Source organism: Mchenga conophoros, linkage group LG18 (genome assembly GCF_057382185.1).
Source record: "Mchenga conophoros isolate Kocher_MC1m ecotype Shallow Benthic linkage group LG18, M_conophoros_male_GT1.1, whole genome shotgun sequence".
NCBI lineage: Eukaryota > Metazoa > Chordata > Actinopteri > Cichliformes > Cichlidae > Mchenga > Mchenga conophoros.
The window spans coordinates 1,398,118-1,542,296 of NC_140543.1; the positions used below are offsets into that span (position 1 = coordinate 1,398,118).

At 41.6% G+C, this 144,179-nt stretch overlaps 4 protein-coding genes and 1 pseudogene across 6 annotated transcripts; 1 reads left to right on the forward strand and 4 right to left on the reverse strand.

The window, feature by feature from the left end:
* Positions 1-24,723: 24,723 nt before the first annotated feature.
* Positions 24,724-28,161, reverse strand: LOC146552813 (uncharacterized). The gene is made up of 2 exons (XM_085254367.1): positions 27,937-28,161; positions 24,724-27,176 (listed from the first exon to the last, which is right to left on the reverse strand). The coding sequence occupies exons 1-2, from the start codon at positions 28,106-28,108 to the stop codon at positions 26,275-26,277; spliced, it is 1,074 nt and encodes a 357-aa protein (XP_085110493.1). The 5' UTR covers positions 28,109-28,161; the 3' UTR covers positions 24,724-26,274.
* Positions 28,162-30,398: 2,237 nt separating this feature from the next.
* Positions 30,399-39,423, reverse strand: LOC146552814 (uncharacterized). 2 transcript variants are annotated; one of them, XM_085254340.1, is made up of 3 exons: positions 39,178-39,423; positions 38,661-39,004; positions 30,399-36,110 (listed from the first exon to the last, which is right to left on the reverse strand). In XM_085254340.1, the coding sequence occupies exons 2-3, from the start codon at positions 38,830-38,832 to the stop codon at positions 35,110-35,112; spliced, it is 1,173 nt and encodes a 390-aa protein (XP_085110466.1). In that variant the 5' UTR covers positions 38,833-39,004; positions 39,178-39,423; the 3' UTR covers positions 30,399-35,109. The 2 variants fall into 2 exon arrangements, with proteins under 2 accessions (XP_085110466.1, XP_085110465.1); XM_085254339.1 differs by having other exon boundaries at positions 39,108-39,198.
* Positions 39,424-52,546: 13,123 nt separating this feature from the next.
* trdc (T-cell receptor delta constant) lies at positions 52,547-105,625 on the forward strand. Its single transcript, XM_085254443.1, has 6 exons — positions 52,547-52,683; positions 62,275-62,572; positions 101,591-101,631; positions 103,568-103,849; positions 104,126-104,152; positions 104,768-105,625. Exons 1-6 carry the CDS (start codon positions 52,641-52,643, stop codon positions 104,875-104,877), a joined length of 801 nt encoding a protein of 266 aa, XP_085110569.1. The 5' UTR covers positions 52,547-52,640; the 3' UTR covers positions 104,878-105,625.
* Positions 55,071-61,338, reverse strand: LOC146552816 (uncharacterized). The gene is made up of 2 exons (XM_085254288.1): positions 61,150-61,338; positions 55,071-57,315 (listed from the first exon to the last, which is right to left on the reverse strand). Exons 1-2 carry the CDS (start codon positions 61,319-61,321, stop codon positions 55,985-55,987), a joined length of 1,503 nt encoding a protein of 500 aa, XP_085110414.1. The 5' UTR covers positions 61,322-61,338; the 3' UTR covers positions 55,071-55,984.
* On the reverse strand, positions 70,756-81,962 carry LOC146552817 (uncharacterized; annotated as a pseudogene). The gene is made up of 5 exons (XR_014889404.1): positions 81,867-81,962; positions 81,441-81,619; positions 76,626-77,050; positions 74,430-74,615; positions 70,756-72,594 (listed from the first exon to the last, which is right to left on the reverse strand). The product of XR_014889404.1 is annotated as an uncharacterized LOC146552817 (transcript).
* Positions 105,626-144,179: the final 38,554 nt, after the last annotated feature.

Below are 144,179 nucleotides of genomic sequence, written 5' to 3' on the forward strand. Positions count from 1 at the left end.
AACTGTGTCTGTGGGAGATTTCACTTTGAACTGTTTTCATTGTGACTGTCTGAAATATCAAAGAGGGCAGTTTCAGTTTGTAACACATCGTGCGACTTTATTTGGATTAAATTCTGCCTTCCGAATAGGAAGATGTAGGTAACACCAGACTGCGGATGAGTGGCATACAGGGCTGGACTGGGACAAAAACTGGGCCCGGGTGTTTTGACTAGAGGCCGGCCGCCATTATAGGAAAAACCATAAAGCCTTTGAATGAAAATAAACACTGTTGTGACAGTGATGTACATTGTTTTGATGGTATAGATGTATCAATCTATCAATCGTTTGTTGTAAGCTTCAGATAATTGTTTTTTAAAAGCTAGATATTTTAATAAGAAAGAAAAGTATTTCTTTGTGCCCCCCTCTCCCTGTTAATGCCCTACCTGGCCCCCCGGCAACACTTTGCTAGACCCGCCCCTGCACATTTACCAGCTGTCAGCTACATAAAAAAGGATCCTGGGGTTATTTGTCTCTCAGAAACAGTTCAAAACTTCCCTTCAACTCATTCATGTCACCTAAAAGGTAAACCTGTTTCTCCATCACCTGTTCAGCTCTGATGATTCAGTAAGGACATCTCCTGGTTTCATCTTCATGTTTCCCTCTCACCACATATCCAAACCGACATCATGACCAGCAGCTTTACAGCTGTGTGACATGTCAATGGCTGTGAACAAAGAGAAACTTGTAAATAACTCATGAACGAATAAAGTTATGTTGAAACCAAGCACACCGTTGTTTTTCTTGTGACATTACCAATAAGTTTGATGTGTCACATGGCCCTTTTGCTATTGAAAAAACAAAAGTTGTATCCAAGATGGCCGACTTCTAAATGGCCACCATGGTCACCACCCATCTTGAGGAGTTTGCCCCCTCACATATACTAATGTGCCACAAACAGGACTTTAATATCACCAACCATTCCCATGTTATTACGGTGTATACATATAACTGGCCCACCCTGTAGAAGGTAAAATTAAATAAATTCTAACAACAGCTGATCAAGCTTAAACGTGCTGCTGTTGTTTAATGCGACCTCCGCAGGTGGGCGATAAACAAACAAGAGAGACAGGACTTGCGACAGAAAAGCCGATCAGCTGATCATTGATCAATTTCATGATTGAAGAAGAAACAGGAGAGACAGGGGGAGAGAATGAGAGAAGAAGAGGCAGCTGTGCAGCATAACGACAGAATAACTCCAGCTTTGTGTCTTTTTCATCCCAGCTGAAGTCCGGGACAAACTGTTCCTTTTCACCTCAATACGAAATGCGTCATATTTTCTCTGAATACGAGAAAATTCCATTTTTAGGGGACGGTTAGCAACTCTACTAATTAATTTTATGAACAAAATAAAGTTCACTATTAGTAACTTCATAGCACCACCCAGCTGTATAGAAACTCTGTCATGCTAGCTAGTACCCAGTACGAAAAAGTCAGGATAACGAAAATAAACTCCACCTAAACTTGGTTTATATCTGACCCAGATAGACTGCAGGTCATAACTTCTTACCTTAAGTTCAGTTCACCTGACACTCGGACCGGCGGCCGCCTCGGGTCTCTGCTCCTCCTGCCTCCCCTTTCCTTCATCCACCTGCTGGCCTCCACCACTTGCTAATGTTACTGAATCTGTGGAAGCTCCGCGATAGCCACCACACGAAGTAACGAATAACGAGCCTATCTAAATCCCAGTAACAATTAGTGTGTTCCTGATTTTGGAATAATAACTAGTTACTGTAACGTGTTACTTAACAACGAGTTAGTCCCTACACTGCTGCTGAGTGACCCAACATCTGGGGCTCTCCTCAGCTCTTTTCGGGATAGTGGCATGGTTGCCCCTCCGTTGGTCTTCCTTGGTCTCTTGTGCTTTGAAGGCCTCTGGATGTGTGGAGCCTTGATCTCCTCCATACCTGCCTCATGCCCTGGAGGACGGGGCATGAGGCAGATCTTCGGGGGCTTTATTCCTGGGCTGCTAAGATCCGCCTGAGACTTGTCGGAGCTGAATTAATCCCCACAACCCACTGTGTTTACCACCCAGGCTTCCACCTAAAAGCATGGAAAGTAATGCCTCATCGCGGCAGGAACCCTGTTTTTCTGCGCAGCTTACCGCATAGTACTAACTCTGTTCCTGGAAACTCTACCCCTGTCCCGGTGGGTCACAGCGTTAAATGGATGTTAATTAATACCCGCTCAATTGCCAACAAGTCTTACATCTTAAATGACTTGTTCTGTACGGAGAAGCTTGATTTTATGTTTATCTCTGAGACGTGGCAGCGTGAGAGTGAAGTCTCACATCTTTTAGAGCTGTGTCCCGTTGACTGTTCATTTCTCTGTGCACCTCGGATATCTGGATGAGGAGGTGGAATAGCGGTAATTTTCATGCCAGATGATCTCCTCAAGCTGTTACAACTCTTTTGAGATCCATCCATCCATCCATCCATCTTCATCCGCTTTGTCCGGGGCCGGGTCGCGGGGGCAGCAGCCTAAGCAAAGAGGCCCAGACCTCCCTCTCCCCAGCCACCTCCTCCAGCTTATCTGGGGGAATACCAAGGCGTTCCCAGGCCAGCCGAGAGATATAATCTCTCCAGCGTGTCCTGGGTCTGCCCCGGGGCCTCCTCCCGGTGGGACATGCCTGGAACACCTCACCCAGGAGGCGCCCAGGGGGCATCCTTGTCAGATGCCCGAACCACCTCAGCTGGCTCCTTTCGATGTGGAGCAGCAGCTGCTCTACTCTGAGCCCCTCCCGGATGGCCGAACTTCTCACCCTATCTCTAAGGGAGAGGCCAGCCACTCTTCGGAGGAAGCTCATTTCTGCCGCTTGTATCCGCGATCTCGTTCTTTCGGTCACTACCCACAGCTCGTGGCCATAGGTGAGGGTAGGGACGTAGATCGACCGGTAAATTGAGAGCTTCGCTTTTACACTCAGCTCCCTCTTCACCACGACGGACCGGTGCAGCGTCCGCATTACTGCAGCTGCAGCCCCAATCCGTCTGTCGATCTCCGGCTCCCTTCTCCCATCACTCGCGAACAAGACCCCGAGATACTTGAACTCCTCCACTTGGGGCAGGAACTCAGCCCCGACCCGGAGTGGGCACTCCACCCTTTTCCGGCTGAGAACCATGGTCTCAGATTTGGAGGTGCTGATCCTCATTCCCGCTGCTTCACACTCAGCTGCGAACCGTTCCAGTGTGAGCTGGAGGCCCTCACCCGATGAAGCCAACAGAACCACATCATCCGCAAAAATCAGAGATGAGATTCTGAGGCTACCAAAGCGAAAGCCCTCCGCCACTTGGCTGCGCCTAGAAATCCTGTCCATAAAAATTATGAACAGAACCGGAGACAAAGGGCAGCCCTGGCGGAGCCCATCACCCACCGGGAACGAGTCCGACTTATTGCTGGCAATGCGAACCAAGCTCTTGCAACGGTTGTATAGGGATCGAATGGCCCGTAGCAATGGGCCAGACACCCCATATTCCCGCAACACCTCCCACAGGACACCCCGAGGGACACGGTCGAATGCCTTCTCCAAGTCCACAAAACACATGTAGACTGGTTGGGCAAACTCCCATGCACCCTCAAGTATCCTGGAGAGGATAAAGAGCTGGTCCAGTGTTCCGCGACCAGGACGAAAACCGCATTGTTCCTCCTGTATCCGAGGTTCGACTAGCGGACGAACTTTCCTTTCCAGCACCCTGGCATAGACTTTCCCAGGGAGGCTGAGGAGTGTGATCCCCCTGTAGTTGGAACACACCCTCCGGTCCCCTTTCTTAAAGATGGGGACCACCACCCCGGTCTGCCAGTCCACAGGTACTGCCCCTGATCTCCACGCAACATTGCAGAGGCGTGTCAACCAGGACAGCCCTACAACGTCCAGAGCCTTCAGGAACTCGGGGCGGACCTCATCAACACCAGGGGCTCTGCCACCAAGGAGTTGTTTAACTGCCTCAGTGACCTTGCCCCCGGAAATTGGCGGGTCATTCCCCTCATCCCCAGACTCTGCTTCCTCCTCGGAAGACGTGTCAGTGGGATTAAGGAGGTCCTCGAAGTATTCCTTCCACCGCCTGACAATTTTCTCAGTCGACGTCAGCAGCGCTCCGCCAGCACTATACACAGTGCAGGTAGAGCACCGCTTTCTCCTCCTGAGACGCCTGACGGTTTGCCAGAATCTCTTCAAGGCAGTCCGAAAGTCTTTTTCCATGGCCTCTCCGAACTCCTCCCACACCCGAGTTTTTGCTTCAGCCACTGCCCGAGCCGCATTCTGCTTGGCCTGTCGATACCTGTCGGCTGCCTCCGGAGTCCCACAGGCTAACCAAGCCCGATAGGACTCTTCAGCCTGGTGGCTCCCTTCACCTCTGGTGTCCACCATTTGGTTCGGGGATTACCACCACGGCAGGCACCAACCACCTTGCGGCCGCAGCTCAATGCAGCAGCTTCGGCAATGGAGACTCTGAACATGGTCCATTCGGACTCAATGTCCCCAGTCTCCCTCGGAATGCTGTTGAAGCTCTGCTGGAGGTGTGCGTTGAAGATCTCGCGGACTGGGGCCTCTGCTAGACGTTCCCAGCACACCCTCACTACGCGTTTAGGTGCACCGGGTCTGTCCAGCGTCCTCCCCCGCCACCTGATCCAACTCACCACCAGGTGGTGATCAGTTGACAGCTCAGCCCCTCTCTTTACCCGAGTGTCCAGAACATATGGTCGCAGGTCTGCTGATACGATTACAAAATCGATCATCGACCTACGGCCTAGAGCGTCCTGGTGCCACGTGCACTTATGGACACTCTTATGTTCTAACAGGGTGCTCTTTTGAGATGATTATGATAAAAATTGGACGAGAACAGCCCATATACGGAATTTTAATTTATCGTCCACCTGGGTCTGCTGCATCTTTTCTTTTCCTGAGCATTATGGACTCTTTCAATTTTGTTCAACATGTATCAGGTCCTACTCACACAGCTGGGCATACTCTGGACTTGGTCTTCACCTGTGGTGTTTCCCTTGACCACATGAACTTAAATGATGTTTCTTTTAGCGACCATAACTCAGTCTTTTTTAATGTATTGTTCAATTCAGAGTCTCTTCCCCAAAGTTTTATTAGGCGCAGGCGCTTTATTGATGACGCTATCATTTTAAAGTTTTCTTCTCTTTTTAATTTTAAACCTTCTTCTGATGATGTTGACATCCTTATTAATTCTTTTAATGAACACTGTCTCGCCATTCTTAATCAGGTTGCTCCTTTCAAAACTAGTCATTGCACTGTTAGTTCCTGCACACCATGGTTAAATAATCAAACCCATGGTCTTCGACGCGCCTGTCGAAAAGCAGAGCGTCTCTGGAAGTCCACTGGGCTGGTTGTCCATCGAGAACACTTCAAAGAACTTCTTCACTTATATAATGAGTCAGTCAAAGAGGCCAGATCGTCTTCAAAGTCAAAGTCAAAGTCAAAGTCAACTTTATTTGTCAATTCTGCCACATGTACAGGACATACAGAGAATAGAAATTTCGTTACTCTCAAACCCTAGATGAAATAGCAAATGAACATTTAAATATAAGAGAGTGATTAAAAAATGCAAATAAAATAATTAAAAAGTAAAAATTTAAATAAATAAATACAATACAAATTAACAAGAAAGCTATGCAATATACAATATACAATATTCAGGTAAGGGTAAATGACATTGAGTGTAAACCAGGCAGAGTAGTGCAAATAGGCAAATAGTGCAAATGGAGATTTAGTGATATACGGTAAGAGATAGTATAACAACAAAGTCTTATGAGGTAATGGCAGTCCAATGCTCCACAAAGTGACTGGTAACTGGTGCAGGCCAGTGAGTGAGTCAGAGAGAGAGAGAGAGAGAGAGAGAGAGTGTGTGTGTGTGTGTGTGTGTGTGTGTGTGTGTGTGTGTGTGTGTGTGTGTGTGTGTGTGTGTGTGTGTGTGTGTGAGTGTGTGTGTGTGACAGAGTTCAGTGAGACCATGGAGGAGAAGAGGGGAGAGGGGGCAGAACCGGGAGGGAGTTAAGCTTCCTGACAGCCTGATGGATGAAGCTGTCCTTCAGTCTGCTGGTCCTGGCCTGGAGACTCCGCAGTCTCCTCCCCGACGGCAGCAGCTTGAAGAAGCTTTGCATTGGGTGTGTGGGATCAGCCGCTATGCAAAGGGCTTTTTTAGTGAGACGGGTGCTGTAAATGTCCTGGAGGGAGGGGAGAGAGACACCAATGATCCTCTCTGCAGCTCTCACTATGCGTTGGAGGGTTCTATGACAGGACGCATTGCAGACTCCAAACCACACAGTGATGCAGCACGACAGCTCGTCTTACTTCAATAATCTCATAAATCGTCATAAAAATAACCCAAGAATTCCATTTGATACCATCAATAGTATTGTTTCTCCTCCAACTCAGCATGCTGTGTTACTTTCTGACGAAGACTGCAGCACTTTCCTCAATTACTTTGTAAATAAGGTGATGGACCTGAGATCCAAAATCTGCTCAAGTGCCTCCCCCTATGAAGATGCCCCTTGTTGTCCCGGGTCATTTACTTCTTTTTCTCCAATCACACTCAATGACTTAATTGCAGTAATAGGTAAAATGAAATCCTCATCATGCTCCTTAGATATATTACCTCCCTCTGTCCTGTCTGGGACTCTCACCAGCATTGGTCCCACACTACTATCCATCATCAACAATTCACTGAGGCAAGGCTGTGTCCCGTCCTATTTTAAACGTGCTGAGGTAACCCCTCTGTTAAAAAAACAGAATCTAGATCCTACCTCCCCTAATACTTCTCGTCCTATTTCAAGATTGCCATTTATAAGTAAATTACTAGATAAGATTGTAGAAAATCAGTTCAGGTCCTTACTATGCCGATTGCAGATTTTTGACCCATTTCAGTCTGGCTTTCAAAAGCAGCACTCTATGGAGACCACTCTCTTAAGGGTCTATAATGACCTACTAATGGCATCTGATGCAGGAAATTGTTCCGTGATCATTTTGCTAGATCTTAGGGCAGCCTTCGATACCATCGACCACAAAATCCTACTCAACAGGCTGAAGGTTCTGGCTGGTGTATCTGGCACTGCCTTAGACTGGTTTTCTTCCTACTTATCAGACAGGACCTTTTCTGTTAGGACTGACAGGTTCTCCTCTAACTCTGCTGCCCTAACCTGCGGGGTTCCACAGGGTTCAGTTTTGGGTCCATTATTATTTTCTTTTTATATGCTTCCTTTAGCTGCATTATTCAGTCTTTTAGTGACCTGTCTTATCATTTCTATGCCGATGACATTCAGCTGTATGTGTCCTTTAAGCCTCATCAGCTGGATAGGCTGTCCACCCTAGTCCAGGCTTTAACTCAAATCTCTGATTGGCTTCCTAACAATTACCTTGTTTTAAACATGAACAAGACAGAGACCATGATCATAGCTCCTCCTGATCTATATTCTAAAATCAGTCAGGTTCTTGCCCCTTTCTGTTCTTCTGCTAAGCCAAATATTCGAAATCTTGGAATAATATTTGACTCTTCTTTGGGCCTTGACTCACACGTAAAGTCTCTGTCTCGTTCCTGTTTCTTTCATTTAAGGAATATTTCTAAATTGCGACATATGGTCTCCTTAGCTGAACTGGAAAAAATTGTCCATGCATTTGTGTCATCGCGTTTAGATTATTGTAATTCCCTGTTTACCAGCTTGGATAAATCATCTCTTTCTCGCCTCCAAGCTATACAAAACACAGCAGCCAGACTACTAACTCGCTCTAGCAAGCGAGCTCACATCACTCCTATTTTATGTTCTTTACATTGGCTCCCAATAGATTTTAGAATTCATTTTAAAATCATTGTTTTAACGTACAGAGCACTAAATGGCCCCAGATTATTTATCCAAGCTTCGTCTCCGCTCACAGACTCAGAGTTTGTTGGTTGCTCCCAGAACACGTCTGAAGATGAAAGGGGGCGGAGCCTTTCAGTCTGTGGCACCAAGGCTGTGGAACAGTCTTCATCTACAACTACGTTTGGTTGACTCTGTGGAATCCTTTAAAAAACAGTTAAAAACTTCGCTGTTTAAACAAGCTTTCTGTTGACCAATGCTTTTTACATTTTTATATTTTTAATTTACATTTAAACTCTATATTGTGTATACTGTGCATTTTGCTATTTATCGTACTGTTTATTTTAATCTCTGTGTGCAGCGCTTTGTGACTACCTGTCTATGAAAAGCGCTTAATAAATAAACTTTACTTACTTACTTACTTACTTACAAACTGCACCCCTTTTGGCTGCTACCTCGAAGCACACTGTGCGCGGTCAATCCTACGCGCTGCACAATAATATTCAATATTTAGTATTTACTGTTATATTCACATAGATCATCGCGATGTTGTTGATTATATTGCTCTCTTTTTTTGATTGCTCTTTCTTTTTTTCTCTCTCTCTCAACAGGTGATCCAGGTGATTTATATATATATACCCCCCCCCCCCCCCCCCCCCCACTCGCCCCTGTGGGCGGTCAATCCTTCAAGCTCGGGTCCTCTACCAGAGGCCTGGGAGCTTGAGCGTCCTGCAGTATCTTAGCTGTTCCCAGGACTGCGCTCTTCTGGACAGAGATCTCTGATGTTGTTCCCGGGATCTGCTGGAGCCACTCGCCTATCTTGGGAGTCACCGAACCTAGTGCTCCGATTACCACGGGGACCACCGTTACCTTCACCCTCCACATCCTCTCGAGCTCTTCTCTGAGCCCTTGGTATTTCTCCAGCTTCTCGTGTTCCTTCTTCCTGATTATGCTGTCATTCGGAACCGCTACATCGATCACTACGGCCGTCTTCTTCTGTTTGTCTACCACCACTATGTCCGGTTGGTTAGCCACCACCATTTTGTCCGTCTGTATCTGGAAGTCCCACAGGATCTTAGCTCGGTCATTCTCCACCACCCTTGGGGGCATCTCCCATTTTGACCTCGGGACTTCCAGGTTATACTCGGCACAGATGTTCCTGTACACTATGCCGGCCACTTGGTTATGGCGTTCCATGTATGCCTTGCCTGCTAGCATCTTGCACCCTGCTGTTATGTGCTGGATTGTCTCTGGGGCATCTTTACACAGCCTGCACCTGGGGTCTTGCCTGGTGTGATAGACCCCAGCCTCTATGGATCTTGTACTCAGAGCTTGTTCTTGTGCTGCCATGATTAGTGCCTCTGTGCTGTCTTTCAGTCCAGCTTTGTCCAGCCACTGGTAGGATTTCTGGATATCAGCCACCTCCTCTATCTGCCGGTGGTACATACCGTGCAGGGGCCTGTCCTTCCATGATGGTTCCTCGTCTCCCTCCTCTTTCTTGGGTTTCTGCTGCCTGAGGTATTCACTGAGCACTCGGTCAGTTGGGGCCATCTTCCCAATGTATTCTTGGATGTTCGTTGTCTCATCCTGGACTGTGGTGCTGACACTCACCAGTCCCCGGCCCCCTTCCTTCCGCTTAGCGTACAGCCTCAGGGTGCTGGACTTGGGGTGAAACCCTCCATGCATGGTAAGGAGCTTTCTTGTCTTTATGTCAGTGGCTTCTATCTCCTCCTTTGGCCAGCCTATTACCCCAGCAGGGTACCTGATCACGGGCAGGGCATACGTGTTGATGGCCCGGATCTTGTTCTTACCATTCAGCTGACTCCTCAGGACTTGCCTGACCCTCTGCAGGTACTTGGTGGTTGCAGCTTTTCTAGCGGCCTCTTCATGGTTCCCATTCGCCTGCAGGATCCCCAGGTACTTGTAACTGTCCTCTATGTCTGCAATGTTGCCTTCTGGTAGTTCAATCCCCTCAGTTCTGACTACCTTCCCTCTCTTTGTTACCATCCGACTACACTTCTCCAGTCCGAACGACATTCCAATGTCATTGCTGTATAGCCTGGTAGTGTGGATCAGTGAATCGATGTCTCGTTCACTCTTGGCATACAGCTTGATGTCATCCATGTACAGGAGGTGGCTGACAACTGCTCCGTTCCGTAGTCGGTATCCGTAGCCAGTCTTGTTAATGATCTCACTGAGGGGGTTCAGGCCTATGCAGAACAGCAGTGGGGACAGAGCATCTCCTTGGTAGATCCCGCACTTGATGGTGACTTGTGCTATGGGCTTGGAGTTGGCCTCTAGTGTTGTACGCCACATCCCCATTGAGTTCCTGATGAAGGCTCTTAGGGTCCCATTGATCTTGTACAATTCTAGGCATTCCAGTATCCAGCTGTGGGGAATTGAGTCATAGGCCTTCTTGTAATCAATCCAGGCAGTGCACAGTTTGGTCAGTCTGGTCTTGCAGTCTCGGCTGACTGCTCGGTCTACCAGTAGCTGGTGTTTTGCGCCTCTGGTATTCTTGCCCATACCTTTCTGTGCACCGCTCATGTATTGACCCATGTGCCTGTTCATCTTAGCCACTATGATGCCTGACAGGAGCTTCCACGTGGTGTTGAGGCAGGTTATTGGTCGGTAGTTGGAGGGGACCGGTCCCTTCTGGGGGTCCTTGGGGATCAGGACCGTCCGGCCTTCGGTTAGCCATTCTGGGTGTCTCCCATTAACTAGCAGCTGGTTCATTTGTGCTGCCAGACGCTCGTGGAGTGCAGTCAGCTTCTTCAGCCAGTAGGCGTGAACCATGTCGGGCCCTGGTGCTGTCCAACTCTTCATACTGGAGACCCTTTCTTGGATATCTGCCACTGTGATGATTACTGGACCCTGTTCAGGTCACTGTGGTCTGCCCTCAGATCCACTAGCCACTGAGCATTGCCGTTATGGGTTGCGTCCTTCTCCCATATGCTCTTCCAGTATTGTTTTGTCTCCAGCCTTGGTGGTGCTGTTCTCTTATTGTTCCCCTGCCACTGAGAGTACACCTTGGAGAACAGCTGGTTTATTCTCCTGCCTTCTATCTCTTTGGTGTACCTCTGCAAGCGGCTGGCCAAGGCTGTGAGTTGTTGCTTGGCAGTTTCCAAGGCCTCAGATATGGGCAGCTTCCTGTACTTCTTAGGCACCTTCTTCATTGTGCCTTTCTGCAACTCCGATAGTTGGCTGACCTCCCTCTGTGCTACTTTGATCTTGCCCTCTAGCCTCCTTCTCCATGGAGGGTACTGCCCCTTGTGGCTGTTCAACTTGTAGCCAAGCATCTCACTGATCACTGCTGCCGTATTGTAGATCAGCTTGTTAGTGTCGGTAATCATGGTTGTAGGTATCGTCCGTAGTGCTCCATTAACATCATCTAGCAGACCTTCTGGGGGTACTTCACGTAACCTTGGTAACCGGCTACGGGGGGTCCAGGTTTCAAGCTTGGCCATGATCCTATCTTCCAGGTCAGTTCATATTTATCTGTCTCGCTCATATCTGTGGTAGGCATAGGGTGTCTAGCCTTAGAACCCTTACTGGATACAGCCCCAGGCGGGGATAGAACTTGCGCTGCGTAGTGGTTAGACTACACGCCTTTGGAGCAGAGGATTGCTTCATATATACATATATCTATCTATCTACCGACAGCTGAGGAAGTCAAGGACATTAAAAAGTCCCTTGACTTCATAATGGAGGAAATTTCTACTATCAGGTTGCAGCAGAAAAATATCATTGAAATTGTGGAGGAGGTAAAGCTCCTCCACATCCAAAATGCCGAAAAAGATAAAAAGATTGCATACCTGGAAAGTAAGGTTGCTGACCTGGAACAATACTCCAGGATAAACGACGTCATCATCACTGGGCTCCATATTAAACCCCGGTCATACGCTCAGGCGGTGACCGCTGACAGCAACGAGGAACCTGGAGAGCTTGACATTAGCTCCACGGAACAACAGGTGGCTGCTTTCCTGCGGTCCAAAGGGATTGCCCTGGACTGTAACTCTGTCGAAGCATGCCACCCTCTTCCCAGGAGGAACGGCAACATACCGGCTATTATATTAAGGTTTGTAAATCGAAAGCACAAGATTACGCTGCTGAAACAAGGAAGAAAATTAAAAGGATCTAATGTCTTTATCAATGAACATCTAACCAAACACAACGCTGAAATAGCCAAAAAAGCGCGACACCTTAAGAAGCTGGGAAAAATCCAAGGCACTTGGACGACGAACTGCAAAATATTCATTAAACTAAACGGATCACCAGAGGAAGCCAAAGTTCTGACCATTAAAAATATGGCAGATCTCGAAAAATATCAGTGAGCAACACGATCTGGACGGCAAACAAGGTAACAGACAACCAGACACTCACTTATGACACACACTGGAAGGAAGAACTCAGATACATCTGGAAGAATCAGCTGCATCAGTCAGACAGTTGCAGAATATGATCAATTGGAACTGAAAACATTTAACTATATGGATCACAATACACACGACTTGGAATATGAAATAGATCCAGACAACAACTTTTTCTCATCTAACAATAACAATTGCTGCTACTATACAAATAAAAACTACAATCAGAGGATTAAAACTGAGAATAAATGATCAATTATCCACTTTAACTGTAGAAGTCTCTATGCTAATTTTAGTCATATCAAAGAATATCTTAACCAGTTTTCACATCCATTTAGTGTCATTGCCTTATCAGAAACTTGGATCAATATGGAAAAAGGAACAGACTTTGAACTGGAGGGTTATGAATTCACATTTATGACTAGGCGAAACAAAGGAGGAGGAGGAGTGGCCTTGTATGTGGACAAATCCTTGAAATTTAATGTGGTGGAAAAGATGACGATGGTGATTGATAATGTACTAGAATGTATTACAGTTGAAATTTGTAAAGAAAAAAGTAAAAATGTAATCATTAGCTGTATATACAGAGCTCCAGGTAGTAGTATTGAGACATTTAAAGACTGGATAGAAGAAACATTTATTGAAATAGCTCGCAAAAAAGTTTTCATTTGTGGAGACTTCAATATTGATTTGCTAAACCCAAATAAACATAAAACCACTGAGGAATTTATAAACACAATGCACTGTATGAATCTATTCCCTAAAATTACTAGACCTACCAGGATTACATCACATTGTGCAACTCTCATAGACAACATTTTTGCAAATGACATTGAAAATAAGACTGTAAGTGGACTCCTGATTAACGACATAAGTGACCATCTTCCAATTTTTACAATCTATGAAAGGAATTACAAGATCAATAAAATGGACAGTAAAAAAGAGTACAGACGAGTAAGAACAGAAGAAAGAATGAATGCATTTAAAAAAGATTTATTGAAGGAAAACTGGGGTGAAGTATATCAGGAACAGGACGTTAATAGTGCTTATAATAAATTCCTTAGAATATTTACATTACTGTACAATACCAACTGTCCAATAAAGCAATATAGTAGGAAACAGAAATATATGGACTGTCCATGGATAACAAAAGGTCTGCAAAATGCATGTGTAAAGAAAAATGCTCTATACAGAGAGTTCTTAAGAACGAGAACTAAAGATGCTGAAATCAGATACAAAAGATATAAAAATAGGTTAACTAATATACTTAGATTTAGTAAAAAGGAATACTATAAGAAGCAATTAGATATAAATAGAAATAATAATAAAAGATTATGGGAAATCCTGAACAGTGTTATAAAATGTGGGACTGGACAAAAGAACTATCCCAAGTATTTCATTTGTAATGACCATGAAGAATACAATATGGATGTTGTGGCAAATAGTCTCAATGAATTCTTTGTAACTGCTGGACCAAATTTAGCAAGAACAATCACTCATCCTGGGAAAGCACAGGAAAAACCCGATACACTGATTGACAGAAATCCATATTCTATGTTTCTCACAGCCGTTGATGAAAATGAAGTTCTTGAAATTGTCAAAAAATGTAAAAATCACAAATCTTTGGATTGTAATGATATTGATATGATAGTGGTTAAAAGAGTCATTGAGGCTGTTATAAAACCATTTACATACATCTGTAATTTATCATTTCAAACTGGTCGATTTCCACACAGATTGAAAATAGCAAAAGTTATACCTCTATACAAATCTGGAAACAAACACCATTTCACAAACTACAGGCCTGTCTCTTTACTACCTCAATTCTCAAAAGTTCTTGAAAAACTGTTTAAAAACAGACTGGAAAAATTTATAGATAAACATAAACTACTCACTGAGAGTCAGTACGGATTCCAATCAAGCAGATCAACATCATCGGCACTATTAGATTCAATAGAATACATCACAAATTCCATAGACAAAAAGCAATATGTGGCTGGGTTATTCATAGACTTGACAAAGGCATTTGACACTATAGATCATGATATATTAATAAGAAAACTGGAACGTTATGGTGTCAGAGGGGTAGTTTTAGATTGGGTCCGGAGTTATTTAAGTGACAGAAAGCAGTTTGTGAAAATAAATGGTGGTTGCTCCTTATGTATGGACATTGCTTGTGGTGTACCCCAAGGGTCAGTTTTGGGTCCAAAATTCTTCAACTTGTACATTAACGACATCTGTAAAGTGTCCAAAGTATTAAAAATGGTTCTCTTTGCTGACGATACAAACATTTTTTGCTCTGGTGATGATCTGCAGAATTTATTGGAGGATATGACTAATGAAATAAGTAAAGTGAAGTTCTGGCTTGATAAAAACAAATTATCATTAAATTTGAATAAATCTAAACTTATGTTATTTGGAAATAGTAGTTTAAATACAAATGCAAAGATTCAAATAAATGGTGTTGATATTGAAAGAGTCAGTGAAAATAAATTTCTGGGGGTAATAATAGATGAAAAACTTAACTGGAGAGCTCACGTAAGATATATTCATTCCAAAGTATCACGAAGCATTGCAGTACTAAACAAGGCAAAACAGGTATTCGACAGAACATCACTTCATATTCTCTACTGTTCACTGGTTTCACCATACTTAAGCTATTGTGCAGAGGTCTGGGGCAATAACTATAAAACCACATTACATTCACTTTTTACTCTTCAAAAGAAAGCAATTCGAATCATCCACAATGCAGGTTATAGGGAACATACAAACTCACTATTTTTGCAGTCTGAAATATTGAAAATTGACGATATAGTGAAATTCCAAACAGCACAAATTCTATTCAAAGCAAAAAATAAAGAACTGCCAGGTAATATTCAGAGTATGTTTTTTTTGAAAGAAGGAAGTTATAATTTAAGGGGTTTTTGTAACTTCAAAACAATGAAGGTACGTACTACAAGAAAAGGCTTTTGTGTTTCTGTTCAAGGAGTGAAACTATGGAACAAACTGAATATGGAATTAAAGCAATGTCCAAACATAAAACTGTTCAAAAAGAGTTATAAAAATATGATCTTCTCGATCTATAAAGAAAAGGAAAATATTTAAATTAAGTGAATGTCTCTATTTAAAAACAAACAAACAAAAAATTCATGATGTGATATTATAGTATATAGTATATCAGAAATCTGTTCACTATTTTTATTACAAATTATATCAGTAAGGAAGCTGACTAAATATTCACTGATAATTTATGGGACAGGGGTGGGATTAAATAAGTGTATACTTCTTCCCACTCCCTTTCAACATGTAAATTAATCAGAATGTTTTTTTGTATGTAATTTGTATAGTATATTTTTTTTCTCTCATTTCTTTTCTAAATGTACTTGTATATTGTTCACATGTTGAAATAAATTACCAATCAATCTATCTATCTATCTATCTATCTATCTATCTATCTATCTATCTATCTATCTATCTATCTATCTATCTATCTATCTATCTATCTATCTACCTACCTACCTACCTACCTACCTACCTACCTATCTATCTATCTATCTATCTATCTATCTATCTATCTATCTATCTATCTATCTATCTATCTATCTATCTATCTATATATATATATATATATCTTCATGTTCTTTAAAACTATACACCCTACTTGAACACTTGATGCACTTTCTTCTCTTAATTTATGTCGAGGCTTAGCTGTCATTTAATTCAGGAAATCAGTTTCTGCTTTATTTAGTTTTTTAGAGGAAAAAAAAAGGCCTTAAGTTGTGAAAATAAGTAGTTGAACTGACTGCCCACGTGAAACTCTTCAAACCAAACTGTTTTCTGAAGTGACTGTGTGAAAGGAAAGGTGTTAGTTTTGAGTTTTAATTATTGGTAGGTAGACTGATAGTGAACGGTTTCTTTTTTTCTTTTCAATAAGACATGTTTTGTTGTTTTCTTCATGTATAGCAGCTGGATAGCGTAGTGGTTAGACTACACGCCTTTGGAACAGAGGATCGCAAGTTCGATTCCTGCCTGGGGCGTCTGTATCCAGTAAGGGTCCTAAGGCTAGACCCCCTATGCTAAGCAAGCCTACCGCAGACATGAGCGAGACAGATAAATATGAAGGCATGCCGGCTCGGACGTCGCCCGGATCAACAAGGTCCGCGTCAGGTGTTGAGGAACCAGGGCACCCTGACGAAAAGTGGGCTACTGGAACAAGAAGGCATCGGTGGGCAAGGGACGAAAACAGGGCGTTGTTGGAATGCTACTACGCAAGTAACCCCGGCGGAAGGGGCTACATGAATAGGATGAGGGACCTATGGATTCTTCAATACCCAACATCCACAATGACGGCGAAACAACTAGTAGCTCAGTGTTCCAACATTCGAAAGAAGGGACTGCTCTCACAGCTAGAGATTGACGAGGTACAACACAAATGCTACGGCAAGGAGGAGTCAGGACGCCAGGTCAGGGGGGAGATATCATCACCCCCACCCGAGATTGGGTACATAGCCCCAAGTGTGATAGGAGAAGGATCGTTGAGTGCGAGAGGAACTGACCTGAAAAATAGGATCATGGCCAAGCTTGAAACCTGGATCCCCCGTAGCCGGTTGAAGTAATGTGGCGTACAACACTAGAGGCCAACTCCAAGCCCATAGCACAAGTCACCATCAAGTGCGGGATCTACCAAGGAGATGCTCTGTCCCCACTGCTGTTCTGCATAGGCCTGAACCCCCTCAGTGAGATCATTAACAAGACTGGCTACGGATACCGACTACGGAACGGAGCAGTTGTCAGCCACCTCCTGTACATGGATGACATCAAGCTGTATGCCAAGAGTGAACGAGACATCGATTCACTGATCCACACTACCAGGCTATACAGCAATGACATTGGAATGTCGTTCGGACTGGAGAAGTGTAGTCGGATGGTAACAAAGAGAGGGAAGGTAGTCAGAACTGAGGGGATTGAACTACCAGAAGGCAACATTGCAGACATAGAGGACAGTTACAAGTACTTGGGGATCCCGCAGGCGAATGGGAACCATGAAGAGGCCGCTAGAAAATGGAACCACCAAGTACCTGCAGAGGGTCAGGCAAGTCCTGAGGAGTCAGCTGAATGGTAAGAACAAGATCCGGGCCATCAACACATACGCCCTGCCCGTGATCAGGTACCCTGCTGGGGTAATAGGCTGGCCAAAGGAGGAGATAGAAGCCACTGACATAAAGACAAGAAAGCTCCTTACCATGCATGGAGGGTTTCACCCCAAGTCCAGCACCCTGAGGCTGTACGCTAAGCGGAAGGAAGGGGGCCGGGGACTGGTGAGTGTCAGCACCACAGTCCAGGATGAGACAACGAACATCCAAGAATACATTGGGAAGATGGCCCCAACTGACCGAGTGCTCAGTGAATACCTCAGGCAGCAGAAACCCAAGAAAGAGGAGGGAGACGAGGAACCATCATGGAAGGACAGGCCCCTGCACGGTATGTACCACCGGCAGATAGAGGAGGTGGCTGATATCCAGAAATCCTACCAGTGGCTGGACAAAGCTGGACTGAAAGACAGCACAGAGGCACTAATCATGGCAGCACAAGAACAAGCTCTGAGCACAAGATCCATAGAGGCTGGGGTCTATCACACCAGGCAAGACCCCAGGTGCAGGCTGTGTAAAGATGCCCCAGAGACAATCCAGCACATAACAGCAGGGTGCAAGATGCTAGCAGGCAAGGCATACATGGAACGCCATAACCAAGTGGCCGGCATAGTGTACAGGAACATCTGTGCGGAGTATAACCTGGAAGTCCCGAGGTCAAAATGGGAGATGCCCCCAAGGGTGGTGGAGAATGACCGAGCTAAGATCCTGTGGGACTTCCAGATACAGACGGACAAAATGGTGGTGGCTAACCAACCGGACATAGTGGTGGTAGACAAACAGAAGAAGACGGCCGTAGTGATCGATGTAGCGGTTCCGAATGACAGCAATATCAGGAAGAAGGAACACGAGAAGCTGGAGAAATACCAAGGGCTCAGAGAAGAGCTCGAGAGGATGTGGAGGGTGAAGGTAACGGTGGTCCCCGTGGTAATCGGAGCACTAGGTGCGGTGACTCCCAAGATAGGCGAGTGGCTCCAGCAGATCCCGGGAACAACATCGGAGATCTCTGTCCAGAAGAGCGCAGTCCTGGGAACAGCTAAGATACTGCGCAGGACCCTCAAGCTCCCAGGCCTCTGGTAGAGGACCCGAGCTTGAAGGATAAACCGCCCGCAGGGGCGTGCTGGGTGTTTTTTTTATATATATATATATATATATATATATATATGACTCCCAAGCTAGGCGAGTGGCTCCAGCAGATCCCGGGAACAACATCGGAAATCTCTGTCCAGAAGAGCGCAGTCCTGGGAACAGCTAAGATACTGCGCAGGACCCTCAAGCTCCCAGGCCTCTGGTAGAGGACCCGAGCTTGAAGGATAAACCGCCCGCAGGGGCGTGCTGGGTGTTTTTTTTTATATATATATATATATATATATATAGGACCCTAAGAGCCTTCATCAGGAACTCAATGGGGATGTGGCGTACAACACTGGAGGCCAACCTCAAGCCCATAGCACAAGTCACCATCAAGTGCGGGATCTACCAAGGAGATGCTCTGTCCCCACTGCTGTTCTGCATAGGCCTGAACCCCCTCAGTGAGATCATCAACAAGACTGGCTACGGATACCGACTACGGAACGGAGCAGTTGTCAGCCACCTCCTGTACATGGATGACATCAAGCTGTATGCCAAGAGTGAACGAGACATCGATTCACTGATCCACACTACCAGGCTATACAGCAATGACATTGGAATGTCGTTCGGACTGGAGAAGTGTAGTCGGATGGTAACAAAGAGAGGGAAGGTAGTCAGAACTGAGGGGATTGAACTACCAGAAGGCAACATTGCAGACATAGAGGACAGTTACAAGTACCTGGGGATCCCGCAGGCGAATGGGAACCATGAAGAGGCCGCTAGAAAAGCTGCAACCACCAAGTACCTGCAGAGGGTCAGGCAAGTCCTGAGGAGTCAGCTGAATGGTAAGAACAAGATCCAGGCTATCAACACCTACGCCCTGCCCGTGATCAGGTACCCTGCTGGGGTAATAGGCTGGCCAAAGGAGGAGATAGAAGCCACTGACATAAAGACAAGAAAGCTCCTGACCATGCATGGAGGGTTTCACCCCAAGTCCAGCACCCTGAGGCTGTACGCTAAGCGGAAGGAAGGGGGCCGGGGACTGGTGAGTGTCAGCACCACAGTCCAGGATGAGACAACGAACATCCATGAAAGAACTTTCTGCAGCCATTAACAAACACCAGAATAAACACCCCGAGGCTGCTTTTATTGTTGCTGGCGACTTCAACCACACCAACTTAAAGCCAGTCCTCCCCAGATTCCACCAACAGGTCTCCTACCACACCAGAGGAGACAAGACTTTAGACCATGTGTATTCCAACCTGGCTGGAGCCTACAAAGCCACACCCCTCCCCCACATTGGACAATCGGACCATCTCTCCCTGTTCCTCACACCTCGGTATTCACCACTCATCCAACGTGTGAAACCTGCTGTGAGGACAATTAAAGTGTGGCCAGAGGGGACAGACGCAGTGCTCCAGGACAGATTTAAAAACACAGACTGGAATATGTTCACCCACACAGACCTGGACCAGTACGCCTCATCTGTACTGGATTAAATATCCGAAACCACAGACAGTGTCACCACCCAGAAACGGATCACCATGTACCCCAACCAGAAGCCTTGGATGAACCGGGATGTTCGTCTCCTCCTGAAGGCCCGCAACACCGCCTTTAGGTCAGGAGATGCACACGCCTACAGCACAGCCAGGGCTAATCTAAAGAAGGGCATCAAAAAAGCCAAACACCATTACAAAAAGAAGGTAGAAGAACACTTCTCCAACTCCAACCCCCGACGCATGTGGCAAGGACTCCAGACCATTACAGACTACAGGACCACCAAACCCTCCCCCACATCCTCTGATGTCTCCTTCCTCAACGAGCTCAACAACTTTTATGCTCGTTTTGAGCGAGGGAACCCCACAACCACAACCAAAGCAGACATGACGCCAGACCACCAACCTCTGACTCTCTCCCCCACCGATGTAGGAGCGGTGCTGAGCAGGATCAATGTCCACAAGGCTGCAGGCCCTGATGGCATCCCCGGGCGTGTTCTCAGAGCGTGTTCTGGGGAGCTTGCAGGAGTGCTCACAGACATATTCAATCTGTCCTTGGCCCACGCTGTGGTACCGGCCTGCTTCAAATCCACCTCCATCGTCCCGATACCCAAAAACTCCAACCCATCTTGCCTCAATGATTACCGCCCATGTTTGTCTGTTTTATGCTTTTCATTGTTCTTTGTGTTGTCATTGTTCTATTATGTGATTCACTCTATTGTTAAATGTCCTTGGGTGTCTGTGGGTGCTTTGAAACAGGATGTACACTGAACAAAAATATAAACGCAACACTTTTGTTTTTGCTCCCATTCCCCATGGGATGGACGTAGAGACCTAAAATTCATTCCAGATACACAATATAACCATCCCTCCCAAACAGTGGTCACAAATCAGTCCAAATGTGTGGTAGTGGGCACATCTGCCATATTGAGATAATCCATCCCACCTCACAGGTGTGCCACATCAGGATGCTGATCTGACATCATGAGTAGTGCACAGGTGTACCTCAGACTGCCCACAACAAAAGGCCACCCTGGAATGTGCAGTTTTTTGCGCTATTGGGGGTCTGGGGACCCAGAACCGGTCAGCATCTGGTGTGACCACCATTTGCCTCATGCAGTGCAACACATCGTCGCATGGAGTCTATCAGATTGTCAATTGTGGCCTGTGGAATGTTGGTCCACTCCACTTCAATGGCTGTGCGAGGTTGTTGGATATTCGTGGGAACTGGTACACGCTGTCGTATACGCCGGTCAAGCACATCCCGAACATGCTCAATGGGTGACATGTCCGGTGAGTATGCTGGCCATGCAAGAACTGGGACATTCTCAGCTGCCATCTGCCCTGAACAATGTGAACCATGATTCATCCGTGAAGCGCACACTTCTCCAACGTGCCAGACGCCATCAAATGTGAGCATTTGCCCACACAAGTCTGTTACGGCGACGAGCTGGAGTCAGGTCAAGACCCCGATGAGGACGACGGGCATGCAGTTGAGCGTCCCTGAGACGGTTTCTGACAGTTTGTGCAGAAATTGTTTGGTTGTGCAAACCAATTGTTCCAGCAGCTGTCTGGGTGGCTGGTCTCAGACGATCTTGGAGGTGAACCTGCTGGATGTGGAGGTCCTGGGCTGGTGTGGTTACACGAGGTCTGCGGTTGTGAGGCCGGTTGGATGTGCTGCCATATTCTCTGAAACGACTGTGGAGACGGCTTATGGTTGAGAAATGAACATTCAATGCACGGGCGACAGATCTGGTTGACATTCCTGCTGTCAGCATGCCAATTGCACGCTCCCTCATTGCTTGTGGCATCTGTGGCATTTTGCTGTGAGACAAAACTGCACATTCCAGGGTGGCCTTTTGTTGTGGGCAGTCTGAGGTACACCTGTGCACTACTCATGATGTCAGATCAGCATCCTGATGTGGCACACCTGTGAGGTGGGATGGATTATCTCAATATAGCAGATGTGCCCACTACCACACATTTGGACTGATTTGTGACCACTGTTTGGGAGGGATGGTTATATTGTGTATCTGGAATGAATTTTAGGTCTCTACGTCCATCCCATGGGGAATGAGAGCAAAAACAAAAGTGTTGCGTTTATATTTTTGTTCAGTGTATTATTATTATTATTATTATTATTATTATTATTATTTTTATTATCATTATTATTATTATTATTATTATTATTATTATTGTTATTATTATTATTATTATTATTATTATCCCTTTCATACTGTTTATACCAGCTTCTTAAAGCACGAGTCCAATATGTCACAAAGTAAAAACATCATCTGAGATGTTTCTTGAATTCAGGACTTCTTACACATTTTTCTCCAAATGTCTCAAGTTTCAGACTTTTTAACTGTGTGAGTATCAGCGACTCTCTGACTCTGTCTACATGGTTAATGTGACTTCTGCTTGTGTGACGTGTCACACGGCTCCCTTAAATCATTTTGGTTATAAAGTGTGTGAAGCACAGGAGGAGGAGTGACTGAGAGCAGAGAGGAGGAGCAGAGATTCAGGGAGGAGCTGAGCTGTTACTGAACTATAGAAGAGAGAAAAACCTCCACATTCAACAGAGTTCAACACAAAACAAACTTTATGTTCCTCAACATGCTGTCATTACATCACTGTGTGTTTCCTTACTGGCTTCTCTTCCTGTTAACAGGTGAGTTCATATTTAATAACTCTCTCTGTTGTGTGTGAGACAGTAAGACTTTTCCATGTTCTGACTGAGTTTTTTCTGTCTGCAGGTGTGATCTGTGAGGAGCTCACAGCACTCGACACTCAGAAATCCAGTTTAGAAGGAAGCACTGTGACTCTGTCCTATAAATACTCCAGACAAGCAGCTCCTGGTGATTATTTCTTCTGGTATCGACAATATCCTGGAAAAACTCCAGAGTTCCTGATCTCTCACTCAGACAAAGGACAGCTGACATCAGATCCAGTCATTAGACTGTCTGTGAAAGTGAACAATGATCAAACACTGATGACTCTTCAGATCTCCTCTGCTGCAGTGTCTGACTCTGCTGTGTACTACTGTGCTGTGAGGCCCACAGTGACAGGAAACAGCAAAACTCTGTACAAAAACCTTTGGAGCAAAGACAACAGAATACTCCACAACATCCACTAGAGGGAGCCACACACTGTTAAACCTCTGATTCTTGTGTCATTGGACTGATGACAAAGACAACAGAGAAATGAAGCAGTAAAGATCAGAGACAGAGACAGAGCTGCTGTGGAAGCACAGAACTGTTTGATTGGCTGAGCTATTAAACTGGCCCCACCCACTGAAGTAGAGCTCATCCAATGACATTATTTGTTGGTCATTGTGCTGCAGTGGAAGAACATTGTTCATGTGCTGTCTGTCTGGCTTTAATAACTCCAAAGACATGTTGCTGCACCTCTTTTTGCTTCTATCTCACATTATAGGTGAGTTTAAGAACAGGGATTAAAGTTTAGTTGAAGCTGCTGCATTAAGCAGATATACAGACTGCATTTCACTACTTTTCTTCTTTCTTTTTCCAGGACTAACAGCTGGAGACTCAATCACTCCTCAACAACCTGAAGTCACTAAAACAGAAGGAGAATCTGTCACACTCACATGTAGCTATGAGACAACATGAGATTATGTATGCCTTCACTGGTACAGACATGATTCTGACCTTCAGGCTCCTCAGTTTATACTCTGGAAAGGAGCAAAGGACAGCAGTGGTGATGAATATATTCTTATTAAACGTTATGACTCAGAAACATCTTCTACATCAACTACTCTGACCATAGCAGCCCTAACCCTGGCAGACACAGCTCTCTACTACTGTGCTCTACAAACACAGTGATACAAAGTGTAGAAGAGGCTGTACAAAAACCTGAACACAGATATCTGACTACTCTTCAAAGAGGAGGGAAGTGGTATTCAAAGCACAGCTTCATATCAGATGGATTCTGCTAATTCCTGTTTTATCAGAGTCACTGTGGTTACAGCTGCTAATGAAACACTGTGGGAGGATTCACATGAGCAGCAAATCCACACCAACCACAAACCAAACATAAAAGCACATAAAAACACACTAACAAACATTAGCATTTATACAACACATGACTCTGAATCAAACTTCTCATTCTGGTCTTTATTAGTCTGAAGCTGCTTTTAGACTGAAACATGTTTCCAGGCAGTTCTTGAATCTGTATTTTGTCTGAAACGTTTCCCTCGTGTTACAGGACGACACAGCGTCTCACCTGTGTGGATTCCTCCGTGGTGATGGTATTCTGAGACGATGATGAGCTTGCTGCATGTGTGGATCCTGACACAGAGTCTGTGGGAGCCTTTAAAGGTGAAGGACGGACCGTGAGCAGCTAAAGGTCAAAGGGCACTGCTGCAGCCTGGGCAGTAAAACGTGTGTGTGCAGTTTATTTGTTCATTTCATCTTGGTGAGAGCTGCCATGGCAACCCAGTACAGAAGCCCAGGTTGGCCGTCACATTATACTGGTGTGACTACACACAACGGTACAAGAGTCACCACCAGCACCCCCTACAGGCCGAGCCCCAAATACACCACTGTGGCTGACAGCAGCTCTGATCTCACTGGCACACAGCTTTGGTCCTGCACAGGTTTCAGGCTGTGTCAACTTTTACTGCCAAGTCAATGTTCATGTGTGTTCAGAGAAAACTGCTTAGAAGCTTCCAATAAGGAGCTGACACAGATCTGCATTTGTCCATGACTGAGGACGAGCTACTGGCAGTTTAAAGAAGTCAAACAGAGGACGGTTTTACAGATTAAATACTTTATTTGATGCATGCATGAGATAAACAACAGTCAATAAAATCAATGACTGTATTCAACAGCTATAAATGCAGTAAGTCACAGTCACTGCTTTCATCCACACCTGTGAGCTTGTGAATTAAAGCTGGAGGAAAGATGAACCAAACTCTGCTTTCCTCGGCTCTGACAGGTTCCCACGGAGCAGGCTGGGCCTCGCGTGGGCCCCTCAGAGAGGCCTCCAGCCACCCCTGCAAACACCACCAGCCAGGTCCCGCCGTGGGAGGAGCCGGGTCCTGGCTGGGAGTCTGAAGCACACAGTCACCACCTCCAGACTTTACACTTTATTACTGTCACAATGATCATGAGTTGTTTTAATATGAATGTTTTGCCTTTAGCTTTTGCCACCACCTCTAACACTGCTTCTTCTGTTGTTGGGTGGATTCTGAAAATCTAACAATAAACTTGTGTAAACGAACAAAAATGAGCTCAAAGAGATTAAATATCCGTCCCTCTAACAATCAAACAGCCCAAACAAACATATATTTAAAACTTTTTCTATCTATTAAAAAACAAAAAGCTCCTACAGTTTGTTTCTCCACATATTCAGCTGTACTGAGGAAAATCAGGTTATAATTCATTTACACTTAAAATCACACCAAACCGCCCCTGAAGGCTTCGATGCCTGATCATGTGACCTCTCACTGTGGGAAACATTGTGTGAGCTGAGCTCTGTGGTTTAGAACAAAGGTTTGTTCTGGCTACATAAATGTTACCTTTTATATTTAATCTGACGACTTTGTTACTTATTGAGACATTGATGATGCGTTTTTGCTGCTCCCCATCCTGGAGAGCTTTCTGTGGGTTGGAAACTGCCTGGGATTAATCTCAAAAACCCAGCAGGGACGTGGATGTCCCCACAGTAACTCGTGAAAAGCGCCTGATGATTTCATTCAGTTTTATTTATACAACACCAAATCACAACAGTCGCCTCAGAGCGCTTTATACTGTAGAGCCTACAATAACACACACAGAGAAAAACCCAACAATCATATGACCCCCTGTGAGCAGCACTTTGGCGACAGTGGGAAGGAAAAACTCCCTTTTAACAGGAAGAAACCTCCAGCAGAACCAGGCTCAGGGAGGGGCGGGGCCATCTGCTGTGATTGGTTAAGTCACTGGGACTCGAGCGGACCCTGACGGACTCGCAGACTTGGGAAGTGTTATTCCTGTTTCACACATACAAACACAGACTTTGGTCTTTGTGAGGATGTCGTAGAGAATAATATGAGAGCAGCCTGCAGCACACACAATGATCCAAATGATGGATATCCCATAAAAAACTATTGACTAGTTGGGTTTGTGCATCCCGAATTCCCACTTTCAGGTTCCCACCTGTCACTCGGAGGCTGCAGTCACTCCTGAATATGTTCGAACTGGACGTTTTCATTCTTACACACTGTAGGAATAATACTTGGAGCATCCTGGTGTGACAGGATTACATTTGTCTCTTTCCTTTTTGTGTATAAGGACAGCTTTAAAGTACCTGTGACCAGCACCACTAACAGTACCACTACTGGGACTCCTCCCCCGTGTGAATTTTCATGTGGCGCAACAAATGATTACTGCGTGTGAACATTTTCCCGCACGTTTGACAAGAATAAGGCCTCTCGTCTGTGTGAGTTCTCATGTGGCGCAGCAGATTGCTGCCTCGGTTAAAAGCCTTTCCACACGTTTCGCAGGAATACGGCGTCTCTCCCGTGTGGACGGTCGTGTGTCTTTTGTATGTCGACAAGTCTGAAAACCTGTCCCCGCAGGTATTACACAGGTAAGGCATCTCACCTGTGTGCGTTCTCATGTGGACCATCAGATTACTCCTCACCGTGCAACCTTTCCCACATATTTTGCAGGAATACGGCTTCTCGCCTGTGTGAGTCCTCATGTGGACGGTCAGCGTTCCCCTCTGAGTGAAACTCCTCCCACACGTTTCACAAGAATACGGCTTCTCACCCGTGTGGACTCTGTGGTGATCAATCATCTTGTACTTGTTCTTGAAGGCTTTCCCACAAAAGCCGCACGTTAAAGACTTTTCCCCTGCGGTGGCGTTACACGGACTCTCTGACACCGGAGAGTCTCCTGCGTTGCTGCTGTGACTTCTAGACGCTCCTGGATCTGCGCTGCGGACTCCTTCCTGGTCTCGGATCTCGGTTCTCTCGGCAGAGCTGTGAGAGAGGAGCTGATCGCTGTCCGGCTCTGAGTCGCTGTGCTCGCTTTCCTCATAAGTTTCAGTCACCATAAAAGTATCGATCTCCTCCTTCAGCACCAGCGGCTCTCCCTCCTGACTGCTGCACAGTTCCTCGGGTTCCTCTTTAATCTGCGGAGGTTCTGGTTCCTCCTGGTCCAGACTGGAGCTCCTCTCCTGCTGCTCAGGGAGAACCTCCTCCTCCTCCTTACAGACAGGCTGCTGTGGGACGTCTGGAGGGACAGAAAGAGACAAGAAATCTGAGAATTCCACAAAAACAGTTCAGAGCAAATATATTGTTTTTACCACTAATGAGGCTCCACAGAGTGAACATGTTGCCCTCCCACTCTGTGGAGTATTTTAGTGCATCTTCAGGATGAGTCTGAACATGCAAAGGGTCAAAGGTCACGCCTCACATCTGTGCTGAAAACACAGACAGCTGACGAGCTGCGTGAGAATCATGTTGAACTCTTGCAGTCCCTTCAGCACCACCGGGCTGGCTTTACTGGGTGGTGAGCTGACAGCGGTGCGGGTGGATGCCTCGCCGCTCACATGAACAGTTGGCCATCTGTGTGACAGCGTGTGGCCTGCAGTTCAGTGCTCAGGTGAGTGTGTGGTGGTCGGTGCAGCACACACCAACAGACTCAGCACACCGATCTGCGAGGCTGGTGTGGGTGTGGAGCCCGGCTGTCTGCACCTCCTCTCCACGACGTGCTGCACAGCAGGAGCCTCATTCCACAGGAAATACCTGAGTGGGCTTCACGCCTGCTCGCTGTGACACCTTTTCACTTCTAATATCTCGTTTTTATCGTAAACAGTGTTGTTTAACATTTCATATGCTGCACCTTGAACAGAGGACCTCATTTCAGTGTTTACATCATAGCTGAGCATCTATAAGAAATCAGGCTGGGTTAATAAAGTGTTCTGGCTCTGATTCATTGATTGGCTCAGGTGGGAACAAAAGCTCCTCCCCTGCGTCAGGCTGAGGCTCACCTGTCTTGTGCAGCTGTGTTTCGGGTTTCCAGGTGATGCTCAGCAGCCTCTGCTGCCGGTCGATCACTTCCTCGTACTGGACGATGGTTTTTTCAAACTCCAGGAAGATTTCCTCGGCGGCAGCAGTTAGTCGCTCGTTGATAAACTCTCTCAGGTACCGAACTGACGACATCGCGGCTCCGACAGCTCACAGATCCGGCGGAGAGACCACCACAGCTCCGACTTCCTGCTGAAGCTCCCGGAGGAAACGAACAATACTGGCAGCGTTTCCTCTTCACTTCCGCCTCGTGTCACAGGGAAGCTGTCCCGGTGGCTGGAAAACATGGAAATGGTGCATTAGCGCCATCTGCTGGCGTGGAGTGTGGACCGGCGTCACTGAGAAAAAGAAGCTGTTTCCTCACAGCTGTCACAGTTTCCTGCTGTTTAAACCAGAGCGTCCAAAGTGCTGATGACTCATCTCTCCTGCTTTCCTCTGTCCTGTAACACCGTCATCCTTCCTTTTCCTCCACCCACTGCTTTTGCATCGTTTCTGCTTCATCATCCTTTGTGTTTCTGTGTGTCTGAAGCTGATTAGAGGGGCAGCTTTGTGGAGCTTGCTTTGCAGGCTGATCTACTGCTTCATTCCTTATTTACAGAATGATTGTTGTGTTTGTTGGCTCTCTGTCAGGACGTCTGCTGACTTGTATCTGCAGTATATTGAACAGGTAACAGTCTTGTGAGTTTCTCTGGTGTATAATGATCATCCACCCTTGATCCTTCCCTGTATGTTAACATGAACCTCAGGAACAATGAACACAACCCCAGTTTGACTGATCTGCATGCCTTTATGTACAGTTTAAAGTAAAAGCTCTCCTTCTTTTCCAACACTGTGGCATCAGGACGTATTCCTGGTAAAGCTGCTGTTCACTGATGTTTAACCCTTGTGTGGTGTTCATATTTTTGTTACTCAGCCAGTGTTCATGGGTCTGGTGGACCCGCTAGAGTTTTGGCTTTCCAAATTAACACTATCAAACAATTTTATGTTAAATTACTCAACAGATGTTTACTTCATCCCAATTACAAACCATATGAACAGTAAACATGGTTAATTTTTTCCCTTTACCTTTGTTAGATCACATTTATGAATTAATGTGCTTCTCGGGTTTTTTTTGTTTTGGTTTTTTTTTTAAATAAAATGTTATAAAAAAATAAATCAGTTGTAATCAAGTGGAGTGAGCGGAAAGACACAACACATTTACACGTGAAGCAATATGTTTCACAACTAAATGGGATCAGCTGCTCATCAATGGTGACATTAGGCCCAGGGTTGTAAAACAGGGGGAGGTGGTGCACCCACTTATCCCACACTGTCCTGATGGCAGCTAGCTTGTCTCTCTGCCGTCGAGCTGGTCTGTCATCTCGGTTATCAAAACGAATAATCCTGGAAATTTTGTGGAAGTTTTCCAGAGACACTGATGCACGGAAAGGTTCTTGCCAGTTTCTGCATCCCACAGGATTCTGTGGATTCCCCTTTGGACCTGAAAACTCCTGCAAGGATAAGAACCCCAAAGTAGGCCTTTGGGGTTCTTAGATAAATTTGGTCCATCTCCTTCCACCTCTCTCCAAAAACACACCGTCCTTCTAGATTACTGCAATCCAGAATAATTTTCTGGATGGAATCTGGGATGAAAAGCTCAAATGAAGACTTGATGTCCTGCACATGAGTAACTGTCAGCCGTGTTGGCCCTGGCTTATCACAGTAACAGCTCTGCAGGGTGGCTCATTTCTTGGGCAAGAAGACCATTCAATGTCACCAGTTATTGACATCCATATTTCTTCACTTGCTGTCTGGTGGGCTTGTTCTGGTCCTGGAGCTGGCTGCAGATGGGGTACTCGTCTTCGTTTTGTTACTAAATGGTGCTCAACCTCATCCTCTTCTTCAAAGTCACTGTCAGACTCTGAATTTTCAGAAATGTGAAATATTCTGAAACCTCTTTGTCAACATCATCATCAGAAGCCCCTCTCTCTTCCAAAATCAATCAGATGGCCCTCGCAGCAGATAATCTTTTGCCATCTTGATCAGTTGTGATAAAGAACCACACTGGCAAAGTCTTATTTATAGTATTATGCCCCTAATTTGCAGGTGGGACAGGGTATGAGAAAATAAAATTTGGATCCCTCAAGAAAGAGGGTAAAATGTGCGGGAATGTCAGAGCAGACGGTGTTGATAGTTGAATTTTCAACAATGTTGCAACTTTGTGCGGAGCAGGAGGGGAAGAAAACACTATCAGCAGCACCAGAGAGGAGGAAGACAGAGTGTGGGAACACAGGACCTGCACTTTCAACACTTTTATTAGACCTGGGTCCAGTGGACCCGAACACCTTGTATGTAATGTAAATGCGTGGGGGGAGGTACAGTATGAGGTCATTGAAAATTAGTTTGGATTTATGTTCTTCACAGAAAATAAGCCAAAGCCAATGAATTTCAGGTTGAAAAAACAATTAATTCTTTAATTTTTCTTTTGAAAAAAACTGAAAACGGGTCTCACAGACCCGAACACCATACAAGGGTTAAGCTGCTCTGACACCGTCTGAGTCACAGTCCACACAAAGCTTTATATCCATCCTGTTTCCCCAGAGTGGTTCAAAGTGTCCATGACCCTGGAGACCACCTGCTCTCCTCTGATCTGTGGAGGCATTCCTGCACGTTCGTTCAGTGACGTTTGCTTCCACATCTTTTAAATGTCTCCAGATATTACAAAACAATTTCCAGTAGGAAGGAATATTTATTCTACACATCAAACACTAACTTGACCATCATGAATTCATTTTCAACCTAAACTTCAGAATACTCTTTAAGTTTGAGCTCACATGAAAGATCAACTACTTTGAATCTGTTGTGATGTTTTTGGTGCTCCTGGTCTTAAAAATGATATTTCTCAATGTTTATGTTGCTTTGAATTCGTGCTGTAAAAACGTGCAAAACTACATTTTCTTTGCTTTGACAAAAACAACTGTAAAACATGACAAGTCACATGTTCTGGAGCCTTCTGAGGATGTCACGCTTAAACCTCAAATGATCTAAAAAAAATATCTGACCCTGAGTCTCACTTTAAGCATGAGAAGCATCAGTGATGGAGAACATTTGTGCTTTCACGTTGTGTTTGCACACAGTGCAAAGTGCTCCATCCTCCCTCCTCAGAGTGATTCAAATGCTGCTAACAGTCTGTGAACCAGGAGGAAGAGGAAGTGAGAGAAGTCAGACTCAAAGAGGAGACAGAGGGCGACATCATCCAGTAGGCGGGGCTCTCCTTCTGCACTGTGTTCAACCATTGTGTCAATAATAAGTGCTGCTGTGAAGAGAACAATTCTCAGACTGAATGTTGAACATCAGCTAGTTTCTCCTGTTGATTTAAACCTTGTTGTACAGATGGAACATTGGCTGTGGATTATTCTTGCTGCTCTTTTCTTTGGTGAGATACAAACATCAACATGTTTCCTCTGCTTAAATAAATGTGTGAGTCTGATTAATGGTGAGTTTTTAATCATGTTTATTGATCCATCTCTTCCTCTGCATGTTCTGTTCTTCCTCAGAGTGTAAAGGAGAAGACAAAGTGATCCAGGATCAAGGAGATGTCATTGCTGCTGAAGGAGACACAGTTACACTTGGATGTAGATATGAAACATCTGATCCATTTCCATATTTGTTCTGGTACAAACAAGAAATAAACAACTTTCCAAAGTATGTTTTACTGCGTGGCACTTCAGGAACAGAAGATAATGATCAGGAGTTTCCAAAAGACAGATTTGATGCTGAGGCCAAGAAAACAGAAAAGTCAGTTCCTCTGAAGATCCAGAAGCTTCAGCTGTCTGACTCTGCTGTGTACTACTGTACTGTGAGGCCCACAGTGACAGGAAACAGCAAAACTCTGTACAAAAACCTTTGGAGCAAAGACAACAGAATACTCCACAACATCCACTAGAGGGAGCCACACACTGTTAAACCTCTCTGGTCTGTCAGGTAGAGTCTAGTTTCTCTTCACTCGTCTGGCACAGCTGTGACGAGTCCACCTGAGACAGCAGCAGCCAGAAGAGCAGAGCTGCTTCAAATCATCGCACAAAAACATTTTTCATGCCTGTACTTTGAGTTTACCTCTGAGGATGCAGATCACAAGTCTACAAACATTTAATGCAGCAGGACAAAGCCTGCGAAGCCTGTAGGAGCCTTAACAGGCAGCACACAAACCTGCTGCACTGTGAGGTCTGTTGTGTCTTCAGCTCCACATCCTGATGGTTACTCGAGTTATCAACACTTTAGGCCAAAACAATGTTTATTTCTGAAGAGCTTTTTACAACAGCGTGTTGAACACGGTCTTCATCTCGTTAGTGTCACCTCTGAAGATGTAGTGTGAACACAAGACGTCCTTCAAACAGAAGCCAGGGAGCTCGAGAGGGCTCCTCAGCTTTGGCGCTCAATCCACAAATAACCGAGACAATAACACAGACTTCAGTCAAACATGAGAACGTGACACGGACTGATGGAAGACCTCACGTCTGTGTGCCTGCGGTCAGCAAGGAAACCAGCTGACGCGCTGCTTCTCCACCTGTCCGGTTTTTAGATTTGCACGATTAGACATTAATGTAGCAGTGAGGACACCACAGAAACACACAAGCAGGAAACACTTACAGCTTTATCGTACGGATATTATATAAATTACATCTGTGCAGAAAGCAGGCAGGGTCAGGGACAGCCTTTATAGCAAACTAATGAATAAATACAGTCGTGTCCACTGACGCACAGCGACTCACAACAAACGCAAACATGAAGAGTGTAGCACACGTGTGTGAGACACAGCTACTGCTGAGCAGACAAAACGAAACGTGGAGACTTCGTCTGTGGTTTGAAATATTTACAGTACGTAGTGTCTGTGCAGGCGCGCTGACAGCACCGCGGCTGTTTCTCTAATAAATACAATCTGAACTATCAGTATATGAAACAAGTGATGCTAACAGTCATGTTACATTTGGCTGGGGTCTGCTGTAATCTGTGATCTAACCCATGCAGCGTGCTTGTTTCAGAGAGAGCAGCTGGGCAATAACGAGCCCTTCGTGGCTGCGCAGGCAGCACGACTTGCCCCGAAATGTAAAGTATCAAAAACAGATCTTCAGCTGTGAGTCTGGGTTTTGTAGATTAAAGTGGGGAACACACGCCAACTTCAATCTTACGCTGTCCTGACATCATTCACCTGCTGTTACTCCATTTAACCATGTGCAAAAACAAGATGGCACAGCCTGCATCATAGTTAGGGCTGTGCAATATGACGAAATATATCGGACGTTGAAATGTTATTTTATACGCTATCGTTTGTTTGTATATTCATAATACTGCAGTAAAATCCACTGTTTATGGTGATACGTTTTCATGGTTTGGCCACCACGTGGATGCACAGAGAATCCCAGCATGACCAGAGAAGACGAGGCAGAACCAGGTAGCTCAAACTGACGGACCAGTCCAATCAAATCCAGAACCTTAGTCCTAAACCTTGGGCCGCCTCTGTAACACGGACATGGTTTGGTTATGAAACATCTGACTACGCAAATTATGGTGCAGAGCTCAGACTCAAACACAGCAAACCTCTTCAAGCAGCCACACAAGAATCAGGTGACAGAGTGTGGACAGAGTTTACGGACGAGAAGCAAAAACGAGCCGTCGGTGTTCACAATGAACCTTAGGCTACGTCCACACGTACACGGGTATTTTTGAAAACGGAGAGTTTCCGTTTTCATCCATCCATCCATTCGCTTCCGCTTGTCCTTTTCAGGGTCGCGGGCGGCGCTGGAGCCTATCCCAGCTGTCATAGGGCGAGAGGCGGGGTACACCCTGGACAGGTCGCCAGTCTGTCGCAGGGCCAACACACAGGGACAGACAACCATTCACACTCACATTCATTCGCACATTCACACCTAGTGGCAATTTGGATTAACCAATTAACCTATCCCCACAAGCTGCATGTCTTTGGACGGTGGGAGGAAGCCGGAGTACCCGGAGAGAACCCACGCAAACACGGGGAGAACATGCAAACTCCACACAGAAAGACCCCGGCCTGATGGTGGAATTGAACTCAGGACCTTCTTGCTGTGCGGCAACAGTGCTAACCACCGTGCCACCGTGCTGCCTTAAAAAATAATCCCGTCCACACGTAAAGGCAGAAATGAAGGAAAACGCTGCTATGAACATGCCAAAGCAGCAGGTGGCGCTAGATTCCTAACCGTGTAGAAATGTTGGCCAATCAGAAGTCTAGAAGCCTCGGTGGGAAAAAGTAAACAAAGCTGGGGCATAGAAGCAGAACCGAGTCGTATGTGTGGAGGGACAGTAACTGTGTGTATGTGAGCATTTAAACACTGCAGAGAGTAGAATTAACAGTATTGTTGAAATTCATTCCACCGAAACAATAACGTGGCGCACAGTGTGACGTCAAAAAAGACGCACACCTTTGACGCTGCGTTTTCTCCGTTTTTCTCGTCCACACGTAAATGCAACAACTGAGTTTTAGAAAATATCCACCCTGGCCGGAGTTTTTAAAAATCTCCGTTTTCAGTGACCAAAAACGCCGTTTACGTGTGGACGAAAGGTGCAAACGCATAGAAAAATCTGCATTTTCAAAAATACCCGGGTACGTGTGGACGTAGCCTTAGACTCAGAGATCAGAACAGGCTCCTCCCCGCAGCACGCCGTTTAATAAATACGCAAAGAAACAACTTCTATCTAACACGGTTAAAACACTCGACGTCCAGCTGGAAACGCTTCCCACAGGTCGAGTTGCCCGAGATTCACAGAGTTTACAGAAAAAGCTCTATTTTGTGATATTTATGGTTATCAGGATGAGAAACGTCTTCTATCAGGAGATTCTGGTCATACCGCACAGCCCTCATCACAGCTACATCTGATTCAGTGCTGGTAACGAGTACACATCTTTCTCTTCATGCTGACAAAAAGAAACAAACTCCTGCTGCCTCTCTCGATTTCATATCTTCTCATTTCTGAAACAAACACAGGTCAGCGTCTAGAGTCTGTGTTAAAGCTGGAAAGTGCGCCTCCTAGCTGGTTGCCCACGTATCTTTAAATAGATACATTAGCGTGGTCACCGGTACGAACAGAGAAAACAACGGCGAGAAGGTGACAGGAAGCCGACCTCACAGAGAGTCTTTGCCCACAGAAATGTCCGACTTCAGCGTCTCAGCTGTGTGAGTTTTCATGTGCACCAACAAACCACCATTTTTACTGAAACTCATCCCGCAGATTTTACACGAGTACGGCTTCTCGCCGGTGTGAATTCTCATGTGCACCAACAGAGTACATTTTTTAGTGAAACTTTTCCCGCAGGTTTTACAAGTATACGGTCTCTCGCCCGAGTGGATTCTCATGTGGACCAACAAACTGCCGCGCTCCGTAAAACCTTTCCCACACGTTTCGCAGGAATACGGCTTCTCGCCCGTGTGCACCGCCTTGTGCTTTTTAAGCGCCGACAAGTAACAAAAGCGCTCGCCGCAGGCGTTACAAACGTACGGCTTCTCGCCCGAGTGGATTCTCATGTGCACCAGCAGACTACCTTTTCGAGTAAAACTGTTCCCACACGTTTCACAAGAATACAGCTTCTCCCCTGTGTGAACTCTCATGTGGCCCAGTAAAGTACTATTTTTAGTGAAACTTTTCCCACACGTTTTGCAGGAGTACGGCTTTTCGCCCGAGTGGACTGCCATGTGTCTCTTAAATGCTAACGGGTCACTAAAAGGCTTAAAGACCTTTCCACAAACATTGCATTTTAGAGATTTGGGGACTATGTCGGTGTTACACTGACTCTCTGATGTGGGAAAGATTTCTGCGTTGCTACTCTGACTTATGTTTCTAGTGGCAGTTGAAGTAGAATCGAAACTCTCGCTTCCTTCCTGATCTCGGCTTTCGTAGAGAAGAGAGCTGCGAGAGCCGAGCTGGTCGCTGTCCAGGTCAGGTTCACTGAGATCGCTGTCGTCATAGGTTACAGTCACCATAAAGGTATCAGTCTCCTCCTTCAGTGCACGCTGCTCCCCGTCCTGACTGATGCACAGCTCCTCCTGTTCCTCTTTAATCTGTAGAGACTGTGTTCGGCTCCTCTGCTGAACCTCCTCCTCCTCACAGACATGTTGCTGTTGGAGGTCTGAAGGCACAAATGGAGACACACAAACAAAAAGTTGTCAGAGAAATTCAGCTGAGCCAGCAGTGTGAACATGACAGACACCTCAGGCGGCACCGATTACCACTGCAGAAGCACCGACTGCATTCTACTTTGATGAGTTCATATACAAACAAACTTTTCAAGGCAAACAAATATTTATTCAACAATTTCCCCCAAACTGCACTAAGTTAGAGGATCTGACGGAGGCGCAAAAATCTAGCTGAAAATGAGCTGCTGACATATTTTCCTTCAACAAACAAAAGCATCTTGAACAACACAAATGTCGCGTGTTTCCATCATGTTGCTGCATGTTTGCAACACCAGACAACAGGAAATCGACTCTGAGCCACTTTGGCTTCCTTAGCGTCTGTAAAATGTTCAGCCGGGTCGGACGATTTGGTGTCCGATTACGTTTGTTGTTAAGAATGCTTTCTTGGTGCTCCCCGTCCCCCCGAGGTTCCCTTTAGAATGAGGTGCTTCCGTGCAAACAACGTGCTTGTGTGTGACTGTTTGACCTGCCACCGGGCGGACCAGCTCGTTATCAGACACAGGAGCGACTGACCGGCTGTTCTTTGCTGTTCTGCTTTCACACTCAGCACCACAGGCAGACAGTACAACATCTGCATCGCTGCAGATCTGTCACTCTCCTGCTCCGTTCCCTAACTCGTGCACAAGGCGTTAAGATAAACACTGACAGACCTCAGCTTGGCAGGAACTTGAACTCCCTGACCTGGAGGGGTCGCTCCTCCCCTTGTCGACTGAGCTCAGATCTTTTTCCTGCTGCTTCACACTCAGCTGTGAACAACCCCAGCGCAAGCTAAAAGTCACCGTCTAATGCAGCCTTCTGGCTGCAGCTGAAGTTGTGTCCATAAAAGTTCTGAGCAGAGTCAGCGGGTCTGCTTTCTGACTACAGTGTGAACCAAGCTCTACCTGCATTCACACAAGGACCAAACTGTCCATCCCAGACTCCCAAAACACTCCCCACAGGACACCCGAGGGCTTGCTGCCTTCTCCCAGTCCAAAACAAAGAACTGAGACGTGTAATCCCCCTGAGGGGCGACTCTCATCCATCCTACCCGGCCGTGTATTCAGGTTCGGGGATATGTGAAAATATTTCCAGGACAGTTGTCAGTCCAATGACCAATCATAGGTGATATACTCGCACAGGTGACTTTTTGATGGGCGGAGCGATCATGCACAGACTGATTCACCCATTTAGAATTTATACATTTTGTTTGGAGGTTATATTTGACCGTCTGTTGTTTCAGTTTTAATACAGATGCTCTTTCAATTATTCAATCATTTAGTTATTTATTTGAAATGCGCCAAATCACACAAAAGACTTTACATCAGAGATTTTTTAATGTTCGCTGGAAGAGACGTTTTAATTTTTAACATACTTTTTTTGATTTTGCACTTGTTGTTTGGTTGAGTGTGTGAGACAGATAAACATGGTTAGAGGCAGCTTCTTTCTGCTACCTGGGCTCATCACCTACGATCTTCTGTTTTTTCATACTTTTTCCATCTCTGTTTCAGCCAGCTTGTCAACCAATCAGGATTCAGCGTGACCACAGTCAGGCATTAACTGTTGGGTTTTAAAGGGTACAGTAAAGGACTGAAACATGCTGGGTGCTCTGTATGCAGTGCACAAATCCAAGCAACAGTCGGGACCTGTTCCCCGACCCAGAGGCACAGGAAAGTAGTCCTGTGTGGAAACACCCACAGAGGGGATACGAGTGCCACAGAAGGCAAATCCAGGCCAGAGTGCAGCCGTCTCCAGCAGCTTCGTTTTATAACACGAGCTGTGCGTTTTGGCAAGCCCGACTACATCCTGCTGGTATCGCTCGTCCACCAGAGAAGTGGCTTTCCTCACCTCTGTGGCCAGACTGGTCAGAGATGAAACTGCTCGAGGCACAAAGAACTGAACCCCTAAAGCCCCTCGCGCAGCTTTTTATGGGCTGTGGCCCCCAGACACTCACTCCAGGCCCGGCTCCAGGATAGGGCCTGGTACAGCTACACAAACCCCTCCAGCACCACAAACAGCTGCTGATTCACACACAGACAGAACAGGTGTGTTTAGATGAAGATAAAGTGGAACTGGTTTCAAACAGTCCTCAGCACAGCAGCAGATCACAGCGCTGAGGACGAGCAACAGCCTGCAGATCAGTCACATTAGATATTTTATTATTGCACAGCGACTTCATGTTTCCAACATTTGTTTGCAACTTTCACAAGTGCAACAGGAAACATACATTTATATAAACGTTATATTTATATGTATAAACTCCATCTGGAATAAATAATGTGCTCTGAAGCTCGACTTTTGATGTTTTCCAACTTTGACAGCAAACATAAAGGAACTGATTGAGTGATCCAGGTCAGAGAAAAGCTCAAATCCACCAGCTGCTGTTTGAATGCAGCGCAGTCCTGTCCTCTGTTTGCTCTTTGTTAGCTCACATCTCCAAAAAGTCCTCACAATCAGAAACGTCCCGCAGAGCTGTGATCAGGATCCTCCCTCAGAGGGACACTCACCTGTCCTGTGCAGCTTGATTTGGGGTTTCCAGGTGATATCCAGCAGTCTGCGCTGACGGTCGATCTCTTCCTCGTACTGGACGATCGTTTTTTCAAACTCCAAGAATATTTGTTCAGCAGCAGCAGTTAGTCGCTCGTTGATGAACTCTCTCAGATACTGAACTGAAGGCATCGTTGCTGCCGCAGCTCACACACTCAGCTCACACAACAACAACACACTTCCTGCTCAGTCAATAAAGCTAACGGCACTTCCGCTTTTCCTGGTTTACTTCCGCCTGGTGCCGCACGGTGCCGCTCCGCCAGAGGAGCACAGTTACTTTTCTTTCCTCCTTCTACGTCTCCGTCTGAAAAACAAGTTATTTCGATCACGTCATGTTCTGAATATCACTCACATTAACAAGAGTCCCACCAATTATACATTTTAAACGTTATTTCTCAGGTTCAAACCTTTAGCTCCCAATCACAATGTCACGAATGCGAAACGCTGTTTGTCATCAGCTCTTTTCATATTTACAACCTGAAGTCAGCCGGATAAACATCACGGCTCAGGCTCAGTCACTAAAGTGACACAGCAGATAAGATGAGAAGCATCATTCCACCAAATCACCAGGACTTAAAGTATGGACCCTGCAAAGTCCCGCTGCACTCCGTCCCCCGTCATTATGCAGATTCAGCGCAGAGCATGTGCACCCCAGAATGAGCGCTGTGGCCATGTTGACAGGAAATCCTGCAAAGTGATATCATTCATATCAATTTGCTCTGTTTATTATGTCCTCTGACATGTTTTAAGTGTGCTACTGGAAATACATGAAAAATCACTTTGTGAAAAATCACTGTTGAGTTTCCTTTTTATTCAGAAAAATAAGTTTTTGCATTCAGTCTATTGTGTTTTTTTTTTACACCGTTTCCCCAGCTTTGGAAAACACGCTCACAGGCACAGATGAAGCTGCAGGTACACAAACTGTAAAGCCAGGTGGGAAAGCTTCTGATAAGATGTTCTTCTGTTCCCCAGTACGTTAAAGGATCCTCTGATCGTGGAGTGTTTCTCTCCTCCGAGTAGCGCTGGACCTCAGTGATGGAGTCCGCTGTTGTTTGTCTGCCAACTTCTTCATCGAGCCGCTGCCACAGGTTTTCTGAAATAATAAAAAAATGCATTATTAGTAGTATCAAAATAATACTGAACTTGCCTGGAACAGGTGACTGCTCTGATGATGGTCCAGGCTGTGGCTCAGATGTTGTGCAGGCAATTCCTGCAGCACACTCCACTTTCAGGCGATTGACTGTCTCACTACACTTGGAGGAACTACGAAATCCAAGTGTTATAAATCTGGGGTCTGAAAGGTCAACACACTGAAGGACTCCAGATTAGAAGCGGTGTCTGTGACACGACGCCTCAGTTGGTCATGGAGATGGGTGGCTGCTTGTGTGTAGATGTAAAGAGTTCAGCTCAAGTGCCAAATATAGCATTCTCATCATCATCACCTTTGATCCTGAACCTCTCCTCAGACAACTCCACTGTGGCCTGATGGAAAGGGACCAACACAAGAAGTGCTTCCCTTACGATGTCACACTCATCAGCCGTAAGTGGAGTTAAATCTGTTGGAAGAGAAGCAACAGATACCCAGCCTGCTTCTTTCTCATCATGTAGCCGTGACAGCATCTGATATGTGCTGTTCCAATGTGTTGGTACGTCGTTGATAAGTTTCAAGACGGGCTGTCCCACCTGCTGCTGCACTTGAGCAAGCTTTCCTTTGGCTGCAGTGCTGGATCTGAAGAATGATACGATTTGTCTAGATTAGTCTCTTATGGATGAAAGTTCAGGGATTTGATCACATGATTTCTTGACTAATACATTGAGTTTGTGTGCAAAGCAAACTGAATGTTGAATTTGGAGAGTTCTTGTTGTTGCATCGGTCACGAGACACCTTATTAATGATGGCCCAGTCATCCATCATGTCCTTTTTGAATTGGGCCAAACTGTCTGCAGTGTCATGGTCCTGGGCCATGTGGTCCCAGTATTCTTAGTTTCCTGTATTTTTGTATTTCGTTCCTTATTTAGGCCATGTTTCCTGAGTTGCCCTGTTGTGTTGTTCCCAAGTGTTTTCCCTTCATGACTCTTACCCCCTGTGTGCCCCTCTGTGTATTTATGAGCCCTCGTCCCTCTTTGTGTTTATTCCCTGTTTCCCCTGCCCGTTATGGCTATGTTCTCCCTGTGCTCTCTCTCTCCTCCGGTCTGAACCCCCGTGCACTTCCTGTGTTACTTTGTGCCTCTCGCGCCTGTATACGCCATGTTCACCCCGCCCTGTCTCGTTATGATTATCAGTGTCACCTGTGTTCCCCGTGTGCTCCCACTTCCCTCGTTAACCCTCTGTGTATTTATGTCTGCGTCTCCCTCAGTTCTGTGTTGCGTTCTCCCTCATGCTGCGTGGATTTCCCTGTGTCTCTCTGCGAGTGTTAGTTTATGGTTCCCAGTTTAAGTTTTGTATTTCCTGTGATCTGCCTTCCAGCATTAAAGCTGTGATTTTGAGTTTATCCCCTGAGTCCGTGAGTTTGCATTTTGGGTCCTCATCCTGCCTGCCACACAGCGAGCCATGACATGCAGTGTGACTTTGTGGAAAGTGTTTCACACCCAACACAGATGTGCACAACTGCCACAATACTAGGGGTCGGCAGTCCTTGATAATAAAATTCAGGACTGCCGGGTCCAGAACAGTCTTCCTAGATGATTGATTTCAAAATAATAAAACACATATTAATTCAAAAAATGATAAAGCTGCTCAATGTAGGCCGACCTGTGTTCATTCTCGGTGTGTTTGTCTCATTTTCACGTTTGGCTCTGTAATGCCTAAACAGTGAGAGGTGCTTTTGTTTGTGAAAGAAAGCTGCGACATTTAGCCTGCATAAAATGAAATGAATAATTCCCACTGCAGGTCACATTGCTGTTTTTCCTGTCCTGATAGATTACACTGAAACAAAGACACACAGTTACCATATTTGCAGTTAAAAGATCAAAATGATCCCACTGCAGAAACAGAAATTTCGTGCTCCATTTCGTTATGGAGAGATGTGCATTTTTATTTTTTGTAGAGAGATGTTTTTTTTCTTTGCGAGAGTAATTTTGTTTTTTTGGGATGCGGTACCTCTTAAACACCGTTTGGCGCGTTGGCAGTGCGCTGTATTGATCACGTGACTTTTTATTAAAGCGACGCACGCACCGATACAGGCTTCGCTCTGTGAGCTGGATACTAGTGATGTGCGATACCAATGATTTCCTTTACGATCCGATACCAAGTAAAATTCAGGATGGTATCAACGATACTGATCCGATACCGATACTTTGTACAACAACTTATTTTATTTATTGTATCTCAAATTACAGCTTCATAATGATTAAAAGGCATCAGATTACTTGTTCTTATTGCTTAATAATGCACAATTATCACACAGAAATAAAAAACTGAAGTTGTGCTATTTGAACACCTTGCCTGCCTGCAGCACTAAAGGACTCCCTGTGAGACGTCTGTCTCGCCCCAGCAGCACCTGTCCCTGTCCTCCTCTTCAGTTCGCCTCAACATACGCGTCTCATATTCTGTGATATGATTTACTCTGAGGTGTTTGATGATGTTAGTGGTGTTGCCACAACACCTCACTGTCTTGCCACATGTATTGCAAACCATGTCTCAGCCGTTTGTGGAAGTAAAATACGTCCACACATGACTCCAACTACGCTCAGCCATTGTTGTGAGCGCGCACGCCACAGGCTGCCACACATTTATTCAGCCGTATTTCGCACATGACTATGACAGGCAGAAGAGGAAGTAGTTCCTTCCAATGCAGACAATCCGAATGTTATAGTTTCGTTCCACTGTGTTCCTGTTAATGATAAACTACAAATATACCATAAATTACTAAAATATCGATATTTTAATGTGAGAATCTAGAACATGAATGGCTGGTATCGGAGGAATCGATATTTCAGGATCGATCCGCACATCACTACTGATACATGCGCCGGTGCGTCAGTGTTGCTGGACCCGTCGCTGCCTTTCAGAGACAGCAGTCCATGTGTGTCTTTCCTTTGTTCATTATTCAATGATTGCTGACTGTTCATTCTCATCCTGACCGCAATGAGCCATGATAGTAATAATCCCCAACCTCCTCTGAACCTTCCTCCAAACCCCGTGGACATCATGTTTCCTCCTTAACATCATCTGCAGCCCTTTGTTGCAGCTGCTGCGGGTCTCTTTCTCAGTTTTCTATTAATGAGTGAAAAGCAGTTCTGCTGGTTTGAGATCAGCTGACTGACTTTGGTCACTGAAGAATTTTTCTTATCAAAACCACTTTATGCACTTTACTTGTCTTTTTAGTCTTACGGGCCTTTTTATTGTTGCTGAGCTGATCAGTGCATTCCTTCTTTTTAAGGACGGACAGATTGTTGATCTTCTAAAGTTAGTGCTCCGTCCCTGATAAGCTTATTTGGCTGCAACTCATCAGCACAACAATGGAAAACTGAGTCTTAGATTTATGATCCAACATGGCACAAATGAGCAGAGAAAATGTCAAAAATATCAAAACAAATTAAAAGTCCACCGTTGAGCAGTGGCTGAGTTCTCTGGTCTCTCTGAAATTTGAACTTCTTACAGCCAATCGTCTGACTTCAGCCCCACCTTTAAAAGTCCAAAAGTGCACTGAGAGCAAAACAAAGGTTAAAACCACTGGAGGTTTCTGAGTTTGTGCTGAAAGCTGTAACATGTATTGAGGTTTGGTTTTGGTGTTTGTAACATGCAGAGATATGAGAGGAGGAAGAGGCTGAAGGAGGAGCAACACTGTCACAGAGCAGAAAAGGACTCCCACTGTCAGATACATTCAATATGTGAAGCATACAGAACAGATAGTGTGTGGAAGATGCTGTCACTGCATTACTGGCTCATGTTTCCTTTGTTTGTGATCACACTAACAGGTCGGTTAAAGCAGGAAGAAGAAATGTCTTTAAAGGATCTGTTTGCTAGAAATCACTGGAACAGGCGCTCACAGTTTAACATCGTCTTTAACAACATTTATCTCTTCCTTTAGGTGTCAGCTGTGATCAACTCACTGCAGTCAAGGATGAAGAGTCCACTGTAGAAGGAAACACTCTCACTCTGTCCTGCACCTATCCCCAAATTTCTCCTGGTAATGACTTTTTTTGGTATCAGCAATATGCAGGAAAACCACCAGAGTTCCTCTTCTACATATCAGGGATGAATATTTCAAGAAAGTCAGAGTTTCTGAAATCAGCTGCAAGATTCTCCACAAAACTGTCTGGAAAAAACCGTCTGAACCTTCAGATCTCCTCTGCTGCAGTGTCTGACTCTGCTGTGTACTACTGTGCTGTGAGGCCCACAGTGACAGGAAACAGCAAAACTCTGCACAAAAACCTTTGGAGCAAAGACAACAGAATACTCCACAACATCCACTAGAGGGAGCCACACACTGTTAAACCACTTTTTACTTTTTCAGTTCTGTATATTTTTCTCTTCCACTGACTTCACTATTTTGTGGGCCCTGCCCACAAAAGTCAAGTTCAACTAATGAGATGATTTCTGTCTGCAGAGCAAAAAGTTTCAAGATATAAAAGCACAACCTGGTGAATCTTCTGCAGTGGAAGAACATTGTTCATGTGCTGTCTGTCTGTCTTCAGCAGCTCCAAAGACATGTTGCTGCACCTCTTTTTGTTTTCATCTCACTTCATAGGTGAACTTTTGTCTCTTTCTCAGAACGCAACATTTCTTTCTCTGCTCTGAACTCTGCTAGAAATGAATCATTGGTCTGGAGGATTTTAGATTTTTACTTCTGTCCTACTTTTCCTCATTTCCACTGTCTTCTCCTCTCAGCCTCATGGACAATGTTAGTCTGATGTCTTAATTTCTTCTACTTTTTCCAGGACTAACAGCTGGAGACTCAATCACTCCTCAACGAGATAAAGTCACTGAAACAGAAGGAGAATCTGTCACACTCACATGTAAATATCAGACAAGTTATAGTAATGCTTGGCTTCACTGGTACAAACATGATTCTGACCTTCAGGCTCCTCAGTTTATACTCCTGAAACAAGGAAAAGGAGGCAGTGGTCAATATATTCCTGATAAACGATATGGATCAGAAGCATCACCAACATCAACTACTCTGACCATAGCAGCCCTAACCCTGGCAGACACAGCTCTCTACTACTGTGCTCTAGAAACACAGTGATACAAAGTGTAGAAGAGGCTGTACAAAAACCTGAACACAGATATCTGACTACTCTTCAAAGAGGAGGGAAGTGGTATTCAAAGCACAGCTTCATATCAGATGGATTCTGCTAATTCCTGTTTTATCAGAGTCACTGTGGTTACAGCTGCTAATGAAACACTGTGGGAGGATTCACATGAGCAGCAAATCCACATCAACCACAAACCAACTGCAGGAACGTTCAGACAGGAAACACGAAAGCAAATCAAAACAGTGAAACGTGGTCGACGGCTAAGTAATCTGAGAGTCTGTAACCTGGAAATGATCCAAGTATGTAGGTAAGGTTTTGGATGATTTCATAATAGACAAAGTTTTTCCAAAAAAAAAAAAAAATCCATAAATCTGCTGTGTCTGAGAATGTGTGGTGGATGTTTAATGGACTGATTTCCATATAACACAAAGCAGCAGTGTTTTCATCTCCAAACCTTCAGCATGTCTGCTTTTGAAAAATATGAAAAAGATAAGATAACTCTTTATTGTCATTGCACAGTCATACATAGTACAGTAGTACAATGAAACTGGAAAACTGTCCTACGTCGGCACTACATATAACACAACACGACACGATACGACACATCACAACGTAACAAACAACACAACACACTATAATAACTTAGTATAAAAAAGAAGAAGAAGTGTATGTGTATTGCACACTGTTATTATTGCACATTAATCATTATTGCACCGTGTTATAAATATAAATATTATTATTATTACTGTTTTGTTAACCCCCCCAAAAAAAGTCCAGGGAAGTAGCCAGTCAGGTCAGCTGTTAGCATTGATCAGGGCTATTGCCCTGTTGTAAAAGCTGTCCTTGAGTCTGTTTGTTCGGGACCTCAGCAGCCTGAACCTCCTGCCAGACGGCAGCAGCTTAAACACCCGGTGTCCTGGGTGTGTGTCGTCCCGTAGGATGCGGCGTGCCCTCTTGAGACAGCGAGTGCTGTACAGGTCCTTCAGGGAGGGAAGAGGATGTCCAATGATTTTTTGGGCCATATTGATGACCCTCTGGAGTGCCTTTCTGTGTGCTGTGGTGCAGCTGGAGAACCACACACCGATGCAATATGTCAGCACACTTTCAATGGAGCAGCGGTAGAAGACGGTCAGCAGCTCCTTCTTCAGGTTATATTACCAACGCTTGGTGCATGAACTCCACTACTACTGAGAGTCACTGCTCACCTAATGCAGAGTTTTTAATGGTCAAATGCAGACCTTATTATCTCCCCAGAGAACTCACTTCGATCATACTCACTGCCGTGTATACCCCCCGACGCTAATGCTAGGTTGGCCATGAAAGAACTTTCTGCAGCCATTAACAAACACCAGAATAAACACCCCGAGGCTGCTTTTATTGTTGCTGGCGACTTCAACCACACCAACTTAAAGACGGTCCTCCCCAGATTCCACCAACATGTCTCTGAGGACAAATAAAGTGTGGCCAGAGGGGACAGACGCAGTGCTCCAGGACAGATTTAAAAACACAGACTGGAATATGTTCACCCACACAGACCTGGACCAGTACGCCTCATCTGTACTGGATTACATCTCCAAAACCACAGACAGTGTCACCACCCAGAAACGGATCACCATGTACCCCAATCAGAAGCCTTGGATGAACCGGGATATTCGTCTCCTCCTGAAGGCCCGCAACACCGCCTTTAGGTCAGGAGATGCACACGCCTACAGCACAGCCAGGGCTAATCTAAAGAAGGGCATCAAAAAAGCCAAACACATTACAAAAAGAAGGTAGAAGAACACTTCTCCAACTCCAACCCCCGACGCATGTGGCAAGGACTCCAGACCATCACAGACTACAGGACCACCAAACCCTCCCCCGCATCCTCTGATGTCTCCTTCCTCAACGAGCTCAACAACTTCTATGCTCGTTTTGAGCGAGGGAACCCCACAACCACAACCAACATGACGCCAGACCACCAACCTATGACTCTCTCCCCCACCGATGTAGGAGCGGTGCTGAGCAGGATCAATGTCCACAAGGCTGCAGGCCCTGATGGCATCCCCGGGCGTGTTCTCAGAGCGTGTTCTGGGGAGCTTGCAGGAGTGCTCACAGACATATTCAATCTGTCCTTGGCCCACGCTGTGGTACCGGCCTGCTTCAAATCCACCTCCATCGTCCCGATACCCAAAAACTCCAACCCATCTTGACTCAATGATTACCGCCCAGTAGCACTCACCCCCATCATCACTAAGTGCTTAGAGCAGCTGGTCCTAGCACACTTCAAATCCTGTCTCCCCCCCACCCTGGACCCCCACCAATTCACATATTGCCAGAACAGGAGCACAGAGGATGCAGTCTCCATCGCACTGCACTCTGTCCTCTCACACCTGGACAACAACAACACCTACGCCAGAATGCTGTTTATAGACTTCAGTTCAGCATTCAATACAATCCACCCCTCACAACTCATCAGGAAACTGACAGACCTGGGCATCAGTTCCCTCATCTGCAAATGGTTACTGGACTTCCTGACCAACCGGCCCCAACATGTCCGGCTGGATAACCGCTGCTCATCTACAATCACAATAATAATAATAATGATACATTTTATTTAAAAATAGCGCCTTTCAAAGCACCCAAGGACACTGTACAACAGATAAAAACACAAAAACTGGAAATATACACAATAATAAGAATAACAGATAAAAGTTAAGAGCATACAGAGGTTTAAACATAAGCAATTTTAAACAGACGAGTTTTGAGGGTGGACTTAAAAAGAGGGAATGAACTAATATTTCTGAGGTCAGGGGGTAAGGAATTCCAAAGTCGAGGGGCAGAGCAACTAAAAGCCCCGCCCCCATTGTAATCAGACGAGCGGAAGGAACAGAGAGAGAAAGAGAAGATGAAGATCTGAGGCACCGGGATGGGATGTTCATCTGTACTAAATCGGAGAGGTATGGTGGAGTGAGAGAATGAATAGCCTTAAATGTATAGAGGATTATTTTAAAATGGATGTGAAATTTAACCGGGAGCCAGTGAAGCTGCTTCAGGATTGGGGAGATGTGGTGGGTAGAGGAAGTCCTAGTAATAATACGGGCAGCAGAGTTCTGGACACGTTGCAGCTTGTTAATGGATTTTTGTGTGAGGCCAAATAATAGTGAGTTACAGTAATCAATTCGAGAGATAACAAGATTATGGACGAGAATGGCAGTGGCATGAGGAGTGAGGAAAGGGCGGAGGCGATTGATGTTATGGAGTTGAAAATATGCTGCACGTGTGACATTATTGATATGTGAATTAAAGGATAATGTGCTATCGAGAATGACACCCAAGCTTTTCACAGAGGGAGAGATAGGGACCAACGAATTATTTGATAGTGAGAGAAAAATCGTTAATTCTGGATAGCAATCGTTTAGTGCCGACCAGGAGAAGTTCTGATTTATTGCTGTTGAGTTTAAGGAAGTTGGGGGAGAACCAGGAATTGAGTTCAGCTAAGCAGAGGGTGAGGGAGGGTGGAGGAAGAGTAGAATCGGGTTTGGTAGAGAGGTGAAGCTGGGTGTCATCGGCATAGCAGTGGAACTGAATGTTATATTTACGAAAAATATGTCCGAGTGGAAGAAGGTAAAGGATGAAAAGATGGGGCCCGAGGACAGATCCCTGGGGCACCCCAGTAGATAGAAGAGAAGGCTGAGAAGTGAAGGATTTTAATTGAATGAACTGAGTGCGGTCAGACAGGTATGATTTAAACCAGGCTAATGGAGTATGTGAGAGACAAATAGAAGCTAATCTGCTAAGAAGAATGGGATGAGAGATGGTGTCAAAGGCTGCACTCAGATCAAGGAGAATAAGGATGGAGAGGAGACCAGAATCAGCTGCCATAAGAAGGTCGTCAATGAACACCGGTGTACCACAAGGCTGTGTGATGAGCCCTTTCCTCTACTCCCTCTTCACCCACGACTGCAGACCTGCTGATGGTTCCAACACCATCATTAAGTTTGCAGATGACACCACGGTGATTGGCCTCATCAGTGACGACGATGAGGCCGCCTACAGGGAGGAGGTGGATCGTCTGGCTGAGTGGTGCGACAGAAACAACCTGCTGCTCAACGCCGAGAAGACCAAGGAGCTCATCGTGGACTACAGGAGGAATGCTGACCCACATCCACCCATCCACATTAAGGGGACGGCTGTGGAGCGTGTGAGCAGCTTCAAGTTCCTGGGAGTCCACATCTCCGAGGATCTCACCTGGACGACCAACTGCTCCAAGCTGGTCAAGAAGGCTCACCAGCGCCTCTTCTTCTTGAGGACTCTTTCTAATGTTTATGTGTACAGTGTGCATGTGTGTGTGTGTATACAGTAAAGTAAAAACAGATTTCACAAGACTATATTCTTGTAAAACAGCGAACTGGTCACGGTCGGACGGTCTTCCCCGGGCGATCTGGAATTTTGTGTGTAGCTTCTCCCGGTTTCTCCTCTCTCCCAGCTTTGGGTTTGTTTATGGAAGTTCGCGGTTCCGGGTAGGGCGTGGCTCGGACAGCCTTCCACCCGGAAGCTCCTCCGCACGGCTATAGCCTCACCTCCACTTGATCGCTCTGCCAGCTGCTTCTAATCAGCCTCCATCTTAGAGCTGTGGTATATAAGGAAGATGGGTGGCAACAGTCGATGTTGGATTATTATTCCAAGCCGGTAGCATTCGTTACTTAAGGGAAGTTGATAGTCGGTTTAAGAGCTCTGCTAACTCAGTGTTTGCTTTCTCCTCACCTAGGAGTTTGGCTCGGCGAGGAGGATCAGGAAGCACTACGCACACACGGGATTGCACAGACGAAGGAGCACTTGGGGATTTAACTGGAACACCTTTTAGCACCTTTAACTGTTTGTGACACCTTTTTTGGAGACTGTAAATAAACGCAATCTTCTCCCTGCTAACCTGAGCTCCGCATTTTCGGTCCTCTTTCGCCTGCGACCTTGACAGAACTCCTTGCCATTGATTTGTCTTTATGTCATTTCATATGTAAATTCAAGCTAAAACAGTCTAAGTAGCTGTATCCATGGTTGCAATCTCCTTCCTAACCCACACAACACATGAACACAACTTCTTGCCTGTGTGACTCCATATGCGACCTTTCAAATGTGAGGGGTAAATAAATCTTTTCCACAGGTGGTACAGAGGTAAGGATTCTTTGAGTGCCCTCTTGTGGTTTGTGCTTTGTTGCCTTCACAGTGGACATTTATGTTCAGGAGTTTCTCAAAGACTCCCTCCACCACCGGACACACCCCAGTCTACATCAACTTCCTGGCTGAATGCAGACAGCTCTCCTGAACTGCTTTAAACAGACCAAAAGGTCTCTCCAAACTATTCTCACACCTCAGCTTTCAAGCCACAGCCCTTCAGTTCCCACCTGCTACCTCAGGAGATCCCTAAGAAAACCCCCCTTCAGTCCTTACCATGACCACCAGCGGGTCTTTAGATTGCTCCCATGACAGGCACCAATACCCTTGTGAACACTGGCCTTAGATTCTCTACTACCAAGTACACTTATGATCCACTTTGAGGTATCTGTTATAGCCAACACATGCCTAATTTAGCAGTGCTTCCCATCAGTGACGTGATGCTGCACATCCTAGAAACCAGTCTGCAGTGCTGAGGATCCACACACTTGAACACGCCTCATGAAGGCTACTTTCCAGACCATACAGCTCCCAGGATCACAGTGATGCATGAGCCTCTCCAGCTAGATATGTAGTGATTCATCGGGGGCAGAATCAATAGCCAACATAATTATGGTTTTGGACAGGAGGAAATCATGATCTAAGTGAAGTTGAAATGACCTGTTACAACATGTTAGCAAAGTAAAAAGAAAGTAAAACGCTGTCAGAAAAATAAATACTTGAGTAAAATACAGATTTCTACAGTAACAAAGTATTTGTACTTCATTACTTCTCACCTCTGCAAATAGATCACACGGACAGCGTGAACACACTCTTTAAGTTTTAGTTTGTCATCTTCCTCTCGCAGTGATGACTACAGTCTCTTCAACTAACACTGGTCTCAGATCAGTACTCGACATATTTACGATGGAGTACCAGGGCCACATTAAGGAAAATATATATTACTGATCATTTTGAGAAAAAGCTGAGATGTGGAGATTGCAGTTGTTGTTTGAAGGCGAACTTCCTGTTTCCTCTGAGTCAGAGAGCTCGTACTTCAGAATCAGCTTTAGTTAAAGGAAGGAAATGATTTGTCTTCAGCTCATAAACACAGAGAGGCGATCAGCACGAGGATGCTGAAGAGATGCTGCAGAAGCTGCGTCTGCTCAACAGGAAGAGTAGGCCCGATTTGTCGAAAATGAAACAGCTGGTCATGGACAGATGTGTCGTCGTCATGGTTACAGCCAGTAAAAAGGATGGATGTTATGTCACAGGACAGCTGATCAGTTTGTTTCACTGACTCGTCGACCGGGTGGGTGGCGGGAGCCCGGAGGGCGGGCACCATGGGGACATGAAAGACATTATGTACCTTCATGCTGCGAGGAAGGGCCAGCTGGACCGTTACAGGATTCAGGATGTCTTGAATGGAAAAGGGTCCCAGGAACCAGGGGGCCAGTTTCTTAGGCATTTTATAGAGAGAACCGCAGCAGGAGCAACAACTGAAACCGGCACATTTAGACTTCATCCTCTAAATGATCAATAATATTTTTCTTAATGTGGTCCTGACACTTCGTCATATTTCGTTCGGTCTCTGCTAACAGGTTATTAATATTTCAGTGAATATTCTCTGTGTCTAAAATATTCTCTAGTTTTACATGAGCCCCATCCCCCCCTCAGAGGGACACTCACCTGTCCTGTGCAGCTTGATTTGGGGTTTCCAGGTGATATCCAGCAGTCTGCGCTGACGGTCGATCTCTTCCTCGTACTGGACGATCGTTTTTTCAAACTCCAAGAATATTTGTTCAGCAGCAGCAGTTAGTCGCTCGTTGATGAACTCTCTCAGATACTGAACTGAAGGCATCGTTGCTGCCGCAGCTCACACACTCAGCTCACACACTCAGCTCACACAACAACAACACAACACACTCTCCGTACTGTCACACAGGAGGAAAGCTAACAGTATTCGAGCAATTTATTTTTGATCTGTTGTTTGGCTGATAACAAATTTACATTTCAGGTTTATTCAAATCTTAAATATTTAACATCTGGTTTAATGCATTTGAATTCCAGGGGCCACATTTCTTGATAAAAACCAATGATTTCACTTCCTGACAACTTCTTTCTTTTCAGTTTTTAATGTTTTGTCAAACATTAAATGCTATTTTACCTTATAGTGTTGTTTATCAGTCCCTGTGTGACTCATGTCTCATTCTAGTACGAACCACGATAAATCCTTTCTGCTGTTCATGTCAAACTTAAAGATCTTATACTAAAACAAACATAAGAGAACACAAGAAGCATTAATCAGCTCAGTGATGGAGAACATTTGGCTCGTTGTCCTTGCACACAGTGCAAAGTGCTCCATCCTCCCTCCTCACAGTGATTCAAATGCTGCTAACAGTCTGTGAACCAGGAGGAAGAGGAAGTGAGAGAAGTGAGACTCAAAGAGGAGACAGAGGGCGACATCATCCAGTAGGCGGGGCTCTCCTTCTGCACTGTGTTCAACCATTGTGTCAATAATAAGTGCTGCTGTGAAGAGAACAATTCTCAGACTGAATGTTGAACATCAGCTAGTTTCTCCTGTTGATTTAAACCTTGTTGTACAGATGGAACATTGGCTGTGGATTATTCTTGCTGCTCTTTTCTTTGGTGAGATACAAACATCAACATGTTTCCTCTGCTTAAATAAATGTGTGAGTCTGATTAATGGTGAGTTTTTAATCATGTTTATTGATCCATCTCTTCCTCTGCATGTTCTGTTCTTCCTCAGAGTGTAAAGGAGAAGACAAAGTGATCCAGGAACAAGGAGATGTCATTGCTGCTGAAGGAGACACAGTTACACTTGGATGTAGATATGAAACAACAAGAACAGGCCCCACTTTGTTCTGGTATAAACAAGAAGTGAACCGTTACCCAAAGTATATGCTGAAATCTTTCTCAGAAACAACAGAAAAATCTGAAGAGTTCAACAACGACAGATTTGATGCTAAAATCAACAAAACAGAAAAGTCAGTTCCTCTGAAGATCCAGAAGCTTCAGCTGTCTGACTCTGCTGTGTACTACTGTGCTCTGCAGCCCACAGTGACAGGAAACAGCAAAACTCTGTACAAAAACCTTTGGAGCAAAGACAACAGAATACTCCACAACATCCACTAGAGGGAGCCACACACTGTTAAACCTCTCTGGTCTGTCAGGTAGAGTCTAGTTTCTCTTCACTCGTCTGGCACAGCTGTGACGAGTCCACCCGAGACAGCAGCAGCCAGAAGAGCAGAGCTGCTTCAAATCATCGCACAAAAACATTTTTCATGCCTGTACTTTGAGTTTACCTCTGAGGATGCAGATCACAAGTCTACAAACATTTAATGCAGCAGGACAAAGTCTGCGAAGCCTGTAGGAGCCTTAACAGGCAGCACACAAACCTGCTGCACTGTGAGGTCTGTTGTGTCTTCAGCTCCACATCCTGATGGTTACTCGAGTTATCAACACTTTAGGCCAAAACAATGTTTATTTCTGAAGAGCTTTTTACAACAGCGTGTTGAACACGGTCTTCATCTCGTTAGTGTCACCTCTGAAGATGTAGTGTGAACACAAGACGTCCTTCAAACAGAAGCCAGGGAGCTCGAGAGGGCTCCTCAGCTTTGGCGCTCAATCCACAAATAACCGAGACAATAACACAGACTTCAGTCAAACATGAGAACGTGACACGGACTGATGGAAGACCTCACGTCTGTGTGCCTGCGGTCAGCAAGGAAACCAGCTGACGCGCTGCTTCTCCACCTGTCCGGTTTTTAGATTTGCACGATTAGACATTAATGTAGCAGTGAGGACACCACAGAAACACACAAGCAGGAAACACTTACAGCTTTATCGTACGGATATTATATAAATTACATCGGTGCAGAAAGCAGGCAGGGTCAGGGACAGCCTTTATAGCAAACTAATGAATAAATACAGTCGTGTCCACTGACGCACAGCGACTCACAACAAACGCAAACATGAAGAGTGTAGCACACGTGTGTGAGACACAGCTACTGCTGAGCAGACAAAACGAAACGTGGAGACTTCGTCTGTGGTTTGAAATATTTACAGTACGTAGTGTCTGTGCAGGCGCGCTGACAGCACCGCGGCTGTTTCTCTAATAAATACAATCTGAACTATCAGTATATGAAACAAGTGATGCTAACAGTCATGTTACATTTGGCTGGGGTCTGCTGTAATCTGTGATCTAACCCATGCAGCGTGCTTGTTTCAGAGAGAGCAGCTGGGCAATAACGAGCCCTTCGTGGCTGCGCAGGCAGCACGACTTGCCCCGAAATGTAAAGTATCAAAAACAGATCTTCAGCTGTGAGTCTGGGTTTTGTAGATTAAAGAGGGGAACACACGCCAACTTCAATCTTACGCTGTCCTGACATCATTCACCTGCTGTTACTCCATTTAACCATGTGCAAAAACAAGATGGCACAGCCTGCATCATAGTTAGGGCTGTGCAATATGACGAAATATATCGGACGTTGAAATGTTATTTTATACGCTATCGTTTGTTTGTATATTCATAATACTGCAGTAAAATCCACTGTTTATGGTGATACGTTTTCATGGTTTGGCCACCACGTGGATGCACAGAGAATCCCAGCATGACCAGAGAAGACGAGGCAGAACCAGGTAGCTCAAACAGACGGACCAGTCCAATCTTTTTTTTTTTTTTGGTGCTGCATGGATTCATCCATATTCAACATCCTGGATGTTTCCCACAGATATAATAAGAAGGAATATGCACGTCTGCATTCAGCAATATTTTTTTACCATATTTGTATATTGTGTGAAAGATAATAGATGACAGGCTCACGAGAGAGACCGAGTTCATACTTCGAGTTACAGCGCTCCCGTTTTACACTTGTGAGTGTTTAACTGTACGCTTGGAGCCCTTGAACACATTAACACAGTCGAGTCATCCTCTCTGTGTTTTCTGCCAGCAAACCTGCAGTAAACAAGGGATTACTTCCTCTTTCGAGTGTAATGTGAGAATGCAGAAGCGGTTTCTTCCCATCCACTTTATTTACCGTCACACAAACAGCTAGAATTGACATCCTTTGGTTTTTCTTGCCAACTAGTCAAACTGCAGTTTGCATCAGTGACATAAATAAGACATTTTTGAGAAGTTTGGAATTCTTCAGTTATATTCACAAAGATGTTTTCAGTTGAGTTGAATCAGTTCATCTTAACAGTTGATGCCAAATTTGAAGAAACGATATCGGCTTCTTTAGAATGAAGAGGACCATTAAACAAGCTGAAAAACAAAAAGTAGCTCCAGCCATCACTTTGAGCATAAAAACAAATGTATACTGTAGAGAACTTGTGTCAGACTTCATATAAACATATAATCAGTATTTGAGACTTTGCAAAACCAGCAAAGTCTCCATTAAGACAGTCCAAGTGTAGAAGGAGAGGGTATAGTGCTGCTAGAAAGTGGGAGTTATTTGTGAATTAGTTAACCCATAATGTTGTTTGGTTCATTCAGAATAATTTATTTCTCAAAATTACAGGAATTAAATGAAGTTCTGTGCCTGATAACTTAAAGAGAAACTTTCCAAGAGGTTCCCAGACTGTGATACAAATAATAAATGAGTCAGTACGGAAGCACCAGTTGAGTTTGACCCAGCATGTTTTGTATAGGACTGTGTGTGTGTGTGTGTGTGTGTGTGTGTGTGTGTGTGTGTGTGTGTGTGTGTGTGTGTGACAGAAGGGGGTTTGCCTGTTGCTTACTCTTCATCTTACTCTTCTTAAATTCCCAGCTGTTTTCCAGGTAATGTTCTCACGCTTCTTTTGCATCTCCTGTTTCTCACACTGGCTGCTTTGACTATAATCCCTTCCTACAAGCACACATGCATGCATGCACACACACATGGCCCTGCCTTTTTAACTGGCCACCAGGTGAACAACAACAACAACCTCACAGAGAGTCTTTTCCCACAGAAATGTCCGACTTCAGCGTCTCAGCTGTGTGAGTTTTCATGTGCACCAACAAACCACCATTTTTACTGAAACTCATCCCGCAGATTTTACACGAGTACGGCTTCTCGCCGGTGTGAATTCTCATGTGCACCAACAGAGTACATTTTGTAGTGAAACTTTTCCCGCAGGTTTTACAAGTATACGGTCTCTTGCCCGAGTGGATTCTCATGTGGACCAACAAACTGCCGCGCTCCGTAAAACCTTTCCCACACGTTTCGCAGGAATACGGCTTCTCGTCCGTGTGCACCGCCTTGTGCTTTTTAAGCGCCGACAAGTAACAAAAGCGCTCGCCGCAGGCGTTACAAACGTACGGCTTCTCGCCCGAGTGGATTCTCATGTGCACCAGCAGATTACCTTTTCGAGTAAAACTGTTCCCACACGTTTCACAAGAATACAGGTTCCCCCCTGTGTGAACTCTCATGTGGCCCAGTAAAGTACTATTTGTAGTGAAACTTTTCCCGCAGGTTTTACAAGTATACGGTCTCTCGCCCGAGTGGATTTTCATGTGGACCAACAAATTGCCGCGCTCCGTAAAACCTTTCCCACACGTTTTGCAGGAATACGGCTTCTCGCCCGTGCGCACCGCCTTGTGCTTTTTAAGCGCCGACAAGTAACAAAAGCGTTCGCCGCAGGCGTTACAAACGTACGGCTTCTCGCCCGAGTGGATTCTCATGTGCACCAGCAGATTACCTTTTCGAGTAAAACTGTTCCCACACGTTTCACAAGAATACAGCTTCCCCCCTGTGTGAACTCTCATGTGGCCCAGTAAAGTACTATTTTTAGTGAAACTTTTCCCACACGTTTTGCAGGAGTACGGCTTTTCGCCCGAGTGGACTGCCATGTGTCTCTTAAATGCTAACGGGTCACTAAAAGGCTTAAAGACCTTTCCACAAACATTGCATTTTAGAGATTTGGGGACTATGTCGGTGTTACACTGACTCTCTGATGTGGGAAAGATTTCTGCGTTGCTACTCTGACTTATGTTTCTAGTGGCAGTTGAAGTAGAATCGAAACTCTCGCTTCCTTCCTGATTTCGGCTTTCGTAGAGAAGAGAGCTGCGAGAGCCGAGCTGGTCGCTGTCCAGGTCAGGTTCACTGAGATCGTCATAAGTTACAGTCACCATAAAGGTACCAGTCTCCTCCTTCTGTGCACGCTGCTCCCCGTCCTGACTGATGCACAGCTCCTCCTGTTCCTCTTTAATCTGTAGAGACTGTGTTCGGCTCCTCTGCTGAACCTCCTCCTCCTCACAGACATGTTGCTGTTGGAGGTCTGAAGGCACAAATGGAGACACACAAACAAAAAGTTGTCAGAGAAATTCAGCTGAGCCAGCAGTGTGAACATGACAGACGCCTCAGGCGGCACCGATTACCACTGCAGAAGCACCGACTGCATTCTACTTTGATGAGTTCATATACAAACAAAACTTTTCAAGGCAAACAAATATTTATTCAACAATTTCCCCCAAACTGCACTAAGTTAGAGGATCTGACGGAGGCGCAAAAATCTAGCTGAAAATGAGCTGCTGACATATTTTCCTTCAACAAACAAAAGCATCTTGAACAACACAAATGTCGCGTGTTTCCATCATGTTGCTGCATGTTTGCAACACCAGACAACAGGAAATCGACTCTGAGCCACTTTGGCTTCCTTAGCGTCTGTAAAATGTTCAGCCGGGTCGGACGATTTGGTGTCCGATTACGTTTGTTGTTAAGAATGCTTTCTTGGTGCTCCTCGTCCCCCCGAGGTTCCCTTTAGAATGAGGTGCTTCCGTGCAAACAACGTGCTTGTGTGTGACTGTTTGACCTGCCACCGGGCGGACCAGCTCGTTATCAGACACAGGAGCGACTGACCGGCTGTTCTTTGCTGTTCTGCTTTCACACTCAGCACCACAGGCAGACAGTACAACATCTGCATCGCTGCAGATCTGTCACTCTCCTGCTCCGTTCCCTAACTCGTGCACAAGGCGTTAAGATAAACACTGACAGACCTCAGCTTGGCAGGAACTTGAACTCCCTGACCTGGAGGGGTCGCTCCTCCCCTTGTCGACTGAGCTCAGATCTTTTTCCTGCTGCTTCCCACTCAGCTGTGAACAACCCCACTGCAAGCTAAAAGTCACCGTCTAATGCAGTGTTTCCCATCCACTGTGCCGCGGCACAAAGGTGTGCTGTGAGCAATTATTTAAAAAACATTTAATAATTACTGGAAATAATAAAATCATTTCTGGGCATCTGTGCTTTCAATGAGGTGACTGGTAGAGCAGTTACTCTTTCACGTCAGTGGGTAGCGCAATATGACCTTGTTGAGTTAAGCCAATAGGATTACTGATGCGCACGCTACGTGGCAGCTGCAAGACGTACAACAAAGATGGATAAATATTTGAAAAGAAGAACTGCAGGCTCCGAACTGGACCCTGGATAAAATTCTAATCAGAAGACGAGCGGTGGTCGAAAGAAAGCAAAAACGGTGAGTTTGAGGCAATACAGCGAAAGTTATCCTTCCTTTGAATTTAGCTTCAGTGGAGATCCGACTGCACCGACTCTGGTGTGTTTGGGGAGAAGCTCTCAAACAGTGCCGCGGTCCCAAGCAGGCTTTGACGTCATCTCCGTACAAAACATCCCTCAAACAAGAACACAGACTATTTTGTTTGTGAACTCGCTGATAAACGGGTAACTTTAATGAGAAAAAACACGAAGGTGAAGATGCAGAGACGTTACTACTACCTGGCTGCAATGCCATTGTGAATGAGATGCTCGCCCTGACGCGGTTAAAGAAAGTCCCGCCCTCAGACGTATCGACGACACGTCCGCAGACATTGAAAGTGTGGTTTGGGAGAAGATGCGCATCAGTGGGAAGTTTGCAGCGCAGCTTGATGAGTCTACGGACATTAGTGGACATTCCCAACTCTTGGCCAATGTGTGTTTTGTGGATGGAGACTCCATCAGGGAAAACAACAGGAGAGGAAATTTTTCAGGTTACATCCGAATATTTGAACAAAGAGGACTGAAGTGGGAAAACTGCACGAGTGGCTGCTCTGACGGAGCAGCAAACACCCAGATGTTACTGTTACGCACTGTTTTCTGCACTGTGAGGCTGCCAAGACTTTACCAGCAGACCTGGCTCCTGTGCTGGATGATGTTGTGCACATCGTAAACTTCATCAAAACTTTGTTAAATTTGGGTCTTCAATTCCTGCCAGAACATCATCTTTGTGTTCATCTAGTCAGGACCAGGTTTAACACTGAGGACTAACTTGCCATTATATGTACTGCATCAGGCTACAGTGTGTCATTTTGGAACAAGCCTGGTTGGTGGTGTGCCATGGGATATTTTTAATCTAGAAAATGTGCCACGACTCAAAAAAGGTTGAAAAACACTGGTCTAATGAGCCCAAGTCCACAGAAACAGAAACGCTCTGCCTTCTGGCTGCAGCTGAAGTTGTGTCCATAAAAGTTCTGAGCAGAGGCAGCGGGTCTGCTTTCTGACTACAGTGTGAACCAAGCTCTACCTGCATTCACACAAGGACCAAACTGTCCATCCCAGACTCCCAAAACACTCCCCACAGGACACCCGAGGGCTTGCTGCCTTCTCCCAGTCCAAAACAAAGAACTGAGACGTGTAATCCCCCTGAGGGGCGACTCTCATCCATCCTACCCGGCCGTGTATTCAGGTTCGGGGATATGTGAAAATATTTCCAGGACAGTTGTCAGTCCAATGACCAATCATAGGTGATATACTCGCACAGGTGACTTTTTGATGGGCGGAGCGATCATGAACAGACTGATTCACCCATTTAGAATTTATACATTTTGTTTGGAGGTTATATTTGACCGTCTGTTGTTTCAGTTTTAATACAGATGCTCTTTCAATTATTCAATCATTTAGTTATTTATTTGAAATGCGCCAAATCACACAAAAGACTTTACATCAGAGATTTTTTAATGTTCGCTGGAAGAGACGTTTTAATTTTTAACATACTTTTTTTGATTTTGCACTTGTTGTTTGGTTGAGTGTGTGAGACAGATAAACATGGTTAGAGGCAGCTTCTTTCTGCTACCTGGGCTCATCAGCTACGATCTTCTGTTTTTTCATACTTTTTCCATCTCTGTTTCAGCCAGCTTGTCAACCAATCAGGATTCAGCGTGACCACAGTCAGGCATTAACTGTTGGGTTTTAAAGGGTACAGTAAAGGACTGAAACATGCTGGGTGCTCTGTATGCAGTGCACAAATCCAAGCAACAGTCGGGACCTGTTCCCCGACCCAGAGGCACAGGAAAGTAGTCCTGTGTGGAAACACCCACAGAGGGGATACGAGTGCCACAGAAGGCAAATCCAGGCCAGAGTGCAGCCGTCTCCAGCAGCTTCGTTTTATAACACGAGCTGTGCGTTTTGGCAAGCCCGACTACATCCTGCTGGTATCGCTCGTCCACCAGAGAAGTGGCTTTCCTCACCTCTGTGGCCAGACTGGTCAGAGAGGAAACTGCTCGAGGCACAAAGAACTGAACCCCTAAAGCCCCTCGTGCAGCTTTTTATGGGCTGTGGCCCCCAGACACTCACTCCAGGCCCGGCTCCAGGATAGGGCCTGGTACAGCTACACAAACCCCTCCAGCACCACAAACAGCTGCTGATTCACACACAGACAGAACAGGTGTGTTTAGATGAAGATAAAGTGGAACTGGTTTCAAACAGTCCTCAGCACAGCAGCAGATCACAGCGCTGAGGACGAGCAACAGCCTGCAGATCAGTCACATTAGATATTTTATTATTGCACAGCGACTTCATGTTTCCAACATTTGTTTGGAACTTTCACAAGTGCAACAGGAAACATACATTTATATAAACGTTATATTTATATGTATAAACTCCATCTGGAATAAATAATGTGCTCTGAAGCTCGACTTTTGATGTTTTCCAACTTTGACAGCAAACATAAAGGAACTGATTGAGTGATCCAGGTCAGAGAAAAGCTCAAATCCACCAGCTGCTGTTTGAATGCAGCGCAGTCCTGTCCTCTGTTTGCTCTTTGTTAGCTCACATCAAAAAGTCCTCACAATCAGAAACGTCCCGCAGAGCTGTGATCAGGATCCTCCCTCAGAGGGACACTCACCTGTCCTGTGCAGCTTGATTTGGGGTTTCCAGGTGATATCCAGCAGTCTGCGCTGACGGTCGATCTCTTCCTCGTACTGGACGATCGTTTTTTCAAACTCCAAGAATATTTGTTCAGCAGCAGCAGTTAGTCGCTCGTTGATGAACTCTCTCAGATACTGAACTGAAGGCATCGTTGCTGCCGCAGCTCACACACAACAACACAACAACACTCGGCTCACACAACAACACAACAACACTCGGCTCGGTCACATAGGAACAAAGCTAATGCTACTTCCGCATTTGTGTAGTTCACTTCCGTCTACTGTTGCACAAGGGAAGTTCCGCCAAAACAGGACATTTTACTCGTTGTTCCGCCTTTAAAAAAGTTCTTATCATTGAGGTTTTAGTTGGGATATTTTTTCTGGATTTCTTAATAACAAAAATACATCCGAACAGATTCTAAACATGAAACAGTGACGAAAAAGATCGTTCATGAATAAAACACTGTGAATTTCATCTTGCAAACTGTCTCATGATATTCAACTCATGTCTCATCTAATCGTGGATGGAAATCAGTTTTTGTGTTAGTGTCGGCGTACACGAGCAGCGTAAAATAGAAAAAGGGTTTATTCATGTATTTGCTAACAGAAAGAGTGATCAATCCTACTGAATCCAGCCTGTCAGTAATGTTTAATACTTAACATCACTGTATATTTTACTGTTTCACTCACTTCGATGTTGGAGGTTCAAAATCATCCACAGGCCCCGCCCACATACGTCCAGCTCAACCAATGAGATGATTTCTGTCTGGAGAGCAAAAAGTTTGAGGAAATAAAAGCACAACCTAGTGAATCTGCTGCAGTGGAAGAACGTTGTTCATGTGCTGTCTGTCTGTCTTCAGCAGCTCCAAAGACATGTTGCTGCACCTCTTTTTGTTTTCATCTCACTTCATAGGTGAACTTTTGTCTCTTTCTCAGAACGCAACATTTCTTTCTCTGCTCTGAACTCTGCTAGAAATGAATCATTGGTCTGGAGGATTTTAGATTTTTACTTCTGTCCTACTTTTCCTCATTTCCACTGTCTTCTCCTCTCAGCCTCATGGACAATGTTAGTCTGATGTCTTAATTTCTTCTACTTTTTCCAGGACTAACAGCTGGAGACTCAATCACTCCTCAACGAGATAAAGTCACTGCAACAGAAGGAGAATCTGTCAAACTCACATGTAGCTATGAGACAACTTCAAGTTATCCTCTACTTCACTGGTACCGACATCATTCTGACCTTCAGGCTCCTCAGTTTATACTCTGGAAAGGAGGGAGACAGCAGACAGGTGAATATATTCCTGATAAACGTTATAAATCAGAAACATCACCTACAACAACTAATCTGACCATAGCAGCCCTAACCCTGGCAGACACAGCTCTCTACTACTGTGCTCTAGAAACACAGTGATACAAAGTGTAGAAGAGGCTGTACAAAAACCTGAACACAGATATCTGACTACTCTTCAAAGAGGAGGGAAGTGGTATTCAAAGCACAGCTTCATATCAGATGGATTCTGCTAATTCCTGTTTTATCAGAGTCACTGTGGTTACAGTTTGACAATTAGTCAGTGATTCAGCAGCCTGATGGATAGAAACTCTTTTTGAGATTGTTCTTCCTTGCTTTCACACTCCTGTAGCGACTGCCAGATAGCAGGAGTGTGAACAGTGTGTGCTGTGGGTGGGGCCTATCCTTGATGATGTTGTGAGTCCTTTGCCGGACCCGAGTGTTGTAAATGTCCTGCAGTGGTGGGAGGGGTACTCCATAGATGAGTCGATTACACGCTGGAGAGCCTTCCTGTCCTGAGTGGTGCTGTTCCCGTACCACACTGTGATGGAGTTTGTCAGGATACTCTCCACTGTGCATTTGTGAAAGTTGCTGAGCAGTTTAGAGGTTAATCCAGATTTTCTCAGCTTCCTTAGGAAGAAGAGTTGTTGTTGAGCCTTGTTGATGATCTACTGTGTGTCATGGGTCCAGGTGAGATCCTCACTGATGTGAGTGCTGAGGAATTTGAAGATCTTCACCCTCTCCACCCGAGTCCTGTTGATGTATAGTGGGGCGTGCTGCTTTCTCCTGATTCTTGGGTCAATAATCATCTCCTTAGTCTTAGCATTTAAGGAGAGATAATTTTCCAGGCACCATGACAGCAGCTGAGCCACCTCTTCCCTGTAAGCAGCCTCCTTTTTACTAGTGATCAGCCCCGTGATGGCTGTGTCGCCAATGAACTTAATGATGGAGGTGTTGCTCTGGAAGGGGACACAGTCGTAGCTGAAGAGGATGTACAGGAGTGGACTGAGCACTGGTTCCAAGTGTCTGTCTCCTGTTTCATAATCAGGAGACAGACACTATCTCTACTTTCAAGATTAGGCTTCAAACTTTCCATTTTGCTAAAGCATATAGTTAGGGCTGGACCAGGTGACCCTGAATCCAGGTTTCTCTCTGGCTCCACCCACTGATGCTGAACTCAGCCAATGAGATGGTTTCAGCCAGCCTGATGTTGAGGAGAAGGCTGTGCAGCAGAGAGGCTGCTTAGTCTTTTCATTCTGCTGAACTTTGTTCATCTGCTGTGTGACTTCAGCACCTGAAACATGTTCCTTTACCTGTTTGTACTTTTCTCTCACTGCATAGGTGAGTGTTAGAACACAGAAAAGTCTCATGGTGACAAGATTTGATCAGAGTTATTATTAGCAGATTTCTTCATCTCATTATGCTCACAAAGGAAGAAAAAGACTGACTGACATGAATCATTCATTTGCAGCTTTGGGCTCCATGAACAGCATAAAGCAGGAACGTGCTGAAGAAGCTGTTGCAGAGCGAGGAAACATCAACCTGACCTGTACATATGATGGTTCTATCTACAATATCCAGTGGTACCGACAATACCAGAGATCCAGACCAGAGTTCCTGCTCTACATCACAGAGGGAGGATCAGTTCATCGAGCTGTGTCGGGATTCAAATTCAAATTTTATTTGTCACGTACACAGTCATACACAGTACGATATGCAGTGAAATGCTTAGACAACTGCTCGTGACCTAAAGAAAAAAAAAGGAAAAGGCTATGAATAAGATAGGAAATAAATATGAAAAATTAAGGTTAAAAATGAAATAACTGTACAACACAAATTAGAATGAAGGGTAAATTTAACTGGGAAAGAATAAGATAAAATATATAAATTAAAGTTGAAAATAAAATAACTGTACAACAAAATACACAATACACAGTATAGAACTATATAAGAATGTATGAAGAAATCTAAATAAATAAATAAATATATATATACACACACACAATAACAGCAGCTGTACAAGTATTAACTGGAAATGAAGAATATAGTGACCAGTGTTGTGCAATCCACATTATGTCTTGTGCAGTGCAAATATGCTTAAAGTGATTTAAGTGATAACAATGTCCAGAAAGTCCAGTGTGTGTGTAAGAACCATATGTGTGGGTCAGTACTGTGTGGTGGTGTGATTGAGAGACCGTATCGGCTGCGGGAAGAAGCTCCTCCTCAGTCTCTTTCACCTGCGACCTTGACAGAACTCCGTCCCATTGATTTGTCTTTATGTCATTTCATATGTAAAATTCAAGCTAAAACAGTCTAAGTAGCTGTATCCATGGTTGCAATCTCCTTCCTAACCCACACAACACATGAACACAACTTCTTGCCTGTGTGACTCCATATGCGACCTTTCAAATGTGAGGATTCTTTGAGTGCCCTCTTGTGGTGAGTCAAATGACAGCTTTGAACCTGTTCCCACATGTTTTACATGGATAAGGCTTCTCACCCACGTGGACTCTGTGATGTTTCTTCATTCTAGACTTTTTCTTACAGGCTTTTCCAAAAATATCAATTTTTAGAGACGTTTTAGTAATATGATGATTGGGACACACATCTGGACATCTATATTCCCACCTTGATAATTCATAATTTCCAGGACTCTTTTGTGCTTTGTTGCCTTCACAGTGGACATTTATGTTCAGGAGTTTCTCAAAGACTCCCTCCACCACCGGACACACCCCAGTCTACATCAACTTCCTGGCTGAATGCAGACAGCTCTCCTGAACTGCTTTAAACAGACCAAAAGGTCTCTCCAAACTATTCTCACACCTCAGCTTTCAAGCCACAGCCCTTCAGTTCCCACCTGCTACCTCAGGAGATCCCTAAGAAAACCCCCCTTCAGTCCTTACCATGACCACCAGCGGGTCTTTAGATTGCTCCCATGACAGGCACCAATACCCTTGTGAACACTGGCCTTAGATTCTCTACTACCAAGTACACTTATGATCCACTTTGAGGTATCTGTTATAGCCAACACATGCCTAATTTAGCAGTGCTTCCCATCAGTGACGTGATGCTGCACATCCTAGAAACCAGTCTGCAGTGCTGAGGATCCACACACTTGAACACGCCTCATGAAGGCTACTTTCCAGACCATACAGCTCCCAGGATCACAGTGATGCATGAGCCTCTCCAGCTAGATATGTAGTGATTCATCGGGGGCAGAATCAATAGCCAACATAATTATGGTTTTGGACAGGAGGAAATCATGATCTAAGTGAAGTTGAAATGACCTGTTACAACATGTTAGCAAAGTAAAAAGAAAGTAAAACGCTGTCAGAAAAATAAATACTTGAGTAAAATACAGATTTCTACAGTAACAAAGTATTTGTACTTCATTACTTCTCACCTCTGCAAATAGATCACACGGACAGCGTGAACACACTCTTTAAGTTTTAGTTTGTCATCTTCCTCTCGCAGTGATGACTACAGTCTCTTCAACTAACACTGGTCTCAGATCAGTACTCGACATATTTACAATGGAGTACCAGGGCCACATTAAGGAAAATATATATTACTGATTATATTTCTCATTTTGAGAAAAAGCTGAGATGTGGAGATTGCAGTTGTTGTTTGAAGGCGAACTTCCTGTTTCCTCTGAGTCAGAGAGCTCGTACTTCAGAATCAGCTTTAGTTAAAGGAAGGAAATGATTTGTCTTCAGCTCATAAACACAGAGAGGCGATCAGCACGAGGATGCTGAAGAGATGCTGCAGAAGCTGCGTCTGCTCAACAGGAAGAGTAGGCCCGATTTGTCGAAAATGAAACAGCTGGTCATGGACAGATGTGTCGTCGTCATGGTTACAGCCAGTAAAAAGGATGGATGTTATGTCACAGGACAGCTGATCAGTTTGTTTCACTGACTCGTCGACCGGGTGGGTGGCGGGAGCCCGGAGGGCGGGCACCATGGGGACATGAAAGACATTATGTACCTTCATGCTGCGAGGAAGGGCCAGCTGGACCGTTACAGGATTCAGGATGTCTTGAATGGAAAAGGGTCCCAGGAACCAGGGGGCCAGTTTCTTAGGCATTTTATAGAGAGAACCGCAGCAGGAGCAACAACTGAAACCGGCACATTTAGACTTCATCCTCTAAATGATCAATAATATTTTTCTTAATGTGGTCCTGACACTTCGTCATATTTCGTTCGGTCTCTGCTAACAGGTTATTAATATTTCAGTGAATATTCTCTGTGTCTAAAATATTCTCTAGTTTCACATGAGCCCCATCCCCCCCTCAGAGGGACACTTGTCACACAGTGGAAATTTGTGTTTTTATGTTTTATCGATCTGTGTATTGGTACATAGTGTTGATTATATTTGCATGATTTTATTGTGATATTTATATTGCATGTTTGTTTATTGATATTTATACTGCATGGTTTTATCCTCATATTTATATTATGTGTGTTAATGTTGTACCATGTTCCTTTAATCCACTGTGGACTAAACAGACAATTGTAGGCACCTGTGAGGTGGGGGTGTTCCCCAAGGTGGCCTATCAGCCGCCAGGTTGACCTGTTAAAGGGGATAGTGAGCGCAGAGAAAAGAAGAAGGAGCGACGCACGAAGGGTGAGCAGGAGAAAAAGGAGCGCGTGCAAGCCCGCACGTGTGTGTGGAAGGAACTGCTGCCTGACTGTGGGGTGCCGCGAGTCGTTCGGCGATCCAGTCCCAATGGCGGGAACGGCAACAGTGGGTGGCGATGGCCGCAATTCACAACAGGGCAGGGATGCCCCTCTGCCTGCATCTGACGGTGAGACAAGGGAGGCCGTGTTCAGGTGTGGAGTGGGGCGGGACTGTGCGGCGACGCGCTGTCAGGAGGAGACAGGTCTGCGATAGGAGCCTCCTCCCTGGTCTGCTGCTGGCGAGTTTTACCATACCGGAAGAGAAGTTCCTCTCCTGTCTCTTTCAGATAAGGACCATTCGCCCATGTGTGGCTGGACTGTGGGATTATGGGACTGTGGGAAGGTAATTTTAGCATGTGGAAAATATTTTTTAAGCCTTGTTTTAATAGTGTATAGTTATTTCTGCCGGCAGGGTTTTTAGCGGGTTGCAACACTATTTTTATTGTATACGGGGAATTTTATCTTGTATTTGTGACTCTGGCTGTGTTTTTTTTTTTTTTTTTTTTTATCCTGGAAATAAATGGTGTTTGAAGCCAGCTAAGTTTCTGTGCCCTGAGCGCTGACCCGCTCACTCCCCTTCCTCTTGTATGTGAACAGACGTGGTGGTGAAGATTTAGGTCCACCAGTCTTACGGCTACACACTCACCTGTCCTGTGCAGCTTGATTTGGGGTTTCCAGGTGATATCCAGCAGTCTGCGCTGCCGGTCGATCTCTTCCTCGTACTGGACGATCGTTTTTTCAAACTCCAAGAATATTTGTTCAGCAGCAGCAGTTAGTCGCTCGTTGATGAACTCTCTCAGATACTGAACTGAAGGCATCGTTGCTGCCGCAGCTCACACACTCAGCTCACACACAATAACACTCTCTGCTCTGTCGTCTGGTGTAACATGGTGAAGTTCCAGCACAATTTTGTTTGTGTAAATACGAGATTATCATGAATGAAAAGGTTTGATTTCAGCAGATCTGGGGGATGTAAACTGGATGGCATGACAGACTTCCTCCAAGACACTCATTTTTGGATTTAAATGTTATATTTCTTTTCGTAAGGAAGTAAATTTTCTGTTTTGATCCCATAAAGCATGTAGCTAGTGTGTGTGTGTGTGTGTGTGTGTGTGTGTGTGTGTGTGTGTGTGTGTGTGTGTGTGTTGCTTTATTTCATGGATGCGTGCCTCCCCTGAGTGAAAACTCTTGCTAAAATATAGTTCCTCAGTTTGTTATACTGAAACACATGAGTGATGAGTAATCGTGTCTTATTAAACCTCCTGTTATTGTTATCGTTAGACACAAACCACAAATAATCTGCAGAAATATCTGACCCTGAATCTCACTTTAAGCATGAGAAGCATTAAGCAGCTCAGTAGGGATGGGTATTGATAAGATTTTCACGATTCCGATTCCATTTTCGATTCTGTTTAACGATTCGATTCTTTATCGATTCTTTTTAAAAAGGAGAACACTAAGGTCGAATAGCTCAGAACTGTGTTTTATATCTTCTCTTTGAACAAGATAGAAATTTAGGAGTAACATGGCCTTACAAACCCAGCAGTGAGATCTTAAGAGATCCACAGCCTGCGGCTCTTCAATGGGGCGTCACAGGGTCCCCAGGAAAACAAAATGTAAATGTAAAATAATAAAATAAATATTCTTCTGTAGCGATAACAAAGTATAACATAAATTATTCTGTAGCAATTACACAAGAATATCCAGTAATGTCCTGCCTACAATTAAACACATTCACTTACCGAAAATCATCTTCTGTGGCAAACGGGTGCAAGCCTTTGACCACAAACTGAGTCACTGCTCGGTGACATTCGTCTATCCTGGCCTGAAAGGAGACGCTACTGGTAGACTGCAGCGAGAACTGCCAGCATCTGAGCCAGACTCTGTCTGTCTCATCATGGTCACCTAAATGCACAGTAATGGCAGGTTTTGTAATAAGGCAGATCGCGCTAACATAATATGCACTGTTAGTTGATTATTTACCTGCCGCATTAACGGGAGAGGACGTGCAAACGTTACCGCTGCTGCTGGGTTGAGATTCACGAGTCCGGAGCGGAATTAAAAACACGACATTCATTTAAGGTCATCGTGTGTTTTGTGAGCAAATGCTTTTGCATATTCGTAGTGTTTCCTCCCTTAAATGAAATATCTGCTTTGCAAGTATTGCAAGTTGTCCTGTTGTCATCCGTTCTCGTAAAGTGTAACCAAACTTTTGAGCGTTTGAGCCGCCGTGTTTCCTGCCAGGTAAATGACGCTCCGCAATGTGGTGACGTCATTCAGGGCGACTGGAATCGATAAGGGAATCAATTCCAAGGAATTGAAACAGTGGGAACCGGTTCTCAGCAAGAACCGGGTTTCGATACCCATCCCTACAGCTGAGTGATGGAGAACATTTGGCTCGTTGTGCACACAGTGCAAAGTGCTCCATCCTCCCTCCTCACAGTGATTCAAATGCTGCTAACAGTCTGTGAACCAGGAGGAAGAGGAAGTGAGAGAAGTGAGACTCAAAGAGGAGACAGAGGGCGACATCATCCAGTAGGCGGGGCTCTCCTTCTGCACTGTGTTCAACCATTGTGTCAATAATAAGTGCTGCTGTGAAGAGAACAATTCTCAGACTGAATGTTGAACATCAGCTAGTTTCTCCTGTTGATTTAAACCTTGTTGTACAGATGGAACATTGGCTGTGGATTATTCTTGCTGCTCTTTTCTTTGGTGAGATACAAACATCAACATGTTTCCTCTGCTTAAATAAATGTGTGAGTCTGATTAATGGTGACTTTTTGAGGGCGATCGTGGTTCAAGAGTTGGGAGTTTGCCTTGTAATCGGAAGGTTGCCGGTTCGAGCCCCGGCTTGGACAGTCTCAGTCGTTGTGTCCTTGGGCAAGACACTTCACCCGTTGCCTACTGGTGGTGGTCAGAGGGCCCGGTGGCACCAGTGTCCGGCAGACTCGCCTCTGTCAGTGCGCCCCAGGGTGGCTGTGGCTACAATGTAGCTGCCATCACCAGTGGAATGGGTGGATATGTAAAGGCCTTTGGGGTCCTTAGGGACTAGTAAAGTGCTATACAAATACAGGCCATTTACCATTTTAACCATGTTTATTGATCCATCTCTTCCTCTGCATGTTCTGTTCTTCCTCAGAGTGTAAAGGAGAAGACAAAGTAATCCAGGAACAAGGAGATGTCATTGCTGCTGAAGGAGACACAGTTACACTTTACTGCAAATATGAAACAACTTCTACATACGCATATTTGTTCTGGTACAAACAGGACGTGAACGACTATCTGAAATATGTTTTACGGCGAGATGCTTCTGGAACTGAAAACGCTCAAGAGTTCCCAAAACACAGATTTGATGCTGAACTCAACAAGACATCAGTTCCTCTGAAGATCCAGAAGCTTCAGCTGTCTGACTCTGCTGTGTACTACTGTGCTCTGCGGCCCACAGTGACAGGAAACAGCAAAACTCTGTACAAAAACCTTTGGAGCAAAGACAACAGAATACTCCACAACATCCACTAGAGGGAGCCACACACTGTTAAACCTCTGATTCTTGTGTCATTGGACTGATGACAAAGACAACAGAGAAATGAAGCAGTAAAGATCAGAGACAGAGACAGAGCTGCTGTGGAAGGAAACTTTATTTATAAAGATCCTTTCACATCGACACGTCAAACAGCTCGTACAGTTTGTTAGTGTCAGCTCTAAAGACGGAAACGTTTAAAAAGATGTGAACTGAAAACAAAGCATGCTTGAAACACAAAGTTCAACATCTGACTTCAATCCAAAAATCACTGAGGACACAAACCAAACATCTTCCACTAAACGTTCAGGTGCAAACAGAGTGATGGAGGTAAAAAAGAAAACCTCGATGCAGGCGGAAGATCAGAGCTGCATCTTTGTCATATTTACACTGTTGCCTCTGATTCTACTGAAGCAGAGACGTCATCGAACATGTTTTCTTCCAGAGTCTCAAAGAAATCCTACAAAACAGCTTTTATAGAAAACAGAACCCAGGAACTGATTTCCACTGATCAGACTTTTTATATCACTGCCAGATTGATACCCAGTAAAACACGTGATCTATGGCTGCAGTCCTGTTTAGCTCTGGTGCTTCTGCCAGTGATCCGTCTAGTTGCTGGTACACAGAGAACCAGACCCAGTTGACTATAGTACTTATGAGCAAAGCAGCGGTTCAGCCTGCAGTTCAGAAACTGCCTTTTTAGACACAAATTGTTGACCGGTGAAATAAGAGGATTCATAGTGTGATGAGTAACAGAGCTGCTAGCCAAGTGAGAGGTTGCTGTTTCAGTTCAGCTGGAGACACAAACCCAGGAAGTGCAAACATGAGCAGCAGCTGGAAGCAGCCATCTCATCCTGTGAAGTTACGCTACAAAGATGCAGACTCTCCAATGGACACTGGAAACATCACGTGTTACAAGGGTAAGGCTTACTATCAGAGTGGTTTCTCATGTGTACAGTCAAATGATACTGAGAGCGAAAATCTTTCCCACACATTTTGCAGGGATACGGCTTCTCACCAGTGTGGATCCTGGTGTGGGAGGACAGCCTGCTGCTCTGACTGAAACTCTTCCCACACGTTTTACAGAAATATGGTTTCTCCCCTGTGTGACTTCTCATGTGGGCCCACAAACTGCTATTCTGACTGAAATGTTTCCCACACGTGTTACACAGATACGGCTTCTCCCCTGTGTGGACCACCTTATGCTGCTTAACCGACGACGGGTCACTAAATCCCTTCCCACAGGTTTTACAAAGGTACGGCTTCTCACCAGTGTGGATCCTGGTGTGGATGGACAACCTGCTGCTCTGACTGAAACGTTTCCCACACGTGTTACACAGATACGGCTTCTCCCCCGTGTGGGTTCTCATGTGGCTCAACAAACTACCACTTTGAGTAAAACCTTTCCCACACGTGGTGCAAGAATACGGCTTCTCCCCTGTGTGGATTCTCTGATGGATCCTCATTTGGTACCCTTTCTTAAAGGCTTTTCCACAAACATCACATGATACATACTTGTTACCTGTGCCAGTGTTACACTGACTCATTGGCAGTGTAGGGTTCTCTGCATTTTCACTGTGATTTCTCTTCTTTGGCTTCACCTCTGCATTCTCAGTTACTCCTAAATCTCTATATTTACTTCCTTCATGATCCTCTGACTCAGCCACAGGAAAGCTGGGAGAGAGGAGCTGCTGCCCGAGGAGTTCTGATTCACTGTCGTCACTTTCCTCATACATACAAGGCACCGTAAAGCTATGAATCTCCTCCTTCAGTCCCAGCTGCTCTCCCTCCTGACTGCTGCACAGTTCCTCCTGTTCCTCTTTAATCTGTGGAGGTTCTGGTTCCTCCTGGTCCACACTGGAGCTCCTCTCCTGGTTCCAGAGCTGCTGCTCAGGGAGAACCTCCTCCTCCTCCTTACAGACAGGCTGCTGTGGGACGTCTGGAGAGACAGAAAATTAAAATTGATGTGATGAAAAAGAGAAAACTGAGTAAATATTCACTGCAGCCATAAGTATGTATAAGAGCAAAAACTAGAATAAAATGAAGCACTTTTCTGTTAAAGAGTGTAATGGGAAAATTCTAGTTTTCACATTTCCACATTTAGATTAGATGAACTGTATGTATGTGTCAGTGTGACCTGGTGAAAACTGTTTAGCTTTGCTTAACGATGTTTCACTAAGTTATCTGCTAACTGTTCGAGTGTACAAGGACAAACCCCCCAAGAAGACCAGTGCCAGGAGCTTCCTGGGAAAAGATAGTGGGAGTTGCTCTCTGCCCAGCAACAGGCTGTGTGACAAAAACCTGTTGTAACTGAAAGATACTGAGAGTTGTGTGTGAGGGTATAAAAGGACAAGAGCTCCCATGACTGTGAACTTTGATATTTGATGTGTGTTGGCTCTCCTGCATGCAGTAAGTAAAATAGCTTGACCACAGCTGACGGTGTTGCAGATTTCATTAACAGAAAATTCCACGACAGATAACCTGCATCACTTGTGCAAGCTCCCACACCCTCCACGCATCACACACAGGTCACTGCTGTATGAGAAGATGATGCTACACTACATGCAACTGTCATACTCCAAACCTTTAATCACAGAGCCTGAATGATTCTGGGTTCAATATGGAAACAAAGGTCAGTGATCTGTGCAGAAATGATGAATCGATGTTTTACTCCGAGTGTCTGACGCCCTGCAGAAAATGATGAATTCACAAAAAGTAAATATGAGTGAAAATTCATCTGAAGCCGTGGAAGCTAAACGAGATGTCAAACCGTTCCCCAGCATGAAACGTTACAGCAGTACGAGGCCTGGATTCACTTTACAGATTAGGGCAGCAGAGCAGACAGGAAAAGGGGGAGGGAGCGGGAGCACCCCAGACAGCAAACGGCCCAGGGTGGAGTCCAACCTGTCCTCCTGCAGGAGCACCTCTGAATCCTCACTTTGTCCTGTGGAAACACCCACAGAGGGGATACGAGGGCCACAGAAGGCAAATCCAGGCCAGAGTGCAGCCGTCTCCAACAGCTTCATTTTATAACACGAGCTGTGCGTTTTGGCAAGCCCGACTACATCCTGCTGGTATCGCTCGTCCACCAGAGAAGTGGCTTTCCTCACCTCTGTGGCCAGACTGGTCAGAGAGGAAACTGCTCGAGGCACAAAGAACTGAACCCCTAAAGACCCTCGCGCAGCTTTTTATGGGCTGTGGCCCCCAGACACTCACTCCAGGCCCGGCTCCAGGATAGGGCCTGGTACAGCTACACAAACCCCTCCAGCACCACAAACAGCTGCTGATTCACACACAGACAGAACAGGTGTGTTTAGATGAAGATAAAGTGGAACTGGTTTCAAACAGTCCTCAGCACAGCAGCAGATCACAGCGCTGAGGACGAGCAACAGCCTGCAGATCAGTCACATTAGATATTTTATTATTGCACAGCGACTTCATGTTTCCAACATTTGTTTGCAACTTTCACAAGTGCAACAGGAAACATACATTTATATAAACGTTATATTTATATGTATAAAGTCCATCTGGAATAAATAATGTGCTCTGAAGCTCGACTTTTGATGTTTTCCAACTTTGACAGCAAACATAAAGGAACTGATTGAGTGATCCAGGTCAGAGAAAAGCTCAAATCCACCAGCTGCTGTTTGCATGGAGCGCAGCGCAGTCCTGTCCTCTGTTTGCTCTTTGTTAGCTCACATCTCCAAAAAGTCCTCACAATCAGAAACGTCCCGCAGAGCTGTGATCAGGATCCTCCCTCAGAGGGACACTCACCTGTCCTGTGCAGCTTGATTTGGGGTTTCCAGGTGATATCCAGCAGTCTGCGCTGACGGTCGATCTCTTCCTCGTACTGGACGATCGTTTTTTCAAACTCCAAGAATATTTGTTCAGCAGCAGCAGTTAGTCGCTCGTTGATGAACTCTCTCAGATACTGAACTGAAGGCATCGTTGCTGCCGCAGCTCACACACTCAGCTCACACACTCAGCTCACACACTCAGCTCACACACTCAGCTCACACAACAACACAAAGCCTCCAAAAGTTCACGCTGGAACAACCATACTGCCGCCTTTTCATTGTTTACTTCCACCGGATGTCCCGCTCTGAAGTTCCGGCAGGAGGAGGATGTTCAAATACTTTGTTCCGCTTGGAATAAACGTCCTTCTTTCTTCCTAAAAAACCTATTTAAATGTACCAAACAGAGCCATAAATACATAAACAGCGTGTTACTGCCACAGCTCACACACTCGGCTCACACACAGCACAACACACTTCTGGTTCAGTCCAAGTATTTCGCCGGTGCTTCCACCGGATATGACGCGGCGCTGCCCTCCGGAGACCGTTAACTGCGTCGACCTCTGAGCAGAAAATGAAAGATGAGATAAAAACAAAGAACAGACCAGTAAGAAACAATGATGACTGCTAAAAACAAGCGCGTCCATGCTCACAGGTGTACACACGGGTGATCACACCCACAAACTACACCCTTTTTGGCTCCTACCTCAAAGCACACTGTGTTCTGTTGATCTTATGTGCTGCACAATAATGTGTAATATTTAGTATTTACTGTCATATTCCCATATATCATTGTGATGTTGTTTATTCTATTACTCTTGTTCTCTTCTGCTTGCTTTCTTTTTTCTTTCTCAGCAGGTGATCCAGGTGATTGATATATGCATTTTTTCTTTTTCTCTGCCCGTTCTGTTGGTTTTTGTCTTTTGCCCTTCTCCCCCGTCCCTCTTCTCAGCTGTTTCTCTTTCCCTCTTTCTTTCTCCCCTTCTTTCCCCCAGTCAAGTCTGTCCCGTATTCAGTAAGTGAAAATAAAATAAACAATAAAAGGTGAATCAAATGGACCATTACGGCAAGGCTGGGATGGTCAGTTTGGTAAAGTAAATCCGTTGGGCATCTTTCTTTGCCTTTAGACAACAATTCTGATGCAAAAGAGCCAAACGGGACAGGCCAAAAAAAAGAAAAAAAAGAAACAATGATGACGTCAGAGGGCGAGACAGCTGGAGAGGTTTTTTTTTAACTTATTTTCAAAATAAAGGTTTAAATATTCAAGACCTTAGTGAAGCTGTAAAGAGAATATAAATCCACGTTCATGTTCACTGTAAGAGAGGCCATTATGAACAAAGCAGTGACACCAGACCCACGCAGGAAACAGTTTAATATACACATACACTACAAACATCTGGGCTGCATCACTGGAGACAGCTGCTGAACTGGTTTCTTTCAGTCTGGGAGGAAAACAGCTGGAGGTGAGAGAGGGAGGGTGACCTACTTCCCCTCTGCTGCATCAGCACTCAGGCAGGAGGGATCTACTCTTTGAGAGTGCTACGAGCTGACTGTTCCAATATCAGAATGCTTTTTGTTTATTTATACCGGTGCTTTACACAGTTTCATTTACATGATGATTTCTCTAATGGTCAGAACAATTACCACCACTGTGTAGATAAGGACCTCTCCCCCACCTTCCATCCACCAAATTACAAGTTTTTGTGAAATAATTTGTGCAAAGTAAAGCAAGCATCCAAAATAAAACCAGGACGTTAAAACTCTTAACAGCACCTGGGACGTCCTGAAACAGCTCAGTTAGAAGGCAGCTGTAGTTTTAGGTTTAGTCACATTAAAAGACAAATATCATCTGATTTGGTTTATTACACAATTTGAAGCATAAAAGAAATAAAAAGGATGCAAAGACAGATAAAATCAGACTGTAGTCGTGTGACTGCTGAACGCGCAGCTTTTCCTGTTTCACTGCTTTAAATGAAGCCTTTACTCCGTTTCACAGAATAGCGCTCCCATCACTTAACTGTTCTTGAGTTTGAGAGTTTCTGCTGTACGAGCATCTTGTGCTAGGACAGACAGAAAGTTGCCATGGAAACAGTCCACCTTTCACATGGATTTCTCCTTTTTCCGTGTTTCACATGAATCCGGCTTCTCGCCTGTGTGGGCTCTCACGTGGACGCTCAGGTGAGAGCGAGACAAAATTCACCTGTGTGGATTCTGTCCTTCCCACAACCATCACAGTTTACAGGCTTTTCACCCGTGTCAGAGTTACACCGACTCTCTGATGGGGGGGAACCTCCTGCTGTCACTTCTGTTTCTAATTTTCCCGAGTCTGCACTCCTGCCTCCTTCCAGATGCTGACTCTCAGCTTCAGCAGAGCTGTGACAGAGGAGCTGCTCCTCGTCTCCTCCTGGTTCACTGTGCTCTCCTTCCTCAGCAGCAGTCACCATGAAGGTGTCCGTCTCCTCCTTCAGTCCCAGCTGCTCTCCCTCCTGACTGCTGCACAGTTCCTCCTCTTCCTCTTTAATCTGTGGAGCTTCTGATTCCTCCTGGTCCACACTGGAGCTCCTCTCCTGGTTAGTGAGGGCACACGCTGCTGTGGGACGTCTGGAGGAACAAAGAGAGAGGAGACAAAGGTTACTTATGTAAGCAAAAAATAGATCCAAAAACTCAGAGCAGAGTCCAGTTCTGACACTCAGCCAGTGTGTGTGATTCAGCAGGCTCTCGGTGTTGGGTTAAAGGGTCACTCTTATATATTTACAGTTAAAACCATTATCAGCATTATGAGTTTATAAGCACATTTAAAAACAACACAGGTTGAACAAAGTGCTGCACAAACTAAAGCGAACACACACAAAGAGAACAAAACAGAGTCCCAGTTAGAAGCTGCTGAGTAAAGATGTGTTTCAGACAGAGTTTAAAAATGTGGAGTGTTGGAGAGACGCTAACTGAAGAGGCAGACTGTTCCAAAGTTTAGGCACAGCAATCGTAAAGTCTCGTCTCCTCTGAGGTTCAGGCTGCTGCTAGGAACAATCAGAAGCAACTTATCAGCGGACCTGAGAGTTCTGTTTGGAGTATTTTCAGTTAGAAGATCAGAGAGGGACAAGGAGGCCAATCCATTTAAAAACAAGCAATAAAATCTTAAAATCAATTCTACAACTACAGGAAGCCAGCGTAAACGAGCCAAGACTGGGAAATATGGTCGTTGTTGAGTCTGTGTTTCCACAGGCCCCGCTAGTTTAGAGACTTATTCCTCATGAAGAACAAATCAAAACAGAACATCTTCAACTGGTCTTTAACTCGCTAACGAGGGAAGCCTTGGTCAGAACCAGGCGGTGGAGCATAATGCTCATCACCTGTCTCTAGCCCAAATCCTTCAAAGAGCAGCTCTCCTCGCAGCTATTTATTGACATGACAGTTACAATACACAATAGTTTACACAAGATCCTCTGTTATGGATTCAAATATTGGGGATGGAGACAGGAGGAAAAACCACAATAACAACACTGGTCCGGTCAGGTTCAGTCAAACAATGATTTTAATGATCACACGCGTGGGAGATGGACACCGTATGCAGACAGCCTCAGATCTCAAAATGGTGGAGCATTGCTCAAACTCTTATAGTCTCTAGTGGCCTCCACCTAATCATAAAAGCCTAAACATTCACATTCCTTCTCTCACGGCGCCTAAGCTACGACCTTGGCTCCCTCTTTATCTGCTCCTGCTGAGATGGAGCAGGAAGCTCCAGCATGTTCTGTTCTCTGCTAATCAGACAAATAAGGCGATGACTTTCTGCGAACAGTATTTCTTATAACTTAGCAGTATAATGCATCATAAAACAACATCATTCATTCACAATAAATCAGCAGTCTAATGTAATGCAAATCAGTCTAACAAATGCAATAGTTATCAGCTTCTTCTAATTCAGGAGAATAATGCAAACTAAAACTACATAATAATTCACAATCTTTAATTAGGGGTCTAACATGGCATAAAATACTATTATAATCCCACACCTCCCACCCTAAAACCCCCAAATGGATCTAGGACAAGGCACTATGTGTGTGTCCTTCTGATCACCAAAAGGATCATAAAAGCAGGACGCTTACAACACAAGAAAAAGATCTTTCAGATAGAATGTATCTGCAATAAAACCTCCCCCAGCACCGAGTGGCTGGAGAGGTGGTCAGAGACAAAGGAATGTCTTTGATCTTATAGTTTGAACTTAGACAAATTTAAGAAACACAATGACAACATTCAACAATTTGACGTAACAGTCGTGTTTACGAGTGCCTGTGAGGAGTCGAGCTGCAGCATCCTGAACTAGCTGCAGATGAGACAGCAGAGCTGATACCAGAATAAAGACTGTTGCAGCCGTCAAGCCTGGATGAAATGCATGCGTGGATCACTTTCTCAAAGTCAGCTGATGACATGATGTTCATAATTTTTCCAAAGGCCCTGAGCTGGAAGGAGCTGGCTCTTACAACAGAATTTATTTGTTTGTCAAATGAAAAACTGCCATCAAAGAGAGTTCTGGACTTTTCCAGAGCGCCAAGGTCAACCTTAAGAGAAGAACGAGGGTCAGAAGGTCTAAATAGTACGATCTCAGTATTTTGACCGTTTACATTCAAAATATGTAATGCCAACTATGATTTCATGTCATCAAGGCAGTCCAGCAATTTTTAAAGAGTCTGTAGATTTTTAAAAAAAAGGAAAGTAGATTTGAGATTCATCGGCGTAACAGTGAAACGACAGTCAGTCAGTCGGTGCTCTGTCTTTGTGTCGTCACAGTTCACGGTGCTAATGTGGGCTACACGTCTGTGCTTCATGCCTCAGATGGAACTATCACAGTGTAAGAGAGAGATTCTCCGTGCAGTAAATGTAACACATGACTGGGTCCATGACACAACTGTGTTACAGAAGTCGAATGTTAACTTTAACTGGAAACCAGCCTGGAGACCTGAGACCTGCTGTCAGTCTGCTACAAACAGAGTGAACTGAAGACGCTGAGTCACATCAAACATCAGAACGAAGTCAGAGAAACCACATCACTGACTCGTGTGTACAACTCACACTGACACACACTTCAATGCTACAAACACTTTAGAATCAAAGAAATCACATGAAAGTCATCGATGTTGGTGGCAACATGACGGCTGTGTGGTCTGGACTGAGCTCGATAAAAGAAAACTATGAGTATGTAAAACATTTATATTCTACACTAGGGCTGGGCCATATTATACCGTTCACGGTAATACCGGTATAATGTTAGGCAACGATAGGAAAATGAAATATCGCGATAGAATATGAGTAAAACGCGCATGCGCAGTGCCTTTGTTTTCATACGCACATGGCCGATTGTTGAGTGAAACAGATGAACCAGAATTGGTTTGTAAAAATGGTGCAACTTGGTGTTTGTCCGTCAGATACACGACAAAGCACATTTTTTTGCAGAACATGCAAGCGGCCGTCGTTATTGTCGTATTTGTCGGACTAAGATGCTCTTAAATCTGGGAGTAATCTGGGTCCTAAACTCCGTATGCTTCAGGTCAAACAACACTGCAGCATCACTTAGAGTTAAAAACTGTCTAAATTCTTTCATCTTTAATAAAACGATCAGCATTGCTGCTTTACCAGGTGTAACTATGACGTTTAACTTCCAGGCATCCATGAAAACAAAATTTATTACATTTAACGGAGTTAGAAGTTAGCAGGAAGCTAGCGGAAGTTAGCTCGCTAGTTTCGCTAGTTACCTAAGCATGATATTGCATGTTCTGACGGAGAGATTTCTGAAAAAATTCAAACATACAGCTCTGCTATCACTTCCAACATAAATGAAGACAGGAAACTAAACAGCAGTGACGTTTGTAGGGTTACTGAAGTTGGGCTAGCTGGTATATAATGATGTGCTACGTGATCGCTAGCGACACAGCTATGTTAGCATAATATAAACAGTGAAGCTGGAGGACGAACACTAACACTTTTCCACTTATAAAAGTTAACGTGAAGGTTCTTCATGGTTAGAGACAAATGCAATCGCACGGCAGGATGCTGTAAACGGACCAAACTTCAGTCAGGAGAACAACTGAGATAATCCATCCACAATACCAGGTTAGTCATTAATATACTGCAACAACATGGGAATAGAGCAGCTGCTAGAGAATTCAACATTAATGAAACAATGGTACAGAAGTGGAGGAAGCAAGAAGAATGAGTTTAATAAAGTTTGATTTATCTGACTGCTTTGTTTCGCTTAATGTGCCTTATAATCCCGTGCACCTTATGGTCCGAAAAATACGTACTGCACACTGCAGTTTAATGCTGCAAAGCACCTCTTTTTAACTTCAGTGGATATTATACATGGTTATGCTCAGGATACGTCAGCCCATTTCTACTGGAAATGCCTTTTGGTTTAACTTTCAGCAAGAAATTTGCATTTGCACTGTTACATTTTTATAAAGCTTTAATGTACATAAAAACCAGCTTCTTGTTTAAGTGAAAATAAATGGAAGGTTGTCTTTTTGCGCTAGTAATGTTGTGGAGTTGTATTTTGTCTCGCATCAATTATATTGTCAGTTATATCGTTATCGCAAATTTTCAAATATATATCGTGATAAATATTTTTGGCCATATCGCCCTGCTCTAGTCTACACTTTAATAAATAATATATATGTATTTATAGTTACAAAGTGAGCTTTGTTTTAATGACACTGGCAAAAGCGCTCGTCCAGGATTCTGAATGTTTCACAGTGAGCGAGGAGGCTGTCACACTGGACCTGCTGCAGCCCCTCAGCTCATCCTGAAACATGATGTTTTAGCTCCTTTATCCTTTAATCCAACTTCACTGTGATTGGCCACCTTTTGAAAACAGCAGGTCTGAAGCGCAGGTGGGGCTGCTGTGCACTTTAGACGACCCTATCAGGGCTATCTGCTCGCTCTGATCATGCTGTTCTGATCTGTTCATGCGGAGTTCATTCAAACCAGCAGAGAATCACACACTGCTGCTGCATGCTGGGCGATACCTGTGTGTTCATCGTTGGTGCTGCACTCAAACTCCATGAAGGTATCTGTCTCCTCCGTCAGTCCCAGCTGCTCTCCCTGCTGACTGCTGCACAGTTCCTCCTGTTCCTCTTTAATCTGTGGAGCTTCTGGTTCCTCCTCCTCCGCACAGACACGCTGCTGACAGAAGTACTTATTTTTATTCGAAATAAGTACCACGTGGAACCTTCAGAGGCTCACACACCCTCCGTGCCTTTAAATAAATGTGTGTGTTGAGCAGCTGCTCAGTCTGATTGTAGAGCAGCGTCCACAGAAATGTGCGCTGTTAGCTTACCGATGAACTGTGCGATCACTGCGGAACGTTTCTGTTATTATAGACATTTATGTGAATTTACCTTCAGCTGTGCTGTAAGCTCAGACCTGCTCTGTGAGGCTCCTCATCACCAGAGTCTTCCTCAGACTCCATCATCTCCTCCTCTTCCTCGCTGATAAACTCTCTGAGACGCTGAACAGCAGACATGTTACTCCAACAGCTAGCTGCTAGCAGGAGGAAAGCTAACGGTACTTCTGCTTTTTCTTTGTTTACTTCCGCCCGGTGTCACAGTGAAGTTCCGGCGAAGTAGAACCGTTAACATGAATTTCCGCTGGAAACATTTCCAGGTCGGACTGAATATTTACTCCTGAATCATAAACATGATCATCAATCATCAATGTTCACTTCACTGAGTAAGACACACATTCACACAGTATTTTAAAGTGAAAACAAATTGCAACGATTTAATCTTAATAACTCCAGAACACAGAAAACACTCAATGCTTGACAATAGCCCAACGCCCAGTGGCAGGTTCATGCCACAGCAGCCAGAAAGCATGAATCCAGCTGTGCCAGTCAGTCTTTATTTACTAAGTACAAGACGAAATCCAAAAGTATGAAACACAAAGGAAAAAAAACACTGGAGGTTTCTGAGTTTGTGCTGAAAGCTGTAACATGTGTTGAGGTTTGGTTTTGGTGTTTGTAACATGCAGAGATATGAGAGGAGGAAGAGGCTGAAGGAGGAGCAACACTGTCACAGAGCAGAAAAGGACTCCCACTGTCAGATACATTCAATATGTGAAGCATACAGAACAGATAGTGTGTGGAAGATGCTGTCACTGCATTACTGGCTCATGTTTCCTTTGTTTGTGATCACACTAACAGGTCGGTTAAAGCAGGAAGAAGAAATGTCTTTAAAGGATCTGTTTGCTAGAAATCACTGGAACAGGCGCTCACAGTTTAACATCGTCTTTAACAACATTTATCTCTTCCTTTAGGTGTCAGCTGTGATCAACTCACTGCAGTCAAGGATGAAGAGTCCACTGTAGAAGGAAACACTCTCACTCTGTCCTACACTTATTCCCAAGATGCAGATCTCAATGATAATTTCTTCTGGTATCGACAATATCCAGGGAAACCGCCAGAGTTCCTGATCCACATATCAGGGATGAATATTTCAAGAAAGTCAGAGTTTCTAAAATCAGCTGCAAGATTCTCCACAAAACTGTCTGGAAAAAAGCGTCTGGACCTTCAGATCTCCTCTGCTGCAGTGTCTGACTCTGCTGTGTACTACTGTGCTGTGAGGCCCACAGTGACAGGAAACAGCAAAACTCTGTACAAAAACCTTTGGAGCAAAGACAACAGAATACTCCACAACATCCACTAGAGGGAGCCACACACTGTTAAACTGCTCTGGATTGTGAGGAAACATAAGAGTCTTTGTAGTTTGAATGAAATTGAAAAATGTTTGAAGGATAAAACAACAGTAAGTCTTTAACATAATCAGTTCTTGTGGCCTCAGCAACAATGTTCTCACCTCGTCCTCTGGTATAATGCATGAACATCAGCCTCTGGTTTAATGTCAGGAGCAGCAGCACCGACACTGCAAAGCAGAGCCCTGAAGGAGCGAAGCAGCAGAGTCCTTACAAACCCACAGTAACACCCACACACACAGACAGCGACTCAGTTTGCACCTCATTTCTGTCACACTGAAGCCCTGCAGACACCTGAAGGCAGCAGGACACATGTTGATGAATGTGTGGACAGAGCGCTCTGACATGACGCATGAACCCCTCTGTGGTTCGCCTCATTAAACCCCTGCAGATGACGCCAGGCTGCTTCAAAGCCCGTCTGCACAAAGAGCAGCAGCTCATCTGTACACAAAGCAAACACACCTGCTGAAGCTCACAGTCTCAGTTATTCTATTTATTTTAATATTTTCTTTAGTCCGTGCTGCACTGCTACACCTGATGTGGGTTCCCCACCTGTAGAGCTGCCAACTGTCCCGTTTAGTGACCTGCAACGTCACATACAGTGCATATTTACACTGTGGTCCTGGGTTGCTGTCTCAGTGTTTTGAGTTTATTGTTATTATTTTCTAGTTTCTTCTGTTTCGAATTAGTTCTTAGGGTTTGAGTCTTTAGTGTTTCTGTCGTCCCTACCTGTGTCCTCTCCGGTGTCCTGTTCGTGTCTCTGAGATTATGTTTGTAAAACAGTCTGTGCATTTCCTGTTTTGCTTTGTTCAGCTGTGCTCCCCTCCTGTGTGTCACTCCCTCATTGCCTTGTGTGTATTTATAGTGTGTCTGCCTCTGTTTGTCGTCGCTCCGTCTGTGTGTTTGGTCCTCGCATCTCTCTGCTCTCCTTTCCCTGCATGGCTTCATGTTTTCAGCTTTGTTTATTAGTGTTCCCAGTTTAGGCTTTAGTTGCTCCCTGCTCCTTATTTCCTGTTTTTGTACTTTACTTTCATTACAAATAAACACTCACTCGCACCCCAGCCAGTGCCTGCATTGTGGATCCTTTTCTCATTACACCACACGACTGCAGCCCCAGCTGTGACAAACACTAAGCTCAGCTGGTTGCGTGTTGTGCGTCTGTCCCTTATTTATAAGGGGAGGTTGTGGCTCACGTGGTAGAGCAGATCAGCTACTAGTTCGATATCCTTGGGCAAGATACTAACCCCAAATTGCCCTCCCATGCATCCATTGGAGTGTCAGTGTTTATTAGTTTGCACTTGAGTTTAGAAGTGCTTGTATGAGTGGGTGTGAATGAGGTGTGTTGTTTGAGAAAAGCGCTGTATAAGAATCAGTCCATATTTGATGGTTAACCCACCTGCCAAATCTCACTTTATCCCCAGGATAGAATCAGCCACATGTGGCAGCTGGTTTATTAACTCTGAGTCCTGGTGCTGCTCCAGTCGACTGCTTTAACTTTTATGGTTTACTTTTGTTCTTTTCACTTATTGTTTCACTGCAGCTCCTCTGTTCTTTCTTTGCTCTGTGTTAAAGAAAAATACAGCTTCATAAATCCAAATCATTTAAACCGTGATCAAAGCTTTTCAAGTCTCACTTTAAGCATGAGAAGCATTAAGCAGCTCAGTGATGGAGAACATTTGGCTCGTTGTGCACACAGTGCAAAGTGCTCCATCCTCCCTCCTCACAGTGATTCAAATGCTGCTAACAGTCTGTGAACCAGGAGGAAGAGGAAGTGAGAGAAGTGAGACTCAAAGAGGAGACAGAGGGCGACATCATCCAGTAGGCGGGGCTCTCCTTCTGCACTGTGTTCAACCATTGTGTCAATAATAAGTGCTGCTGTGAAGAGAACAATTCTCAGACTGAATGTTGAACATCAGCTAGTTTCTCCTGTTGATTTAAACCTTGTTGTACAGATGGAACATTGGCTGTGGATTATTCTTGCTGCTCTTTTCTTTGGTGAGATACAAACATCAACATGTTTCCTCTGCTTAAATAAATGTGTGAGTCTGATTAATGGTGAGTTTTTAATCATGTTTGTTGATCCATCTCTTCCTCTGCATGTTCTGTTCTTCCTCAGAGTGTAAAGGAGAAGACAAAGTGATCCAGGAACAAGGAGATGTCATTGCTGCTGAAGGAGACACAGTTACACTTGGATGTAGCTATGAAACATCTGATCCATTTCCATATTTGTTCTGGTACAAACAAGAAATAAACAACTTTCCAAAGTATGTTTTAAGACGTGACACTACAGGAACAGAAGATAATGATCAGGAGTTTCCAAAAGACAGATTTGATGCTAAAATCAACAAAGCAGAAAAGTCAGCTCCTCTGAAGATCCAGAAGCTTCAGCTGTCTGACTCTGCTGTGTACTACTGTACTGTGAGGCCCACAGTGACAGGAAACAGCAAAACTCTGTACAAAAACCTTTGGAGCAAAGACAACAGAATACTCCACAACATCCACTAGAGGGAGCCACACACTGCAGTTTGTTAGGAGACAGTGTAGATTTTTCATCACGAGATACGGCTGTGTTAAATAACACAAGGTTTACACCTGCCCACTGGTAATTTGTAGCCCGTGTGTGGAACATCCACCTCAGTGGACTCAAAATTAAAACAGTTTTATCTCGGAAACAAATGTTCAGCTGCTCCCATCACAAACCATCAGTTTAATGTGTTGCTGCTTGATCTGTGTTTCAGCAGAGGAGGAAAGAGCCTCAGATAAAATACAATTCTTCTCCTAAATGCAACTTTACATTCCAGCTGTAAATGATGGATGACTTTAAAGATCATTTTCAGTAATAATCATTCATTGTGCCAGCTCACATTGTGGTACTTTATGGTGGGTTTTATGAGTTGGTGTGGAGAAGCTGCTCTCACCTGCTCCCTGATTGAGAAGTGATCCCACAGTCGTTCCACGTGTCTGAGGTTTCATGCCTTTCCTCAGACTGTGGACCTTTTGCTTGTTAGCTAATGTGTAATACATGAAAGTTCACTTTCATCTCCGGCACCTGACATCCAGAGACCTACCAAAAGTTTGATCTTTGCTATGACAGTGGAAGTTATTGTTCTAAAAACCGTTGCAGAGACGTTGGAGAAAAGCTTTCCTGCACGTCTGTACTGTTTCGTTCATTTAAAGTGAGTCCAAACCTGTTAAACCTGCTTTCAGAAACCGCAGCTGCTGTGTCGTCACTCAACTGCCACTAGAGGTCACTGTGTATCTGAAGTTTGACTAACTTGCTCCCGGAGGCTTAACTGAGGTCAGAGGTCACATTTTCATCCATCTTTGTTCAAGAGGAGTGAGGAGCTTCCAGAGGGAGGAGATCCAGCAGGGACAGTTTGGTGCAGAAGTCCAGGAGAAACAATCTGACATGATGCATGTTTGCATTTGAAAGCAGACGTCTCTGCTTGGTCCTAATGTTTGAACACTTTCAGCCATTTTGGGTTTTTTGTGTGAGATCACAGGTTTAGTGTGGAGAGTGATTTCCAACCAAGTGTTTTAACCTAATGTTAGATTGTCATTGATTATTATAGATCTAATTATTAAGTACACAAGTATGTTTTATTCACAATATAGCAGTGAGGACAGTACAAGGTACACTTCTATACATGAACATATAGTTTCACTTTCAGTAAACTATATTCAAATCATTATGGCTGTAATGTTTTCATGTTTCAGGTAAAACAGGACATAATATTTTGTCAAAGTAGATGTTTTTCTCCAAAACACAGTTTTTAAAAATTCTAATAAAAAATCTCCCTGCTCTCTGAAAGATGAATTAAGGATTAATCATCTATTTATAAGGAGATCTGCAGTTTATGATTCAGTGTCAACACTTTCTGTGAGGGAAGTTAAAATATGACTGACTATGACTGTTTTAGGACCAGATATTCATGTGTGATATTAGATATTCACTGAGGTTCAGCAAAATCACCAGAATAAGGAGCCGTGTGATGCACTTATTTAAACTCTTCACAAAAACTCATCTTCACAATTAAAGAATGTAGGTAATAGAAACAATGAGAAATAAAAACTACAATCGTCACAGTTTTCATACTCATCTTTTTTCAGAGTCACTGTGGGGCCTCACTCGTGCATAAATGATGAACATTATTCGAGTCGGACCATATTTAGGGTAAAGAAACAATAACGAGCAACTAACACGTTTCCTTGTGTTTTTGTTCTGGTTGATTTTAGACTCAAGATGCAAAGATTATGTAATGATTTTTGGTCTTATTTGGAGAATTCTTATAAGTAGTAAGAGACTCATAGTTGTCATATCCAGTTAATCCCACCAGGTGTCACCATACTAATAGTTATTAGTGAGAGGTTTGAACTAATAAGCAGAACAATACATTTCTATGTAAGTGTATATCCATTACATTTTCTTTGATCTATAAAACACACAACACTCACACACACACGTCAGTCTATTCACACCTACAGGCCAGTGGACACTCTTTCAATGATGAGGATGTAACATCCTGGACAGGGAGGAACGTCTGTTATGTGTAAACACAAATCTTGAGTTCATCCCTTGAATTAAGAACCTTTCTAGTGTTTCACTGAGTCGTGTGGCATCTTTAAGAGGTCTAACAAACAAAGAGCAATTCTCTGAAAATGGTCAGGCCCGAGGACGAGACTGAAAACAAGTGAAAAAGCTGCCGATGTCCAGGGGAAAACTTGAAATTACAACTTTCAGCTCCACTGTTCAGAGCTGTGGAAAAAAAGACTAAAACTGAAGACTAACAGTTTACTTTCACACAAAGTCTGTTGTTAAAATAAATTCAAAAGAAATTTGTGGGACATAAAACATAACATAAATTAATCACAGGAGGTCACTCACCTGATGTCCAAGTTAAGTAAGCTCATTTCTGCCACTCAGGAGCAAGACCTGGGGATACTTAAACGTCTGCACTCTTGGCAGCAACTCTTCGCTGACCTAGAGTGGGCACCCCATCCATTTACACCTGAGAACCATTGCCCTTCAGACGTCCTCCTTGTTTTGCTTTTTTGTCATGGGACATAAGGGTTGATTAGAAGCCTTTGTTCACTGCTTTGGGCACTGCTTAGCTCTAAGGAAAATAAAATATTCACTCAGTCGATGACTTTAATTTTTCTTAACTAAGTCACTAACATCAAGGATACCTATTAAACGTATCTGTGACTTTGATGAAGTTGAAGGTTGTATAAACATATAAGAAATAAATAATTACTATTTATTGCTTATACGTTTACTTCTGAAATAATTTCCACCGCAGCACGGTGGCACGGTGGTTAGCACTGTTGCCGCACAGAAGGTCATGAGTTCAATTCCACCATCAGGCCAGGGTCTTTCTGTGTGGAGTTTGCGTGTTCTCCCCGTGTTTGCGTGGGTTCCCTCCGGGTACTCCGGCTTCCTCCCACCATCCAAAGACATGCAGTTTGTGGGGATAGGTTAATTGATTAATCCAAATTACCTAACTGTGTGTTAGCCCTGTGACAGACTGGCGACCTGTCCAGGGTGTAACCTGCCTCTCCCCCTATGACAGCTGGGATAGGCTCCAGCGCCCCCCGCGACCCTGAAAAGGATAAGCGGAAGCAAATGGATGGATGGATGGATAATTTCCACCACCTGTGTAAAACATTGCTCGCCAGTGTTGCAGAGGTAAGGTTTCCCATTTGCATGAGTTCTCACATTTTGGTAGGACTTTGGGTTTAAATCATTGAGCAATAATGTGATGGTCAAACTATATTTGGTATACACAAATATATCTCCGAATCTTTAAAATCGCTTATGATTCATGTGTTCAGGACTCTTTTCTAGAGAAATCATAAGCAATGTGGAGGGGTCTCATGTCATTAAATCTTTTCTGACCAGTGTTGCAGGGTTAGGGTTTCTCTCCCCTGTGTGTCATGTAGGTGTTTAGCTCATTGCTTTGGCAATAATGTGTCTTTGATATCTTATGTGAATGCTTCACTGTTTTTATGCATTTAAACCTTTTTTCACAGGTGTTCCCAGAGTAAAGTTTCACACATGTGAGTGTTAAAATGAATAATCAAATCATCAATCAATGAAACTTTTCCAATTTTTCGCAAGAATGCTGCTTCACACTAATCTTAAATCGTTGAGATCTGATGTTTTGATGCTTTGATACATGTATATTTCTTGTCACTGGTGTGGTATGGAGTTTGCTTTTACAGATTTTCTCTGAGATCTTTCCAGGGGTATGGTTTCTTAGTTGTTCATCCATATGATAAAATCACCAGTTTTCACACATTTTTGGGCTTCGAAGAATCTTTGATGTGTGTCATTTGATGTGCATTTTTTTTTTTTTTTTTTACAGATTTTACAGATTTTATATTAGTGGAGGTTATTGTAGCTGGCCCTGAAATTCTTGGAAAGATGTTGTCTAGCCAGATTATTACTCTGGAATGAATTACCCTGGCCTCCAGTAACACTGTGAGCAATCTTGGAGTTGTTCTTGAGTAGGATATGTCCATCAATGTGCATATTAAACAAATGTGTAAGACTGCTTTCTCCGTTTGTGCAACATCTCCAAAATTAGAAATATCCTGTCCCAGAGTGACGCTGAAAAACTAGTTCATGTGTTGTGCCCTAAAACCAGGGAATTAGTGAAGGGAGATGAATGAAGACACTGACACGTAGGTCTTGTTTTCAGTCATCTGCATAAAGTATCAGTTTCAAAAGTTTGTTTGTTTGTTTGTTAATTTATTTTGATTATGTAAAAATATACAAAGTTCATTTAATTCAATTCAATTCAATTCAATTCAATAAAACTTTATTGATCCTGAAGGCTTTAGCAAAGAAAATAAGAGAAAAAATGGTATACAAACCCCCCCAATACATTTCAACATTGCTTCACTTGTTCTGATTCAGTTACATATTGAAAAAGAGTTTGAAGGACACGCATATTTAATCCCACCCCTTCACCATAAGTTATCAGTCAGTATTTCATCAGCTTCCTTACTGATATAATCTGCAGTAATATTAACAAACATATTTCTGATATAATATATACAGCACACCATAAAACTTCCTAAACAGAAATATTCGCTGAATTTCATCAATTTCCTTTCATTATAACTCATGAACATCACATCTGTTTAACTCTTTGAGCTGCTTTATGTTTGGACGTTGCTTCGGCTCCAAACTCAAACTGTTCCACAGCTTCGCTCCACTCACAGAAATAAAAAGGCTTTTTCAAAATCCCTTAAATTATAACTTCCTTCTATGCCGACACGTTTTTAGACAGTTTAATAGGATTGTGTGGTCAACACTACCAAATGCTGCACTCAGGTCTAGAAGAATTAAAACGGTACTTTTTCCAGAGTCAGCGGCTAAAAGCACATCATTGAACACCTTCAGTAGAGACTCTGCTGTGGAAGGCTCTGAAACCAGACTGATATTTATCCAGAATATTATGTGTGTCCAAGAATGAGGATAATTGGTGGAGGACAACTTTCTCGAGAACCTTAGACAAAAATGGTAGCTTAGAGATTGGTCTAAAATTGCCAAGAACTGACGGGTCCAAACCAGGTTTTTTTTTTTAGAAGCAGCTGGACAACAGCTTGTTTAAACGAATAAGGAACAGCTCCATTTGAGATGCTTTACAATAGCGCATCTCTGAGAAATGGTGTAGGTAACACATCCAAGGGGCAAGAAGTTGGTTTCATGTGCATTATTATATCAGTAAGATGGGATAATGAGACTGGTTTAAATTCGGAGAAAAAGAAAGAACATGTAGGTGTTTTCGAAGGGTCTTGGGATGGGAGTGGGATATGTGCTCTGATATTATCAATTTTTTCAGTAAAAAACTTTTGAAAATCCTCAGAAGTGTGTGAGGCAGTCTCAGATGGCTGAAGTGGTGGGATGCAGGACAGAGTTGATTGTGTTGAACAGAACTTTAGGATTACCAGAATTCTTAGTAATAACCTTGGAGAAATAAGTTGCTCTTTCTACCTTGATGGCGCGCTGATAGTTAATAAAACAATCTCTAAACACTTGGTAAGAGATGTGGAGCTTGTCTTTCTTCCATTTTCGTTCTGCTTTCCTGCATTCCTTCCTGACGGCACGAGTTGCAAATCTGTACAGCCAGTGATTACATTTTTCCTTTTTTCTTGATAGATTTCATAAATAGATAATGTACAGGGATGTTATACATTCCTGTACATTATCAATCACTGTTGTCATCTTATCCACCACATTAAATCTCAATGATTTGTCCACATACACGGCCATTCCTCCTCCACCTTTGTTTTGCAGAGTTATAAATGTGAATTCATAACCCTCCAGTTCAAAGTCTGTTCCTTTTTCCACATTAATCCAAGTTTCAGATAAGTCATTGACACTGAATGGATGTGAAAAATATTCTTTGATATGATTAAATATAGCCTATAGGCTTCTACATTTAAAGTGGATAATTACTAATCTCAGTTTTATTCCTCTGATTGTACTCTTCATTTGTAGCAGCAGTCGTCTTTGATACTTTAATTGTTGTCTGAAACTGTTTCATTTTCCAAGTCCTGTGTATTGTGATTCACGTGGGCAAATATTTTCTGTTCCATTTGATCCTATTCTGCAGCTGTCTGACTGATGTAGTTGTTTCTTCCAGATATAGCTGAGTTCTTCCTTTCATTGTGTGTCAGAAGTGAGAGTGTGGCTGTTTGTTACCTTGTTTGTAGTCCAGATCATGTTGCTCACTGATATTTTTTGAGATCCGCCATGTTTTTAATGGTCAAACATGCATCCCATGTTTTCTCTGCCTGGATAGAATCAATTTGAAGACCACAGTTACCTTTCTTTTCCGTTTTAACTGATAAGACTACTTTGGACAGTGCATTACATGAACTGTAACCTAAAATAACTACATCTCCTTAACTCACGTGCCTCCCCTCTTCTGTGGAACCAGCTTCCAGATTGGATTCAGGAGACAGACACTATCTCTACTTTTAAGATTAGGCTTCAAACTTTCCTTTTTGCTAAAGCATATAGTTAGGGCTGGACCAGGTGACCCTGAATCCTCCCTTAGTTATACTGCAATAGATGTAGGCTGCCGGGGATTCCCATGATGCACTGAGTGTTTCTTCTTCACTCACTATGTTTTTGTACACCTGTATATGTGCACATGCCTTTAAATATTTTCTCACCGGTGTTGCAGGGGTAAAGTCTCTCCGTGTGAGTCCTCATATAAAGTGTAAAATCACCACTTTGAAAAATGTCCTCCACTTTTTTGGCATGGATATTGCTTTGAATCTGTGAGTCATTTGATTGGACATTGTGTTGTTTGTATACATTTTAACTTTATTCATGTTGTTGCACAGCCAAGCCTTCCTACCTGTGATTTCCTAATATTGACAATGAACTGATTCTTTTCCCAAAAGTCTAGCAAGAATGCATCTTCTAGGCTCTTACAGCCTTCCTCAAAGGTTCAGAGGTATGGTTTCAGGGTTCAGGGATAATTCATATACTGTTTATAAATATTACAAATATATTGTTGAAAAAATAATGAAACAACAGGAAAAATAAATCAGCTCAGAAAACAAAAAGAAAAAATTAAACACAGAGCATAACTAAAAGCAAAATTTGTCATGAAACGCAGAAGGAAGAGAACCGAAACACATGAAACAGGTAAGTGCAAAAACTTTTATTTCAGCAAAGTCTAAGAAAACAATCCAAAGACAACTACATTGAGATTCTTCAAATGAAGCCAAAAAAACACACACACAGGATCAAATATGAGAAAGTCACATAGAAGGGAGACAAACAGCCACTCTGACAAGGAACAATTGGAAACTAAGACTATAAATAATACCTAATTCTGCTAGAACAGGATCTTGGATCTCCCAGATTTGGAGCAGAGCCTATGTTATGAAATCTGGCAGCTCGTGTCAGTAAAGTTAGCATCCACACTGGCTCAAATGTCTGTGTACATTTTATACAGATACACGAAACAACAACAAAAACAAAGGCGTTCACAGAGATGCATGTAGGCTTTCAGAACCATGGACAGAGCTCTTTGTGTGGCAGTGCTATTACTTGATTGTGAAATGAAATGAGAGAGCAAGAAACATATCCACACAACATTAATTCAGTTCAGTTAAATTTTATTTATATAGCACCAAATCACATTAAAACACAATAATACAGAGAAACTCAACAATTGAGCAAACACTTTGGCAACAGTGGGAAGGAAAAAGTCCCTTTAACATTAGGAGGATTTTGAGCATCACACAATGAATTAGCTGCATTTTGATGATAAAGTTATATGCATTAATTTCTACACTTTTTAGCATTTTATGGAAATATTTCTATTTTTATAAAAGAAAACATGACAGTTTAACACAATGAAAATAGTCAAAAAGCTACAAAAAGAAAACATTTGTGTTAATCTGAGTGCAAACATGTCAAATGTTTGAATTCACCTTTAAAATAACTTTTTTTGACTGATGTTCAGTTGCATCAGATAAAAATCCTCCTTTCTTCAAACAAGCCACACAGGCTGATAAGAAGAAACCTCAACCCACGTTCAGCTGCTTGTGCGACTCTCCCATAGAGAAACAGTTCAATAGTTTTTGTACGAGTGTTTTTCACCGTGTGGACGTACCACAGTGACTGAAGTCAGTGTGACACCTTTACAAAAACTCCCAACAAGCTTTTCTTTATATCTGAGCATGGTTCCTGAGATCACATGAGTTATGTGTGAAGTTTCTAACCTCAGCTTTTATGTTGTAGATATCTCCTGATGCTAAACGAGACTTTCCCTCGTTTGAGTCGTGACTTGCTGGCTGCTAATGAAACCTGCTGCTTAACTGCAAAACACTGGTGTGGTCACTCCAGTAAAAGATAAAAAACAGAGATAGTAAATGTAACTCTATGCAAAAAGGAAGAACAATATTAAAAATAAGGCCCTTATTGTGCAATATTCTACATTAAATCTTACAGATCAAATAATATTGTGCACAGTATAAACAGATTTATCGGTCTCCTGAGGTGAAACTGAGATTTAGCATAAAAAAAGAATTCAGAAGATGACAGCGATGTGATCCTGTGGATAGCAGCTGGTACTTCAGTGAAGAAGGTCAGGAGGCTCTTTGTTATTCCTATGATGCTCAGCCTGTTCAGAACACACCACTTAAATATAATTACAATAGTAATTTTGCTCAGCATGGCAGTAAAACCTCTGAAGCCCCTTTTTTAGACTGATGCTCAGCTCCATCAGATAAGAGCATCTGCTGTCTTCAAACAAGCCACAGAGAAGAAACCTCAAGCCGTGTTCAGCTGCTTCTGCACGTCTGCCATAGAGAAACAGTTCAACAGTTTTTGTACGAGTGTTTTTCACCGTGGATACGGGGCACAGTGACTGAAGTCAGCCTGACACCCTTACAAAAACCCATCCACAGCTTTTCCAGGTCTGAACGCTGCTCATGCAGAGCAGAAGAATAAAGTCCACAGGAAGGCCTCTGTTCAGTCAGCAGGTTCATACATATTTTGTTTGTTTTTAGGTTCTTTGGAGACTTTTTTAACCATCAAAATAAAAACTTAAAAAAGACTTTAAAAGAAGCTCATGGAACAGCAAGTTTCATCCTTCAAACAAACCTTACATGTTTTTTCATGTTTAAGTCTTTGCTAATATGTTTGTTGTTAGATTGTTCAGACCAGTTTCTTACTTCCACTTTTTGTTTTTAATTGTAAATGATGTCAAACAGCTTGAATCTACTGGATTCATTTTTAAACGTTTGCATTGTCTGATTTGTGGTTTGATGTATAAACTTTACCTCGAGAGGAACTTAGCACTAAGATTGACTAAATAGAGATGAAGTTCAAAAACGTCAATTTTTACTCCAAACAAAAAATGTGGAGGTGAATCCAGGGAGGTGGGGGGGGGGGGGGGGGGGGGGGGGTTCTTGCAGGTCTGAGGGAAAGAAATCCACTAGAGACTGGAGACCAGTGTTAAATCCAAAGTGCTGTAATGGTGAGTGAGAACAGAAGGTGTGTAGGGATTTACTTTGAAAGGAACAGGATGCTGGTTGGAATCCAGGTAAGTTTTAGCATTGCAGGTTTGAGCTGGCAGGTGGAGAAGTTGAGGGAGGTGACTGAGGTTGGTTTGATGTGTCACCCAAAGTATACCAGCAAAATGCACAAACGACCAAACAATAATACAGGACAATAACATCAGTTTGTATTAAATGCAGTTAAAGCTTAGTTTTGATGTATTACTATATCATGACCCCAGGGACTGGTGTCCACATTTACTTTATGTCTGTTATATTGATTGGCCTTATCAGTTCACATTTCCTTGTATTTATTTTGTGTATATTATTTATATAATGTACTAATTTTGCTCTACTTGTACAATGACAGTAAAGATATTCCCGTCTTGTATGTGTGGGTCTTAAACAGCACAGTGAGGTCCGTGTATATTTGGACACAAGATCTGTTTATTTGCATCTTCACTGAAACATATTGTAGTTATAATTACATATTGGACATGGACTTAATGTAAGTAAGTCCACTTCTCTAACTACTCCTTGACGGTCACCTCAGCAGCTCACCTTCCTGCTCCAACCGCTCCTTCCTTTGTGGTAACACAGATCAGTGGACCTCCCTGACTTCCTCTCCAGCTTTTCCTCTGAAAGGCAGAAAGTAAGCACCGTGGCTCAAGCCTTTTATTATTTCTCTGTGCAATCTTCTGGAAAAGATTATTCCTAACTGGTCTCTGCCCTCTACCCTGCACCTCCTCTGTGCGGCTCCCAGTCAGTCCTGCCAATGCAACATACAAACTTCTATTAACTTTGTTAATAAAAGACTTTTAAGCACAACCATTCCCCGTCTCCCTGTTTGGGTTTTGCTCTTGACTTGGTTTTACCACCAGTGTAGCCAGTTCATGACAGCTAAGTCTCTTTTCTGCTGCTGGAACTGCAGCTGCAAGAACACAACAAGAAATCCTGTTCAGTCGATCCATTTCACTTTGATCTCCAAACAAACTGAAGTGATTCCCGCATCTCCTCTAAGGCTGTGGGACAGTAAGCTTGAATATTGAAGGTCAGACGTGCAGGCATCGCATTAGAAACAGCAGCACTGAGAGCACACGCTCCCTCAGTTACAAAAGAATTAACTAGAATTAAAAAGCTTATTTTACCGCTATGTGCACTAAATGACCAGAATGCAGATTCTCTGCAGCAGATTGTCTTATTTGCAACAGTGTTACATTTTATTATATTTTTAAATGTTCTTTACAGATTTCAACTTTTATTTATATTCTATCATCATCATCATCATCATCTGTATTTCATTTTATTAGGCAGCACTCATAGGGATCATTTTAGGAGTCAAATGAACTACAACATGATCTTGCACATTGACAGCTGATGACCTCTGTTGTGATATCTGTTATGTCTGAGTGTAGTTTTAGTTTTGTGGAGCCAATGAATCCAAAGAAAACCTGTGTTGAACTTCATTTAACTGTCGATCGAAGACGCTGAAGATATCTACCTATTTGGAACCACGATAACAGGGTTCTTGCTGATCGGAGCTGGCTTGGCCCTGACTTATCGAAGAATTAAGAAAGTGGAACCGGCTCTTCAAACCCCCACAAGGCTGCCCGCTGGGATTGAAACGATGGGACGAGGCGTGAGCTCTCAAAATGGGCTCATTGAGTGTTATTCTGAGTGTTCACGGCAGCTTAAAGCTGAGATTTCTAATAACACTCAGAATAACACTCAGAATAACACTCAGAATAACACCTCTGAGCGAAAGTTGGATCACATCTTGGAGAAGCTCTCGGCGGTCGTGAGTTCTCAGAATCAGCTCTTTGAGCACAAGAATGACAACATCACAGAGCATAAGTTTGATAACATCATGGAGAAGCTCGCTGCTCTCCAACGGGAGATTGAGAGAACTTTGAAATTCTCATGAGTTGTTCGCACTAAAGAAAAAACCACCATCATCATGCGGCTCTCCCTTCGGCGCCAGCTGTGGTCTCAAGGCTGGAGCTGAACAAAACACCCTGATAACAACTGTGTGATGACTGTTCTTCCCATTCCATGCAAGGCCACCTGGGTTGGCTGGAAGACTGTTTACTTAGCCTGGCAGGGCGAAGGACACTGTCTCAGCTGAACTCTGGACACACACACACATTTCACTGCAGGGCAACCTGCACGTGGCGAATAAAGCCCTGATTGATTGATTGATTGATTGATTGATTTGTAGTGTAGCTCTCTGTGCTAATTTGTAGATCTCTAATTTAGTAAGCCATTGTCGCAGCTTCGAGGTTTCCTATCATGATGCAAAATAACTGATAGATAAGAGATTTTCACCTCACTGACTGCAGGGAGCTTTGGCTGGTTTAACATCTGAGGTTTGCACTAAAAAACAAGTTCAGTATCCTTCAAACATCAGAACACAAAGGAAACTGTAACTGATAAAACAGAAAAATCTAAGCCCACTGAGGTGATTCAGCTGTCTGACTAGATGCTTCCTCAGTGCTCAGTGAGTGTTCACTGCTCCAGCCTGGTCCTGCAGTGTCCGCCCACTCTGGCTGGAGCCCGGAGTCCACACCTGCCTGGTCCACCTGTTCTTCATTGCTGGCAATCAGTAGGAGGAGCATTTAAGATCAGCATCTCCACCAACTCTCCTCCAGTCCATTAACTACCTTATGGTTTTTGTTGTGTTCAAATTTTTCAGACCGAACTTCAGGAGAAAGTTCTGTCTTTGAAAAAGATTTAATTTGCTTTGGCAGTTGAAATGAGAAGTTTACAGAGAGCCGTGGACCTCTGTGTGAACCAGCAGCCTGCTTTATAAGAAGGATAACCCTCAACGGGTTGTACAACTTTGTAGTGAGACAAAAACAAAGATTACTAGGCTATCTTGCTCCCACACGGAAGAGGCAGCCTTGCTGTCTTCCTGCAAGTCCTCCCCGTCCATGTCTGACCTCGTCTGGTATTCATTTCAATTCAGTTCAATTCAATTTTATTTATACAGCGCCAAATCACAACAGCAGTCGCCTCAAGGCGCTTTCTATTGTACAGTAGATCGTACAATAATAGATACAGAGAAAAACCCAACAATCATATGACCCCCTATGAGCAGCACTTTGGCGACAGTGGGAAGGAAAAACTCCCTTTTAACAGGAAGAAACCTCCAGCAGAACCAGGCTCAGGGAGGGGCGGGGCCATCTGCTGTGATTGGTTGGGGTGAGAGAAGGAAGACAGGATAAAGACATGCTGTGGAAGAGAGACAGAGGTTAATAACAGATATGATTCAATGCAGAGAGGTCTGTTAACACATAGTGAGTGAAGAAGAAACACCCAATGCATCATGGGAATCCCCCGGCAGCCTACATCTATTGCAGCATAACTAAGGGAGGATTCAGGGTCACCTGGTCCAGCCCTAACTATATGCTTTAGCAAAAAGGAAAGTTTGAAGCCTAATCTTAAAGTAGAGATAGTGTCTGTCTCCTGAATCCAAACTGGAAGCTGGTTCCACAGAAGAGGGGCCTGAAAACTGAAGGCTCTGCCTCCCATTCTACTTTTAAATACTCTAGGAACAACAAGTAGGCCTGCAGAGCGAGAGCGAAGTGCTCTAATAGGGTGATATGGTACTACAAGGTCATTAAGATAAGATGGGGCCTGATTATTTAAGACCTTGTATGTGAGGAGCAGGATTTTGAATTCTGGATTTAACAGGAAGCCAAAACAGGAGAAATCTGCTCTCTCTTTCTAGTCCCTGTCAGGACTCTTGCTGCAGCATTTTGGATTAGCTGAAGGCTTTTCAGTGAGTTTTTAGGACATCCTGATAATAATGAATTACAGTCGTCCAGCCTGGAAGTAATAAATGCATGAACTAGTTTTTCAGCGTCACTCTGAGACAGGATATTTCTAACTTTAGAGATGTTGCACAAATGGAAGAACGCAGTCTTACATATTTGTTTAATATGTGCGTTGAAGGACATGTCCTGGTCAAACATGACTCCAAGGTTCCTCACAGCGTTACTGGAGGCCAAGGTAATGCCATCCAGAGTAAGAATCTGGTTAGATACCATATTTCTAAGCTTTTCAGGGCCGAGTACAATAACCTCAGTTTGATCTGAATTAAGAAGCAGAAAGTTAGCGGCCATCCAGGTCTTTATGTCTTTAAGACATTCCTGCAGTTTAACTCTTTGGTGTGTGTTATCTGGCTTCATGGACAGATAGAGCTGGGTGTCATCTGCATAGCAGTGAAAATGTATGCTATGTCTTCTAATGATGCTGCCTAAGGGAAGTATAATGTCTGGTATCTCCTCCTCCTCTGTCACAGAAAAGCACAATGTTATTATCCATTGTTCTACTGATTCTAAGTTCTGGTTCAGGACATCTTGTACGGACGCTCTAACCCAGAGACTTATTCTAACCATCTTCTGTGTGTGTGTGTTACGAACAACCCTCTGCAATACAGTTCCTACAATATCAGTTCGGACAGTCACGCCGAACGACGCTTTCGACCTTCAAAAGACGGATCGCCAACTCATTGAGCACATTTGCAGTGTGTATATAAACATAAATAAAACAGTTTTATTTATACTAACAAAACAAAGGTTTTCAATCCTAACATCATCACCAGGCCAAGAAGAAATTCTCTGCATGTTTTTGATTGAAACTAACTTGTATCTCTTCTCATGCTGAGTTACTCGCCTCCTTGGCTGCTGGAATACTGGAAACAGCTTGGAAGTTGCTTTCTCCTGATTCCCTCCCCTCACGTCTACTCACCTGCAGATTCAAGTTAGCCCCTCACCTCACCTGTGTTACTGAGATTTCTGATTTTCTCCCCTCCGATCATCAACTCTTCTCTCCTCTGTTGCAGTGTCTTTTCCTCGGAGACTCGTTGTCCCTTGTGCAGCAGAAACAGAGATCCTTCACACTACATCACATCACCATAACTTGTAAATGCATAATAAACTAGTGAAAACCAAACTTGCCTCTGCACTGTCTTTGGGTCCACGCTCTCTCTCCACCTGGCTTTAGCACTATGTTGCACAAAGATGATCCTTGAATTGATCAACTGGATTTTTCACAAGAACTGGTCTGCTATTGGTCAAAAAGAATGAATGGGTGCAATGACAAACTCTAACTTAAACTAAAGGTAACTACAAGAAAATCAAACTGAAGCAAAGGAAAACCAAGATGGCCACCTTCTATAAACTCCAAAGCAGGTGATACAATTTGTTTTAATAGTTGAGGAAGTCGGCGAGCAACGGCAGGTCCAACAAACAGCATCTCGACAAATATCATAAACTGTTTGTGTGCATGTCTGCTAGCTAAAGAGAGAACTGCGGTTTTTCTTAGCAAAGATAAATATAACCTAGTGTTTGCCGAATTCATTCTCAGGGATTTCAAACAAAATAAGAGGAAACTGGAAGAAGATGATGGACGGTTCAGCAGCCTTGTGCCACACACACACTGTGTTGTTGCCCTTCCAGTATTTCCCATCCATCCATACCTGTGCTCATCTATCAGCCTGCACAGGATAGACCTGCCTCGCACTCCTTGTACTACAAATAATCCATTTTTAGCACATTTACCAGCGTTTTTGTTTCTCCTGGTGTTTAATCTTTAATTTTGTTCATCTTTTTCCGTGTTCTGTATTTTCCTGCTCTTTCTGATTTCCTTGATGACTTTTCTGTGTATCACCTGTACCTGGACGGCCTCTCATGTCCTTCATTTAGCTCCTCTTCCTCAGTGTGCTTCAAGATATTTGTTAAATCAAATACAGTGAAGTGCAATAAGGTCGTGAAAGGTATTTGAAACTTTGATTTATGTGTTTGCAGCATTTATTTCCTAACATGCAGAAATGAAGTAAAGCCGTCAGTAAAAGACAGAGAGTCACAGAGAAACAGTCACAGTGAGTTTTTGTTCATGTGGCAGCGACTCCCATCTGCTTCCTCCTGCTGCTGTGACAGGTTTTTGTACGAGGGTTTTTCACTGTGTTGGGGTGGTCCACAGTGATTGAACATCCACACAGAGCTGAACAAAAACCCTGCAGCTTCATCTGAACCGTCTTTAAAACATGGAATTGGCCAAAGTTCAGAAAAACATCAAGAAACAAAACATCTGCTTCAGGTGAGTCTTCGGCAGCTCGAATTCTACATGGAAATGAATATTTCTTCACTTTTCTGACCCTCACGCCTCTGCTCTATGTGCAGGTAGACGGTTTTATATTTGTACTTTAACCTGATGAAAACTTACAAATGACTTTCTGATTGTTCCTCTGGTGTAACAGCTCGGTGTCTGTCCTGTGGAAGTGGATTTTTGAACGTGTTTGAGCTGCTCTGAGGACTTCTGACAGCCGAGAGGTTTTTGTACAGGGCTGTAACACTGTGATGCACTAACATTTGGAAATCCGATCCGTCTCACCGTCACCCCTAAAGGTAAGAAAAATCCCTTTTTCTTGGCTGATACAGTGAGAAATAATTTCCTTTCAAAGGTCTGTTTAGTCCAAAACAGAGTTTTTATGTTTTAAAGCTTGAACTTGATGGATCAGTAGTGGAGCGATGTGACGACGAGCTGCTGTGAGACAGAGCTGCTCTGCCTGACACAGGATGTCCTGAAAATGCCTTAAATCCTGTTTTCTGTTCATTCAAAGTGTGAAAGTGTCCAAAATAGAGTCAAGTCAGCTGCAACATGTAGCTGGTGTGTTGTAACTCTGCAAATAATGACAGAGCAAAGCCAAAAGTAAAACAAAGGAGAATAATCAGCAGTAAAAAAGAAAAAAAAAGCTGAACATTGGCTACAGAAACATGTCAACGAACCAACAAACTGTCAGATTTAAAAATCTGAAATTCTGTTTTTAAAATCGAGTTTTGAAAATATAAAATCAAACAAAGTCGGCCTGAATTCTCTGAAACGTCTTTGTTTTGATGAGTCTGCTGAAAATATTATTGAGTACAAATAGTAAAGATATATTTAATGTCTGTTCAAACAAACAACAAAACAAAATGTAACAGAAAGCTGCTGATAAGGACTGTAAAGCACAAAAAAGGCAGAAGAGTTATAAATGTGTACAGTTTTAGTGACGTAAATAAAAGAATATGCATCATGTTCATGAAGCTGCTTTTGCAAATTGGCACAGAGAAAAGAAAATCCTGGATAAATAAATAAATACTACACAGGACAGAAGTTCAGGTTTTGGCAGTTGAACACTTGACTCTTCAACATGAGCTCACAGTGACTTTCTGATTGTTACTGTCTGAACTGAAAATTAAGGTAAAAGCTGTGAGAAAAGTTCAGTTGTCGTCAAAAACATCAAATTAAAGCACTGAAGGTTCGGCACAGATAATACCTGTTTTTATATCCAAGCTTTCAAGGAAACACTCACATGTGATTATGTCATAAATTATGTGTAAAGCATAAAAAAGCAGAACTGAACAGTTTGGCCGAACGTACGTCGGCAAGTGATGATATATAGTGTGGACGCTGCATTAAACAAAGATAAGTGCATCTGAAAATAAAGTTTATACAACAGAAATAAAGAAGTTTAATATTTACTCAAACATTCAACCTCTGATTTTTATTTATTGGCTGTTTGGACCAAAATCATTTTATTTTATTTTTGTCGGACTGAAATTTGACTCTCAGGTCAAAGAACTCATCGTTAGTTATGTGAAATACAAACGAACATGCTACATGATGGCTGGGTGTTATTGGCTCAATGTCACGGTGTTTGTGTCAAACTCTTAAATCCTAAAATAAAATGATTAAAGTGTTCGGAGCGGAGCGAGCAGCGTCTCAGTTCACTGTCGGCTTCCTCTCAGTTTGACTGTTAGTTTGTGTCCACAGGAGCTTCGTGTCAAACAGTCGGCTTATAAAAAACACACAAACTTAATAACTAATGTCAGAGCAGGCGACTAAACAGCTGATCTGCAGCCTGCTGTACGTACAAAGAACAACTAAAACTATTTTGTTATCCTTGAAGTTTAATGTACAAATTTTATACAACATGAATTTGGGGAAAGACTTTTGTGTGTCTTCTCCATCGCACAGTCTTTACTAACATTTAGACACCCTGGACACGAGCGCACTGTTCTTAGCTGCAAACTGCAACACAAACCCACAACAATCAATAAAGTAACAGAACTGAAATATCGATCACAGCACTTCTAAATGTAGAATCAAGGATTCAGGGTCACCTGAGTCATCATGTTTGGAGTTATATTGTTTCATAAGATTTCATTTAGAAATGTCAGATAAATGAACCTGTTTTAAAGCTGAAACATTAACGTTTGTTTTGTGGACACTGAAACTTGGTTATTTTCTACTTTATAACTTTGTCTGTGTGGTTTTGGTTTGTCCTGCTTTGCTGTGTAGATCGACCTAAAACGACGCCGTCCCTTCACGTTCTGAGCCCTCTGGCACCTTCTGCTTATCCACCGCTGCCCGCTGATGCTCTGGGCCCAGAGGTCTGTCTGGCCACTGATTTTTATCCAAAGGAAGGAGAAATGATTATGAATGTCAGGGGGGGCCCAGTCAGCGTGAACATCAGCAACGCCGTTCTGTCCACAAAGACTAAAAGCTACTACTTTGTTGGATTCAGCAACGAGACCATCCACTCCTGCGAGCTGTTAGGAGTCTCCACCAATAACGAAGCTGGTATGAGAACAAACTCACTGAAACAATAAGTAACGTCAGTGTGAGACTCATAAACTTTAAACTTCAGCTGTGTTTGTTTCAGACACTTTTAATCTTTTATTTTTAACACAAACATGTAAATATGGTCATTAATAAAAAAAAGATCAATAAAATGATTTCATGTCATAGACGGTTGAGACTTTGTTTGACATTTGAAATTTAAACCCTTCTTATATTATTTCGGGTAACAGTTCATCGAGCGTGTTTGTGATTAATGCACTTCATATTTCCACACAGATGACGCCTGCAGCAGCGTCTACCCAGGTGAGCGTGCAAACACACCTGCACACGTTCAGCTTCTCCACAGTCACATGAAGGAGATCGTCATCACTAACAGCATCACTGCTGTCGGGAAGATTTAGAATTCATTCACACAATGAAAGATTATTGTGTAACCTCAAATATTATATATAATATATAATGTCAGTCACACAAACACAAAACATGCAGTTCATATCAGAGAGCAGCAGAAAAACATCTGTTTGCTTTTTACTCAAAGTTTCATTTCCAAAAAAACAAACAACAACAAAAAAACAAAAGAAAAGAGAATAAAAGTAAAATAGAACTAAAGTGTAAATATGATAAAACATCAGTTCAGCCTCGGTCTCATGTGTGGGTGCTGATGCATCCGTGCAGAGAACAACACACTGATGTGTTCACGTTAACAAACAACATGCAGGAACATAAATATAAAGAGTTGTGTTTATTAATTAAACTGCAGTCGTGAAAATGAATTTCTTCTGTGTCCTTTGTCTCTGTGTCGATCTGTGGTGACGATCGACACAGGAAACCTTTTTCATCTCTTTTACCTTCCTGCTGAAGTCGTGTTGGTGTCAAAGATTCAGTCCGAGCTAACGCGTCTGTCTCTCTTCTGTGCAGAAAAAGCAAAGCTCAACTTCTACCTGCTGGTGATGAACGGAGTCAGAGTGCTGTTCACCAAGACTTTGGCCTTCAACACCATCCTGACCATCAGAGGTCTGCTGGTCTGAGTCCATCAGCAGGTCGGCGACATCAGATCAGAGCTTCAGCTTCAGTTTCTTTCTCCTGTTTTTGATAAAAGCACAAACGTTCAGGAAGTCTCCTGTAAATTCACACTTATAGCACAAACATTTTTGGGTCTGATTTTAGGATCGTTTGCCTTCATATAAGAGCAACGTTTCAAATTCCAACAAAATCTAAAAGTAAACACAGAAATTTGAACCCAAAAGGAAAAACATGGAAACTCCTGAAACACATTTTTATCATTTTGTTGTAAATACATGCAAAAAACATTAAACCAGAAACATAAAATCTGTTAAATGTTTCAAATTATTTATACAAAATACAGCAAAGACTTGACGTCAGCGTGCAGCGTGGCTGTGCCGAGCTCGCTGACATCGCCATCTGGAGCTAAACTTTCATTAGTTTGAAAGAACAAAGACTAATTAATGAATCCAGTGAACTGATTCAACATGAAAGGCCCTGATGGTCTCAACAAGAAGAACCATGTCGTGTGTTAAATCTGCTGATGTGTGAAAGTGTGAGGCGAGCTGTGCTGACAGCTTTGTCTTCACTCTGCTTCGTCCTGCTGTAAATACAACCTGTCAGCTGTTTGTACAAACATTACGTTTAGTTTTACTTCCTGTCGTTTGTAACAACATCGTTTGTATCTGACTTTTGTCTGTACGTTTTACTCTCCGCTCTCACTGAAACGTCGTTTGCTTCTAATACAAAATAAACTTGCTTGTGTTTGAATCGTCTCTTCCATTTCTGATACTGATTGAAACTTGGGCAGCATCATCAGTCACTGCAGGTCTTTGGTGGCTGCACCCTCACAGAGCATGTGAGCTGCCACAGGGTTAAATAAAGGATTGCTCTTTGATTAAAAGCTTCCCTCCAATCGGATCATTTACAGTTTAAGTTTGCTCACAGGTGAAGTCTCCGTCTTGTTGGACCTGTGACGTCGTCATCAGTTGACCCCGTTTGCCTCATCGTGCTTCACTGAGTCTTCCTGCTTTCAGTTGAAACCACAGTTCAACTGAAAGCTGAACAGTCAGATAAAATCAGACAGAAACCAACAAGAAGCTCAGTTTCACATCGACAGGAAGCTGTGAGCAGCTCGTTTCCTCGCACGCTTTGTGCAACACTTTCACAGCGAGTTACGCGTTACAGCATCACACTGATCATTGAAGGGAAAACATGCAATTCTCTTGTTTTATTGTTAATTAACTTTGACTTTTAGCACACACTAAAATCAGATACAACAAACAGAAAAACATGTTTAAAACACTTTCATGAGACAAATGTCCTGTTTTGATGGTTGTAAGAATTTCAGCGCTCGGCTCTGTAAAAGCTGCCGGAGGTTTCTCCTCTTCAAGCTCACAGATGCATAAATGATAAACTGTTCGATGCAGGAATCTTTGATTTCCATGTAAATCTTAAACCTCGTTATCGTGCTGCTTTATGGACATTTGGTATTGATCTGTTTACATGCTCCCACAAATAAAACATCAACCAAACACTGGAGCAGCTTCACCCTGAAAACTCAAACCTGTCAGAGTTGTTTCTAAAAACAGAAGTGACACAAACGCAGCTGCCACAGAGAGACTCTGCCCCCCAGAGGACGGGACAGGGAGAGCATCAGGTATGCTGGGCCCTGCACACCTGCCCACGTTTACAGCATTGTGGCCTGATGATGTTGGCTGAGTCTGACTGCCACAGGCCCGCCTAATGTGAGTCAGATGAATTAGGTTGGCAGCGCTGTGACTGAAGTTAGCAAACATGGAAACTTGGATTAAGCTCAAATTATTCTGCAAACTGGGTCAGAGCCCAAAATACTCACTAACAGCTGGATCTTTTATTCACACTGTTTTTAGGCCACAGGTGAAGTTTGTCTGAGAAACAGGTCACATCAGCTCTGCTTCCTGCTTCCTGCGTCTCACACAAACTATAAATGTAGTCCTGGATGAGTCTGTGTGTGAGAGAAGGAAGCAGAGGAGGCGTTCGTCCAGAGATCCAAGAGACAGTCAGGCTTCCTGCAAACACACTGTGAGTTTATGTGTAACACACACACACACACACACACACACACACACACACACACACTTCAAACTGTTTGTCAGTCATCTTGTTTTAAACTTTCAGCTCATTTTTCTTTTACTTTTACACTAATGACTCATTTTTGACTGAATCATTTCCATCACATTAGCCTCCATCACTCTCTGCCGTGCATCCGTCTGACTGTGGGCACCTCCTCCTGTTATCCAGACAAACTCTCAACAGGAAGTGACATCATAGTTTACCTGCTGGGCAGCCTGTTATCAGGTTACCATGACTACAGAGTGGATTATCACCAAATATTAATCAGGTGATAGCTAAAAGCTAACGCAGATACTAGTTTGTACAACATCTAAATAAAAGCTCTGTTAGTGCCAGTAGCCGCTCAGCGAGCTGTATTATTGGTCGCTGGTTATTATTGGTCATTAAAAAGGCTCCAACAGCACAAACAGGGTCCAGAGGTCCAGTTCAGGGACTCTAATTAACTGAGGTGAAGCCGAGCAGACCACCTGTGTCACCATCCACCTGTCAGTCAAAGAGGCCACGCCCCCAATAATGCAAACATTAAGCTTAAAATCAGCTGTTATGAAGATCGAGGCTGTAAACATGTTTACGTCTGATGTGATGTGAACACGTAAGTGTTGCAGGACTGATTCACTTTTAGAGGAAGTTTGAGGAAGTTTGATGTTTGACAACAACTCCAACGATCAGCTGAACTGAACTTCAGTTCTAGTCTTAAACTGTAACACAGCTAAACTTCACTGATGGCCACAGGAGCTGGAGATCGTTTATACAGAATAATCCTTTCATGCAACGCTGATTATTTCTGCACCGCACTGTGACCTGTGTGAGCTCTTAAAAGCTTTAAAAAACAAGTAAATTTGAACTTTTGTAATCTGGGTTTTAGGCCACACCCCTCTGACAGAGGTGGCACTCGTGGGAATAACTGGGGACACAGGTGAGCTGTGCAAACACAGATGCTTCATCCAGAGGAACACAGACAGCGTGTTTGGTTAGACTCAGTCTGAAGGATTAAGGTGGATATCTGAAAACGAGCACAGTGACTCTTCCACATCGTCTCGGGTAAGTTTCAGTTTACATGATTTTAATTTGAACAAACAGTGTTAAAAAAAAAAGTTATTTCTACGTAAAAACAAACAAACAAAACAGGATAAACAAAGTCTCGTACAAACAAAATGGAGCAACACAGAAAACAGTGAATGACACAATCTTTATGGAGGAAATATGTGTTTTACTCTTTGATAGCAAAGCTTCTTTTAATGAATGTGTAATTATCTAAATGTTTCACACTGTCATCAGAGAAACGACCAGTTCATGCAAGAAAAGCAAACAAATGCAAACTGTGAAGGTGACAGGAGGAACAAAAACACTGATCACGGACAGAAAATCTGAATATTTGACATCCACACGAGTCCGTGAGTATTCGTCACAGTGTGAGTCACAGTGTGACGAATCAGAGGACAGACAAACTTTATTTTGGCAACGGAACCAAACTCACTGTAGAGACAGGTAAGAGTTTTCTTTGCTTAAATGATTTTAGACTTTAAAAATAACTTTCATTTGTATTTTTTTAATTTATTACTTTTTGTAGATTCTAACTAGTGCAAACTGAGATGGTTTCATGCAGTCTCAGTGAGAAACATCAGCTCACAGTGTGAAGCTTCAGCTCAGCACAAAATGTGAAACATTCAGAGAAGAAGAAACAAACACTGAATGAAAACAGCGCAGAAAGCGTCAATACAGAACCTGCAGTCAGGAGTTTTATTCGCTTTCAATTTTGTCTGATTCGTTCGGATTGAGTGAAAAAAACATCAAAAACAGTAAAAACTGCGACACAAGTTTGAATATCTGAGACAAATAATTAAAATAACACATAAACAGATGTCCTGAAGATTAACGAAGAGACACAACAACAGCAGGAACAGAGCGCAGCAGTATTTGTCACAGTGTGTGTTACTGTGTGACTGGAGGGAACGACAAAATCTATTTTGGCAAAGGAACCAAACTGACTGTAGAAACAGGTAGGAGGACGTTTGCTTTCTTTAGTGTTTCGTTTTTGTGCGTCTATAGAGAGTTTATGTGTGTGTTGCATTTGTGTATTTATAGAACTGGACAGATTTTGATTGATAGAAATAATCAGGCTGTGAGCAACACAGACAAACACATGCAAATAAAATAAGAGTTTAAAATAAATTCAGATTTGTTGATTAAACGATTAAATGTTCAACAGCGTGAATAAAAATATGACTCATGCTACTGTAAAACAATGAGATCAGTTAATAAATGAACCCAACAGAAGCACAAACAGATGCAAATTTGTCCATAAACACCATAAAAATATGAAATAAGTTAAATTTCCAGTGAAAACATCAAATGTAAGCTGTGAAAGACAAAAGTGGTATTTGTCACAGTGTGTGTTAGAGTGTGAATCAGGGAGGAAACAGCAGACTTTATTTTGGCAAAGGAATTAAAGTGACAGTAGAGGCTGGTAAGATGATTATATTTCTTCATTTTTATGACTAACACTGTGAAACGAGCGACTCGGTTAAATGTTTTAATATTTTACTGAAACCATCCAGACTCTGCAGACAGTAACCATGGATACACGAGCACCGTGTGTTAGACAGACTAATGAAAGAAATAAGCACGACATGAAAGTGAGTGAAAATCTAAAGCTGACCTGAAACATGGTGCAGCAGTTTTTGTCACAGCGTTTGCTGCAGTGTGACGAGAGGAAACGACAAGCTTGTCTTTGGCAGCGGCGCCAAACTGAGCGTAGAGACGGGTAAGATTTAACGTGGAGTCGGGTTTACGATTTTATGATCAGCTCAGAGTCTGCAATCACTGTTTGCATTTATTGAATATTACATATTTGAAAGGTTTTCGCTCAGTTTGATGGGCTGACGCTGCAGGCTGACGACTGTCTGGGAAAATAACGCAGTTAAAAACACGATTGGTGATCCTGAGTTTAAATGTTGGGATGAAACGACTAAACTGGTTTAAACAGATGAAAACAACACAGAATGAGACTGAGTGCAACATTATAAATGACACAGAATAAATAAACAGAAACATCTGGAGAATAACGGGAGCAGCAGTATTTGTCACAGTGTGTGTTAGTGTGTGACTCAGGGGGGAAACTACAGGCTTTATTTTGGTAAAGGAACCAAACTGATCGTACAAACTGGTAAGAAGAAGATTTCTTTATTATTTCATGATTTACATTTTTGTCTCATTGAAGTTGAATTTAGGCTGCAGATCGTGAAGTAAAACATATGAACACATTTATAAAATGATTTCCAAACAGAAACAACCAAGTAAACCAAAAGATAAAAATCATCAAAAAGATGTCAGCATGAAATCTGGAAACAAATACAGATTCATGCAAAAACAACAAGATGAATAAAAACCAAAAGGTTTCAGTGAAAATCAAATAGAAGCTTAGTCCTCATACAAACAAGGTATTTGTCACAGTGTGTGTTACTGTGTGAATAACCAGGGAGGCAAAATGACTTTTGGGAGAGGAACCAAACTGACCGTACAAACTGGTGAGATTAAAAAAAATACTTTTATTGGTTTTAGTGTTGATGGTTTTATTGGTGCAAACTGGCTGCAAATGGAAATAAATAACATTTGTTTATTTTATGTGACTTTTAATGTAAAAAACAAACCAAACACTGAGACTCTACAAAGACCTGATGTGAAACGTGATTAATAACTAACAGATACATAAAGTAGGACAGATGGGAGATAAAAACTGTGCAGCAGTATTTGTCTCAGTGTTTGTTACTGTGTGACTCAGGGATCAACCGGCAGACTTTATTTTGGCAAAGGGACCAAACTGACTGTAGAAGCTGGTAAGACTCAGATTTCTTTTAATGATTTCACACTTTGCAGATGCAAACAGCTGCAGACAGTAATCCTGTCAGAAAGGAAAGAACAGTTTATTCTGTGGCATTAAAATGAACAAATATCAGCTCTGCTTTCATCAAAAAAATCTGACAAAAAAACATTCAAAAGATGAAAAATAAATAAAACGAAATCAAGAGAATAACAAATCTTGATACAAATAGAGACGAACATAAGAAACAACAACACTGTAGCAGAAATGTGAAACGAGCTCAGCCCTGTCAGTATTTGTTGGCGTGTGTGTGACAGTGTGACTGATCAGGGAGCAAGGAAACTTTATTTTGGCAAAGGGACCAAACTGACTGTAGAAGCTGGTAAGATGCTGATTTTCATGAAATTACTTCAAGTCGTTTTGTTTTCGCTGTAATTTTAAAAATGAGTTTATTAGAGCTTTATTTGGAGCGAATAAGAAACAAGAAGAAAATTCAAATCAAACTGAGGAAACGTGTCCAAACCTGCAGCTGACGACAGACAATGATCTCAAACAGGTTCAGAAACGTTTTCAGATCCACAGAAACAAAATAAACGACTCTTATAATTAGATGAACATGAAGAACCGTGGAGTAGAAACAGACGTGAACACAGACACAGAGCAGCTGACACACAGCAGTTTTTGCCGGTGTGTGTGTTACTGTGTGAATCAGGGAGCAGGCAAAATGACTTTTGGGAGAGGAACCAAACTGATCGTACAGACTGGTAAGATTAAAAAAATGCTTTTGTTAGTCTTAGTGTTGATGGTTTTATTGGTGCAAACTGGCTGCAAAAGGAAATAAATAACATTTGTATATTTTATGTGACTTTTAATGTAAAAAACAAACCAAACACTGAGACTCTACAAAGACCTGATGTGAAACGTGATTAATAACTAACAGATACATAAAGTAGGACAGATGGGAGATAAAAACTGTGCAGCAGTATTTGTCTCAGTGTTTGTTACTGTGTGAATAATCAGGGATCAACCGGCAGACTTTATTTTGGCAAAGGGACCAAACTGACTGTAGAAGCTGGTGAGACTCAGATTTCTTTTAATGATTTCACACTTTGCAGATGCAAACAGCTGCAGACAGTAATCCTGTCAGAAAGGAAAGAACAGTTTATTCTGTGGCATTAAAATGAACAAATATCAGCTCTGCTTTTTCCAGTTTATTAAACAAACTGATGAGAAATTCAAAAGATGAAAACAAAGAAAGTCAAAATGAGTTTAAGCGGAACTTAAAAAAGAGACATTTGCAGTGAAATCCATCAACAAATAAATGAACCGTGTCAAAAACTGCAGCCGAGGACAGAAAATGATGACAAACAGGTTCAGAAGCATCTTCAGATTCACAGAAATATCATCAATTACTGCTGAAATTAGCTCAGAATGAAGAACCATGGAGTAAACATAGATACGGATAAAAAGACATAGATATGCTGGCACACAGCAGTTTTTGCCGGTGTGTGTGTTACTGTGTGAATCAAGCAGGAACCAAAATGATTTTTGGGAGAGGAACCAAACTGACCGTACAAACTGGTAAGATTAAAAAAATACTTTTATTAGTCTTAGTGTTGATGGTTTTATTGGTGCAAACTGGCTGCAAATGGAAATAAATAACATTTGTTCATTTTATGTGACTTTTAACGTAAAAACAAACCAAACACTGAGACTCTACAAAGACCTGATGTGAAACGTGATTAATAACTAACAGATGGGAGATAAAAACTGTGCAGCAGTATTTGTCTCAGTGTTTGTTACTGTGTGAATAATCAGGGAGCGAACAGAGTTTTCTTTGGCAGTGGAGCCACACTGATGGTAGAAAGCGGTAAGACTTTTTTATTTTCATGATTTTACACATGTTTCATTAAAGAAGCTTCAGTTTTAGTTGATGCAGACTGGATGTGCAAGCAAAGTTAAGTAAAATGAGTTTTAGGAGGTGAGCAAATCCAAGATGGAGTAAAAAGAAAAAGTAGGGAAAGAAAATAATTTAAACTAAATAAATTAGAAAAATGACAATAAATAAAAAGGAAAACATTCTGAAAAGAAATGCTGAACAAAAAGTCTTAACGTTATAAAAACTGATAAACTGAGACTCCTGTTGGTGAAAGTGAGGTTTGTGAGTTTTACAGTTTTTTACATTTGTAGGGCTAAGGAGGAAAAATGAGAGGTGACGAGCAGACGTTAAAGTTTTGTATTATTCTGACTCAGATGGGAGAAAACTGAGCAGTTAAACTGGTCCCAGTGCAGGCAGCGGTTTTTGCTGAGCGCTGTATCTTAGTGTGACTGGTCAGGGAGGCTACAGGACCGTGTTTGGACCAGGAGTAAAACTCAGTGTAGAGTCCAGTAAGTCACTTTAAACAATGTAAAACATGAACTGAAGCTGCAGATCACAGAACATGTTAAATACTGTGATCATCCAGGATTATGTGTTTGATGCACACGAATCTCAATGAAAGCCTGATTTTTACAGATCTGTCAGTAACACATGAACTTAAACAACATTTAACCCAAGTTATTTAAAGTTTCTGCAAAACACTGAATGTTTTCACTTATTTAAGTAGCAGAAGCTGAAAACTAAGTCAAACAGAAAACTGTTAAATAATGATTCTGCTGAAAGTCGAATGTTTGTTTGAACTTTAAAATGAGGACAAACGTGTGTGATAGCTGTTTATCAGTGACTATAATGCAGCTGTAATTAGACCTGATTACATGTTGGACGGTTCAACATTAACTTTGTCTTCCTGTCCACACGGCTGCCTCCAGCTGTTCACTGCCATAATATTAAACACATGTTTCTGTCATTTGAAACCAGTCAGTGGATTAAAAACGAATCATCAGGAACCTTTCACTAAAAGATGAATGTGAGGTTTTTATCACACTGTTTGTTAGTGTGTGAGAGGAACTACAGACAAACTGATCTTTGGCCGAGGAACTCGACTGAGCGTTGAATCGGGTAAGATTTTATAGATTTTATAGACTTAAAACATAAAATCAGAGGAGACAATACTTTAATCCAACACACAGTTCAGTTTTTAATGATTTATATTTAGTCATTAAGGTTTCTTTAAAAAGGTAAATCCCTGTTTTAGTGCAATGAAAATATTTCAATCATCAAAACCTGAAACGATTCAAAGTTAAGACTGAAACATGAGTTTGAACTTTGGGAGGTTTTTATTCAGCGATCAGTCACAGTGTGAAAGGAAATGCACAGAAAATGATTTTTGGCCGAGGAACTCGACTGACTGTCAACTCCGGTGAGCTTAAATATATATTTAACAAATATGTAGGACATTATGTGCAGAACAACATGATTTTATTTTTAGAGCTCAAAGTCCAGTTTAACACGTGTGAAGGTTTCGCCATCAGAACGAGTCAAAGTGAAACTGTTGTAATGCAGAAACGATGGTTAGGTCCTGAACCTGTCACAGATTCTTTTCTATGAGAGACGTAAAGTTTTCATTCAGAAAAAAAGTTCATTTCAGTGTAAAAAGTAAAATATTCTCCTGAACGAGGACTGGAAATAAAAACTCTAATCAAAGAAGATCTGTAACTACAATCTCCCGTCATGTTATCTGTCAGTGCGGTTCAGTCATGCTGCACCGCTGTCAAGTTCACAGCCTGTTAACCAGTTTAATTTTGACAGGACTTCATGGTAGAAGCAGCCAAAATGTTTTATACTGAGTCTCCACGTCAGACATTTTACTCCTCGTCTGCTCAGTGAGATGAAGGTGGTTCTTCAAAAACAAACAATCTCAGCATTGCTGCCATTTCTGTCTATAATAATGTCTCAGTGAATATTTCTTAATGATTGTGTTTACACCAAAACAAAAGTAGAAAGACTGTGTGAGGATTTGAGTCAGCTGTCAGTCACTGTGTGAGAGGAAGTGCAGAGAAACTCATCTTTGGTGGAGGAACTCGGCTGATGGTCGAATCAGGTCAGTTTAGACTGAAAGTTTCATTAATCTGCTGATAAAAGAAAATATGAAATCATCTAATAACTTAAACATTTATTCTAAAGAGAGAGAAATGTAACTGTAACTTGTTTCAACAGTAAAAGTTACATTTGTTTCATGAAGAGAATATTATGAAAACAAAACAAACATAACAGCAAAAGTTATTTCTTAATCTGGAACAAACGTTTTCATGTACTGGCAGCACAGAAGTAAAGAAAGAAGAAATCTTTGAAACACTTGGATTCAGTTTAGTAACAAACAGACAATTAAAGGCTTAAAACTGTGTCATGGTTTAGTCGACGGTGTGGATACTGGAAGCACAGCACTGGTGTTTGGATCAGCGCAGACTAAATGTCCACGTCTGTGAGTTTAACACTAGAATCAGTCACAAGACTGAATTTCTATTTTTCATATTCTAATAGTGGAAGCACGGCGTCAACGCAGATTCTTTACAGTCAGTGTGAAAATCACCTTCAGCTCAGGAACGTTTCTGCCAGCAAAGAATTTAATAGAACAGAAGGAACGACACAGAAGCAGAACCAGGTTTTTGTTTCGTCGTGTGTCATGGTGTGAATACTGGGGGCGGTTATGGCAAACTGGTGTTTGGATCGGGCACCAGACTGAACGTCCAGAGCCGTAAGTTTCAATTCAATTATTAAAGCTGCTGGAATGTAGTTTTCTTCTTCTACTAAACGTATTCAGCAGAATCATAACACTCGTTTAATCAGCCTTTCCCTCGATTTGTGATGATGTAACAGTCACACCTGACATAGAGAATGAGCTTATGTGTTCAGTTAAACTTGTTGGAAATGAACTAAACTGATGGCAGCGTCCATTAATCCAAACAAACAGATACAGATAAACATAAAAAATATTTAGTATTTAATAATCTTTTCTTTCTTTTTGGCAGAGTGAAAATAATATCAGAACCATAAGAAATCATGATAACTGTCCACAATCTAACAACTGCATTAAACTTAAAAAGCTTTAAGAAAATAAACATCATGAACATATTATGCTGGAGCTCAGCAGCTGCTGCAGGCTGCTGGTTTTTGCTGAGCCCGTTTGTGCTGTGTGAAGACTGGAGCAGCACAGAAGATGATGTTTGGTAAAGGAACTCTGCTGACTGTGGAAGCAAGTAAGACGTTTCTAACTAACAGACAATAATAATAAAATTTTGTCAGCTTGAATTAGTGACTCAAGCTCTTTGTCTAATGTTTGATGTTCAGTGAGTCATTAAATAAAAGTCCAAATAAATAGTCTGTAGTTGTTAGAAAGGTGAGTTTGCCACATTCAGCTTGGTGATGTTTCAGTAACAGCTGTGAGTTTGTGTGAAACAGATGAAATCGAGCTGAAGTCTGAGCAGTTTCAAGCGTCTCGTTGATGTTCTGCTTGTTGTGTTCTGGTCTGAATACTCAGTGATTTTCTCAGCGATGTTGTTAAATCCTGAGAACATCAGAGAAGAACGAGTGTGTTGGTGTAGTTGTGCTTTTTGTCAGGCAGTGTGTTGCTGTGTGAAGGGCTCTGGTCTCGACAAAATCGTGTTTGGAACAGGAACTAAAGTGATCGTTGAAACCTGTAAGTCTGCTCATCTTTATCTCTTTATTCTCATTGAAGCTCATTTACTTACAGTAAACCTGCAGGCTGCTGTTGCTGCACATTTAATTTTCTGCATCAGTCTCTGACTGTGATCATAAATAAACACTTAAAAACTAAAGTTCATCAGAGACGTTCAGCTGTGTGGTGACAGGACTGCTGTGCATTCAAAATTCATTTCTTATCTTCAGTTCAAAGACCAAACTCAGAAAACATGACAGTATATTAAGATTATTATATCAGTCTCACACAGACTGAAGTGATGTTTTTGCACCGACATCTGCTGCTGTGTGAAAACTGGAAGCTACCAGAAACTGGTCTTTGGTTCTGGGATCAGAGTGACGGTCGAGTCCAGTAAGTTTTATCTCCTGTATGTTTTGCTTGGACACAGTCAGGTATTTGTAAAGTATTTAAAGCTAAGCCTTCCCTCTACATACAGTGAAACAGAGAATATATAGGTTTGTGTAAAAGACGATAAAATGTTCATTTGAGCCTTTTCGAGCTGAGTGATGTGGAGCTGATCTGCACTCACATTAAGTGTGTGATCAGTAACACTGTGTGAGTACGTCTTCCACCGGAGGATGGAAAACTGTGTTTGGGGAAGGAACCACACTGATCATCAGCAGCAGTGAGTGTGTGAAGGTCAGAGTTGATCAAAGCAAAAGTAGAAACTGACAAAACATTTTAAGTAAAGAAATTAAAAAAAATTACATGTATTTTAAAATTTGCATAAAATCACACAATCTGTGATTTCTTGTAAAATGTGCAGTTACAAAAATACAGTAATTACTTCAACTAACAAAGGATTACTCACGGACACCAATACTATATGCAGTATAGTTACTGTAAATATAAATATTTCTACGACAGTTCTGATTAATAATTATAAAATAACATAGTTAAAAGTCAAAAGTAGTTAAAAAAGTCAGAAATCACGTCTAAGATGAGCTTCTGTTCAGTTGCTAAGTTTGTGCTATGAGGCTTCATGTTGTGTGCCTACTGGGTATAAGATGCTTTTTGGAAGTGGAACCAGGTTAATCATTCAAACCAGTAAGTGCTGAAAATGTTTATTGTTTATTCCTTTTTTTAATGGCAAACAAGAAAAATCAGGTTCGATTTGTGAAAATCACATTTAAATGCTGACCAGTGTTTACAGCTGAGGGACATTAAATCAACATGTTTTGACCCCTCAAAGGTCAGAAGATCAGCGAGAAATGTGAAATTATCTCTAAATTACAAATATCTCTGTGACATTTATACAGATAAATAAACACAGATAAAGAATAAAAGGAGAAAATACATCAACTGAACAAACTTGTGATAAAACACTTTGTTCTTCACTGTAGTGAAAATAGCTGAGCTTATGTTTATCATATATGTTAAACTTCTGTGTTTTTAAATGTAAAGATCAAACACAGAGTTTGGTTCGGCTGATCCTGTCCTGACTTTGTGTTATTGGGCTTCATGTTGTGTGAATGTTGGCTCAGAAAAAATTAACTTTGGACGAGGAATCAGATTAACCGTTGAGCCGAGTAAGTACTGATACACTTCCATATATAAGTGGCAGCAGCAGGCATGGTTTTAAGTTGACTGCAGTAATGCAAACAGATGTGAAACATCTGCAGTGTGTTAAATATAAATGGATTTGAATTTTGTCCACAAAGCAACACCAAATGTTTAAACGCTGGAATATGAAGCAAACTGAGCATTAAAATAAAACGCTGCTTTTACAGGTACAATTAGAATAACAATGAAGAGTAAAAACATTCATCAAACATACAGGACTCGTCAAACATATCCACTCTGGATCACTTTCAACGATTTCCATGATCTACAGGAAAATGTCAGAATTTACATTTTGTTTTATTCAGAAAACCATCAGAGCAAATAGAAAGAGGTCAGAAAACTCAAGTTAGATTATTTACTGTTGGCCCAGAAAGTGACTGCAGAGCCGTGAAATGTTCATATGTGAAGTGAAGTCTGTTTGCTCTGAAGCCAACGATCCATCTGTTTAATACTTCAGATAAACCACGATCACAACAAAAACATTAACTCGTAATGAACACAACTGACCAACGTGATCGACTTTAGAAGTTTGTTCATGTTCATTCATAAAAAAGTCAAAGACGTTGATGAAGGTACGCTGTGCTGAGTTTGTGTTATGGAGCTTCATGTTGTGTGAATGTTGGGCAAAAGATCATCTTTGGAGCAGGAAGCAGGTTAATCATTGAAGCCAGTAAGTGCTGTCACGTCTTTATTTCACTTCTGTTATGGATTCAATCAAAACTTCAAAACAAAGATCAGAATAAATATAATGAAGAGATCAAAGGATCAAAAACTGATCACTTAAAATAATTTTTTCTGTAAATAAATGAGGAAAAACAAAAATTTACATCAATTGTACATCATATTGATAATGTCCGAGGTTCACAAGTTTGATTTAGTGGAGTTAAACATTTGCTGAGCCCTTTTTTAAATTAAAATGGGATGAGTCTGTGTGAAGGCTGTGCTGCTGAGCTCCTGGTTCACATCGCGGTGTGAAGACCGGCTCTCACGGACGACTGCTGTTTGGATCAGCAGTAAGTTCAACACCAACAACAGTCACGAGATTTCAGATGTTTGTTTTCAGATTCTAACTGTGAGGACAGATTCTGACCCACAACATACTGCAGCATGTTTCTAGTCCAGGACAGTTTATTAAAGCGAGACACAGAAGCAGCCAGGAAGCCGTTTTTGTCACGCTGCCTCTCATGGTGTGAGTACTGATTATAACAAGCTGCTGTTTGGATCGGGCACCAGACTGAACGTCCACAGCAGTAAGTTTAATTTTTAAGTTAAAGCTACAGGTAACGAACATTAAACACGTTTTCATGAGGACGTTCGGACTGAAGGTGAAAAGCTACAGTTTAACTGTCTTTGAGTTTGGAGCTGTTTTTAGTGAGTGTGAACAGTAAAGGCGAAACGCTGCTGTTTGGTTATTGGTGAACACTGAGTTAGAAACATGTTATCTGCAAACAGCGAGAAACACAGCAGCTGGTGTTGTTTAAAAAATCAGATTACGTGTCAGTCCTAACATCAGGACATCAAACTGTTCCTGACAAATAGTTTTAAGAAAATAAACATCATGAACATATTATTCTGGAGCTCAGCAGCTGCTGCAGGCTGCTGGTTTTTGCTGAGCCCGTTTGTGCTGTGTGAAGACTGGAGGAGGACAGAAGATGATGTTTGGTAAAGGAACTCTGCTGACTGTGGAAGCAAGTAAGACGTTTCTAACTAACAGACAATAATAATAAAATTTTGTCAGCTTGAATTAGTGACTCAAGCTCTTTGTCTAATGTTTGATGTTCAGTGAGTCATTAAATAAAAGTCCAAATAAATAGTCTGTAGTTGTTAGAAAGGTGAGTTTGCCACATTCAGCTTGGTGATGTTTCAGTAACAGCTGTGAGTTTGTGTGAAACAGATGAAATCGAGCTGAAGTCTGAGCAGTTTCAAGCGTCTCGTTGATGTTTCAGCTTGTTGTGTTCTGGTCTGAATACTCAGTGATTTTCTCAGCGATGCTGTTAAATCCTGAGAACATCAGAGAAGAACGAGTGTGTTGGTGTAGTTGTGCTTTTTGTCAGGCAGTGTGTTGCTGTGTGAAGAGCTCTGGTGTCGGTAAAATCGTGTTTGGAACAGGAACTAAAGTGATTGTTGAAACCTGTAAGTCTGCTCATCTTTATCTCTTTATTCTCATTGAAGCTCATTTACTTACAGTAAACCTGCAGGCTGCTGTTGCTGCACATTTAATTTTCTGCATCAGTCTCTGACTGTGATCATATAACCGCACATTCTGTTGCAAGCTGTGACAAAGACTACTAAACCCCCCAAAGTTTCCTAAATCAGTGGAAATGTTTATGTTTGTGTAAAAGATAAAAAAATGTTAATTTGAGGCTCTTAGAGCTGAACGCTGTGGAGGTGATGTGGCTCAGATTAAGTGTTAGGTCATAAATACTGTGTGACTACATCCTCTGGTGGAGGATGGAAGATTGTGTTTGGGGAAGGAACCACACTGATAGTCAACAGCAGTGAGTGTCTGTTAAGAGTTTCTAGCATTCATTCACATTCATTCCACAAAGTGGATCTAAGATTGTTTATGGAAGTGGAGCCAGGTTAGTTACTGATGCCCGAGGGACAGAAGTGTGTTTCTGGAATTACAACATGTGATCTCACATATCTGAATGTTATCCAGTGTTTCACAGCCGAGTCACTAACAGGCAGAAGAGAGACAAAAGCCAGATGCTGTTCATGTGCTGTTTCTGAATGATAACAGTAAAATCACAGAACTGAACACATTTATAACCCAAGTAAAAATAGAGCTTACATTTATCATACATGTAAAATAGCTGTTTTTAAGAAAACAAGCTCATTAACCGAGAGCTGAATATTCATGTGTCCAGATGTTTGGTTCAAAACGACACTCAAAGACTGACACGTGATAATTATAATAATTATGACACTTCAACTTACAACAACTGTCAGCTTTAAACATAAATAAATATTTTTCAATGATGATTTTACCTAAAGATATAAACAGATTTGAGTCCAGTGGATCAGGTTGAGTTTATGTTCAGGAGCTTCGTGTTGTGTGAATACGCAAAAGATCATCTTTGGTAGAGGAAGCAGGCTGATCATTGAACCCAGTGAGTGTTGACAGAGATCAGTTATTTATTTATTTATTTATTTATTTGTGTTCTGCATCTATAAACAATTTAAAAGAAAAATGTGTCTGAAAAATTGTGATTGTAACAAAACTGATTAGCACCAAAATAATTTGGCTTTTTTGAAACAAATGAGAAAAACAAACAAACAGAATTACATTCAATGTTTGACAAATCACAACCTTAAACAATCATGTGTAAGGTTGTCAGTTTGATCCAGTCAACCACCTGCTCAGTTTGTGTGCTGGAGCTTCATGCTGTGTGAACGCTGCAGGTGGAACTAAGATCATATTTGGAAAAGGAACCAAATTAATCATTCAACCCAGTAAGTGCTTGTTATACAACATGAATATTAATTTTTAGACAACAATAATGAAGCTAAAGGAAAAACAGGTGAAACTGTCAAACCGACATGTGTGTTGCACTTTTACTGTACGTTAAACTGTAGATTCAGAATAATCAAAAATAAAATTTACACACTACATAAATATATCAGATAGTCATAAAAACCTTATAAATCAAGACCATAATGAACACAGATGAAAATGTCCATCTCTAAAATATTTCTTTACAATTTACATTTGATCTATAAACTGTCATCATGTAACTATCAGCTGATTTTCAGTTATAAAAACAACTGTAGTTGTAAACACGATTGTCTTTAGAAGCTGGCCAATCGCTGACTGCAGTGTAGATGTGATTTTGTAATATTATTATATGTTTTTAACAAAGGAAAACAAAAGCACAGAGACTGTAAAGAAGCATGTTAAAAACAAACCAAACTGCTACAGTTTAAATTACAGCGTTAGCTGGTTGTGCGTGACAACATGGGTTTGTGTGCTGGAGCTTCATGCTGTGTGAATTCTGGAGGTTTCAATAAGATCATCTTTGGCAGAGGAACCAGATTACTCATTGAAGCCAGTAAGTGCTGATACTGAACACAAATATGACTGAAAATCAGAAAAATGTAACTACGTGTAAACTGTCAGCTAAACTGGTCACTGAAGGGAAGTTAGTTCAGGTTTCAAACAATATTTACAGCCATTTATGAAGTTTATAACTAAAAAAAGTCTTATCTAATAATAATAATAATAAAAAGGAACATATAAAAACTGAGCTTATACCATACTCAATAACATTGTGATAAACAGCTGTTGAAACATATTTTCAGTGTTTTAATATAAAAAAAACAACCTGATAAGTTCTGACACATATTCAAATATTATTTATATTGAAGCTTTTGTAACTTGTAATAAAACTTGTGATAAAATTGTAGGTGAAATATTTAGAAAATGACACATATTAGTTTTTCAGTATGATTTTAGTGATTAGACAGAAGACTTTCAAACATTTTAAGATGCTGTTCCTTTCAATGTATTTGAACAAAATCATAGTGCAAATCTTAGAGTTAGATCTCCAAACTTTGCATTATTTTTGGAGTTATGATGCACGTCTGAATACGTCTATATAGCTGTTGATTTTTGCACTGAGGCTGGACACTGTGTGACATCTGGATATGGTGCTAACAAGATCGTCTTTGGCAGCGGCACTAAGCTTTTCATTAATGACAGTAAGTTCAGCTATTTCGTTTTAGTTGTGAATAATTCAGTAAATGGAACAAAATACTTTAATTATTCATTAAAAATCCTACAAAGTGCAAAAACAAGTTAACATCAGCATCTTAAATGCAGCATTTTCATGTAAAGTATCAAATGTGTGAATGGAGCCTGGTTCAGTTTGTCACTGGTTTTGGTCCCAGTGCTTCATGCTGTGTGAACACTGGTACAAATAAGATCACCTTTGGAAGCGGCACCAGCCTGATGATTGAACCCAGTAAGTGCATGAAAGGATCACCCAGAAACATTGTTATTACTGCTAATCTTTGGACTTTAATGCATTGTTATTGAAAGATACACATTTATAACGTCACTGTAATGTAAACAGCAGCACTGCCCTCCAGAAGTTTGTTCATTTGGAAATCTTTGAGAGCAAAGTAGAGACAGATTTTATCTTTATTGATTAACTGAAATGTTTTTGTTAAAACAAAAGATTTAGCGCTTAAAAGGTCACAATGACACTTTCAGTTTGCTGCAGTCAGTCCGGTTTGTGTGCTGCAGCTTTAGACTGTGTGACTTACAACACAGATAAGCTCATCTTTGGACGCGGCACCAAACTGTATGTCAGTGACAGTAAGTAAAATCCTGACCTCATAAAAAAAGATTTAAAATTCAATAAATAAAACTCAATACAAACAAATCAAAGTAGTTATTAAAAGTATAAAGTTTTAATGTATAAACAGCAGCCTTTTGGTTTTCCAGTGTCATGTCAGATGAATAATGTGTTTTCTTTTCTTTGTCTGACAAAAGAAGTTTATAAAACAAAGTAAATATTGTTTTATCTTCAGATATAAAAATAAGATGCAGATCTGAAAACATGGCAGTCATATACTGGGAGGTAACTGGTTATTCTGGAGTTAATTTTTACCACATAGCTGATTGAATAGAACCATCTGAACTTTAAAGTGGACGGTCTCAGTTGTTAAAATGATGTTTTCTTAAATGGCTGGGTTCAGACGGCCACTGCTGAGTTTTTGTTGTGTAGCATCACATTGTGTGTCTACTGGAAACCAGCGTAAGCTCATTTTTGGAAGTGGAACCAGCTTACTGATTGAACCCAGTAAGTGCAGCCGTCAATTTAAACATAATGAAGTAAATTAGTTTTTGAGTACATTTTACCATACAAAGTAACAATAATGAAACAATAAAAATGAAATATTGTTTTTCAGGATTTGTCATCATAAAACATTTATAGCAGTCGTTAATGTTAAATGTTTATTAATAATATGATTAATATTAATCTTATTTGACCGTAATGTTCTGCAACAGTCTCCAATGTAAACACACAAGCGTGGTCCAGTTGCTGTCTCTGAGTTTGTGTTATGGAGTTTCATGATGTGTGTATTCTGGGCAAAAGCTGTTGTTTGCAGCAGGAACCAGATTAACCGTTGAACCTGGTAAGTTCTGATACAACTTAAAATATTATTTATATGCAAGGTTTTTAAAGGAACTTGTAACAAAACAAATGTAATGTTTTCAACACAGTGATTTTTCAGTATGATGTTTATTACTAAAGACAGATCGGATTAAACTGTTGTTGCTGTTCCTTTCAGTGCATTTAGGCAAAGTTTTTACTGCAAACCTTTTTGTGATATAAAAGTACAATAAAGTACTTTTATAAAGTAGTTAATAATTGCAGAGAATGGCTTATCTCCAAAATTATTATTGTTATTTGGAGTTAAGGTGCAGGTTTGAATACGTCTATAGTTCTATATTTTTGCACTGAGGCTGGACACTGTGTGACATCTGGCTCTGCTGTTAACAAGATCATCTTTGGCAGCGGCACTAAATTATTCATTAATGACAGTAAGTTTAATTCTGTTCTTTCAGTGGTGAAAAACTGAGTACATGGAACAAAATACTTTAATTAATTATTCAGAGCATTAAAAATCCTACAAAGTGCAAAAATATTTTAACATCAGCATCTTAAATGCAGCATTTTCATGTAAAGTATCAAATGTAAAAACACAGCTGTGTGAATGGAGCCTGGTTCAGTTTGTCACTGGTTTTGGTCCCAGTGCTTTATGCTGTGTGAATTCTGGAGGTGTAGCTAAGATCATCTTTGGCAGAGGAACCAGATTAGTCATTGAACCCAGTAAGTGAAATATGTAATTACATGTATTATTGTAAACGGTCAGCTAAACTGGTCTTCCACCGGACCACTTTAAGTGAAGTTAGTTCCAGTTAAAAAAAAAAAAAATTATATTTACAGCCATTTGTGAAGCTTATGAATGAAAAAAAAAAACATCTAATCTTCTTCTAATAATAATAGCAATAAAAAGGAAAACATAAAAAATAAGAATGAGTTTATACAATAGATTAAAGATTCAAAGTGTTTATTGTCATGTGTACAGAGGAAATAGTCTTTCTCTGTGCAATGAAATTCTTCCTTTGCTGTCCAAACACAAATGCCAAGTTAGGTTGAAGGACCAAGATAAATAAGGATAAAAATAATTAAAGATAAATAAATGAGTGCAAAAATAAGTAAGTGAAGACAAGCAAGGTATGCAGATGTGGATGTAGATGGATGTACAAAGGAGCTTAATGTGCAAAATGAACTTAATGTGCAACAACATACTCAATAAAGTGGAAAATAACAGACTTATCTCCAAAATAATATTATTTCTGGAGTTACGGTGCAGGTTTGAATACGTCTATAGTTCTAGATTTTTGCAGTGAGGGTTGACACTGTGTGACATCTGGCACTAATTTTAACAAGATCATCTTTGGCAGCGGCACTCAATTATTCATTAACGACAGTAAGTTTAATTCTGTTCTTTCAGTGGTGAAAAACTCAGTACATGAAAAAACAACAACTTTGTTTATTCATTCAGAGTATTACGAATTCTACAAAATGCAAAACACCAAAGAAATATTATGATTACTGCTAATATTTAAATGTAACTTTAATGCTTTGTATTAAAATATACAAACGTTCAACTTCACTGTAATTTAAAAAGCAGCACTGCCCAGAAGGATTGTAGATAATAACAGATGAGAATGGCTCATCTCCCAAATTATTATTATTATTGTTGTTATTGGATTACAGTGCAGGTTTGAGTCGGTCTGTGTAGTTGTAGATTTTTGCACTGAGGCTTGACACTGTGTGACATCTGGTTTAACCAAGCTCATCTTTGGACGTGGCACTAAGCTTTTCATTAACGACAGTAAGTTCAGTTCAGAAACGAGTTTTCTTACTTACACATGTACAAGCAGACATGATGTTTGGGTTATCTTGTATATTTGATGTGCACGCACAGCTGCTCCTTGTTTTATATCCAGACTTATTATCTCAGTGAAGAATACAAACAAAAAGAATGTAAATCACCTCAGTGATGCAGAACCAAAGTAACAGAGTAATATAGTAACTATTAGAGTAACATTGTAGTCACATTATATTCAGACTCTTTGCATCCATTTGAATGGGATTAACGGTATTTTAGGCTGTATTTGTAAGTAAGTCAGGTTAATGTGCTGAGGCTGGACACTGTGTGACATACGGCTCTGGTGTTAACAAGATCATCTTTGGCAGTGGCACTCAATTATTCATTAATGACAGTAAGTTCAATTCTTTGGTTTTAGTGGTGAAAAACATGGCTGTGTGAATGGAGCCTGGTTTAGTTTGTCACTGGTTTTGGTCCCAGTGCTTCATGCTGTGTGAATACTGGAGGTGCAGCTAAGATCATCTTTGGCAGAGGAACCAGTTTACTCATTGAACCCAGTAAGTGAAAAATGTAGTTACATGTATTATTGTAAACGGTCAGGTAAACTGGTCATTTGAAGTGAAGTTAGTTCAGGTTAAAAACAACATTTACAGCCATTTATGGAGTTTATAAATGAAAACAAAAAACAAAACATCTAATCTTCCAATAATACAAACACCAGCAATAAAAAAAGGAAAACACAAAAGGAGCTTATGCCATACTCAATAACATTAAAATAAACAGCTGTTGAAACATATTTGCAGTGTTTTAATGTTAAATATATTTATACATACATCTATATATTTCCTAAATGCTTGGCTCAGTTGATGCTGGGTTTGTGTTATGGAGTTTCATGATGTGTGAATTCTGGGCAAAAGCTGTTGTTTGCAGCAGGAACCAGGTTAACCGTTGAACCTGGTAAGTTCTGATACAACTTACAATATTATTTATATGGAAGTTTTTTTTAAAGGAACTTGTAACAAAACAACAGTAGGTGAAATATTTAGAAAATGACACACAGCAGCTTTTCAGTATGATTTTAGTGATTAGACAGATGACCTTCAAACATTTTTAAGATGCTGTTCCTTTCACTGCATTTAAACAAAATCTTAGTGCATACTTTGGCTTTTTATGAGATAACTCAATAAAGTAGATAATAATAGACTTATCTCGAAACTTTTATTATTTTTTTAAGTTACGGTGCAGGTTTGAGTAGATCTGTGTAGTTGTAGATTTTTGCACTGAGGCTTGACACTGTGTGACATCTGGCTCTGGTTTAAACAAGCTCATCTTTGGACGTGGCACTAAGCTTTTCATTAACGACAGTAAGTTCAGTTCAGAAACGAGTTTTCTTACTTACACATGTACAAGCAGACATGATGTTTGGGTTATCTTGTATATTTGATGTGCACGCACAGCTGCTCCTTGTTTTATATCCAGACTTATTATCTCAGTGACGAATACAAACAAAAAGAATGTAAATCACCTCAGTGATGCAGAACCAAAGTAACAGAGTAATATAGTAACTATTAGGGTAACATTGTAGTCACATTATATTCAGACTCTTTGTAGCCATTTGAATGGGATTAACGGTATTTTAGGCTGTATTTGTAAGTAAGTCAGGTTAATGTGCTGAGGCTGCAGACTGTGGGACATACGGCAGTGGGAACTACAAGGTGATCTTTGGCAGTGGCGCTCAATTATTCATTAATGACAGTAAGTTCAATTCTTTTGGTTTAGTGGTGAAACACTGAGTGTGTGAAAAAACAACTTTAATTATTCATTAAAAATCCTACAAAGTGCAAAAACAAGTTAACATCAGCATCTTAAATGCAGCATTTTCATGTAAAGTATCAAATGTAAAAACACAGTTGTGTGAATGGAGCCTGGTTCAGTTTGTCACTGGTTTTGGTCCCAGTGCTTCATGCTGTGTGAACACTGGTACATATAAGATCACCTTTGGAAGCGGCACCAGCCTGATGATTGAACCCAGTAAGTGCATGAAAGGATCACCCAGAAACATTGTTATTACTGCTAATCTTTGGACTTTAATGCATTGTTATTGAAAGATACACATTTATAACGTCACTGTAATATAAACAGCAGCACTGCCCTCCAGAAGTTTGTTCATTTGGAAATCTTTGAGAGCAAAGTAGAGACAGATTTTATCTTTATTGATTAACTGAAAGTGAAATTTGTTAAAATGTAGCTTTAAAAAGGTCATGATGACATTGATGTTTCCACTTCAACTTTGAAGTTGATGTTTTTGGTTATTTTGGAAACACTGAGTGCGTCAGGTTTATGCGCTGCAGCTTCATGCTGTGTGACATACAGCAGTGGTAGCAACAAGATTATCTTTGGACGTGGGACTAAACTCTACGTTACTGACAGTAAGTTCAGTTCAGTTCTTTTAGTGATGGAAACCCAAGTACATGAAGTATGAAGTGATATACATCATCAATGCACCTTAACTGACGATTACTCACATGTGGATCATAAAACAAATGTTCAAAAGTTTTTAAAATCAATATTTTAATGGTGTATAATAACTAAACAGCAGGTCAAAGGCCACATAATGAAGTTTGGATGAGTTCATCACTGTGTTTTGGCTCTGCTGCTTCATGCTGTGTGAATACTGGAAGCAGGTTCATCTTTGCAAAGGGAACCAGATTAAATGTTGAGCCCAGTAAGTAAATCTAACATTCATCATTTAATATATCAATACTTGCATACATACATATGTATGTGCAAACTCACTTTAAATGTAGTGAAACCTTTAAAGACATCCAGTAAACCAAATGAGAAACTAGTTTATTTGAAAACATTAAAATAAGCTGAATCTGTGCATGTTGAATGTGCATTAAACAAAGACACATCAGTGCAGTACAAACGCATGTCTAACTTACATCTACTGCATATTTCAGCAAAGAATGTGTTTATTAGTTTCATTAAATGTAATTATTTAGACAAAAGGATTCAATATAAAGCTAAAACAGTATTAATGAATAAACACTGTCAGTGTGCTGCAGTCAGTCAGGTTAATGTGCTGAGGCTGCAGACTGTGGGACAAACACTGGTGGGAACTACAGGGTGATCTTTGGCAGTGGCACTCAATTATTCATTAATGACAGTAAGTTCAACTCTTTGGTTTTAGTGGTGAAACACTGAGTGCATGAAAAGAAAAAAGACAAATTTTATTATACAATCAAAGTATAAAAATCATTCAAAGTGCAAAAAAAAAAGTCAAATCAACATCTTAAATGAAATTTAAAGTTACAATTTACAGACAGGATTTTCCTGTAAAGTATCAAATGTAAAAACATGCTTGTGTGAATGGTTTAGTTTTGGTCTCAGTGCTTCATGCTGTGTGAATACTGGTGCATATAAGATCACCTTTGGAAGCGGCACCAGCCTGATGATTGAACCCAGTAAGTGCATGAAAGGATTACTAAAAATTATTTTCATTACTGCAAACACTTTGATTAACGTTAATGCTTTTTATTGATGGATAATATAAACAGCAGCACTGCCCTCCAGAAGTTTGTTATTTTGGAAATCTTTGAGAGCAAAGAAGAGACAGATTTTATCTCCTTAACATAAACTTAACCTGACTCGATCTTGTTGAAGATTTAGCTTTAAAAAGGTGATGATGACACTGATGTTTCCATTTGTTTGGGAAACTTTAAAGTTGATGTTTTCGGTTATTTTTGAAACCCTCTATATTTCACCAAGAATTTGCTTGTTAGTATAAATAAATGTAATTATTTAAACAAAAAGATTTAATACAAAATGAAACAGTATTAATGCTTTTCATAAACACTGTCAGTTTGCTGCAGTCAGTCAGGTTAATGTGCTGAGGCTGCAGACTGTGGGACATACAGCGGGAGTGCAAACAAGCTTATCTTTGGACGCGGCACCGAACTATATGTTAATGACAGTAAGTCAGTTTGTGTTTCTGCATAATAAATATGTTCAAAGTGTTAAAACTCAACGCAAATACATCTTGTAAGTAATGTAAAGTTTATATTTATAATATACAAGCAATAGTAGGAAGAACTCACTGCAGGTTTTTCTATGGACACATAACAGAAGATTACTTTGATTGAAACTTAAATCCAGTTCCCTTCAGTAGAACATCAGACAGCAGAATAATATTTTACCTTTTGTTTGTGAGTTAAAGAAGTTTATGAAACCAAAGTTGTTTTCCTTCATATTGTAAATAAGATGCAGATCTTGAACAATGACAATTACACAATGAGAGCTAACTGTTGTGTTACAAAGTTGTTCTGAGTAGTGAAGGGCCACTGCTGGGTTTTTGTTGTGTAGCATCACATTGTGTGTCTACTGGGAATCAGTTTAAACTCCTTTTTGGAACTGGAACCAGATTACTGATTGAACCCAGTAAGTACTGCTATTGATAAATAACAATAAGCAAATACAGTTTGTTAAGGAAAGGTTGCTATAAAAATACAAACAAATAAAACCTTATTTCAAACTTATATTAGCTGAATATTCTTCACCAGTCTCACATGTGAACGGCTTTGAGTTTGTGCAACAGAGTTTCACTGTGTGTGACTCAAAATACAAACAAGCTCATCTTTGGACGTGGAACCAGATTAACCATCCAAACCTGTAAGTTTATTGTTCATGTATATGAGTGCAAGTAAACCAATAATAATCTAATAAGCAACAAAAGGATAGCTGCAAACTCTCTGACCTCCAATTGTTTCGTAGAAACTGAAAAGTGATTAAAATGTAAAACTAATGTTTAAGTTTAAGTTTGCACTAAACTGAACAATTTTACACCAATTTGACAGAAAAACCAAACACTCGTACAAAAAGCTCATCAGAGTCGAATTTATTCTCTGAACGGAGTTTGATTCAGTTTGTGTGAGGGAGCGTCATGCTGTGTGAATGCTGGCTTACAGAAACTTACCTTTGGAAGAGGAACCAGACTAAATATTGAACAAAGTAAGTAAAAAGTAAACATTTAGAATCATATTTTTAATACAAAAGCAGGTTACGCAGGAAATTCCCTAAAGATGAAGCAGATGTGTCAGTGTCAGTGGCTGACATGCTGAAATTTGAACATTTGTCAATTTAAAAAGAAATCTTACCCAAAGCACATTTACTTTGAAATACAAAAATAAGACACAAAGATACAAAATAAAAGTGGATGTTATGACTTTACACAGTATTTCTACTAAATATAGATGCATAATATATAATATAATATAATATAAATACAGTTTTGACATATCCTCACTCTGAGAGGAGAAAAAGCATTTCTAAAGGCGTCTGATGTTACAGCACAGTTTATGTGCTGGAGCGTCATGTTGTGTGAAAACTGGAGGTGGTTATAAGATCATTTTTGGAAGTGGAACCAGATTAACCACTGAACCCAGTAAGTGCTGATATATGTTTTAATGGTTTAGCATGAAATATGCTTAGAAATTGTTTTTACCTTTAAACAAACAACAAACAAACAAACAAACAAAAAACAAACAAACAAACAAAAAACAGTAGCCCAGTTTGTGTGTAGTTGCGGTATTATAATAATCATTTTTAAAAGTTACAATTTGAAGTAACTTGAATGGAATTGATTTAAAAAAATATAATGTTTGAAAATAATTTAGAAATAATTGAGTAAACAAGTCAGCCGTGTGTTTAAAGAAGGATGAGTTAGAAGACAAACAAGTAAAGTTAGTTGAGTCTTTTCATTCAAATTGTTTTAACTGTTGTTGGCTCCTGTCAGTTACTGGTTTGTGTGCTGGTGTGTCATGTTGTGTGACTAATTCAAACCAGAATAAGCTGATCTTTGGAAGAGGGATCAGATTAACAGCTGAGCCCAGTAAGTGCTTTGACATCGATTATAATTATTATTTATATTATCATAGAGATGCCTCTGACAGCAGCACTGAGTGCAGTTTATCTGTAATAAATTCAAACCACTGTTAACATCAGTTAAGTACATTTAGCTTTACTGTAGAAACACTTTAGTACAATTGCTTTTCATGAAACTGTAAAATGTTACTGGTTTCTATGTGTTTGGTTCAATTCCTTACTGGGACTTTGTGTAATGGGGGTTCATGCTGTGTGACAACTGGTGCAAATCAGTATAAGATATTCTTTGGCAGTGGAACCCGGCTAAACACTGAAGCCAGTAAGTTTTCATATTAATAATAATAATAGTAAAACCATATAACCAGTAACATAACACTGTTGTGGAAAACACAATGTCATCGTATTTGCAGGATAAAGTATAGTCACTCATATATATATTATAAAGGTTTTACTCAATGGATTTGCATTAATCTTTGGATTAAAAAACTAAATAAATATATGAAATTATTATTTTCTAAATAACACTAAAATAGATCCACAGCTAATTTATTTGATTGAGTTTATGTTAGGTTACTACTATAAATACAATTATTTTTTGTGTGAATCACACACTTCATGATACAAAATCTAAAAAAGCTCACATCTTAATATGAAAAATTAAATTTTCTATATTCTGCAAATATGGATCACAGAGTTTATGTTCTGAAGCTTCATGCTGTGTGAATGCTGGCAATGCTTATAGGATCTTGTTTGGGAGTGGGACCAGATTAATCATTGAAACCAGTAAGTAATTATATGCAGTGGAACATGATTTTATTTATGTATTTATATTTAAACACAGTGCATGCTGATGGACTGATTGATTAAAACCTAATTATACGTGAATCATGACCAGCATCACCAGTGCAACCATGTGAGGTCAAAGAACAGAGCAACATGTAAAAACATGTGAGAGGATCTCGATGATTTAATCGCGTCTGAATATGAATGTTTAGAGTTCACGTCTCAGTTCTGATCTTTAGCTCTGCTGAGTTTGTGTTATGGAGCTTCTTGTTGTGTGACTGGTGCAAATCAGAATAAGATCTTCTTTGGGAGAGGAATCACACTGACTGTTGAATCCCGTGAGTACAAAAGTGTTTAATATAAATCATAAATCATACCTTACTTTTTTAGACTTACATACTAAATCAGAAACACTAAAAATAGACTTTTAATGCTTCAGTAAATGTGAATAACATATTTAACACTGACTGAACATAAAAATCATCAGTATACCAGTAATACCAGTTAGGTAAATATATATGCAATAATGATGGCAGTATTTCTAATAAACAAATGTCTTAAATGAGACAAAATCGCTGTTGATAAATGAAGTTCACCAGTGCTCAGTTTGTGTTGCGGAGCTTCGTGCTGTGTGAATGCTGGAGCTGGAACTAAGATGATATTTGGGAGGGGGACCAGATTAATTGTTGAACCCAGTAAGTACACACCAAAATATTCTAAGTAATTAAATTTGTGATTTTATATGCACAAAACATCATGTTGTGTCATAAAAGACCAAAATCTGTAGACAGTGAAATTAAGTAATTAAGTAATTATATGCAGTGGAACATATTGTTTGTATTTATATTTAAATCGAATCATCTTTAAACACAGTGCATGCTGATGGACTGATTCATAAAAACCTAATTATACGTGAATCATGACCAGCATCACCAGTGCAACCATGTGAGGTCAAAGAACAGAGCAACATGTAAAAACATGTGAGAGGATCTCGATGATTTAATCGCGTCTGAATATGAATGTTTAGAGTTCACGTCTCAGTTCTGATCTTTAGCTCTGCTGAGTTTGTGTTATGGAGCTTCTTGTTGTGTGACTGGTACAAGTCAGAATAAGATCTTCTTTGGGAGAGGAATCACACTGACTGTTGAATCCCGTGAGTAAAAGAAACATTTCACATAAATCATAAACTATATCACACCTTATTCTGACTGAACATAGTGTTCATGTTAAAGTTTTAAAGTCTCATCTGAGTTTCATCAAAAGTACAATAAATACAGTTTGTTTGACTCTTATCTTTGACCTGAATAAAGAATTTAGTGATATAAAAATAACTAATTTTAGTATCAGCTGTACATCATAAATCTAAGCTTGCAGATTTTTACTGCAGTTATTTTAATGAAAACATCAACGTGTTTGCGAAACATGAAAATCCTGTTTTAGCTGTTTGTGTTACTGAGCTTCATGCTGTGTGAATGTTGGTGGAACTAAGATGACATTTGGACGAGGAAGCAGATTATTGATTGAACCCAGTGAGTACTGTTATTGATTATAATCAGTGTTAAAATGACAACTGTATATATGGAATAATTAAAATAACAACGTAATCACTGGAACACAAACAAAAGCTCAGTTCACTTTAAAATTCTATATACATGTGATATATTTGATGGAGAGATTTTATAATAACAAATCTGCAAATGCATTTGAATATTGAATAATCTGACACAGTTCATGTGACAAAAATGCAAATCACATCTTTCCTTTTATGGACTCACGTCAGCAAGTCAAACGTATAAGATATAATGAGCTCTTTGAAAAAACAAAACATTTCCAGTTATTTGGTGTCAGTGTTAGAAATGGACTCTTAAGGCTAACGACTGTTCTGTTACACACAACGCTTGTAACATGAAAACAACAACAACAATTGTAGATAAAAATAAAGATAAAAGATAAAAAATAAAAATCAGCAGCACCCAGCTAAAATATTTATGTAAGCTCGTATGACAATAAATTCAGTAAGAGATATTTTTGAGCTGAGTCAAAGTCAGTGGTGAGTTTGTGTTGTGGGTCGTTATGTTGTGTGACATCTAGCAGTGGATACAAGCTTATCTTTGGAAGTGGAACCAGATTAACTGTTGAACCAAGTAAGTAACTTGACTCAGGTCCATGAAGGAAAATCAGGAAATATTAAGCTGAGAGACTGAAAATGTCAGTAAAGTAGAATATATGGTTTTGTGTTTGCTAAAAGTCAGGATAAGATCTTCTTTGGAAGCGGAACTAAAACTATCATTGAAACCATTTCAATTCTGATATTTATGAAAATCAGGGTTAATATATCTCTCACCAAACCAGAAATATATAACACTGTTGTCAAGCGGAAAACTTCAAAACATCAAATTTTCACAAATTAAGAGTTTTTGTTTGATCTACATGATGCTGTGGTGTAATAACAGCTCACAGAGCTAATAAAGGTTTAAGTTGATTAAGAAGTACTAATCTATTAATAACAGGGGAAACTCAAATGAGCGTTCTTTAGAAATAATCTGAAATACAAAAGTGAATAAAGCTCAAATCTTAATATTAGAAATTTGATTTCCTTTATTTTACAAAGATATAAGTGGATCACAGTTGGTCACATGCAGAGTTTGTGTTATGGAGCTTCATGCTGTGTGAATACTGGCAATGCTAATAAGATCTTCTTTGGGAGTGGGACCAGATTAACCATTGAAACCAGTAAGTATTTATATGCAGTGGAACATGATTTTATTTATATTTATATTTAAACACAGTGCATGCTGATGAACTGATTCATTAAAACCTAATATATGTGAATCATGACCAGCATCACCAGTATAATCATTTTACTTTAATGCACATTATCATGTGAGGACAAATCACACAGCAAAGTGTAAAAACATGTGAGAGGATGATTAAATCAAATCTCAATATGAATGTTTAGAATTAAGATCTCAGTTCTGATGTGCAGCTCAGTCCATCCCTTTGCTCAGTTTGTGTTATGGAGCTTCTTGTTGTGTGACTGGTACAAGTCCGTACAAGATCATCTTTGGGAGAGGAATCACACTGACTGTTGAATCCCGTGAGTACAAAAGTGTTTAATATAAATCATAAATCATACCTTACTTTTTTAGACTTACATACTAAATCAGAAACACTAAAAATAGACTTTTAATGCTTCAGTAAATGTGAATAACATATTTAACACTGACTGAACATAAAAATCATCAGTATACCAGTAATACCAGTTAGGTAAATATATATGCAATAATGATGGCAGTATTTCTAATAAACAAATGTCTTAAATGAGACAAAATCGCTGTTGATAAATGAAGTTCACCAGTGCTCAGTTTGTGTTGCGGAGCTTCGTGCTGTGTGAATGCTGGAGCTGGAACTAAGATGATATTTGGGAGGGGGACCAGATTAATTGTTGAACCCAGTAAGTACACACCAAAATATTCTAAGTAATTAAATTTGTGATTTTATATGCACAAAACATCATGTTGTGTCATAAAAGACCAAAATCTGTAGACAGTGAAATTAAGTAATTAAGTAATTATATGCAGTGGAACATATTGTTTGTATTTATATTTAAATCGAATCATCTTTAAACACAGTGCATGCTGATGGACTGATTCATAAAAACCTAATTATACGTGAATCATGACCAGCATCACCAGTGCAACCATGTGAGGTCAAAGAACAGAGCAACATGTAAAAACATGTGAGAGGATCTCGATGATTTAATCGCGTCTGAATATGAATGTTTAGAGTTCACGTCTCAGTTCTGATCTTTAGCTCTGCTGAGTTTGTGTTATGGAGCTTCTTGTTGTGTGACTGCTACAAGTCAGAATAAGATCTTCTTTGGGAGAGGAATCACACTGACTGTTGAATCCAGTGAGTAAAAGAAACATTTCATATAAATCATAAACTATATCACACCTTATTCTGACTGAACATAGTGTTCATGTTAAAGTTTTAAAGTCTCATCTGAGTTTCATCAAAAGTACAATAAAAACAATCGTTTGTTATCTTTATCACATTATCAACAAAGAATTCACTGATATGGAAATAAATGTTCTTCATGTCAGCTGTACACCAACAATCCAAATTTGCAGATTATTAATGTTTCTCACACGGTCGTTGTTTGCTTGTTTTGTTAAAGTAAACTATGCAGCTAATGAAACATGAGCATCATGATCCATTAGCTGTTTGTGTTATGGAGCTTCATGCTGTGTGAATGTTGGTGCAACTAAGATGATATTTGGACGAGGAAGCAGATTATTGGTTGAACCCAGTGAGTACTGTTATTGATTATAAATACAAAATACTTTTAAAGCACAGCTTAACTGTATTTAACAATTCAACATGATTAATTTGGTAAATGTTGAGAAATAATTCGTAATATTTATATCAACATGCAAGAGCATAAATTCTGTAAGAGATATTCTTTATGAGCTTCCTGAGTTGAGTCAAAGTCAGTGGTGAGTTTGTGTTGTGGGTCTTTATGTTGTGTGACGAGTGGCAGTGGATACAAGCTTATCTTTGGAAGTGGAACCAGATTAACTGTTGAACCAAGTAAGTAACTTGACTCAGGTCCATGAAGGAAAATCAGGAAATATTAAGCTGAGAGACTAAATCTGTTTTGGAAATGGGAGCAAATTAGAACGCAGGCTTCCTGATTTTGTGTTTGTCTTCATGTTGTGTGACTATTTGTGGTCCTGTAACGACACACTGTTTGGACAGAGGTCCAGGTGTAACAGTTTAAATCACATCACATGTATATTAACAGAAGGCTGCTGAGTTTGTGTTGAAGGCCTTCGTGCTGTGTGAATGATGGCAGTCGAACAAAGCTAATGTTTGGAAGTGGAACCAGTTTAACCATTGAACCCAGTGAGTATTATGATGATGTGTTTTACTTAAAAACAAAAACCCAAGAACAGTAAGAATAAAATGAACAAATCTAGAAAAATCCTGTCAGAAACATTTAAAAAAGACCAAATTTAAGAATTAAAATATATTTGTTGCTTAAAAAACAAGATGAATAATAATTATCAGCTGTAAAAAATGTGCTTTTAAAGTGCAGTTTAGCTCCGTTATTCAATGCTGAGTTTGTGTACTGGGGCTTCTCATTGTGTGAATGCTGCTAATAAGATCGTCTTTGGACGCGGAACCAGATTAACTATTAATCCAAGTAAGTCTTAGTATTTTATGTTATGCTAGATGTTGATGAGAAAAGGTTTAAATTAACTTCAGAAACACACTGATTGAAAATCTGTGATTATGAATATTAGAGGATTCAGTCTCAACATGTTTGTCAAATCAACAGCAAATGAACAAAAACGAAAAAGAAAACATGAAACAGTTCAGTGCAGCGCTGACAGAATAGTCATAGAATAGTCTTTATGGTTACTGAAAGACTTTTTACTTTTAAAAACAACCCTAAAATCACACATCTGCATAATGTGTGTGTTTGAACAACCACAGCAGAAGAACTGACTGTTATAAAATAAAATAAAATTAAGATTAAGTGGAGATGAATTATGCTGGGACGTTAGAAACCTGCATCTCTAAAATAGAAGCAGAAACCTTTTAAAAGATAGACACTAATTAAGAATGAATGTATATCTGTGTCTTAGAAAAGAGCATCGAACAGTGTGATTATTAATGGTGAAAAATTCAGTTACCCAGTGTTTGTGTTAGTTTGTGTTAGTTTGTGTTAGTTTGTGTTATGGGGCTTCATGCTGTGTGAATGTTGCTAATAAGATCATCTTTGGACGGGGAACCAGATTAACCGTTAATCCAAGTAAGTGTTTAAATAAAGGTCATATAAGGCAACAGTAGCAGCAAATATTGTTGTTCACATTAATTTAATTAATGTGTGATGAACAGTGATGAAAATGAGGAACAGGATTATAAAACTGACAAATAAAAGAAACACAAACAGACAGAATAGACTGAATATGTCAATACTGATAAAATATGGCTGTTTGACGATGTAACTACTGCTATGTTGTCTTTGTCATTCAAAGACATTAACTAAGAATTCCTGTATTCAGTATGGAAAACAACACAGTACTGCATATCAGATTTACACTAAACATCAGAATTTCTATGTTAATACCTGTTCTGGTTAGTTTGGCGATGCTGGCTTGTGTCTTCGTGTTTTCCTGATAGTTTGTTTGAGATGATCACAGCTGAGGTTTGTGGCATGGAGCTGTGTGCTGTGTGACTGTTAGTGGTGGGAATAAGATCACCTTTGGAAGTGGAACCAGATTAATTGTTGAATCCTGTAAGTATTAAAAGCAATATAAGACATTAAATGTGTGAATTTAAATGGACAATGGCAGTGATGCTCTATTGCCTCATCTGAGTCTCATTAAACCATCATAGAGTGAAGAAATATTCAGTAATACTTTTAATTTCATCACATAAATACCTGTACGAAGGATGCATCAATGCCATGTTAATACTATGAAAATAACATAGCAGATCATTTTTCTCATAAAATAGTTATTTAAAGAGAAAATTGTCAAATACGAAATTCATGTTTTCCAAAGTTCAGCACGACTCAGTGTCAGGTTGGTGTTATGGAGTTTCATGCTGTGTGACTTTTGCTGCAGCTAAGGTGACATTTGGAAGTGGAAGCAGATTAACCATTGAACCCAGTGAGTAATGATATTAATTATGATCAGTGTTGAAATGAGAACGAAATATTTTTAAACAGCTGGAAACCAAAGAAAAACACAGCTCAGAGTAAAACTTGCATATAAACAGCATATATAGTATTTAATGGGTCATTTTCTTAAGAAATTAATCATTTTAATAATTTTAATTTTAACTATTAATTAATATTTAATAATTAAACAAACATATGTTGCCAATGTTATCAATTTATTCTGAATGAAAACAAATCACTCAGTCATAAAGGAAATAATACAAAACATGTTGATTAACCATTGAACCCAGTCGGTGCTGAGTTTGTGTTGTGGGTCTTCCTGTTGTGTGAAGGATGCTGCTGTGTTTAAGCTTATATTTGGAACTGGAACCAAACTAACTGTGGAACCCAGTAAGTACAGAGCACACGGTTGTTTTCATATGAAAAACGTGCGTATGTGGAACTGATGCAGATCATTTATCATTTGAAAGCCAATGATATGCAGACAGTAGATCAAAGTGGCATAAAATAAGAATAAGTTAAGAAGAATGGTGTGTAGCCAGAAACCTGCAATCCTGCCAAACAGTGATTTAATCTTTCAACATGAATCATTGGAGACGTTTGTGTTATGAAGTTCTTCATTGTGTGACTGGAGGAGGTGGATATAAGCTAATGTTTGGAAAAGGAACCAGATTAACCATTGAAACCAGTAAGTAATATAAGTAAAGTTGTTTTTTAACAAATCATCACTATGTTAGGATACAAACGAACAATGAAATAATAAAACAGACTCTGAGAAACGTCAGGCTGAAGTTCGACCTTTGCTGTTTCACACAAAACAACCAGAAAAAGTCAAATGTGATTTAATCTGAACTCCAGGTTCAGCTTTTGGCTCCTGGCTCTGGTTCACTGGTCACAGTACGAGCTGTGTGTGAAACCATGTTTGCTGTGGAGCTTCAGTCTGTTTGGTTCTCTCTGATTCTCTAAATTTTGGAGCGTAAAAGTTTAAAAAGACTTTTTTACAGTTCAGTTTTTCTGAAAATGCTTCCATAATAATTACACACAGGAACTTCATAATGAACTTTCTGCCTTAAATTACATTATTTTACAATATCAACAACTGTGTTATTTATTCAGATGAGTCAGATGAATTAATAATATGAGCGGCAGCACTGTTAGTTGTGTAGAGTTTGTGTAGAGGTGTTTCCTGTTGTGTGTATACTGGAAACAAGCTCATCTTTGGGTCGGGAACTAGGCTGAACGTTGAAGCCAGTAAGTCCAGTTTGAATTCAAAATGAACTAAAACGAAATATTCAAACATGTGATTATTCACGCAGCAGCTTCCTGTTTTCTAATAATAAGTCCGGAGGACGACACAAAATAGGAGCCATGTTTCTATCGCCCTGTTCTCTCATTTATTACTGCTTGTTTCACCTCTCATTGGATATTTCTAATTCAGACTTAAATATCTACTAACACAAATGCAAATTGAAATCCTGAAATGAAACCGTGTCAGAGTTATTGTTGAGGGGAGCTGCACTGTGTGACTGGAAACCAAAAAATACTTTTTGCTGAGGGAACTCGGCTTTCTGTTGATTTGTGTGAGTATGATTCACTGTAATCCTCTAGTTTCATTATCCAGGACCCGTCTGACTGTACGTCACACATTTATAACTGATTAAAAATACATTTTAATTCAATATATATGTATATTTCTTCTAGATTTAAACATGCATGCTTTTATAGCTCCAGTTATTGTTGAGATGATTTGAATTGTGTGACTACTTCCTCAAACTGGAAAATCATGTTTGGAAAGGGAGTCGAGCTGACTGTGGAGAGCAGTGAGTATCAAACAAAGATCGACTCGTGTCAGCAAGTCACAAATGCAAGACGTAAAGAGCTCTTAGAAAAAAACAAAAACATTTCCAGTTATTTGGTCTCAATATTAATAATCAATTAAGGCTCAATAATCAATTGTTAACATAAAAAACACAACCAGCTTGTAATCACATCAATTATATGAGTTTTTATCTTTCTGAGAGGACTCAGAGTCGGTGCTGAGTTTGTGTTGTGGGTCTTCCTGTTGTGTGAAGGACGGTGCTGGAGTTAAGCTTATATTTGGAACTGGAACCAAACTAACTGTGGAACCCAGTAAGTACAGAGCACACTGTTGTTTTCATATGAAAGACGTGCGTATGTGGAACTGATGCAGATCATTTATCATTTGAAAGCCAATGATATGCAGACAGTAGATCAAAGTGGCATAAAATAAGAATAAGTTAAGAAGAATGGTGTGTAGTCAGAAACCTGCAATCCTGCCAAACAGTGATTTAATCTTTCAACATGAATCATTGGAGACGTTTGTGTTATGAAGTTCTTCATTGTGTGACTGGAGGAGGTGGATATAAGCTAATGTTTGGAAAAGGAACCAGATTAACCATTGAAACCAGTAAGTAATATAAGTAAAGTTGTTTTTTAACAAATCATCACTATGTTAGGATACAAACGAACAATGAAATAATAAAACAGACTCTGAGAAACGTCAGGCTGAAGTTCGACCTTTGCTGTTTCACACAAAACAACCAGAAAAAGTCAAATGTGATTTAATCTGAACTCCAGGTTCAGCTTTTGGCTCCTGGCTCTGGCTCACTGGTCACAGTACGAACTGTGTGTGAAACCATGTTTGCTGTGGAGCTTCAGTCTGTTTGGTTCTCACTGATTCTCTAAATTTTGGAGCGTAAAAGTTTAAAAAGATTTTTTTACAGTTCAGTTTTTCTGAAAATGCTTCCATAATAATTACACACAGGAACTTCATAATGAACTTTCTGCCTTAAATTACATTATTTTACAATATCAACAACTGTGTTATTTATTCAGATGAGTCAGATGAATTAATAATATGAGCGGCAGCACTGTTAGTTGTGTAGAGTTTGTGTAGAGGTGTTTCCTGTTGTGTGTATACTGGAAACAAGCTCATCTTTGGGTCGGGAACTAGGCTGAACGTTGAAGCCAGTAAGTCCAGTTTGAATTCAAAATGAACTAAAACGAAATATTCAAACATGTGATTATTCACGCAGCAGCTTCCTGTTTTCTAATAATAAGTCCGGAGGACGACACAAAATAGGAGCCATGTTTCTATCGCCCTGTTCTCTCATTTATTACTGCTTGTTTCACCTCTCATTGGATATTTCGAATTCAGACTTAAATATCTACTAACACAAATGCAAATTGAAATCCTGAAATGAAACCGTGTCAGAGTTATTGTTGAGGGGAGCTGCACTGTGTGACTGGAAACCAAAGAATACTTTTTGCTGAGGGAACTCGGCTTTCTGTTGATTTGTGTGAGTATGATTCACTGTAATCCTCTAGTTTCATTATCCAGGACCCGTCTGACTGTACGTCACACATTTATAACTGATTAATAATACATTTTAATTCAATATATATGTATATTTCTTCTAGATTTATACAAGCATGCTTTTATAGCTCCAGTTATTGTTGAGATGATTTGAACTGTGTGACTACTTCCTCAAACTGGAAAATCATGTTTGGAAAGGGAGTCGAGCTGACTGTGGAGAGCAGTGAGTATCAAACAAAGATCGACTCGTGTCAGCAAGTCACAAATGCAAGACGTAAAGAGCTCTTAGAAAAAAACCAAAAACATTTCCAGTTATTTGGTCTCAATATTAATAATCAATTAAGGCTCAATAATCAATTGTTAACATAAAAAACACAACCAGCTTGTAATCACATCAATTATATGAGTTTTTATCTTTCTGAGAGGACTCAGAGTCGGTGCTGAGTTTGTGTTGTGGGTCTTCCTGTTGTGTGAAGGATGCTGGTGGAGTTAAGCTTATATTTGGAACTGGAACCAAACTAACTGTGGAACCCAGTAAGTACAGAGCACACTGTTGTTTTCATATGAAAGACGTGCGTATGTGGAACTGATTCAGTAAATGTCAGGCTTATGTACTACTTTTATTTTGAAAATCGTCAGTCTTTAGATACGTGTGGAAACAAAAGATCCTAAAAAAGAGATTTTTAACTCTTTTAGTTCTACAGAAATAAACAGATTAAACATTGACATCAGTAAATACGAGCACAGCACGTTAATATTAGACCAGCCTGACAGAAACACTGAAGAAGTAAAACCATAACTAATAAACAGCAGTGCTGAGTTTGTGTTGAGGGTCGACATGTTGTGTGAAGGATGGTGGATTTAAGCTAATGTTTGGAAAGGGAACCAGATTAACCATTGAAAGCAGTAAGTTCTCTGATCCAGGTTTGTGCTGTGAAGCTTCATGTTGTGTGAATGCTGGATATAAGATGTTGTTTGGAGGAGGAACCAGATTAGTCGTTGAAACCTGTAAGTAATGATATGAATTCAAATCAACATTCAGGGGCTCAAAAATGGTACAAAGAAAGTCAGACCGCAATTCAGCTTTTCTGTGGAACCAAAGAAAAGTCCAGTTCGTTTATCAGTAACATCGTTACCATGGGGATTCTTTTAAAGAAGCACAGACAATGATTAACATAATGATTTAATGAGAGTTGATTGAAATATTTGAAAAATATATTTGTGCTTCCGGGGTCCATCTCAGCAGCGTTTCTGCACTGATGGTGTTTTAGCACTGGCGCTTTGAACTGTGTGAATGTTAATAGGATGATTTTTGGAGGAGGCACAAAGCTACATGTTGCTGCCAGTAAGTTGAATTCATTTTAATCTTAAGGTTACTTGGTATCATTAGTGTCCATATGATTAAATATATCACATATATAAATGTTTACAGTAGGAGGAAAGTCAGCTTTTGTGAAACTCCGTCACTGAAAAAGAAATCCTGAGGATTCAGACAAACAGAAACTTAATACAAACGATGTTTAAATGGTTTGAGCTCCAAACATGTTCGCTGCATGTGAATGAGAACAATGATGGATGTCTTTGTTCTGTGGGTCAAACACGTGAGTCTGACCGGCCAAACTCCA

What these genes read in the sequence shown, in the direction of transcription:
- LOC146552813 (XM_085254367.1), bottom strand. Translation starts at nt 28,108, where the DNA reads ATGTCGTCAGTTCGGTACCTGAGAGAGTTTATCAACGAGCGACTAACT. An exon ending in AACACAGCTGCACAAGACAG is followed by an intron (nt 27,177 to 27,936) that starts GTGAGCCTCAGC and finishes CTGTCCCTCCAG; the next exon opens with ACGTCCCACAGCAGCCTGTC.
- LOC146552814 (XM_085254340.1), bottom strand. Translation starts at nt 38,832, where the DNA reads ATGCCTTCAGTTCAGTATCTGAGAGAGTTCATCAACGAGCGACTAACT. An exon ending in AATCAAGCTGCACAGGACAG is followed by an intron (nt 36,111 to 38,660) that starts GTGAGTGTCCCT and finishes TTGTGCCTTCAG; the next exon opens with ACCTCCAACAGCAACATGTC.
- trdc (XM_085254443.1), top strand. Translation starts at nt 52,641, where the DNA reads ATGGAACATTGGCTGTGGATTATTCTTGCTGCTCTTTTCTTTG. An exon ending in TCTTGCTGCTCTTTTCTTTG is followed by an intron (nt 52,684 to 62,274) that starts GTGAGATACAAA and finishes TACTTTTTCCAG; the next exon opens with GACTAACAGCTGGAGACTCA. An exon ending in CTGCAGCAGCGTCTACCCAG is followed by an intron (nt 104,153 to 104,767) that starts GTGAGCGTGCAA and finishes TCTTCTGTGCAG; the next exon opens with AAAAAGCAAAGCTCAACTTC.
- LOC146552816 (XM_085254288.1), bottom strand. Translation starts at nt 61,321, where the DNA reads ATGCCTTCAGTTCAGTATCTGAGAGAGTTCATCAACGAGCGACTAACT. An exon ending in AATCAAGCTGCACAGGACAG is followed by an intron (nt 57,316 to 61,149) that starts GTGAGTGTCCCT and finishes TTGTGCCTTCAG; the next exon opens with ACCTCCAACAGCAACATGTC.